General features: G+C 38.7%; 1 protein-coding gene and 1 long non-coding RNA gene across 7 annotated transcripts; one reads left to right on the forward strand and one right to left on the reverse strand.

Moving 5' to 3' along the window:
• Positions 1 to 13,432: 13,432 nt before the first annotated feature.
• Positions 13,433 to 20,956, reverse strand: LOC309866994. The gene is made up of 3 exons (XR_014312911.1): positions 20,829 to 20,956; positions 17,958 to 18,110; positions 13,433 to 13,556 (listed from the first exon to the last, which is right to left on the reverse strand). It is a non-coding gene; the product is annotated as an uncharacterized lncRNA (long non-coding RNA).
• A 125-nt stretch (positions 20,957 to 21,081) lies between these two features.
• On the forward strand, positions 21,082 to 112,008 carry FERMT2 (FERM domain containing kindlin 2). Of its 6 annotated transcripts, XM_082735147.1 has the most exons (18): positions 21,103 to 21,416; positions 21,830 to 21,995; positions 55,567 to 55,800; positions 83,626 to 83,760; positions 89,831 to 89,863; positions 90,199 to 90,424; positions 90,763 to 90,865; positions 92,309 to 92,416; positions 95,658 to 95,792; positions 96,491 to 96,540; positions 97,749 to 97,873; positions 104,837 to 104,943; positions 105,080 to 105,301; positions 107,387 to 107,410; positions 107,933 to 107,953; positions 108,740 to 108,864; positions 109,171 to 109,312; positions 110,739 to 112,008. In XM_082735147.1, exons 2-18 carry the CDS (start codon positions 21,839 to 21,841, stop codon positions 110,910 to 110,912), a joined length of 2,121 nt encoding a protein of 706 aa, XP_082591273.1. In that variant the 5' UTR covers positions 21,103 to 21,416; positions 21,830 to 21,838; the 3' UTR covers positions 110,913 to 112,008. The 6 variants fall into 6 exon arrangements, with proteins under 6 accessions (XP_082591278.1, XP_082591273.1, XP_082591274.1 ...); XM_082735148.1 differs by lacking the exon at positions 107,387 to 107,410; XM_082735149.1 differs by lacking the exon at positions 89,831 to 89,863.
• The last annotated feature ends 27,667 nt before the right edge of the window (positions 112,009 to 139,675 follow it).

A 139,675-nucleotide genomic window follows, 5' to 3' on the forward strand; every position in this document is an offset into this window, starting at 1 on the left:
CATTCTCTTCTGTATATATCTGTGGTCATTAAAGCAAGAATTATAAAAGTAGGTGGTACAATTAGTCATAGGCTTGTGGGTTTGTGGGTTCCTACCCCTCCGTCTAAACTCTATTTGTTGGAGTTCATGGCTGAGTGTTGAGCAACCTTCTCTTCTCCATCCAAGCTACACTTTCTCCCTAGGTGATCTCACCACACACTGTCTTTAATTGCTACATATAATTTTAACTCAATTACTATATATGTATTAATTACTACATATGTAGGAGTAAAGACAGGAGGGAGGGAAAGAGGAAGACAGGAAGAGTCCATTTAATTACTGTATATATATATTACTTGAATTACTACTACATAGCAAAAGTGAGAGATGGGTAGAGGAGAAGGAAGAGAGAGGGTGTATAAATACAGCACAGTTACTCATGATGCACAGTTGCAGCCTCACTCTCTCCTCTGGACTCCAAATCCATATATTCAATGCCTTCTTAACATCTCTCCTTGGATGTGTCAAAAGCACCACAGATTCAGCATGTCAAAACTGATTTCATATTCTCTCTCTTAAAATCTGATCGTCCTTGGCCCTGATATCTTGGGATGGCATTTCCCATTCACTCACGTGGTTATACAAGCTGAAAATCCAGGCGTTATTTTGACACTTCCATCTCTCTTATTGCCCATAGCCAGTCCAGCACCAAGTTTTGGCAAATTTGCCTCCTAAATATCATTCAGATCTGTCCTCTTCTTTTCTGTTCTCATCTTTCCAATCCTTGCAGAGAGCAAAAATCCTCGAATTTGACTCCTGCTGACCAACCCTTTTTGTCTCTTACAATCCATTTTCCACAGAGCAGCCAAAGAGAGCCTTCGGAATGCAAGGTTCCCAGATGGCTCTCAAAGGGTTCCACTGCTCTGAGGATACACGTGTCCCTGCCGACTTAAATCAGCTCTCATTTGACCTATATTCCCCTTCATTCTCTCCAACTAGTTCCCTAACCTTCTTTTCAGTTCTCTTCTCTGTACATCTCCCTTACCATAGGGCCTTTGTCCTTCAATCTGGGGATCCTGACCACATCTTGAAGTTTACTTCGATTCATGCTTCAGATCTTGAGTCTTTTTTTTAAAAAGATTTTATTTATGGGACGCCTGGGTGGCTCAGTGGGTTAAGCCGCTGCCTTCGGCTCAGGTCATGATCTCAGGGTCCTGGGATTGAGTCCCGCATCGGGCTCTCTGCTCAGCAGGGAGCCTGCTTCCTCCTCTCTCTCTGCCTGCCTCTCTGCCTGCTTGTCATCTCTCTCTGTCATATAAATAAATAAAATCTTTAAAAATAAATAAAATAAATAAAATAAAATAAAAGATTTTATTTATTTATTTATTTGACACAGAGAGAGAGTGAGAGAAGGAACACAAGCAGGGAGAGTGGGGGAGGGAGAAGCAGGCTTCCTGCTGAGCAGGGAGCCCGATGCGGGGCTCAATCCCAGAACCCTGGGATCATGACCTGAGCCGAAGTCAGATGCTTCAGGACTGAGCCACCAGGCATCCTTCAGAGCTTGCCTGTCTCTTCCCTATCGCTTATCCCAAAAATATTTGTTAAATGATACTGGAGCTCGAAGAGAGGTATTCATAAGTGAGGCTTCCTTTTTCCTTGCCTGGGCTGAGAGCCAGCTGAGAGACAAGATATGGAGGGAACAATCAGATGGAGATCAAAATATCAGTTTTATGATCAATAGAGTGGTTGAAAAATGTGGTTTAGGTGAGCAGCAACATTGATATCCCCAACACAAAACCCCAAATCAGGCAGCCTCACTCCCCTAGTCTTTGCTGTATACACATGCCCATAGGAAAGCCCCTCTCAGAACTTACCTCCTAGAGGAAGAACAGAATATGAATCCAAGAGAAGAGGGGAAGAAGGAGGGCAGACTATGCCCCACCACCACCCTCAAGAACCTTTCCCAAATTTGCCATCCACGTAAGCTACTTCCACGGGTCAGAATGAAGAATGTGGGAAGAGGCCAAGTGTGCTGGGAAGATCCTTTCCCGTAGAAATCAGAGTGAGGGAATCAGAAGCAATATGTCCTACCAGGTCAATAACCAGCTGGACATGTGACTGAATGAATGAGTGAACATACACAGTCTACACATCTAATTAGTGGTAGGCACTGTGCTAAGTACTGGAGATACAGAAAGAAGTAAATGTATCTAACATTAATCAAACATATACCATATGCATAGCTCTCTTTTAAGAGCTTTGAGTGTATCCATTTATTTAATTAATATTAAACACATTATTTACTCTATTTAATTCTATGTAATATAATTTATCTCATTCTAATATAATTTAACATTATGTTAGGTTTTATAATCATAGAATATATATTCAACATAAAAATAATTTAACATATATTAATATTTGCAGTGTATTAATACATTTAATCCCCATAGCAACTCTCAGAGATAGAAACTACTATTCTCCCTACCCTCATTTTTCTGCACCACAGGGTGAGGCCTGACCAGTGTGACGATGAGTTTTGAAGGCAACGCGCACACCTGCCTCAGCCACTTCTCTCTTCTTATGCTTCTACGTGCCCACAGAAAGGATATATTCTCAATTGCTCTGCCTTGTGTGGTAAGCTTACAGTTTCATGGACCTCATTTGCTTTCTTACTCAAAAACATTGCAACAGATTAGGGGTTCCTCACTGGCTTAGTTGGGATAGCGTGTGACTCTTGGTCTCGGGGTCATGAGGTCAAGCATCACCACACGGGATGTAGAGTCTACTTAAATAAAACTTAAAAATTCCAACAGATCAGTCAAAATTTCAGATTATGCCCACATTAGAGCCATTCCTCGTTAGTATAGTGGTGAGTATCCCTGCCTGTCAGATTATGCCCACAATGAATAAAGATCTCATAGAGCATGAGTTGAACATGACTCTACAAGGTTAGGCCATTAATAAAAAATCAGCTCTGTCCTCTGCATTACTTAGATCTTTAGTAAACAAGCATTATATCTGGTTTTGATCATTATACTTTGAAAACAATGCTGTGAATGCACTTAGGGTTCTAAGAAAAGTGATCAAGATGATCATCAAAATCAACAGATAATAAATTACTGCAATGGAAGTTTAAATTAATTCAGGTTGTTAACTTGTAGAAGAAAAGGCTAAGGAATTCTTAGATTACGCCTTACAATAAGTGAAGTATTTCAGTAAGTGGGCTGGTCTCTCTGGCCACAAGAAAAAATAAACAGATGAGGTTGGTTTTAGAAATTTTAATTTTTAAAACTTCAGAAAATTGCACCCAATACAACAAAACCGTATTTCTTCTACCCCAAACTAGCAACCGTTACCATTTTGTCTTATTTTGTTTCCAGACTTAAAAAAAGAGTCATAGAGTGCATGGTAGAAATTAGTACAGTATCAAAGAGTTTATAGTAAAATAAAAGTAAGCTTCCCATCCCCAGATACCTGATCTTTCCTAGAGGCAACCTTACAAAGATGTTCTGTGTACATATAATCATACATATGTTATTCAACTTTCTTTCCACAAATGGAAGCACATGATGTACAACATTCTGTGTCTTTTTTTTTTTTTAAGATTTTATTTATTTATTTATTTGACACAGAGAGAGAGATAGTGAGAGAGAGAATACAAGCCGGGGGAGTGGGAGAGGGAGAAGCAGGCTTTCCACTGAGCAGGGAGCCCGATGCAGGGCTTGATCCCAGAACCCTGGGATCACAACCTGAGCCGAAGGCAGATGCTTCAGGACTGAGCCTCCCAGGCGCCCATGTGTTTTACTTTTTTCAATTATCTTTGAGACTGTTGAAACAGGAGAGTTTAAATCGAACATGAGAAAGTACTTGTTTGCAGTCATGTGGATAAAATTCTGGAATGAGTCACTAAAACTGATACAAGTTTCAGCTCTCCTAACCGACCTCTGTCATCGAAGAGTTTGAGGTTCCTAGGAAGACGACTGAAATAGGAAAATAGTATGCAGAAATTTTATTAGGTAGTGCTCTTGGAATCAATACCTATAGAAGGGAATAGGAAGAGAAAAATATAAAGCAGAAATGGGCAGAGAGAAAGCTGCGGCTGCTATGTGGTCTCAACAACATGAACCCTTAGGGAGCCAAAGCTGGAAGGGCCCTTCTGAGTTATCCTGGGATAGGAAGGAGTCCAGGCCTTCCTGCCTCCACAGTAATCAATCATGGGATGCAGATGGCTCTGGGGAGGTGTGACCTTGGGCTACAGAGTCTCTTCAACCAAAATAATTTCCAGAGAAGAAAAATGGCTAAAAGCTATATGCCAGTGGCACTCCAAAAATACGGGGGAATAAGTTCTTCATCCCTGAAGGGGACCTAGACAAAGAATTGCAGTATCTGTGGGAGGATGAGAAAGGGAAAAAGACAGAGCGAACTTACAAATGCTAACAGGTAGTGAGTTTAAGCAAAGGATTATGGGTGTTCGCAGTATTGTTCTTGGAATTTTCCTATGGCACTGGTGACACAGTAAGAAATAGTGCCTGGAACCCAAATGTTAGAACTAGATGTTGTGGGGTGTCTAGGTGGCTTAGTGGGTTGATCCTCAGTCTTTGGCTCAGGTCATGGTCTCAGGGTCCTGGGATCGAGCCCCCGCATCAGGCTCTCTGCTCAGCAGGGAGCCTGCTTCCCTCTCCCTCTCTGTTTGCCTCCCTGTCTACTTGTGATCTCTCTCTGTCAAATAGATAAATAAAATTTAAAAAACAAGCAAACAAACGAGATGCCATGACTTGTTAAAGGCAGAATTTGTAACTATCTAAGGCCATAATGCCACAGTTTCAGGGTAACCTTATTAGGGGGTACGAAAAACTCAGTGAGCCTCCACTAAGGTTTTCCCCCAACTTGTTGGACCTCATTCTAGGCAAGAAGAATTTTCCATCAACCCAAACATGTCTTCCAAAGGATAGTAGGGAGATTTAAGAAGCCATGTTCTCTGCACATCACTGTAAAGAGATAGCATCCAAAACTTACAAATGAAACAAAGTACTGTGTACTCTTTTGATATTATACCAGGGCATTATCTAACAAGACTACCTAACAAGTCCGATTCTCTAGGAAATATAATGTTTCATTTACTATTACTGTTGATTAGAACCTAGACTCGAGAAAGTTAAATAGTGCCTTGTAGAAAATCGAAGTGATTTTTATCTAGTCAGTAAGATAACCTCAGGGCGCCTGGGTGGTTCAGTTGGTTAAGCACCAGACTCTTGATTTCGGCTCAGGTCACAATCTCAGGGTCATGATGCTGAGCATGGAGCCTGCTTAAGATTTTCTCTCTCTCTTTCTCCCTCTGCCTCTCCCACCCTGCACCTGTGATCTCTCTTTCTCTCTCTCTAAAAGTAATAAGATAAAACAATGTAAAATACCTCAAAGGCCAAAGCACTGGTCAGGGTCTGCTGTTTCATGCATCCACCATCCATCCACTCTGACTGGACCGACCTTTGTTCTAGTTGCCCTGAGTCCCTGCTGTGTCAGTCATTAAATATTTTGAATATCGTCCTTGAATTAATATAGCTATAATAAGGTTATTGTTGTTTGGGGGATCATTTAAAATCACAGCATTTTGAAGTTCAGAGGTGTTGCCTCCTTTAAAAAACAAGAATGAACTTCTATGAAGTGCCTAAAATAGTCAAATTCATAAAGGCAGAAAGTAAAACAGTGGTTACCAGGGACTTTGGTTGGAGAGAAGGGCGAGTTAATGTTTAATGGAGACAGAGTTTCAGTTTGGGAAGATGAAAAAGTTCTAAAGACAGAGGGTGGTGAGGGTTGGACAACAATTGGAATGTTCTTTTTTTTTTTTTTTAAAGATTTTATTTATTTATTTGACAGAGAGAAATCACAAGTAGTCAGAGAGGCAGGCAGAGAGAGAGAGAGGAGGAAGCAGTCTCCCTGCTGAACAGAGAGCCCCATGCGGGACTCGATTCCAGGACCCTGAGATCATGACCTGAGCCGAAGGCAGCGGCTTAACCCACTGAGCCACCCAGGCGCCCCCAATTGGAATGTTCTTAATGATACTAAACTGTACTTAAAAATAGCTAAAATGGTAAATTTTGTGTTACATATATTTTACCACAAGTCATTATTTAAAAAAAATATTCAGTCAAAACAAAACAAAACAAAACAAAAACCCAAAAAACAGAATGAGACCACAGGTAGAAAATAAGTTCAAACAGACAATATAAGGATATAAAAAATATAGGTGTTCAGAAAAACAATAAAAATAAATGGTTTGGGGGAAGCCTGGGTGGCTCAGTTGGTTAAGCCACTGCCTTTGGCTCAGATCATGATCCCAGGGTCCTGGGATTAGTCCCATGTCGGGGCTCCTTGCTCAGCAGGGAACCTGCTTCTCTCTCTCTGCCTGCCACTCTGCCTGCTTAAGCTCTCTCTCTCTGACAAATAAATAAATAAAATCTTTTAAAAAATAAATAAAAATAAATAAATAACTGGTTTGGGGTATTAATTTCTTTGAAGGAACTAAATATTGTCTACTGGGAAATTATTAGTATACTAATACCATATTTGAAAATTTTAACTTGTCACAGGAAATATCTCCAAGAGAAAATGATGAAAATTTAAAATTTGGGTTGATTACTGGAAACACTCCCTATCTGAGAGATAAATATTAAATTATGAAATGGTCTCCTCAGGGAAATTGTGAAAGTCATCATCGAAAATATTAAAAATTAAATCAGATAAAGCATTAGGCAGGCCTAATGTAGGAAATGATCCTGGTCTGGTTTTGGGGAGACAGACTGGAAGGCTTATTGGGGCTTTTCTATTATTTATTTTAAAGATTCTGCCAAAAAGCATAACCCATATGCTCAGTTTCCGGCAGAAGCTAGAAATTGTTGTTCAGCGTTCCCAAAGAAACAAGTGGAGGTAAGGTTTGGGTGCCATTTCAAGTGTATTAAACTAGAGATGCAGATGGCCCAGCTCCTACACCACCAAGCATACTCAGTTGGCTTGACCACGTGAAAAGAAAGAGCCAAATGCAAAACAGACTTCTCCTTCCTTAAAAGCTGAGCAAGCACTTCATAGTCCTACAAGGAGCGAAGAGGTCTTTGGCTGGATTGAAGAATGTAGCTTATGTGGAAGGTCTAGGTGAGGTGTCATTTCTTTGCCCCAGATAGTAGAGTCTCTGGAAGCCATGAGGAATGAAAGAGAAAGGTGTGAAGCCTGCCCCAGGTGTGGTACAGTTACTACAAAAAAAAAAAAAAAAAAGTGTATATAGGTGCAAACTTTAACGTACAGTAAACTTACCTGTTAACAAAACAGTCCAGACAAATAAACTGGGCTCTAAACTACAAAACAAACTCCTCTCTTGAGGCATGAAGGCAACAGAGATTGGGTAAAGACTTTAGGTGTGGCGAAAAAGGGCACGTGTCCTCATCACCAATTTTTCACAGACCAAATGAAATTATTTATGAGGGCTGATTCAATCTCAGAGATACAAAATTATTTAATATGTGTTCAGATGTTCACCTCCTTTAGAAGTGAAAGAAGTCCGATGGAAGCCTTCAGGGAATGAATGGTAAGGAATTTTGTGATTTGAAAATTAAAAATCCTACTTAAAATGGAGTCTTTTCTACAGTTAGAATAGAACAACAAATGTTTTTGTTAGAAAGGAAATATTTTAAAAGATAAATCGAAACAAAAGTAATAGAAAGTAGCATTATGTAGAGAATACCATCATCCTAAACAAGAAACGAAAAAAAAATAGAACCTTATGAAGGGAAAGAGGAGAAACCTACAAGAAGTATAAAGAAAAATATGTTGATATGTAGATGACAGAAAACCCCAGACTTTCTCAGATAACCCTTTAGCAAGTTATGCATGAAAGGATACTTACTATACATTTGTTGTTATTCATTCAACAAACATTTACTGTGTGTCTATTTTTGTGCCAGGCATTGGTAGGAATTGATGATGCTCTCGGGGAAATTCTGTGATGCAAAAGAGAAGCGTGAAAAAGAGCAGGTAACAGAGTGAGCTGATCCAGCCTGGATCATCGGAAAGCTTCCTCCACATGGAGTATTCTCACTGTGTCTCTCAGTATGGGTCTCCCCGTAAGCAGATCTGAAGATAAGGATTTGGGCACAAGCGACCTGTTGAAGAGTTGGTTCCAGAAAGCTCTATGGATGAGCAAGGAAGTGAGACAAGGAAAGGAAGGAAGGAAGATCATTAATGCACGAGGTAGCACTGTGGGTAACTGGAGCTTGGTCCTACTGGGGACTTTCTGAGAGATGTTGTGGAATGTCACTTAGAATGTCTTACTAAGGAGTATGGGGCTAGGCCTTTTATCCAGCACCTCCCATTCCTCCATAGTTAAGGGTCACTCCAGGTGTGTTAAATTCCCAGCACTTGACCCTCCCCTCAGGCAGAGAGAAAAAGGACATTTATATAAACATTATAAGGCAGGGGTTCCCAAATCTTCAGAATCATCTGGAGGAACCAGATTGCAGGACCCCATCCCAGAGTTTCTGATTCCGTAGGTCTGAAGTGGGGTTGAAGAATGCATTTCTAACAGATTCCCCAGTGATGCTGATGCTGTTGGTTCAGGGACGACACTTCGAAGACCACTGCTCTATGCCAGCTCTGGGCCAGAGCATCAATAGTATCTGTGACATACTAATATCTAAAGGATAATAGTCATTAAGGAGACAGAGGGTCAGAGGGAAACTAGAGCTGTCTGGGTAGAGGAAACCCTCTATAAAGGCCTGAGGCTAGAGGGAGACTGCCTGGATAAAAGGAACTGCAAGGTAGTGCTGCATGAGACAGAGAGAGAGAGAAATTAAAGCAAGTGCATGGGGATGAGATCAGTCAGGATCCTGGAGGCATGGTAAGGGTTTAGGATCTGTTTCCTAATAGAAAGGCAAAGGTATTGAATAGTTTTACACAGGACAGTGACCTGATCAGATTGCATTGTTTAAACGTTCATTCCTGGGGTGCCTGGGAGGCTCAGTGGATTAAGCCTCTGCCTTTGGCTCAGGTCATGATCTCAGGGTCCTGGGATCGAGCCCACATCAAGCTCTCTGCCCACATCTAGCTCTCTGCTCAGCAGGGAGCCTGCTTCCCCCCACGCCCTGCCTGCCTTTCTGCCTGCTTGTGATCTCTATCTCTCAAGTAAATAAATCTTTAAATATATATATATATATATGTATATATATATATATATATACACACATGTATATACGTATATACATGTTCATTCCTGCTACAGCACTGAGAACATTGGGAGGGACCAAGACAGGTATGGAGACCTCCCATAGGTTTCCATTGCAAAGCCAGATAGGAGACCACAGTGACCTTCACTAAAGCGGTGGCAGTGGAGATAGAGAGAAGTAGATGGGTCTCATAAACACATCGGAGAAAGAATCAACAGGACTTGATGATGAATTAAGAAGAGGAAAGAGGTGAGAATGTATCACGGATGACTCCTAAGTATCTGGTCTGTTCAGTCAGGTTGAGAACTACCTTACAAGGAGAGATCCAGGGTTCAGTTATGTGCACGTTGAGTCTGAGGCTCATGGGAAACACCTAAGTGGAAACCTGCAGTGAGCAATTAGGTATACAGCCCTAGAGTTCATGGAACTGCTTAAAAGCATAAAGTTGACTAAAAGTCAAAATGGCTGCATTAATATTTCAGTGAAGCTCAATTTTAAAGTAAGCTTCTCCGGGGCACCTGGGTGGCTCAGCGGGTTAAAGCCTCTGCCTTTGGCTCAGGTCATGATCTTAGGGTCCTTGGATCAAGCCCCGCATCAGACTCTCTGCCCTGCAGGGAGCCTGCTTCCTTCTCTCTCTCTGCCTGCCTCTCTGCCTACTTGTGATCTCTGTCTGTCAAATAAATAAATAAACTCTTTAAATAAATAAATAAAGTAACCTTCTTCCTCTCTTTCATAAACCTTCCCTCTTCCCTTCTTAGCCTTTTGTTTCAGGAACCCAGTACCACCCCGAAGACAGAACAAAGGAGGCCAGCAGCGAGCAGCTAATTCCTGTAAAAACCAGATAGATCTTGCATTTCCCTATTAAACACCCCCCCCACACACACCTCCCCAGTCCCTGCCTCTGGGGAAGGCTTGCAGGTTTTTTTGAAGGTCATAACTTGCTGCGGCCTCCTTTGCCAGGCAAAGCAATGAAGCTATTGTTCCTCTTTATCCCAAACTGTTTTCATGTGATATTTTGCGCCAAAGCACAGAGGCAAGTTTTTGGTGATTTAAATTTGGGAGTTCTTAACATGTAGCTGGTATTCAATCCATAGCCCTGAGTGAGCCCCCTAAAAAGAGATCTTTGCATGAGAGCAAAAGGAGGCTCAAACAGAACCTCAAGGACTCCAACAAATCATGGTTATGATGAGGAACTTGAGCCAGCAAAAGGGTCTGAGAAGAAGCAAAGGAAGACCAGGAAAATATGGTATGACAGGAGACAAGTGTCACAAAGATGAAAGGGTTAAGAACTGCCAAGAAATCAAATCAGGTGAGGGCTTTTAATGTATGTATGTATGTATGTATGCATGCATTTTTAAGGTGAGGGTTTAAAATGCATTTCAACTTTAGGGAGATGGAGATAATTCATGAGCCCAACATGAGCCACTTTAGTGGAACAGGAGGCAGAAACAAGGATGAAATTTGTTCCATAGAAAGAAAGTGATATGGAAATGGAGACAGTGAGTATAAAGACAATGCTTAAAATACTTTTGAGAAGTTTTGGTATCTACAAAGGAAAAGACAACAACTAAGATGACAGTGAAGTCCGGGTGTACTTCATGACCTACCTGTCCTCCATCCAGTCTTTCAAATGTTGGGGAAGACTGGAGCATATTTAAATGCTGATAGGAAGTTTCTGGGTCGAGAGAGTCTGAAGACACTGGACATGGATAACTGAGAATTTATGAATTGAGAGAGGAGGAACTGGAATTCAGGGCACAGGTGGATTAACCTCTGATAAGAACATGGGTGTCTCTTTTGCCTAATGGCAGCAAAGGAGGAGAGAGCACCTTGTGCAGACACAGGCAGGATTAAAGGTTCAGGAACACAAGTCAAGGGGTTTCTACCCAGATGGCCTCAGTGTTCAATGGAAATAGGGGATGAAGTCATGAGAGAGGGAGGAGTGAGTCTAGTTTGGAAGGGGCTAAGGTTGACTATTCAAGGGCAGGGGAGGAGACTGGAGAATGATTTTTTGGGGGGTGTGGGGGTTGGCAGGAGAGGTGGGGTGTGGTGGGAGGCTGAGAATCCCAAGCAGGCTCCACACCCAGTGCAGAGCATGAGGCGGGAGCTTGATCTTATGACCCTGAGATCACAACTGGAGCCAAAACCAAGAGTTGGACGCTTAATGGACTGAGACACCCAAGTGCCCCTGATTTTTTTGTTTTTCAATAATGGAAGGGAAAAACAACCTCATGGCTTGAATTCAAACTGATTTTCTCAAGTGGGCTGTTTTTGTATGAAGATGAGGACAGTACCTGTAAACATCGATATACTTTACAGCTCAGAGATCAGAGACACCATGCTACTCAATATGCATGTGTCCCTGAGAAACACACCAATATTTATATGTGGTGTTTATGCTTTTGGTTCTAATGATCTTCTAGAGTTTAAGTTTCTTGGAGGCATGGATCCGGGATGTGCATCTGGGATCATCTGGCATGCTACATTTCATTCTTTCATTTCACAATTGTTGAGCACTTGCCATGTGACAGGCACTGGGCTGGATGCTGGAGGATATGACTCTGAATGAGGCAGATGAGGGCAGGTTGCCCTAAGGACCTCCATTCCCGCGGACTACAACACTGATGGAGCTAGTCAGCACAATGCACTTGGAAGTTCCCTCCCTTCAAGGAGCTTTCATTCTAATGGCAGAGGGGAAGACTGGGTGGGATGGAGACAAGCAAAAAAAACACACGAGATAATTTCAGGTTTGGGATAAGATTTATGAAAGGAAAAAAAAAAAGCAAGATGAGGATATAGAAAGTAACTTGCAGGTGGGGACAAAGATTACTATAAACTGCGTGGCCTTTTTGAAGAGGCCTTTTTGGGGCTGAGGAAGACCCAGTCTTGGGAAGAGGCAGGGCAAGGACTGGTTGCAGGGGGAAAGGCAAGTGCTAAGGCGAAGAGGGAGGAGGCCTCTAGGACCCGAGACAGGGAGCAGAAGCTCAGCAAGGTAGGTTCACCCAGATCCTGGGCTACCTCTTGAGCCGTGAAATGAGTTTGGGTTTTATCCTAGGCTTGACCGGAAACCCTTGATGTTTCTAAAAGAAGAGTAAATGTTGTGATTTGCACATTTAAAGGGATAACTCTAGCTACTGTGTAGGAAATGGACTGGATGGAGAGAGAGTAGAGAGGCCTCTTAGGAGGCTACTGAATAAATAATCCAAATGAGAAGACAGTGGCTAAGACTAGGGTGGTGATGGTGGAGATGCAGAGAAGTGGATCAATGCTGGACAGATTTCAGAGACAGACTTGGCATTAAATTAGTCACTGGTGGAGGTGTTAAATTAATCACGGGGTGAGGAGTGATAAAGCTGAAACCTCTTTTTGGGGGGCTGGTTTTAGGCTGAGCTAATAGATGGATAGTGGTGTTATTTACTGAAATGGAAAATACTGGAGCAGGAATAGATATTGGGGTAGAGCCAGTCTCACATTGCACACCCTAGCTGGAAATGCCTATTACACATGGATCTTCAACTCGGGAGCCCCAAGGACAGGTATGGGCTGGATATTTGGGAATCATCATCGTAGAGGCAATATTTTATGTCTAGAGGTAGGAGGAGATCAGCTGGAGAGAGAATGCATATCGAGGAGGTAAGAGTGCCCAGACAGGGTCCACACCTGCTGTGCTGAATTTAGACATGGGCTGAGGGGAAGGAGCCAGAAAGGGAGACTGAAAAAGAAAAAGAGAGGTAGAGGAAAAACCAGGATGTGGCAACTTCCAAACTCCAAGCGGAGCGAGCATTTAGAAAGACAGCACCATGTGTTTTGCAACACAGAGGTCATTAGTGACGGCAAGAACAGTTTCAGGGGAGTAGTGGAAACAGAACAGTTTATCTTTTAATAGGTGCAGGGATGGGCCTCCTGGGTGGCTCAGTCATTAAGCCTTTGACTCTGGTCATGATCCCAGACTCCTGGGATCCAGCCCCACATTGGGCTCCCCACTCAGCGGGAAGCCTGCTTCTCCCTCTCCCACTCTCCCTGCTTGTGTTCCCTCTCTCGCTATGTCTTTCTCTGTCAAACAAATAAAATCTTAAAAAAAAAAAAAAAAAAAAGGTGCAGGGACGCTGTTTCCATTTACTCCCTAAAGTTCTTCATGAATTATTTGTTGGATGCAGGTCAAAGGAGAGACAAGCTTTGCAGTGGCACCTCCCAGGCACCAGATGGTGATGTTCAGCTGCAGTCAATTCTCTGTCACCTGAGCACCTTCTCAGGAGCAAGTAGATAAAAGGTACTTTGTCCTTTTCCATTGGACTGGGTTGGCCCTAGGGCAACTGGAATTGTAGGTGACTTTCTGGTTTGGCTCTTTTAGTGGAACTGCAACTGCTGTTCTGGGAAGAAGAGAAGGTTTATGCATGCAAAGAGGACATTGTGACGCAAAGCACAAAGAGAGTAGGGATCATTTCCCAGAATGGGGGTTAGGAGTCAGTAGTTTACCTGCAACTAAAAATTGGGAGGAACCAGCTAGATGCTAAATAACTCTGAAAATCAGGGAGGAGACTAGCGTGCTCCGAAACAGGGAAAACACTTGAACAAGCCAGAGTTTCTTGTGTATTGTTGGAACTGACTGCATGAAGGCAGCGCTGGGGAAATGGCCTCTTGGCCTGTGGCCTTGGAGTCATCTGTGAGTGGTGGCTATACTGTCAGGCCGGTGGACCCCAGCAGCACCTCTGGGTTGGGCCCGTTGGCATCTCTGCTGTCACCACTGGTTCTCCTTTACGGGCCTTGGAATCTGCCCTAGTTGTACCGAAATAATCTCTTAATCACATCCTTCCTTTCTTACATCCGGGCCCCAATCTGACCTCCTGGGAGGGTGTCCGCTGACCGGCACAATAACCCAGCCAGCCCCACCCTCTTGTTGGCTAATAGGAACAGCATTTATTGAAATATGTTTATGTACGATTTGCTGTATCCTGCCGTGTGCTTCCACTTGTGTAAGATAGAGTCTTCCAATAACCCAATCCTATCCTTGCAAACTGGTGGGTATTTCTTCTGTCGTGGTAAGGGCTGTTCCTATTGCCCCTGAATCTGTGGAATTACCCCCAAATCTCAGAGGCACCTTGGTTTTAGGTTTAAGCAAACTATTTCCCCCTTCTATTTTCCATAGTCTTTCTGCCTGCTCCCATTTCCTTTGTTTTGAAAAAGCGTCTTTGCTCCTGTGGCAGTTCCATATTACCGTTCTAGTTCTTGCTTTCCTTTCACTGATATACATCCCTTCTCTTCTTCAACTCCTTGAAATCTGTCTCCTCCAGCTATAAAATTGTCCCCTGCAGGGTGAGCAATGATTTTTGCCAGTCCTTGTGTTCTTCAATGACTCTCTTCTCTTGGACTCCTCCGCATCATTTGATACTGATGACCACCTTTCTTCCTTCCTTCTCTCTCTTTCCCTCTCTCTCTTGCTTTTTTTTTCTTCCCTCCCCCCCGCCTTTTTAAAAAAATTTTATTTATTTATTTGACAGACAGAGATCACAAGTAGGCAGAGAGGCAGGCAGAGAGAGAGAGAGAGAGAGGAAGCAGGTTCCCTGCTGAGCAGAGAGCCCGATGTGGGGCTTGATCCCAGGACCCTGAGATCATAACCCTAGCTGAAGGCAGAGGCTTTAACCCACTGAGCCACCCAGGCACCCCCTTCCTTCCCTTTTTTGGCTATCTTGACACTGGACTAACCTGATCTTTTTTTCACCTCTGATCCTTTCCTCTGTTGCCTTAGAGGACTCTTCTTCCTGCATTTGCCCTTGGGGAGCAATTAGTTACCCCTGGGTCAGGCTCCTTTGAGGGGTGGAGCTTTCTCTTCAGGCTTGCCTCTATGTTAATGATTTCTCTCTGTGATCTGATCATCTCACAAGATAGGCAGGCTTATTTATCTAATCACCCTCTAAATGTTTCTACTGGGATATAGGCTCTCACCCCAAGTTGAATATTTCTTTTTAAAAACATCTGTCTTCCCTTTGGTCCCTAACATCGACTCCTCCCTACTTCTGTTTCCCAGTTTAGTAACTCCACTGTTCTTCCTGCCTGGTCACCCAAACTTAAAGACTTTGAAGCATGTATGACCTTCTTTTTTCAAACCTTGGTTTTGTTTGACCATCAGGTAACTCACATTAAATAAGGATAATCCAAAACTCAGGGTTGCTCTGAGGAACATTTAAAGTGTGATGCACAGCACTTAGAACATCAAAAATGCTCAAAAGTTTTTGACAATAACTCTTTTGAAATTCCCTCCCTCTCCCAAACCCTGTTACTTACCTTATCAGCCCTCCACCCCCCAATCCCTATTACTTTTCTTACATCAAAGTTACAAGCAGATTCCAGACCAGCCTTCTATATTCTAGTCCCTAGCTCTTCCGATCCATCATGCATATTTTTACTGGGTGAATCTCACTTGTACGCTACTCTCAGGATAATTGCCTCCATGTACCAACTTTTTAATGGCTCGCCATTTTCTGTCTCAGAATCTAAACTTCTGTCCTACCTACTCTGGCCTCACTCTACACCCACTCTTCCCCAGAGCATCTCCTGGGCATTTCTTCCTTTATTTTCCCTGGTGGTGAGCATGCCACACTCACTTCTGCCTTGTGATTTCACATACTACTCCTCTTGACAGGCCAAACTTCAGATCCAGTTAGAGTTAACTTCTTTGTAAATACGTTCCATGACTTCTCTGATGACCTTCTTTCAGAGGTTAGGTTATCATAATCCTCATAGTGGGTTTGTAGTTCACCATTTACATGTTAGAGTGATAGTTTTTCTCCTTCTTATTTTAATGAATCATTTCTTTAATTAAATGCACACAAATATTAATGCTAGCTAAAAGATGGAAACAACCCAACTTTTGTTCATTTGTCCCTTGAAAAACACTTGGGATGTTTCCATCTTTAGGCTAGCATTAAAATTGGTGTACAAGTATTTGTGTGGATATATGTTTTTAGTTCTCCTGGTATTTATCTAACAGTATTGTTGGGTTATGTGGTAGCTCTCTAATATCCTCAGGAATTGCCAAATTGTTTTTCAAAACAGCTGACCTATTTTGCATTCCCACCAGCAATGAAGGAGGGCTACAATTTCTCTACATCCTAGTCAGCACTTGTTATTGTCTCTTTTTTATTATATCATTCTTGTGGATATGAAGTGTTATCTCATTGTGGGGTCTTGATTCGCATTTTCTTGATGCCTAATGATGTTGAGCATTTTTTCATATGCTGACTGTATATCTTCTTTGGAGAACTGCCTACTCAGATTATTTGTTCATTTTAATTGAGTTATTTGTCTTGTTGTTGATTTATAATAGCTATATATTATATATAATAGCTATATATTCTAGATATAAGTCCCTTAAAAGACATACAATTTACAAATATTTTTTTCCATTCTGTGGGTTATTTTTTCACATTTTCCTTTTTTTTTTTTTTTTAAGATTTTATTTATTTATTTGACAGGGATCACAAGTAGGCAGAAAGGCAGGCAGAGAGAGAGGAGGAAGCAGGCTTCCAGCTTCATCCCAGGACCCTGGGATCATGACCTGAGCCAAAGGCAGAGGCCTAGGTGTTACTCTACTGAGCCACCCGGCACCCCTTTTGCACATTTTTCATGCTGTCTTTTGAAGTTTAGGTATTTTTTATTTTTATAAAATCCAATTTAGTTTTTCTTTTGCTGCTTTTGCTTTGATGTCTTATCTAAGAAGCTATTGCCTAATCCAAGGTCACATGTTTTCCTCTGAGAATTCTATAGTTTAGATCTTAAATCTAGGTCTGTGATCTATTTTGAGTTAATTTTTGTGTACAGTGTAGGGTGGGGGTTTAGTTTATTCTTTATGAATGTGGACATTCTTTATGATGTTTTAAATATAAGCCTCCTACATTAGATAGATGTTCCTTTAAGACCTTGTGACGTGTTGCACATCTACATGTCTCTCAGTGCCCTGCACTGTACTGAGCACACAATTAGCTACCTTGCTTGTGTGAGCCTATGTGGGAACACTTTATATTTTTGTCAAGGACAGAATATCTCACAAGATGACATGACATTCAAAGTTAAACCAAAGAAAAAAAGTTTTTAGAGTATCCCCCAGCATGGTTTCCTGCGAAAAATTTTCTATGCTCCGGAGCAGTAAATACAAGCAGCGTATTTCTTTCCCCTTGAAGTAAATTTCATTGCTCTCCCAGATCCTTCTTTAGGTCTGTGTTGAAACATCCCCACCCCCAGCAAATCTTCCCTGTTTCTAGGTTTGCCAGTCCTTTTCTTGTTGTTTGCAGTGACTACCACTTCTACTCAAAAAAAAAAAAAAAGGCCCCAAGGGACCAGCTGCACCCATCCTAATCTAATTACTACCCCTTGATTTCTACCTCCTTAGTAGCTTTACCAGTATGTTCCATTTTTGGCAATCCCTGGGACAAAGAATTCTGCTCACCTGGTAGTTGACAGGTAATTGATTACATTTCATCTTGCTGGCCTCAGATGTTGGCTTTAAGTGCAGTTTTAACCCCCCTCCCCACACACACACATTCACATTCACACAAACCTTCTCTTATTTTTTCCTGTCACTCAGCATCTGTTTCTTCTGAACCCAGTGGGTATACTCTGTACTCGCCTTTTAGAAACATAAAAGCGCAGTTTAGGTAGGCTCAGAGAAACAGCTGAAGTCAACCTGTGGATTAGCCAGCCCAAGGGTTGCATTTGATGGCAGATCTGTGAGGTATCATTTGGTCTAAATCTAAGACCAGAGCTTGGTACCTTATTTGGATATTGCTGCTTTCAGTGCTCAGGCTGTTCTTCCAAACACTGGAGTTCTCGGCTACTTTTCAGCATGATGTCAGTACCACAAGTATTGCATTGTCTTCGAGGTTCTAGTGGAGGATTTCAGATAAGATTTCACATCTGAATACACTGGAAAACATTAGGTAGAAGTAAACATTTAAGAAATGCACTTGAAAGCCACACTTGATAAACTGGAAAAAAAAAAAATATCCCAGTTTCAGCAATTGGAGTCTGACTCCTTTCATCTTCACAACAAGCACCAGCTTGAAATACTCAAAAAGAGGGCCCGAAGGGACCAGCTGCGCCCATCCTAATCTAATTATTCCTCCAATGGTACTTAACAGAGGGTCACTGCCTTCCGGTGCTCTATACTGCTCAAACATAAACTGCTGATTTTCTAAAGATAGGAAAGTCTCGTCACGCTAGAACTAAGCTATTTCAAAAGTTGAGAAATGGGGCTGTTATTTACAATATTAACCATCCCCCTCTGTCACTAAATGTAGGGAACGTTCACAAACATGTGAGGTAGTCAGAGCAGTAGGCACTGTGATGGGAGGTTGTTCAGAAAGTACTCACTGGGAGGTGAGAAAATAACGAAAATGTGGAAACTGAGTGTTAAAAGCGTTTCTGAGACATGACAGCTTCGACAAATTTGTCTGAAGAAAGGGAATACTGAGAAAGGACATGGATATTTTTGGTTCTATAGAGGAATATTTGAGAAGCAGGAGTTATTTGGAACTTACTGGAACACTTGCAAAATTCATTAAGGTACAATGCTCATCCCTGGCTCCATTTTATTTTATTTAAAGAATTTTAGTTTATTTATTTGACAGAGAGAGAGAGAAACAGCAAGAGAGGGAACACAAGCAGGGGGAGTGTGAGAGGGAGAAGCAGACTTCTCGCTGGGCAGGGAGCTGGACAAGGGGCTCAATCCTGGGACCTTGGGATCATAATCTAAGCAGAAGGCAGATGCGTAACTGGCTGAGCCACCCAGGCACCCCCTGGCTCCATTTTAAATCTCTGCCTGCCCCTTCCTGCCTCCCCCTGCTTCTAATTTTGTGGCATTTTTAATGTATGTCATCTTATAGCCTATGCTTCCTTAAACATTGCCGCAAATCTTTTTGAAAACCCTGCCAAGGAGGATGGTAGCTTCTCCATCAGCTATGTTCATTATTGTGAATGTAATGGTATGCATAGAGAAATGGAGATGCTGGATGAGATTTAAGGTGGTGACAGAAAAGTCCTAAATCCAAAGCTTTGGAGTTTGTACAAAAGAAGAGGGGCACTTGGGTGGCTCAGTCGTTGAGCATCTACCTCCAGCTCAGGTCATGATGCCAGGCTCCCGGGTTGGAGCCCCATATTCCACTCCCTTCTCCGCAGGAAGCCTGCTTCTCCTTCTCACACTTCCCCTGCTTGAGTTCCCTCTCTTGCTATGTGTCTCTCTGTCAAATAAATAAATAAAATCTTTAAAAATAAAATAAAATAAAGAAAATGAAGGAAAAAAAAAAAAAAACCTCCCGTGATCTCAACACAAAGACAGCTTCTTATCATTTTGGTGTATTTCCTTCCAGTCTTTTTTCTCTGAATATTTGAGGATAAGCTTGTGATGTTACAGCCACATGTACAGTTTTGAACAGCTTTTTACCCTAACAAGCAATTCCCTATTTTATTAAGACCGTTTTCATGTATATTTTCAGCACTATAATTTACACAAATATCCTTTCCTCTCTGGACATTCATACTGCTTACAAGAGAACTATCTGGAACCTTCATGAGTAGAAGTAATTGGAGAGTAGAGAGATGACAGACTGGAGGCATCAGTTTCTCCATGATGACTAGTTGAAAATACTGTAGTGGTTTTCCTTTTTTTTTTTTTTTTTTTGGTGCCAGACCTCTGTCATCTGAATTTCGCTGCTCTCCTTTCGCTCTTTTATGGGTCCCACCCTTTCTTGAGGCCTCTAACCTCATTTCCCAAGTGCGTTGATGAACTAAGGGTTATTTACCCAGTATGTTCCTTTTCAAAGTAATTGACACAGTTTAAAAACCGGTGTCTTTTAGGGGACCCGACCCATCTTGATCTTTCTGACCTAAACTTTTTGGGTCATGCGTTTGCCAGCGAGGCAGGTTCCCTGGCTGTTTCTGAAATGAGTGTCACAGGAATAGGTGAAGTGGCAGTCAGGTGGGAAGCAGGAGGACCATTTTCTATCACTAGTCTCAACAGAGTTCTTCAGCTCTTCTCTGTACCTGCTGGCACCATTCCAGGGGTATTAAAATTCTTTCAAGGTGTGGCTGAGGGTGGGGTAGAGGATGTTTAGCCATCTGAAAGCCTTAGTAGACTGTTAGTTCTAAGCTGCATATAAAAATACACAAATACGCAAAGAGTTGGAGCGGCTGGAAAAACAGTTTTTGAGTAAAACTCATTCTACTGCATTTCCTCCCCCCTCACACAAGGGCATCGTAGGGCGTGTTCGACTCGCTGCGGGTCGGAGCTTCCGAGCGGGTTAAGAGCGCAAGCGAACTCTTGGGAGTGCAGTAGGAGTTGCCGGTTGTGCCGGACATTGCTTGCAAAGCAATTTTTGTGGTTCACCTCCCTCTGGGTTTTCTCATTCTTTTGTGGGATGTTCATGGAGCTGGCCCGGGCATTTATTTAAGTTTTTACGTCCCAAACCCCTCTCTCCAGCTCCCGGAGTGCGGCACCTCTTCCTGCCCCGAGACTTCTGGACTTGCTCCAGGCGTGGGGAGGGGGCGGGGGACTTTGTTCCCAGAAAACGACCTTGCCCTGGGAATTTCCTGTGACCATTTCTCACGGACAAGCCCCCTTCTCCCGCCGGAAGCACAGACACCCACCGCCGAGCGCTCCCGCAAAGTCGGAGACCCGAGCACAGAACGCAGCTCCCCCGCGGGAGGCCGCCCGCCTTCCCCTCGCTCCCCCTCCTCAGGTCCCGCCGCCGAGAGCCCGGATGTTGGATTCAATCCCTACGCCCGGTCCTTCATTTCCATAAAAGGGCAGTGGCTCGGCGGGGCTGAGATTGCTGCGCCGCGGGCGCCCCCCGCCTCCCCGCCACAGCTCCCACCCCCGCCGCGCGCGCCGCCCCGCCCCACCCCCAGCCCGGGGAGTGTGCGCGGCCCTCAGCCCACAGCGCGGCCGCCGGGGACAGTGTGGGACGTCGGTGAGGCGGCCCGACCCGCTCCGGGCGGCTCCGCGGGGCAGAGGAGGAGGGAGCCGGCGCGCCCTCCCAGAGCCGGACTCCGACTGAGGGGGCGGGGAGAGAGGGGTGGAGCGCTGGGAGAGAGGCGAGGGGCCGCGACGGCAGGACTCCATTAAGTCGCTCCAGCCGGGAGGCAGCGCTTCGCCGGCTGAGGAGGGGGACCGACGCCGCCGCCCCCGCGCCTGTTGCCGCGCGAACCCCCGGCCGGGAGCACGAGGAGCCAGCGGTGAGGGCCGGGATCCGGGCTGGAACCTGAGAGGGAGCGCGGGCGGGGAGGAGGAATGTGAAGCCCGCGGGGCTGCGTCTGTTTGGGCCGGGGTGCGGTCTGCAGGCCGGCAGGTGAAGCCCGCCGCGGTCCGCTAGGCGAGGGCCGCTAGGCTGGGGCCGCGCGGGGCGGACGGGCGGCGCCGTGTCCGCCGGGGGCTGCGGCGGGCGGGAGTGCTGGGCGGTCGCCGGGAAGGGCGCGGGGGCGCAGAATCCCGCCAGCGGTCCCGCCCCACCGCTGCTCTCCCGAATTCGTGCGGAAACCCTCGGGTCTTCCACCTTCTCCCGCTCCGCGGCGGACTCTGCGAGTTCGGTGGGATTTGCCTTCCTTTGGGGGAGTGACGCTTACGAGAGCCATTTCCTCCGTGCTCGCAGGAAGGAGCCATGGCTCTGGACGGGATAAGGATGCCAGATGGCTGCTACGCGGATGGGACGTGGGAACTGAGTGTTCATGTGACGGACCTGAACCGCGATGTCACCCTAAGAGTGACCGGGGAGGTGCACATTGGAGGGGTGATGCTCAAGTTGGTGGAAAAACTTGGTGAGTAGCATCCCAGCGGCGTCTAGATAGATAAACGACCTCCAGACCGCGGCGGCGGGCGGATGGTGGGGGGTGGTTAAGGATGGGGGAGGGGAGGCTTTTGGAAATCTTGCTTGGCATCCCGCAAATACTTTTCAAAATTTTAAGATCTTTCAGTATTTAAGCCGAAAGACTTTTTTGCACATTTGTATCTTGTTTTGCTATGTTACTGTTTGAAATTTTCTTAATGTGGTGGTTCCAGCCTCCCAATTAATAAACTTAATTGTGTAGTGACTGGCGAGAACGCCTTCAGCGACTTCACGTTAGAAGAAATGAGAAAAGTGCGCGTTTCTGTGGAGAGGGGAAAATTAACAGGGCTTGTGGTTATGTCAGTTCAGTATACCTGAATGTTGGTGACATCTGGTATTGAGGATGATGCAAAGAATTTTTAAAGTATAAATTGCACTGGAAAATGTGCAACTTGCGACGCCAGTATGCAGGTTCTGTAGCTGTACTACTATGTGATGGAGCGTATTAAAATGTTCCAGTCATCCTCTGTTAACGAGGGGTGGGGCAGTGTTTGACTATCTGTAGTCTGTGCTTTAAATACGCTATTTCGAGTGTTCCGTTGTATAATATTAAGCTCATGAAAGAATGTTGTGCTAAAAAAAAGCAGAATTAAATCGAGATTCATAGTATTTGCTTGGGTACAAATACTACTGCATTGATTTAAAACTGACTCAATTTTAAATAATAGGGTATCCAACAGTATGGACTGTAAGAAAATTCTGCAGTACGTATTTTGGTTCTGATACATTAAATAATTTGCAGTTTTACGAATCAACTAAAATGATCATATAGATAATTTTATCCCAAGTGAATTGCTCGGGGCTCTGTCTTTCTGACTTAACATACCTTTTTTATGTCATGCAGTTCTGGTAAGGTGATGTGTGGCACTGCCTTTTGGGGGGGGGGTCTTTTTATTTGAAACACAGCATTCATTCTTGAAACTACTGTGGAAAAATAGAAAAGTGTTTATCAGGAAACGTATTCTTTAACCATGGGATTGTTGTATACCTGCCATGTAAATCTATGAAACTAGAGTTCCAGTGGTATTTGCAAAATAAGGCAGAATTCATTTAGGTAGATCTTTGTATCTCTACAGGAAGTTTAATTATTGAAGGACCAAAAAGAAGCTCCTTACAAGGTAGACTCTTCTTTGGTCTGTGTGTTGTTTGCCTCTCTGAGACATGGCCCAGGAAAGCAAGCCCCCCCCCCCCCCAGTAGTCCTTTGAAAATGAGATTTTGCGTATTGTTAATCCAGTTAACTGTTGGTTAACATTGTTCTTACCTGATTTGACTACATCAGTCACTGCAAAATACCCGTGAATCTTTTTTATCCAGCATTAGTGTGGGATTAAGGAAGAAAATAACATAAAATTTTTGATGTTTCCTTTGTTTTCAGAGGAAACAAGCATTTGCATCAGAAGTTACTTATATATGTTGAATGGACCTTATTAATACACTGGTTTCAATAAGAGATACTCCTTACTGTGAGAAAGGAGCTGTTGAAGGTGATCGAGACAACTTAACAGTTCTTGAAAGCCAGTCTTTATCTGATGAATAAGTAATGACTTCTATATTTATATTGCATTGATTAGAACTGTTTATTACAGAATCACAGGCATAAATAGAAATAAAGAGAATAAACGATTTGCAGATAGAACTGATGTTAATTTTAAGTGACTATAACCTGAATCTTTTAATGTTGAAACATTTTAAATTTTTTATGCAGTGAGAAAGAAGCCCACAAGCCCTGTACATGGAAACCTTGCATTTTTCTTGAACTGAACCAGTACTGATCTCTTATATTTTGACTTCCAAATAGAAAGTGCTTTTCATCATTATTCTGATTTATCTATTTGGTACAAGGAGAGCTAAATGATTTTTTGCTTCTGATTTTAGGATTAGGTACTTTGAATGGTAAGCTGTTTTCTTAATTATTGGTAAGTGAAAAGAGGAGAAATTCAGTAGGGCAGCATTTAAAGTTTAGGTAGGCCAATTAGAAAGCAATTTTATAATTTTTTTTTTTCTTAAAGATTTTATTTATTTATTTATTTGACACAGGTCACAAGTAGGCAGAAAGGCAGGCAGAGGGAGAGGGGGACTCAATCCCAGGACCCTAAGATCGTGACCAAAGCCAAAGGCAGAGGCTTAACACACTGAGCCACCCAGGCACCCCAGGAACTTTATAATTCTTTTTTTTTTTTAAAGATTTTATTTATTTATTTGACAGAGAGAGATCACAAGTAGGCAGAGAGAGAGAGAGGAGAAAGCAGGCTTCCTGCTGAGCAGAGAGCCTGATGCGGGGCTCCATCCCAGGACCCTGAGATCATGACCTGAGCCGAAGGCAGCGGCTTAACCCACTGAGCCACCCAGGCGCCCCTATAATTCTTGAGAGTAGCCTAAAACTGCAGTGGCCTGCCTTTTGAAACACTGAGCTGTGTCACTGAAGGTATTAAAGGGTGGACTGGGTGGCTGGCTGCTTGTCAGCTACTACAGTAGATCAGAATAGTTTGCAGGATCTGGAGGATTGGAGGTGTCCATGGCAGAAGGTCTTGTGTCTTGGGATTGCAGAGCAGGGATGGACAATTGGCAGAATTGGCAGAATGGAAGCTATGGCCTTGGAACAATTATGGTAACTGTGGAACAGAAGGTACCACAGGTTTCTTCTTGTTCTGATGAAAATCTTATGAAAACCAAAAGCCCTATGTAATCAGTGATGATAATTATTTCCTGGGGATTGATGGATTCTATGGTGACTCCTCCTTTCAAGACTGTATTAAAATTTTGTATGTGGGGTACTTAGTTTCAATCAGAAGAGTGTATGACTCTTGATCTCAGTGTCTTCAGTTTAGAGTTCCACACTGGGTGTAGAGATTACTTAAGTAAATATTTAAAAAATAAATAAAATTTTGTAAGTATGTACATATATGGGATTTTCTGAGAAGAGGCTTTCTAGCTTTCATTAGATTCTCAAAGAAGCCTGTGATTTAAAAAAAAAAAAAAAGAAAGAAAGAAAAGAAAGAAAAAGGTTATGACACAGCCTGTGGGTTTGACCCCTGAAGGTCACCCTTACTGTGAAGCGTATAGCGGTCAGATCAGACGTAGGCACTTTAAGCAAGCTAAAAAAGTAAATAATGCTTCCTTAGTATGTGTCAGCAACATTATTATATTTAGTTAGAATTTTATAAAGAATTTTTGCCCTTCAGTTAAGGTCATTAAGTAATTCTTTGATTCATGACTTTGAGTCAAAGATCTGAAAGGTTTCCTTTAAATCTTAGTGTAAAATTCATATGTCATTCTGCACTAACCTTTTAAAAGAAAGTAAAGAGTGTATGCTATGAAGAAGTGGGCCTTAAAGGAATTATATCCTGATGTCACAGAAAACTTGTTGCATTTGTGACTTAGTTTAGGCTGATATTAGACATTATCTCAAGATTTGTTCCCTCAATGTTTATACCTCATTCTAAAAATGAAAAGTTGAAAAAAAATGAAAAGTTGTTTTCACCTTTTTTATTTTTAAAAATTCAAGTTGAAAGCTTGAAATCAAACTTGAAAAATTTATTGTAGTTTTTGTTAAAAATAATTTCCAAACCTGTATAGTGTTTTTTGTTTAGTGCTTTTTTATTTCAAAGTAAAGAGTTAATATATAAAACATCAGGGATAAAGATTATAAAAATAAGGGGCACCTTGGTGCCTCAGTGGGTTAAGCTAACTCTGCCTTCTGTTCAGGTCATGATCTCAGACTCCTGAGATCAGCCCTGCATCAGGCTCTCCTTAGCAGGGAGCCTGCTTCCGCCCCCACTCCCCACCCCGCCTGCCTTCTGCCTGCTTGTGATCTCTGTCAAATAAATAAATAAAGTCTTTAACAAAAATTATAAAAATAAGACATTAGAGAATAAAATTATAAACTAAGTATATTCAAAAATTTTGTAAGGAAGAGGCCCAATTTTATGGGATTCCCTTATGTTCTGGAGATCACCTAATATTCAGAACTAAGTATTGAGGATTCTAAATGCCAAGGAGATGCTTTGTTTCACTGCATTTTGTGCTTTATAAATGTCTTTTCTGAAGTTTCTCTTTTTTCTTTTTTGAACTGTGTACAATTAAATATTCCCTTTCTGTAGAAATTCATATTAGAGGATAAGGAATTTATTGTTACATGGTACTCACTGGAGTCTCCAGCCAGTAGCTCTCTGTAAGCTTGGAGAGAGGAATAGATTGATTTCTGAGTTTCTTTTCACCTCTGTCTATGAGTAGGAAGAACATAGAAGTTGGGTTAAGTAATAATCCAGAGGAAAAAGTACAAATTGGGGGATTCAGGAGTAACTAAAAAGAAAGGTATGGAGTTGACCTAGAAAGTTTAGGGAATGTTTCTGAATGTAGCTTTTATAAAGATATTCTTCTGGCATTGAAGTGTGTTATGTTCTTGCTACAACTAATGAAATAGAGTACAGTTATGTTGGAATTGCATGTTCAGATGCAGTTAGGTTGTGAGGTTGGCACACATGACAAAAAAAGTAGATTTTAGTTAAAATAACTCCCTAAAATCCCTTAAAGTATTTATGAATTATAATATACATTCATTCCATTTCCCAGGAGTGCAAAATAGCTTCAGAAACTTTAAAAACCAATTTCTTTAGTTGAGCACCACATGAAGAGGTTGGCTTGTGTTGGGGGATTTGTTGCACAAAAATACTTTAAATACTAGGAATAAAGCTTAGCAAGATGAACACAGAGAAAAGCATGTATAACTGGATAGCTCCCTTCTAGTGGTGCTTAGTGATCCTTGGGGAAGTCATCTTTATTTAGTGAAATGGTGTCTGTGCTATTGAAATCCTGTTTTTTTTTTCTCCTCAAGTCTTATGGTTTAATTCATGGAAATATCTACATGGTGCACATTCATAGCACTTACTTTGAAATATATCAAGATTATAAAAACATTTTTTTAAATCTTTTAGAGTGGGATGGGAGAAAAATTCAGTGGTAAAGTCATAAAAATGGGATGGGGCGCCTGGGTGGCTAACTCTTTAAGCGCCTGCCTTTGGCTCAGGTCATGATCCCCAGGGTCCTGGGATTGAGCCCCGCATCGGGCTCCCTGCTCCTGTCTCCCTCTCCCACTCCCCCTGTTTGTGTTCCCTCTCTTGCTTTGTCTCTCTTTGTCAAATAAACAAAAAAATCTTTTAAAAAAGTGGGTTGAATTTAGTTAAGTATGAACTTTCTGATAGGAGATTTACTCTAATATCCTATTAATGATCCATAAGAACTGGACATTGGATTTTATGTGCTCTTAGCAAATATTAAGCTTCTTAAAAATAGGGGACAGTAGGGATGTCTGGGTGGCTCAGTGGGTTATGGGTTAAGCGTCTGCCTTCAGCTCAGGTCATGATCCCCGGGGGCCTGGGATAGAGCCCTACATTGGGCTCCTCATCCGTGGGGAGCCTGCTTCTCCCTCTCCCCCTGCCTGCTGCTAACCCTGCTTGTGTGTGCATGCACGTGCGTGCTCTCGCTCTCTTTCTCTGCCTCTCTCTCAAATAAATAAGGAGCAGTATGTAAATTTTACTAAAATTCTCATAGTACTAAAAAAGTTTGAGCTGTTCCTTGGATATATTAATGTATGGTTTGCTGTCATGTTTTATACCCTGTTTTTTTTTTCTTTTAATCAACAAATAACTGGTGTTAAATAAGTTAGTCACTAAAAAATAATATAGGCACTATAAAGAATATCTTTTAAAATTCAGTTTCTTGGGGTACCTGGGTGGCTTGTTAAGCATCTGCCTTTGGCTCGGGTCATGATCCCAATGTCCTAGAATCAAGCCCTGTGTAGGGCTCCCTGTTTAGCGGGAAGCCTGCTTTTCCCTCCCACTCTCCCTGCTTGTGTTCCCTCTCTCGCAGTGTGTCTCTCTGTCAAATAAATAAAATCTTAAAAAAAATAAAAAGTAGAGATACTTGGGTGGCTCAGGGGGTTAAGCCTCTGCCTTCAGCTTCGGTCATGATCTCAGGGTCCTGGGATCCAACCCTGCATCAGGCTCTCTGCTCAGCAAGAAGCCTATTTCTCCTTCTCGCTCTGCCTGCTGTTCTACTTGTGATCTCTCTCTCTCTCTGTTAAATAAATAAAAATCTTAAAAAAAATAAAATAAAATTCAATTTCTTTTCTTTTCCCTTTTTTTTTTTTTTAAGATTTCTTTCCTTATTCATTTGACAGAGAGCACAAGTAAGGGGAGTGGCAGGCAGAGGGAGAAGGAGAGACAGACTCCCCGATGACCAGGGAGCCCAATGTGGGGCTTGATCCCAGGACCCTGGGATCAGGACCTGAGCCAAAGGCAGATGCTTAACTGACTGAGCCACCCAGATGCTCCCCCACCACTTTTTTGGTTTTATTTATTTGTTAGAGCATGTGTGCACACATAAGCTTGGGGAGGGGGCAGTGGGCAGAAGGAGAAACAAGCTCCCCACTGAGTAAGAAGCCTGACATGGGACTCCATCCCAGGACTCTGGGTTCATGACCTGAGCTGAAGGTAGACGCTTAAGGGATTGAGACACCCAGGTGTCCCTTTTATTCAGTTGCTTAACAAAAGATCTCTTTGGAGATGTGTAATAGCTATTGAAGAAAAGTGAAAGAAAATTAATGTTTTTTATCTTCAGCTCTATTTTTTGAAATTTCAGTCTTACAAATTCAGTAATAAAAGTAACCAGGAAGGGTGCCTGGGTGGCTCAGTCAGTTAAGTGTCTACCTTCAGTGCATGTCATGATCCCAGGGTCTTCCAGTCAAGCCCCACATCAGGCTCCCTACTCAACAGGGAGCCTGCTTCTCCCACTGCCCCTCCCCCTGCTCATGCTTTTTCTCTCTCTCAAATAAATAAAATCTTAGAAAAAAAAAAAAAGTAACTGAGCACTGTATAGTTTTCACCTAGGTCACCAGTTAGCATTTTGCCATTGATTTCTTTGTACACACATAAATTTTTTTGAACCACTTTCAGTAAGTTGCAGACATCATAACCCTTCATCCCTGAATACTTAAAATAGGTATTACCTAAAAATGAGGACTTTCTCTTAAATATTATATTACAGTTATCAAATTCAGGAAATCATTGTTTCAATAGTATGTGTAATATGCATCTGTGTTCAAATTTACCACTTGTTCAAGTAATGGCCTTTGATTTTTTTTTCCTTCCAGGATTCCATTCCACTTTTAGTTGTCACTAAACTGCTCTTTACTCAGTCTCCTTTAATATACATAATGGGTACCAAGTATTGCTAATATTTTTAAACATTGTCAGGTATAGCTTTCCCATAATGTTGTCTTCAGACTAGTAGTAGATGCTGATGGGTACACAGAATAATACGAAACAACATCCTATCTCTAACACTTAACTGGTTTGTATGATCTTTGGACAGCTAATCTAATCTTCTGAATGGGTTTTGGCATTTACAAAATGGAAATTAAAAACAACAGCACACTTTCTCATAGGTCTTGGTGAGAATTAAAAGAGATAATATGTGTAAAAATATATTTATAAACTGTTAGTGCTATAAAAATGAGAGTGGCTGTTTTCTCAGTGGCATTGAGAGTCCCTGTGTATAATGTACTGGGGGGAAATAAAAAAACTGCTTTTAAAAGGAATTAAAATGTTATCTCAACTATTTAACTTTAATAGGTTCCACCTTTGAAACAAAAAAAAAAAAAAAAAAAGAAACAGAAATGTACTCAGAAGGGAGTCAGAAGGGGTTTAGTTTGGGACTGCTTTGTGTTCTCACCCCCTAAACAACAAGAAAAATAGCTATCATTTCAGCTTTCTCACTTCCAAACACACACCTACCTCTTTAACATAATAAAAGCTATTTAACTGCTGTATTCACAGGATTTCTGAAGTTGAATGAACCAGTAAGAGGATGATGGTATTAAAGGGATTTGAAAAATTTATAACCATGAAGGCTTTAGTAGTAAATTAATTCTTTTTATTAGAGTGGTTTGTTTTTTCAGTTATAACAAAGGAATGATATAAAATTGTTTTTTTGGCACATGAAAACATTGAGCCCAAGTAGGAACTAGGGAAGTGGTTAGTGTATGCGGTATTTTTATATAAATAATTATTTTAGTGAAATAAAAATTAATGTTAATGACATGATATGTTACAAAATGGTATATATGCCTAGTGTGAGTTAAATGAATATTCTGAAGGAAAATTTAAAAAATTTTTAATAGAGATGGGATGATGTTCTACACTTGAATTTGTGGTTACAAATTCATATCCATTATAATTCATTGCAACAAATTATTTGTGTAATTGTATTTTTGACTAGTTTTTTTCTTAATACCTAGCTTACTAAGATACAATTTATGTACATTAACATTCATCCTTCTTGGTATAATGTGCTGAGTTGTTTTTTTTTTTTAAGGTTTTATTTATTCATTTGAGAGACAAAAGGTGGGGGTGGGGAGCAGGGGGAGAAGCAGACTCCCTGCCGAGTAGGGAGCCAGCTGTGGGACTTGATCCCCAGACTCCAGGATTATAATGGGAGCTGAAGGCACTTGCCCAACCAACTGAGCCATCCAGGCACTTGTTAGGTGCAGAGTTTTAACTAATGTATACCATTATGTTAAACTACCATAATTAAAGGGCGTCTGGGTGGCTCAGTTGTTTAAGCATCTGCTTTTGGCTCAGGTCATAGAGCCCCTCATCAGGCTTTCTGCTCAGTGGATAGTCTGCTTCTTTCTCTCTCCCTCTGCTGTGTCAAATAAATGAAATGTTTAAAAAAAAAAAAAAAACCCTACCATAATTAAGATACAGAACTTATCCAGCACCTGGAAGAGTTTGTGTTCCTTTATAATCAGCCTATCCCCTTAACCCCACCTCTTGAAAAACATTGATAGTCAGTCTTTACTAGAATGTCCTCTAAATGCAACCATAGAGTCTGTAGCTTTGAGTCTGGTGTCTTTCACTTAGCATAATATATTTAGAAAAAAAATTTTTTAGCATAATACATTTAGATTTGTCTATGTATCATGAATATAAAAGTAGTTTTTTCTGTTGCTGTGTTGTCATTGTATGAATTTTATCAGTTTATCTATTCACCAGTTGAAGGGCATTTGTAGTGTTTCCAGCTTGGAGAGATTATGAGTAGGGCTGCTGTAAATATTTTCATTTCTCTTGGATAACAATTGAGGAGTTGGGATTCCTGGATAGTATTCTAGGTATATGCTTATATTTATAAGAAGCTGTCAGCCCTTCCAAAGTGGCCACTTATTTTGCATGCCTGTCAGTGTTGTATGAGAACTGGAAAAAAAAAACCTTTTGAGAGTCCAGTTGTTCTGGGTCCTTCCCCAACATTGATAGTGTCAGGTCGTGTTTATATTTTTGTTCAATTTTAGTCAGTCTAATAAGTTTGTAGAGGTATCTCATTATGATTTTAATTCACATTTTCTTAATGATTAGTGATGGGGAGCTTTTCACATGTATGTATGACATCTGTATATCCTTTTAGTGAAATGTCTTCATATATTTTGTCTGTTTTTTTTTCTTTCTTTCCCGCCCTACCTCTTTTACCTGTTTTTTGTTTTGTTTTGTTTTAAATCTGTGTTGCTTTCTTACTGAGTTACGGGTATTCTTTTTTTTAAGATTTTATTTATTTATTTGACAGAGAGAGAGATCACAAGTAGGCAGAGAGAGGGGGGGAAGCGGGCTCTGTGCTCATTCAGGGCTCAATCCCAGGACCCTGGGATCATGACCTGAGCTGAAGGCAGAGGCTTATTAACCCACTGAGCCACCGAGGCACCTGAGTTTTGGGTATTCTTTATATATGTTTTAGATATAAGTCTTTTATCGGATACATATTTTGCAGTACTTCTAGTTTATGGCTTGTTATTTCATTTTCTTTACACAGTGTATTTCAAAGAACAGAAGTTCTTAATTTGGATGAAGTCCATTTTACCAATTTTTTTTCTTCTGGATTGCCCTTTTTATTAAGAAACTTGCCTAATCTGAGATGTCCAATGAAAACCAATTTGTTACTGATCTGCTAAAAAACTTAGATTTTTAGACCTTTAGTCGTAAATATTGACAATAATGAAGCATATTTGAATAATAAAAGAAAATTTTCAGGGTTTATTTTATTTATTTTCTAAAAGATTTTATTTATTTGAGAGAGAGAGACCGAGATAGCAAGAAGAGGGAGAAACAGGCTCCTCGCTGAGCAGGGAACCTGATGGAGGGCTCCATCCCTGGACCCCAGGATCATGATCTGAGCCAAAAGAAGACACTTAATTTAATGTTCTGAGCCACCCAAGTGCCCCAAGTTTTGGGGTTTAATGTTATAGGAATGTTACAGAAAGAATTAGGTCTGGGTTCTAATCCTGCCCTACCACTGAGTAGCTGTGTGATCTTTTTTTTTTCTTTTCTTTTTTTAAGTCAGAGTTTTCAGTGTTCAGAATCTCAGTTTCCTTATCTGTATAGTATAGATAAACACAAAATAAGTCTTCCTTTAAATTTGTTTTCTTTTCTATGTAATTTTATTAGAGTTCTTCAAACATTGTTTTTTAAATGTGGTAACTTTTCAAACTAGATGATACAACATTCTAAGACAGTTCTGTTGTGGATGGTCTACTTTCCTTCCCTGAGACTATTATATTGTTTATTTGTAGTAACACTCCTGGAGTGACCTGGTAAAATGTTTTGAAAACTAAATCATCTGGTATTTTCTCTCATTTCAATACTTCTTATATATGCGAATTCACGAATAAGTGAATTAGTATAAATAAAAGAAGAAGAAAAGCAGTAAATGACTAAAATGTGAAGTTTGCATTTGGATTTTCTTAAATGATTCATGTTTTTGGAGTTGATTTTCTACTATCGAGTTGTATAAGAACCAGCAACCCTCAGTATTTTCTTGGACAACCTGTATACACTTTTCAGTATTAGGAAGCTGGTAACCTCCAGCACAGAGGAGGTGAAATCTGCTTTAGAATCTCTTGTGAATCTTTTCTCAGATACTTATCTTATTTTTATATTATGCTGTAACTAAAAACTATATCAGGTTGTGATTTCAAAGCATCAGTGTAATGATGATTTAGATATCTCTTTCATAGTGGAACACTCAGAATTGTGAATAAAACACCAATAAAGGGCCAGCTTTATTGAAGATAGATGAAGCTTTCTATTGGAAAAGTACCTCCCAGCTTAATATTCCTTAATATAGTCCCTGAATTCCCTAACTTTTGAAATTAAAAAGCAGATGATTGCTATTAACCAATTTACAGTTTCAGGCAGGGTGTTGAATTCTGTGGCTGTGAGAGAATGCTCTTGTTGGGGAGAATGACTGGGATGGGGGACAACAGCCTATTGGTGTGATAGCCCTGACTTTATTCTAGTTGTACAGCCTTGTGCTGGGTGACCTACCTGGTCTGTACCTCTGGTTGCTTGGCTATGAATTAGGGATAATAATAGTAACTTTATCATAGCATTATTAAAGGATTAAGTTAGTTGATAAATGTGAAATGTTTCAGAATAGCCTTTGTAAATGTACTGATGATGATTATAGTCTGGACTATTTTAGTGGTGAGTAAATTTTTCCCTTTTACTGAACTAGAGAAATAAGGCTATTTTATAAAAGATTGAGAAAGTATCTTTTATAAAGGGAGGCCAAATAGTACTAACTTATTCACTATAGTATTAGGAATGTATTTTGACTTTATTGTGCTACCTTGTATCACTGTAGTAATATTATAAAGTTATGACAAGAATGTATTAGAAGCAGTAGATTTTATGCTCTAATATATACAAAATTATAGATAAACTATGCTGCAGCGAAGGTATTTCCAGTAAATTTAATTTCTGGTTTAGGCAGATGCTTTCTTTAAAAGGTAAATTTTGTTAGTGTTTAAGAACTTCGTCTAAGACGTGGCTACTTATGGTTATGTTGTGATCTTGGTAGTTCTTTAACTTCTGATTATTTAGTGTCACTTAACCTTAGTCTATTTATCTGTTTCTTGGAGTTAATTATAAAAACTAAGATGTTAAGAGGATTAACAGAATCCCTGGTAATCAGTAGAATGGTTAGGAAGAGCTCAATAAAATGTTATCTTCAGTTATACTTCAAATACTATGTAAACCTAAATAAAATGTAAACTTGAATTGTAGAATGAAGCAGTCTAATTTGTTTTCATTGTATTTATGTAGTATTTAACCAGAAACCCCTTCTTATTTTCTTGCCTTTGTAAAATTTTGTTGAATGGTTCTAAACTCTCTGAATACATTACCTGAAGCCAGACTGCCTGGGTTTGAATACCAGCTTTACTCCCTGTAAGCTTTGTGACAGTGTGCCAAATTATTTAACACTGCTGTGGCTTGGTTTCCTTACAAGTAAAATGGGGGTAATAATATATTTACTTTAAGGGTTTGAGGGTTAAATGATGTATATATGTAAAGTACTTAGAACAGTTTTTGGCAGGTACTAATTATAGCACATTCTAGTTGTTATAATGTTATTTTATTGAGGATCCTAATGGACCTCTGGAATATCTCTCTACTAAGTATCTTATCTCATGGGTTTGAGGAATAAATAAAATGCCTTAAGTCAGACTAGGAAAGAAACACTTTAGAGTGAGATGGGACATTTGTGTGTAAACATTCCTGTATAAAAATAGTTCTGTATACTCACACTGTATTTTTGATAGGTTATAGAGGTATATAGCAGGACACTTCTATGGGGATAGAAAAGGTAGATGGACTTGATTTCACCAAGAGCAGCAGCAGCAAATGTTTATGGAGGGCCAAGCATTGTATTAAGTAATGGGGCATAGTCCCTGTTCAGATGTGAGTAGCTTTCTAGTACCAAAATGAAAACGGAAGATTGCTTTGAGTTAATGGTCTAGTTGTGAAGTGCCAAAGAAAAGTGTAGGAAGATGATGGAGATTTAGAAGAAGGAGCAGTGACTGGTCTTATTTGAAGAGGGCCAGGATGAAAAGTTAGGAAGAAAGACATTCCAGATTGCAATTGCATTGTTTATAGTGCATTGGATAATAGCTTGGAGAAGTAAAAGATAAGATTGTAGAGAGGAAGGGTGAAAGTTCAGTAAGTGAGGAGATGATATTCTATTATTCCTTCACTCACCCACTTAATATTTTTATTTTTTAATTTTTAAAAGATTTTTATCTATTTATTTGACAGAGAGAGTCCTAGCGAGAGAGGGAACACAAGCAGGGACTATGGGAGAGGGAGGAGCAGGCTTCCTGCGGAGCAGGGTGCTGATGTGGGGCTAGATCCCAGGACCCTGGGATTATGACCCCAGCCGAAGGCAGGTGCTTAATGACTGAGCCACCCAGGTGCCCCCCCCCCCCACTTAGTATTTTTAAATGAGAAACTGCTGAATGCTAGACAGTGTACTATGAATGGGAGAGACAGGAAGTGAACAAAATTCATTTCTTATTCTCATCTTACAGTCATAGGGACAAGACAGTCTTTAAATATGTAATTGCTATAATGTGATGAGTATCATAATTGAAATAGTTACAGAAGTATCTCCTGGGGAAGGAGACCTGGTATATGGGGAAGGATATTTGGAGGAAATTACTTTAAACTTGAGAGTTCAAGGTGGAGTAGGAATTAGCCAGACTTGGGCAAAGGATGTTAGCTTATTAGGGCATGGGATGGAAGAACAACAGGCTGGGAGAAATTGAGAAGCCCCAGCTTGAGAGGTAGAGCAAGAGAGGGTGGCCATTCAAGGAACTGAAAGAAGTCTAATGAAGAGCAGTCCTAGGCAATCAGTGGCTTGCTAGGCTTAAGAAATGAGCTTAAGAAGTAAGTGCTTAAGGGCGCCTGGGTGGCTCAGTTGGTTGAGCAACTGCCTTGGGCTCAGGTTATGATCCCGGACTTCCAGGATCTAGTCCCGCATCGGGCTCCCAGCTCCTTGGGGAGTCGGCTTCTCCCTCTGACCTTCTCCTCTCTCATGCTCTCTCAAAAAGAAAAAAAAAAAAAGAAGAAGAAGTAAGTGCTTAAAATGCTTTATAAACCAGGTTTAAAAGATTTAGCATTACATATACTAAGAGCTACCAGATACCAATAAAATATTTAAACAGGGAGTGACATCAGATTTTTACAAATTTGAAGCTCATCAAGTATGTATAAGTCAGTAACATAAGATGTAAGTTATAATAAGCCTCTTGGATTCCAAGAAATATTTATTTTAGTAGTCTGTTCTTCTGTCCTGTATTAAGATATATAAGTACTTTCTGAGATAAGTTTACCATGCCAAAACCAATACAGTAGGTTTTTTTTAAAAGATTTATTTCAGAGAAAGCAAGAGCTTCTGCATGGGATGGGGCGGGGGAGGGAGTAGAGGAAGAGGGAGAGAGAATCTGAAGCAGACTCCCCCATTCTCCCCCATTGACTGTGGAGCCCAACATGGAGCCCAACATGTGGAGTTCAATCTCATGACCCTGAGATTAGACCTGAGCTGAAAGCAAGAGTCAGAAGCTTAACTGACTGCTTTACCAACGTGCCCTGATCACTTTTAAAAGACAAATCCATTTAGTACTATCGTGAGTCAAATACTAATTGGTAAGTTCATCCCTGATGTTACTTTTTGGTATTTCATGGATTTCTCAGTCCAATCTCCTAGGAACTAAGCCAATTTGAACCAAATTTGTATTATGCCTCCTGGATTAGATAGAAAGTTATCCACCCTCTGGAAATGAATAATTGGCATACCTTCTGTGTGTGGGCATTCTATAATTCGAATGCATGGTTTATGTGATCTGATAAAGCTTATCAACTACTTTGGGTTAGTCTATTTTGTAGTATCAAATAACAAATTGAAATTGACAGATATTATTTTGATCTTGTGAATAACTTCATAAGGGGATTTGTAAGTTAATTGATTTTTTTTCTTTTTTAAAGATTTAATTGTTTTTTTAGAACATGTACAAGCAGGGGGCGGGCAGAAGGTGAGGGAGAGAGAGAAACTCAGGCGGAGTTCCCACTGAGCATGGAGCCCATAACGGGCTTGATCTCACTACCCTGAGATCATGACCTGAGCTGAAATCAAGAATTGGATGCTCAACCAGCTGAGCGCCCCAATTTTGTTTTGTTTTGATGAACGAATTCGTAAATTTTCAATATTGAGCTATATCAAAGATACACTAATTTGTCACTTTTTATCAGTTTAGGTTCTAAATGTTTCCTATAAACGTTCAATCCATCTGCTTTAGTCAGTCATTGAAGCCTTAATGTCAGAATAGTTGTTTAAGTTAAAAATTGAATGGAGTACTTCAATTGAAATCTATGGCAATTTAAAAAAAATTATTTATTCATTTGACAGAGATCACAAGTAGGCAGAGAGGCAGGCAGAGAAAGAGGAAGGGAAGCAGGCTCCCTACTGAGCAGAGAGCCTGACGTGGGGCTTGATCCCAGGACCCCGAGGTCATGACCTGAGCGGAAGGCAGAGGCTTTAACCCACTGAGCCACTCAGGGGCTCCAAAATATATGGCAGTTTGAATGATGTACAAACTTTGAAGCAGTTTACAGCATCTGCTAACAGATTAAAAATATTTTTAAGGGTTTATTTATTTATTTTTTAAAAGATTTTATTTACTTATTTGATAGAGATCACAAGTAGGCAGAGAGGCAGGCAGAGAAAGGAGAAGCAGGCTCCCTGCGGAGCAGAGAGCCCCATGTGGGGCTCGATCCCAGGACCCTGAGACCATTACCTGAGCTGAAGGCAGAGGCTTAACCCTCTGAGCCACCCAGGCGCCCCAAGGGTTTATTTTTTAATTTTTTAAAAGATTTTATTTATTTGAGAGAGAGAAAGAGAACAGAGAAGGGGGGGAAGCAGACTCCCTGTTGAGCAGAGAGCCCGACGCAGGGCTTGAGATGACCTGAGCCAAAGGCGTAGATGCTCAACTGACGGAGCCACCCAGGTGCCCAGATTAAAAAATTTTAAAAAGGGGGTGCCTGGGTGGCTCAGTGGGTTAAAGCCTTTGCCTTCAGTTCAGGTCGTGATCTCAGGGTCCTGGGATTGAGCCCCACATTGGGCTCTCTGCTCGGCAGGGAGCCTGCTTCTTCCTCTCTCTCTGCCTGCCTCTCTGCCTACTTGTGATATCTGTCAAATAAATAAATAAAATCTTTAAAAAAAATTTTTTAGAATATGACATACCAGATAGATTTTTGGAAACCATCAGTGCTTTGCACACTTTCAGTATACACATTTCAGTTAGCACAGTTTAGTTAAGTAGCATCAGTCATCCAACAATAGGATTTATATTTTAGTTACCACCATACTTGATGAATAATTGCATGAAGTGAAACCTCATCTTTCAGTCCCTAGTTCATTATGTAAATTACAGATGTGCATCATGACTAGTGACCAGGCATGTCACTTATTTCAGAGTCTGTCCATGATTTGTCACTTGTGTATTTGTTACAGTTCATACATAGACAACGTGTAGCTGTGTTGCCTCTGTCTCCCGCTGATAAACTCATGAGCTATTTAAAAAAAAAAAATAAAAAACAGATGATTGGAAGAGGAAATTGCCAACAAAGATAAATGTGCAGCAAAGAAAAAATGGTAATACCAAATGTAAAATTTGAATCAAACATAGATGGGGAGTTACAGAAGAAATAACTCACTATAGCTGTTGTCATTGGAGAGACTAGGTATGCAGCCAAAAGGATTTAATAAAGGCAGATTTATTGACATAAGTGAGGAAAATGGTGTGACAAAAAGGATGAAGATGTCTCACAGAAAGTGATACCAGGGGGTGCCTGGGTGGTTCAGTGGGTTGAGCCTCTCTGCCTTGGGCTCAGGTCATGATCTCAGGGTCCTGGGATAGAGCCTCGCATTGGGCTCTCTGCTCAGTGGGGAGCCTGTTTCCCCCTTTTTCTCTGCTTGCCTCTCTGCCTACTTGTGATAGCTCTCTCTGTCAAATAAATAAATAAAATCTTAAAAACAAAAAAGTGAGGGGTGCCTGGGTGGCTCAGTGGGTTAAGCCTCTGCCTTTGGCTCAGGTCATGGTCTCAAGGGTCCTGGGATCGAGCCCTCTGCACAGAGGCTCCCCCCCCCCCCCTGCCTGCTTCTCTGCCTACTTGTGATCTCTGTCTCTGTCTCTCTCTCTCTCTGTCAAATAAATAAATAAAATCTTAAAAAAAATATATATATATATATATATACCAGAAAAAAGAAATTGTGAAGAGACTCTTAGGGATACTTCATGACACCGAAAGTGCAAAGGATAAAATGGGAGTCACCCCACACTTAGGAGTACAACTTGCCGAGGCATAAGTAAGCGCTATTTAAACTACTCTTGATTAAACTTTTTTTTTTAAGTTTAAGGGACTGAGCCACCTAGGGGTCCCACCAAATTTACATTTTAAAAGATAACTTAGTTTTGCAAAAATGCCAAGTAGTCTAGGAAGGAGATGTTAAGGACATGAAGTAAGGCAGTGTTAAAAGGAGAGGAAATGACAAATTCAGCAGCTGCTTGAAAGGTAAATTACAAGAAAAACTGGAGAGGAAGAAACCGAATAGGACTTGAGATACATTCAACTTCAAAGGTTTAAAGGGTAAGCCAATATAATTTTTATGTACATGATCTTAGTGTAGTCTTCCCTTAATTTGCTGCATGGGGTGGGGTGGGATGAGGGACAGTTTCTGAATTATGAGATATTTGCGTGCTTCAAATAGCCAGTGGGTTGTTGTTTTGTTTTCCATTTTATTGATTACAAAAAGAATATGTTCACTAAGTCAGTGTTGGGACTTTCTTTAAGCAGTCTGTTTCTGGTTTTCATAGCTTGGAAAATCAGGAATATTCTTCTGTCTAGTATGTATGATGCCTATATTATAGAAGTTTTTGTAAGTCGTAGTTGATGTAGTATATTTGTAGAATGCACTGCTCAGAATTCTGTTGTTAAAGGGTAGCTCTGGTAGTGGGGAGGGTCATCCTTCTAAAATAAGATTAAGAATGATTTAGACTCTTGAGTCTTAAGAGAGGAAATGATTTAGAAGGTATTCCAATTATTTTTAGATGATAGACTTCATTTTATAGTAATATAAATCTAAAATATGAAACAAAAAGTTGTTAAATTATTTTTCTAGGGACGCCTGGGTGACTCAGTTAAGTGTCCAGCTATTCAGCTCAGGTCATGATCACGGGGTTGTAAGATCATGCCCCAAATTGGGCTCCATGCTGGATGTGGAGACTGCTTAAGATTCTCTCTCTCCTCCCTCTGTCTGTCCCCCCCCCCCCACTCACGTTTGTTATCTCTTAAATGAAAAAAATTATTTTTCTATATTGTTTCTTTGCAGTTTATATGTTAGTGTTTTTCACTTGCTTTAAGCTCATATTAATTTTCCTTACTAGTGTATGCATTCTTGAAATACTTATATAGCAGCTAACAGTAACTGTTTTGAATTTTATAGGAATATCTCAAAGATAATTGCTGGTCTGGTTCCAGACCACTGCAATAAAGCAAATATTTCAAGAAAGCAAGTCAAATGAAATTTTTTTTGTTTCCCAGCGCATACAAAAGTTATGTTTACATTATACTGAAGCCAAGTGTGCAATAATAGCATTATGTCTAAAAAAACAATATACTTACCTTAATTTTTTTTAAATTTATTTACTTGACAGAGATCACAAGCAGGCAGAGAGGCAGGCAGAGAGGGGGTGGGGGAGCAGGCTCCCTGCCGAGCAGAGAGCCCTGTGTGGGGCTTGATCCCAGGACCCTGAGATCATAACCCGAGCCAAAGGCAAAGGCTTTAACCCACTGAGCCACCCAGGCGCCCCTACATACCTTAATTTAAAAATATTTTATTTCTAAAAATGCTAACCATCATCTGAGCTTTCAGGAAGTCATGATCTTTTTTGCTGGGGGAGGGTCTTGCCTTGATGTTGATGGCTACTGACTGATCAAGGTGATGATTGCTGAAGGTTGGGGTGGTTGTGGCCACATTTAATTTCTTAATATAAGACAATGAAGTTTGCCTCATTGATTGACCCTTCCTTTCATGAACGATTTCTCTGTAGCATGCAAATACTACTTGATAGTATTTTATTCATAGTAGAACTGCTTTCAAAATTGGAGTCTGTCCTCTCAAACCCTCCTGCTGCTTTATCAACTGAGCTTATTTCATGTTCTAAATACCTTGTTGTCATTTCATCTTCACAGCATCTTCAGGAGTAAATTTCACATCAGAAAACCACTTTCTTTGCTCCTGCATAAGAAATAACTCCTCCTCTGTTCAGGTTTTATCCTAAGGTTGCAGCAACTCAGTCCCATCTTCATGCTCCACTTCTAATTCTATTCTCCTGCTGTTTCCACTACATCTTCAGTTACTTCCTCCACTGAAGTCTTAAACTCCTCAAAGTCATCTGTGAGGGTTAGAATTCACTTTTTCCAAACTCCGTGTTTATACTTTGACTTCTTCCCATGAATCAGGAATGTTCTTAATGGCATCCAGAATGATGAATTCTCTCTAGAAGATTTTCAGTTAACCTTGCCTACATCCATCAGAAGAATCACTGATGGATGGCAACATTAGCCCTATGAGATGTATTTGTTAAATAATAAGACTTGAGAGATAAAATTACTCCTCCGGTGATTCATGGACTACAGAGTGGATGTTGTATTAACAGGTTTGAAAATAACATTAATCTCATTCTACTTCTCTATCAGAGCTCTTGGGTGACTAAGTATATTTTCATTGAGCAGTAATATTTTGAAAGGAATCTCTTTCTGAATAGTAGGTCTCAATAGTGGGCTTAAAATATTCATTAAACCATATTGTAAATGGATGTGCTGTCGTCCAGGCTTTTGTTGTTCCATTTATAGAGCACAGGCAGAGTGGAGTTAGGGTAATTCTTGAGAGCCCTAGGGATTTTTGGAGTAGGCTATGAGCACTGGCTTCCACTAAAAGTCACCAGTTACATTATGTAGCCCCTAACAAGAAAGTCTGTCTGTCCTTTGAAGCTTTGAAGCTAGGCATTGACTTGTCTCTAGCTATGGAAGTTTTAGAAGGCATCTTCTAATATAAGGCTGTTTTGTCTATGTTGAAAATTTGTTTAGTGTAGCCACCTTAATTAGTGATCTTGCCTAGATCTTCTTGGTAATTTGCTACAGCTTCTATATCAGCACTTGCTGCTTCACTTTGTACTTTCATGTTCTAGAGATGGCTTCTTTCCTTAAACCTCTTGAACTAACCTCTGCTAGCCTTAAACTTTTCTGCTGCTTCCTCACCTCTTTCAGCCTTAGAATAAAAGAGTTAGGGCCTTACTCTGAATTAGGATTTGGCTTAAAGGAATGCTGCAGTTGGTTTGGTCTTATATCTAGACCACTAAAACTTTCTTCATATCAGCAATAAACTTGTTTCACTTTCTCTTCATTCATTCCTGTGTTCACTGGAGTAGGACTTTTCTTTCAAGAACTTTTCCTCTGTGTTACAAGTTGGCTGTGTGTGCAAGAGGCCTAGTTTTCAGCCTGTCTCAGCTTTCAACACTAGGCTTTTGATGTAAACTGGGAGATGTGCAACTCCTTCTTTCACTTGGATACTTAGAGGCTATAACAGGGTGGTTAATTGGCCTAATTTCAATATTTTGTCTCAGGGAATAGGGAGGCCAGAGAAGGAAGGAGATGGGGAAATGGCCAGCCAGCCAGTGGAGCAGTCAGAACACATACCAGCCACCTTTATCAATCAAGTTTGCCATCATATAGGCATCGTTGTGGTATCCCAAAATAATTATACAGTAGTAACATAGGAGGTCACTGATCACAGATCTCTGTAACAAATATAATGAGAAATTTTGAAATATTGCAGAAATTTACTGAAATGTGACACAGAGACATAAAGTGGGCAAGTGCTATTGGAAAAATGACGCAGATAGACTTGCTTGATACAAGGTTACCATAAAACTTCAATCTGGTGGCGCCTGGGTGGCTCAGCGGGTTAAAGCCTCTGCCTTCGGCTCAGGTCATTTCAGAGTCCTGGGATCGAGCCCTGCATTGGGCTCTCTGCTCAGCGGGGAGCCTGCTTCCCCCTCTCTCTCCGCCTGCCTCTCTGCCTACTTGTGATCCCTCTCTCTCTGTCAAATAAATAAATAAAATCTAAAAAAACAAACAAAAAAAACCCCAAAAAACCACAAACTTCAACCTGTAAAAAAAAATGCAGTGTCTGCAAAGAGCTGTAAAGCAAAGTACAATAAAATGAGGTATGCTTGTAGTTGCTATTATTAAATCCGTTAAAGACATGCATATTTTAAATATTCCTTCATTCACGTTTGGTGTTTGGAGAGTGACCTGATGAGAGAGACATGTAGTTTTGGCCGGTTCTAGGCAGGGCCTCTTAAGATGAGCTCCTCCCTCACTTGAATTATGGTTTCCATGGTGTAGTTAATAAATTTCTGGTGTAATTTATCTTTCTTAGTATACGTCTTTAATTGATTAGCTTAGTGATGAACTGGTAAATGTGTGGTAGGAGATGGAGTCCATTTTATATTAATAAATTGATATTCCAGTATATGGATAATATTGGAGCAAAGAAATGGAATTGTTTGAATGACTATTTCAGCATAGGTCTTGAAATTGCAGTCTGGTGACAAGATTTCCCTGTGCTTGCCAAACAGGGTTTATTTTGGGCAAAGCTGGATGAATATAAATACAGTCTGTGAACCCATTTTTTTGTGCTGGTCACTTACTCAGTCGACAGATATCTGTGCGAACTTAATTCTGATCTCACCTCTGCCACTGAGGCACTGTGGGGGCTCAAGCAAATCACTAGCCCCACTGGACCTGGATTCCTTATCTAGAGGAAGAATTTACATTGGGTTGATTTCTAAGTATATTTTCAAGTCCCAGGTCACACAGCCTTCATAGCATCCCTCTATGGTCGGATGTGCACAGACTAAGCAAGTTGCACTAAGATCTGGTGAAGTCAGATTCAATGGAAAGTTTGTTGAAACTCTTACCAGAATATTAGTCTCTGCTGCAGCCTTTTGCCTTTGAGATTTCTTGAAATTGGGGCACCTGACTGGCTCAAACGATGGAGCTTGCCACTCTGGATCTCAGGGTTGTGAGTTGAATGACACCTCATCTTTGGCATAGAGCCTTTAAAAACAACAACAACAAAGATTTCTTGAAATCTACCACATAATAGTGCTCTTACCAGTGCAGGTCACTTAGCTTTGAGGTAGGAAAGGCAGGTGCTAAGGAAGGGAAGGGAGGAAATAAAATCTTCATGTGAAAGCATATCTCACTTCTCATTGCTCCCTCTGGCAAGACCTAGTATTTCCACTCTGGGTTGTTTTTTTGTTTTGTTTTGTTTTGTTTTTAATTTTTAAAAATATTTTTATTTATTTGAGAGAGAGAGCTAGATCACAAGAAGGGGGAGGAGTAAAGGGAGAAGCAGACTCCCTACTGAGCAGGGACTCCACTGTGGGGTTCCATCCCAGGATTCTGCAATCATGACCTGAGCTAAAGGCAGATGCCTAATCTATTGAGCCACCCAGGTGCCCCAGATCTTAGTGCTCTTGTTGCTCTCCATTTAATTTTCAAGCTAGGAGCTTTCTAGCTTTCCATTTCACCTACAGCTGTCTTCTCTCATCTATAGTCAGTATCATTAAGACCTGTGATTCCTAGACATATTCCTTGTATTTGGCTCCTTCTCTTCAGCTTCTGCCTTAGGTCAGGTCCTTTTTCCAGAATGTTGCAGTAAATTTCTTGCTATCAGGCACTTCCTTTTCCTGATTTATTCTCCATAATTCCATCATAATTATCTTCATTAAAAAATCTGATTTAGAGACTCCTTTGTCTATAGGATAGTTCCTCTGAGCACATGTTGGAAATCCCATATCTCTTAAGAATTAGGTAAAAATCTTTAAAATGGGGGGGGGGGGTGCCTGGGTGGCTCAGTGGTTAAGCCTCTGCCTTTAGCTCAGGTCATGATCTCAGGGTCCTGGGATCGAGCCCCACATTGGGCTCTCTGCTCAGCGGGGAGCCTGCTTCCCTCTCTCTCTCTCTGCCTGCCTCTCTGCCTACTTTTGATCTCTCTCTGTCCAATAAATAAATAAAATCTTTTTTAAAAAATCAGGTAAAATACCATCTCTTCTTCAGAGCCTAATTCTGCTTTTACATTAAAATTGGTTGTTTCTGATCAGACAACAAAGAGAAATAAAAGGAATCCGAATTGACAAAGAAGTCAAACCCTCATTCTTTGCAAATGATATGATACTTTATGTGGAAAATCCAAAAGCCTCCACTCCAAAACTGCTAGAACTAGTACAAGAATTCAGTAAAGTGGCAGGATATAAAAACAGTGCACAGAAATCAGTTGCATTTCTATACACCAACAAGAAGAATTTGTACTCAGGAAACTATGTAATACTGATGAAAGAAAATGAGGAAGACACAAAGAAATGGAAAAACGGGAGCCTGGGTGGCTCAGTGGGTTAAAGCCTCTGTCTTTAGCTCAGGTCATGATCCCAGGCTCCTGGAATGGAGCCCTGCATTGGCTCTCTGCTCAGCAGGGAAGCCCTTGTCTCACTGACAACTTACCAGCAGTGTTCTTTCTTCCCTCTCTAACCCAGACTCTACAGGTGCCACTGCTAGCACTTTTCATTCTTTCTCAAATTGAAGCATTGACCATATATTTTGCAAAAAATCTTGTGATATATGTTTAGTGTGGTATAATACTGTTAATATGCTTTGGGTTATTTTAGATTTGGGCAAAAATCTGATTTGGAACCTACCTATTATTTATACTATTTCTTTGTGGCAAACCTGAATTCTAAGACCTAAAAATGAATTTTTGGAATATAATCATTTCATATTATAGGGTTTGTCTTAGACAAAGTAATTTGTCCTTTTTAGAAGATGCGAGCAGGAAGAGGAAATCATTTCAGTTTGATTTCCCCACATCTAGGGAAATCTCTATTGTGCTTCTGGTTAGTATGGAAGCATGTTTTAATTCTGAAGTTGAAAACAAAGTGGATTTTTAAAAACCTGTATCTAAAATTAATCCTTGTTCGGGATAATATTTTCTTGGGATAGTAATGAAGGATGTTTAAATTTTTCAATATGAGGATATATTCATTTATCAGTTACTGTATGCAGCCACTGTGCTAGCAATATAATGGTGATTGAAATAGAACTTGTGTTTGTTTTAGAGAGTATTGTCCAGTAGGGAAGAAAGACATTTACCCCACGCATGAACAACAATGAATACAAATTTTGAGCAATACCACAGTGTACTGGAATAGAGAATAATGAAGGGACACAGGACATTGGAAGGTTTATCTTAGGGTGATTGAAAAGACTTCCCTGGGAGCATGAAATTTAAACTAGAATTTGAGAAAGAGGGAACTCGACATTCAGAGTGGAATAGCACGTTCAAAGCCACTCAGGCAGGAAAGAACTTACTTATATATATTAGTTCCTGGAATAAAGAGAAGGAAAAAGTATGGTTGAGGCAGAGGAAGAGTAGCGTAAGATAAATTCAGAGGAGTGGATGGGCCATAGTGTGTGGGGTTTTGTAGACTATGATAAGGCATTTGGATTTTATTTTGAGTGCATTTGGAAGCTGTTAAAGTATTTTCATCAGGGAAATGACAAGAGTCAACTTTGAGTAGATCACCTTGGGATGTTGTTTGTAAAGTGCTGAACGGAATCAGTAGACTTGTCGGGGCTGTTGGAGTAATCAGCGGAAGAGGTGCTGGTGACCTGAACAGTATGGGCTCATGCCAGTGGAAATTGGAGATTTTTGGAAGTTAAATAGAGAGGTTGCTGATAGATGTGGGGAATGATGGGAAGAGAAGAATCCATTACTTCTAGATTCAGGTTTGGCCAACTGGGTTGATGGTTAGTGCTATTTAGTAAGAGTTGAGATAGAAAATTGGGTTAAGTTTTGGATATATTAAGTTTGAGATGCCTGAGAGATATCTAGATGGAGATGTGGGATAGGCAGTAGTATATGTAAGCAGGTGCTCTAAGCAGAAGGTTGGACTGAAGATAAAGCTTAGCAATGTGAGTGTATAGATGCCTTTTAAAGCCATGAAAATGGATGAGATCCCTAGGGAGTCAATGTAAGAAGTGTGTGGTTCCTAGAAGATGAGAAGGGCAGCACAGCATAGTTAACAGGATTGGTTTGAGATAAATAGACAGTTATTTTATCATAACTCAAAGGCAGGAGACCCATACAGGTAGAATAAATACAAGAAAGTTTTATAAATTTGGTTGGCATGTAGGTGAAATAGTTCCAATCTGATAGCCTCTGTATTTTCTGAAGTAGAGTCAGCAATTTGAGGATGGCTATGAAGTTTGAAATACAGTGGTGGACTAAAGAAACAGACTTGCCCAGTGGTATCTCAGACCATGTTGATCATAAAATTTATAATGCAGGCATACTTCAGAGATACTTTTTTTTTTTTTTTAAAGATTTTATTTATTTATTTATTTACTTGACACAGAGAGAGAGATCACAAGTAGGCAGAGAGGCAGGCAGAGAGAGAGGAGGAAGCAGGCTCCCTGCTGAGCAGAGAACCCGATGCAGGGCTCCATCCCAGGACCCTGAGGTCATGACCTGAGCCGAAGGCAGAGGCTTTAACCCACTGAGCCACCCAGGTGCCCCGCCCCAGGAGATACTTTGAATTTAGTTCCCAACCACCATAAAATGAACGTCCCAGTAAAATATGTCAAATGAGATTTTGGTTTTGTAGTACATATAAACATTACATTTACACTGTAGTCTTAGGTGGCAATAGCATTGTCTAAAAAACAATACACATACCTTAATTTAAAAACATTTTTTTAAAGATTTTATTTATTTGACAGAGCGAGCACAAGCAAGGGGAGCAGCAGAGAGAGAAGCAGGCTCCCCACTGAGCAGGGCCTGATGTGGGGGCTCAGTCATGACGTGAGCCAAAGGCAGATGCTAACGACTGAGCCACCCAGGCAGCCCTTTAAAAATATTTTATTGCTAAAAAATGCTATTATCTGAGCTTTTAGCAAGTCATATGAGTGATCACAGATCACCATAAAAAATAATAATAAAGTTCAAAATATTGCAAGAATAACCAAAATGTGACAGAAATATGACGTGAGCAAATGCCGTTGGAAAATGGCACCAGCACACTTGCTCAAAGCTGGGTTGCTACGAACCCTTCAATTTGTAAACAAAAAACCCCCACAGTATCTGCGAAGTACAATAAAAAGAGGCATGCCTGTAATTGTTTCAATCTGGTTGTGAAATGAATGAGGGAAAATCCTCTTTTAAATTTGGTAGATAGGTGACTAGGTGGTATAAGTAAATGGTGTGATGGGGGCGTCTTGTTTTGGAGGTCTTATTTTGGAGGTCAAGGGGACACTGTCTTATGATGTCTGGTCAGTTTGCCTGGCTTGCTCACAGTGGTGTCAGAACTATTTGCTTAGTAGCTTTGTTAATAGCTTACTAGGACTGAAGTTTTTTGCTGTCATTAAAGAGAGGGTAAATTCTTGACATGTAATAGTTATATACTACCTAATTTGGGGTTTTAAGAGGAATCTAAAAGGAAACAGAGGAAACACAACAGAAAAATCTATGTACAAAAATAAGGCATGTGCCCAGAAGGTATTTGTGTACTTAAAATTTAAAATAAAATGTTGGGGCACCTGGGTGGCTCAGTTGGTTTAGTGACTGCCTTTAACTCAGGTCCTGATCTGAGGTCCAGCCCCACAGCAGGCTCCTTGTTCAGAGAGGAGCCTGCTTCTCCCTCTCTCTGCCTGTTAGACTGCCTGCTTGTGCTCTCTACCTCTCTCTGTCAAATAAATAAATTTAAAAATAAAATAAAATTTTGACTTGTCAAAGATTTTCTAATATAAACTTTGCTTTTGGTTTATGGAAGTTACGAGAATGCTAAACAAATTCTGTATTTCCTTCCTGAATGACTATTATTTCTTAAATACGCAAACAAATCTAAGCCACTTTAAAGTAACATTTTGTTTCCTGTTTATTTCAAATTGTTATTAATAAGTTACTTATTTTTGAAATGTGGGTACTTAAGTTAATTCAGTTAACTATTTCTTTTTTTTTTTTTTTACTTTTTAAGCAATTAAGATTGTTTAAAAATGGAAGTAAATAACTGCATTTTAGAATTGCATATCAAAATGGTCAAGAAGGAATTGTGGCCCTATAAGGAAAAGATTAAATAGGGTGTTAATAGTCTATCTCCTTTCTCTGTGCTCATATTTTCTAGAGTCTAAGGTAGCTGTCCTTGCATAAAGATGGACATAGTATTTGCCTTAGCAGGAAGCTTTTTGAAATACTTGATTCTTTTGTGACTGATGGAGCGGGTGTATGCTCCAAAAGCTATTTGGTAGAATAAGCAATGTTTGTGTACTCAGCCTCCCAATAATGAAAGTCCTAAGCCTTCTGTTCCTTAAAATACACACTTGGTGTCTTTGAGGGTAAATACTCTACTACTTTTTGAATTTGAAGAGCATTCTATTATAGTCAAATGAGAAGACTTTTATTGATACAGTTAATGTTTTAGCCATTTGAAATTTTCCAATGATATGAATTTGAGTGTCTGTCAGGTAGTAGTAGTTTTATGTGGAACAGAGCACAACATAATTGGGTGTATTAAATACGGGAGGAACACAGGAATAATTCTTTCCAGAATTCTGGCAGATTTTTAAAAATTAATTTTAAAAGTTAATTTATAAATTCCAGCATAATTAACATATAGTGTTATATTAGTCTCAGGTGTACAAAATAGTGATTCAACAATTATACACATTACTCAGTGTTGGCAAATGTTTTGAGAAATTTACACATATTACTGAAACTTATTATAACTTTTATTGGGTATATGGAACCATAATCTAAATAATTCTTGACTTCTAAAAAGTTACTAAAAAAGGCTAAATTTATGAGAAAGAAAACCATGACTTCATAGTAGTACATTTTCCCCCTTAGGTTTCCTTTCTGAGAAGATTTGTGTTTATGGTACGTTGCTTCTTAAAAATCTGGATACAAGATTTTAACGTCACCGTATACCAAATACAAGAAGGTGGTTACACTGTACCTGGAGCACAACTGAAATCCTGACATTGGACAAACTATCAAAACATGTTGAGCATGATCTATCCCTTAAATGGTTATATGATATTGATGGAGCAAGTCCCCTTGCTGATGCTTGCTAATAAGTTCTACCATAGCAAGTGGCAGGGTGATTATTGTTGTTGTTATTATTATTGTTGTTGTTACTATTTTGAGAGAGTGGGGAGGCAGAGAGAATCTTAAGCAATCTTAACCAGGCTCCATAGCCAGTGAAGAGCCTGACATCTGGTTCAGTCTCATGACCCTGAAATCCTGACCTGAAATGAAATTGAGAGTCAAGTCTTTTTTTTTTTTTTTTAAAGATTTTATTCATTTTTTTGACAGAGAGAAAGATCACAAGTAGGCAGAGAGAGATGGGGGCAGGGAGCAGGCTCTCTGCTGAGCAGAGAGCCTGATGCGGGTTCGATCCCAGGACCCTGAGATCATGACCTGAGCTGAAGGCAGAGGCTTAACCCAATAAGCCACCCAGGCACTCTAGGCCAGTTATTCTTATGAGTGAGAGTGTGTGTGTGTTGCATTCAGTTGTCCAGTGCTACGTTTGGAGCACCAAGACTACCATTCTGAAGAATCAGAAATGTTTGTTTATTAGAACATGGTGTAGGGCTCAGATTTTGATGTGGAAGGGAGTTAAATACATGGAAAGTTGTTCCAGAGCTTTTTGATTATGCAAATGTAGGGAATTTCAGTTACTTTATAAATCCTCTTATGATTTATAAACCATTATTTTAAAAGAAATACACAAAGAAAAATAAACCATTGTTTTACAAATAAGTAGCATTTCCATTTGCTTTTCATTTATTCATAATTATTTTATAGATGGCCATTACTTTTATTTATTTTAGAGATTTTATTTATTTATTTGACAGAGACACAGCGAGAGAGGGAACACAAACAGGGGGAGTGGAAGAGGGAGAAGCAGGCTCCTCACTGAACAGGGAGCCCAATGTGGGGCTTGATCCCAGAACCCTGGGATCATGACCTGAGCTGAAGGCAGACGCTTAAGAGCTGAGCCACCCAGGTGCCCTGACCATTTTACTTTTAAAATCAAAGTTTTTATGCCTCTATTCAGTTTTTAACGGGAGGAATGTGTAAATATATATGTTGATATCGGAAATCTACTCTTGTAGATTTGTACGTTGTTTATACCAGTTACAGTTGCACTGTAGAGACAAGCTGCACTGTAGTGTACTAGATAACTTAAGTACCAAGAGTCATTACATTAAGATATACTGCTTTACACATATACACACAAAATTCATTAAGCATTTTTGATGTACAGTTGGTTCTTGTGCTTGCCTCGGTGAATTGATTCTCAATTGATACACCATCATTTTTCTTGGGATTTTGATCAGTGTTTAAAATAAGTTTTTGCTGCATTTGAATAGAACAACTATATTCTTATGATAACCTGGGTGAAGCCAGTTGTGGGTCTTCATGTGTAAGTATTAGTTTCAAAGTAGCACCAGAGGAAGATTTCCTAGAAACCAAGAAAACATTGTTTTGCGTATTTAAGAGAGCTCAGTCAAGTCTCTAAAAAGTTTTTTTTTTTTTAAAGATTTTTATTTATTTATTTGACAGAGAGAAATCACAAGTAGATGGAGAGGCAGGCAGAGAGAAAGAGAGGGAAGCAGGCTCTCTGCTGAGCAGAGAGCCCGATGCGGGACTTGATCCCAGGACTCTGAGATCATGACCTGAGCCGAAGGCAGCGGCTTAACCCACTGAGCCACCCAGGCGCCCTCTAAAAAGTTTTGAAGTGAAACTGTGACACAATGATTCTGCTGAAAAGCAGATTAAAGAGTAATTACTATAAATGTGTTTTGAGCTTTATACAATCATTCCAGTCACTGTTTAATTGATATTGTAGGGACACCTGAGTGGCTCAGTTGGTTAAGCATCTGACTTGATCTCAGCTGGGGTTTTGATTTCAGGGTCATGAGTTCAGGCTGGGCAGAGAGCCTACTTAAAAAAAAGGACCTCTGGGTGGCTCAGTCGGTTAAGTGTCCCAACTCTTGGTTACGGCTCAGGTTTCTAGGATAAGGCCCTGCGCGGGGCTGCACTCCCGTTTATTCTTGCTGGATACAGGTGTGCTGCTCCTTTGTTGTGAGAAAGGGAAGTGGAATTGATGGGGAGGGTCAGATTTTTAAAAAGGAAAATCAGGTGAGGTGCTTGATTCAGGTTAGAATTTGAAGTCTAATTGATGTGAAGTTGAGATTGTCATTTGTCAGGGGTCCACAAAGTTTTTCTGTAAATGTCCTGATACAAATACTTGGGACTTTGTGAGTTTCCTCTGCCTGAGTGAAGGGTGGTCAACTACATGCATGACATCCAGAAAGCAGTAGGAATTTAATGGCCTTGGGGACAACCTTTAACCAAGGAAGTGGATAGCATCTCTTTCCTTAGGTGGGCCAAGTGTTAGGCATGTTCCACATAATTAGTCTAGAGGGTCTTTAGCAGGACTGAACTCCAGTTATGAACAGCAGTCCATCTCACTGTCCCTAATCCCCTCAAGTATGTTTCCCCTCAAAGTTCTTATTTCAGGTTTACCCTTGGAGGAATTCAAATGATAGTTGGTTGTTGACAGACTTTTGGTGGTGGTAGTAGTAGTTGTAGTATACAGCTTTTTCTTCCCTTCTCCCCCCACTGGAGAGATATAGCTTCCTTAGTGATTGACCCTGGCACGAGAGTACAGCAGAGTGAATGGACTGAGGAATGGGGAAGAAAGTATTTTATGCCTACCTGCCATTAATTCAGTTCAGCTCAGCCTTACTCAAATTGGTACATTCTTTGTACCAATCTTTTTCTGTCTTGGGTTTTCTAGTCATGAAGAAAAAAGTAAATCACCTAACTTGTGTGACCATTTACCTCAGAATAAATGAAAAGGTCCCAACTTTGTTTTTCTGTGAGCAAGATTAGATTTTCTGTGTTTAAAAGTTAATTGACATTTTCTGTGCTGGAAATTAACTTAAGATTCAGGGTACTATACACATTGTGTCACAGAATGAAGTGAGTAGTTATAAAATAGTAGTTATATGTATTTCTACAGCCAAACTTCAAATAACATGATTGACTGGGTTTTCCCGAAACAAATAATAAAATTTCAAAATGGCAGTGTAATCACAAGTAACTACAGTTCTCCTATTAAAGTACTTACTGATTAGGAATGCCTGGTTGGCTCAGTCGTTAAGCATTTGGCTCAGGTCATGATCCCAGGGTCCTGGGATCGAGTCAGGCATCAGGCTCCTTGGTCAGCAGGGAGCCTGCTTCTCCCTCTGCCTGCGGCTCCCTCTGCTTGTGCTCTGTCTCTGTTTCTCTCTCTCTAAAATAAATAAAATCTAAAAAGAAAAAAATACTTACTGATTAAATTTCTTTTAACGGCTGGGGAATTGAAAGTGTTTTTCCACTTGTGTGTTTCTTCTACAATGAGAAGTTCAAATCGTATGATGTAAGTTTCACCATTAGAGAGGGGTTTCCAGGCACATAATCAGCGCAAAAGTTTTACTTTTTACTATATGAGGCTTTCAGGTATACAAGTTGTGTTTTAAAAAAATTTCATATTAGCATATGCTTTTGAGCTCATTTTCTGAAAGTTGACCGGTGTATTTTAATTCTCTAGTAAAATTGGGACGCCTGGGTGGCTCAGTTGGTTAAGCAGCTGCCTTTGGCTCAGGTCATGATCCCAGCGCCCTGGGATTGAGTCCCACATAGGGCTCTTTGCTCGGCAGGGAACCTGCTTCTCCCTCTGCCTCTGCCTGCCATTCTTTCTGCTTGTGCTAACTCTCTCTCCCTCTCTCTCTCTCTGACAAATAAATAAATAAATAATTTAAAAAAAATCTGTATTAAAATTAGCTTTTTATCAGAATCATGATAATTGGTTTTTTTATTTGTAAGAATGCTATTTTCCAGGTTTGTTTGTTTGTTTTTCCCTTTCCCTGGAAGGCTTTGGCCAATCTTTTGTTTTAAAGATTTATTTATTTTAGAGAGTATGTTTAGAGGAAAGTGGAAGGAGGGTCAGAGAGAGAGAGAATCCTCCAGCAGGACTCAGAGCTGAGTTCAGAGTCCCACTCCAGGCTCAATCCCAGTACCCTGAGATCATGACCTGATGATCTCAGTTGAGCCACCTGGGTGCCCTTTTTTCTTTCTTTCTTTCTTTTCTTTTCCTTTTTTAAGATTTTATTTATTAGAGAGAGAGAGACCGCAAGAGAGGGAACAGAAGCACAGGGAATGGGAGAGTGGGAAGCAGGCTTTCTGCAGCGCAGGGAGCCTGGTATGGGGCTCTGGGACCCCGGATCCCAGACCCTGATCCCAGGACCCTCGGATCATGACCTGAGCGGAAGGCAGACGCTTAATGACTGAGCCACCCAGGTGCCCCACCCTGCCTATTCTTTTTTTGAAATATCATATCTCCTTTTTTGGTTCTTAGTTTAATGCATACTTATCTAAAAAGTCTTCACTTTTATTGCTATTTTAAACTGAGGGTTGCTGGGGGGAGGGGGTTTGGGAGAAGGGGGTGGTATTATGGACATTGGGGAGGGTATGTGTTTTGGTGAGTGCTGTGAAGTGTGTAAACCTGGTGATTCACAGACCTGTACCCCTGGGGATAAAAATATATGTTTATAAAAAATAAAAAATTATATTAAAAAAAAAATAGCTGAAGTTGGATTTTATTTTGCAAGTTTGTTATGATCTGTTTACTGAGGTAAGCCAGATCTTGTGTTTATTCTTTTATTTGGTTTCATTTAATTTAATTGCATAAGGCTGTCAAATAGTTTAACAGGTAATAACATTTTCTTTTACACTTGTATCAGAATATGTTGGGGGAAAAGTTGGGTTGATGTAACTTGTAAGTTACTTCTCTGGAAATGTATTTGGGACAGCTTGTATATTTGGGATGTAGTGTTTTGTTTTGTTTTGTTTTGTTTCTCTTACTCGTGAACGTTTTTCTCCACACTCTTCACCTAGGATATTGGTTTTTGTTCACTTGAATTCCCCATCTTCGTCTTCACTACTCCTTGTACACCTCACAACATCTGCAGCCTTATAAACAAACCTCAGCCTTCTCACCAGCTTTATCAGAATATTGTCTTTTCCTTAAGGCTGGGCTTAGAACCCACTGACTCCACTTCGTTATTAATTTTTCCAAGTTTAGTTCCCAGGGTTTTCCCTTTGTTTTCTGAGTGACTACAGTATATTCTCTTTTCATCCTTGTGCCCTATATTGTACCTGATGATTAGTTACACTGTGTACTCTGCCTCAGCTACGTTATGTTAGCTTTCAAGGGCACAGTGTTTTCTCAGCTCTTGAGGATTTCTTTTTTTATCTATCACATAACAGACACTTCGTATTTTAATTAGTTGCTTGTATTAAATACCCAATTTAGCTTTCTTCTTAGAATTTCTCTCTAGGTAATCTTAGTGATTTTTAAGTGTTTTGTTTATTGCTTGTTTTTTAATAGATGTAAAAAAGGATTGGTCTGACCATGCTCTCTGGTGGGAAAAGAAGAGAACTTGGCTTCTTAAAACACATTGGACCTTGGATAAGTATGGCATTCAGGCAGATGCTAAGCTTCAGTTCACCCCCCAGCACAAACTGCTCCGCCTGCAGCTTCCCAACATGAAGTATGTGAAGGTGAAAGTGAATTTCTCTGATAGAGTCTTCAAAGCTGTTTCTGACATCTGTAAGACTTTTAGTAAGTATCAAATTCTTCATGAAAGTATTAGTGGTGTGATGTATATATGACTGATGATTAACAGCTTATTTCAAAGAGTAGGTTGGGGTGAGCTATGTCTGTATGTATATGTCAGTGTTTCACTTTATTCTTGAAAGTTTTTTTATTACTTTAAGATAAAGAAATATTGAGGTAAGATCGAACAGGATTCTTTCCTTACTAGAAGTGTTATGTAATACTTCATTCTGATGACTTAATTTTTATTTCTTGGGAAGGAAAAGAAAAAAGGCATTATTTTCAGGATATAGGTTTTGCAATGTTTCCTTCACATAAATCACTATTTGATTTTGGTGATTCAGGCACATAGTGTCACTTCCTTCACTGAAGGCCTGACATAGCTCCTAAGGAAATGACCATGAGTGTTATCTTCCTTAAGCAACTTGAACTTGACGTTCACCTACAACTTGAATGCTCTTGTAGTGATTCTGTTTATGCTTTCTGAAATGAAATGTGGACTACTTTTGGCTGACCTAGTTATGTCATATGACAGGAAGTATTCAACTATCAGAGAAAATGAACTATTGCCATTATCACTAGTACATAATTCTTTTATACCATAGATTTAGGGGAGATGTAGAACATTACTGTTTTGATCTAATGACTGAAATTATAGTGGTTTTTTTATGCTTAATGGGGTTTTTAGGAAAAAATAAAGTTACAGAAAAGTAGAAGGAATTATATGAAAATTACCTAATTCCTGTTAGCTTAGAATTAATAACTGATACTTTGCAAAACTTTTTTAAAGTCACAATAATAAAGTTCTTGAGTCACACTCTTATAATTTCCCTTCACAAAGCAGCCACTGTCATAAGGCAGTGTGTATATCCTTCTAGTACTTTTAAAAATACATCAGCACACACATATGTACATGCATTTCTTCATATTTGTGTGTTTAGATATCCATAAACAGTATGCTGCCATAACTCTTTGGGTATTTTTCTTTTTGCAATTTGTATTTGTATGCAGGAGTTTCTCAAGTGGTTATACAATAGTCCCCTACTTCTCTGTGAGGGATATGTTCCAAGACCCCTGGTAGATGTTGAAACCACAGATAGCACCCCTATATCTACTGTTTTTTTTTCTATACATACATATCTATGATAAAGTTTAATTTACAAATCAGATGTAATAAGGGATTAACAATAATAAACAAAATAGGTCAATTATAATAATACTATGATAAAAGTCATGTGAATGTGGTCTGTTCCTCAAAATATCCTCTTATACTGACTCAGACTTCTTTATCTTGTAATGATATGAGATGATAAAATGCCTACGGGATGAGATGAAGTGAGGTGAAGGATATAGGCACTGCTACACAGCATTAGGCTGGATGGTACATCAGAGGAAGGATCATCTGCTTCTAGATCACAATTAACTGAAACCATGGAAAATTAAATAATGGGTAAGGGGGGACTGCTGTACCAATTTACATTACGGGCAGCAACATATGAAAACTCATTGTCCCAAATCATCACTAACATTTGAATATTGTCAGTTTTTAGTGTTTACTTTTTTGAGTGAAAAAATACAGTATTTTATTTTAGCTCATAAAGGTAAGTATTTCTGTATCTCTTAGTCATTTAAGGTTTTTGTGTTTTGTTTTTTTTTTTTTTACTTACCCGTTTATATCATTTATCTGTTTCTTAAGTTCATAAACTTTATAAACAAAATTGAATAGAAAGTACAGAGAGTCCCACTAACAGTCTGTGGGTTTGGACAAAGACATGACATGTATCCATCATTATAGTATCATACAGAGCAGTTTCACTGCCCTAAAAATCTGTGGTCTTCCCTCTCCCCTACCTCCTGGCAATCACTGATCTCTTTACTGTCTCTGTAGTTTTGGCTTTTCCAGAATATTGTACAATTGGAGTCATACAGTATGTAGTCTCTTCCAATGGTTTCTTTTGCACAGTAATATGCATTTAAGTTTCTTTCATGTCTTCACATGGCTTGATAGTTCAGTTCACTTTAGCACTGAATAATATCCCATTGTCTGGATGTACCAGTTTGTTTATCCTACATAGCTGCAGAACCTACATCGCTAGTTTTTTCCAAGTTTTGCAGTAACAAGTAAAGCTACTATAAACATCTGTGTGGAGGCTTTTGTATGGGCATATGTTTTCAGTTCCTTTAGGTAAATACTAAGGAGTGTGATTGTTGAACATAGGAAAAAAATATGTTTAATTCTTTAAGAAACTGCCAAACTGTCTTCCGAAGTAGCCGTGCCATTTGGCATTCATACTGGCAGTGAATGAGAGTTCTTGCTCTGAATCCTCACCAGCATTTGATGCTGTTATGTTCTGGATTGTGGCCATTCTAATAAATGCGCTATGACATTTCATTGTTACTTTAATTTGTATTTCTTGGATCACATAGGATGTGGAGCATCTTTTCATATGGTCATTTGCTATCTGTACATCTTTTTTATGGAGGTGTCTGTTAAGGTCTTCAGTCTTTTTTTTTTTTTTTAAGTAGGCTCTAATGCACAATGTGGAGCTCAGTGTGGGGACTTGAACTTATACACTGAGATCAAGAGTCAGATGCTTAACCAACTGAGCCATCTAGGTGTCCCTTTTGGCCCATTTTGTTAACCAGGTTGTTTGTTTTCTTACTGTCAAATTTTTAGAGTTCCTAGTATAGTGTTTTGGAAAATAGTGTTATATTAGATATTCCTTTAGCAAATATTTTATTCCAGTGTCTGGCTTGTCTTTTCATTCTCTGACAATTTCTTTCAGAGAGCAGAAAGTTTTTATTTTAATGAAGTCTAGCTTATCAGTTACTTCTTTTGTGGATCACATCTTTATTGTCATATCTAAAATGCCATCACTAAACTCAAAATCATCATGATTTTTTTTTTCTGTGTTATCTGGGGGTTTTATCATTTTGTGTTTTACATTTAGGTCTGTGATCCATTTTGAGTTAATTTTTGTGAAGCTTGTAAGGCCTGGGTCTAGATTGCTTTTTTTGCATGGGTTGTGCAGTTGTTCTAGCATCATATATTTAAAAATTATCTTTTGTTATATTGCCTTTGTTCTTTTGTCAAAGATCACTTGACTGCACTTATATTGGTTTATTTCTGGGTACTACATTCTGTTCCATTGATCTGTTTGTTTTTGTTTTTGTTTTTTTTCCAGTAGCACCCTGTCTTGATTTTGATAGCTTATATAAGTCTTGAGGTCATGTATCATCAGTCCTTCAACTTTGATTTTCTCCTTCAGTATGATTTTTGCTATTCTGGGTCTTTTGCCTTTCCATATAAACCTTAGAATCAGTTTGTTGGTATCCATAAAATAACTTGCTGGGATTTTGATTACATTGAATCTGTAGATTAAATTGAGAAGAACCGATATCTTTAAGAATATTGAATTTTCATATACTTGAATGTGGAACATCTCTGCATTTATTTTTTTATTCTTCACAGTTTTATAGTTTTCCTCATTAAGATCTTATACATATTTGTTAGATTTATATTTAAGTATTTCTTTTTATGTGTTAATGGAAGCAGTATTGTGTATTATATTTCAAATTCCACTTGTTCATTGCTGGAATATTGGAAAGTAATATACTTTTATAAATTTACTATGTATCCTGCAACCTTCCTATAATTATTTGTTAGGGGAGTTTTTGTTGATTCTTCTGAATTTTTTGTAGGAATGATGAGTATATTTGTGAATGAAGACCATCTTCTTCCTTCCCAATCTATATACTTTTTTTTTTTCTTTTCTTGTCTTACTGCATTAGCTAGTAGTTGGAGTAAGATTTTGAATAGTCGTGGTAAGAGAGGACATCCTTGTGTTGTTCTTGATCTTAGTGGGAAAGCTTCAAGTTTATCATTGTTAAGTATGTCCTTTGCTAAAGGGTTTTGTAGGGTTTTTGGTGGGGGTGTTTGTAAGTATTTTTTACCAAGCTGAGAATGCTTGCTAGCTTACTGAGTTTTTTTTTTTTTTTTAAAGATTTTATTTATTTTTTTGAAAGACAGAGATCGCAAGTAGGCAGAGAGGCAGGCAGAGAGAGAGAGAGAGAGAGAGAGAGGGAAGCAGGCTTCCTGCGGAGCAGGGAGCCCGATGCGGGGCTCGTTCCCAGGACCCTGAGATCATGACCCGAGCCGAAGGCAGCAGCCCAAACCACTGAGCCACCCAGGCGCCCCAGCTTACTGAGTTCTTAATCATGAACTTGAAATTGGATTTTGTCATGCTTTATTTATATCTTTTGATGTGATCATGTGAGTTTTCTTTAGTCTTTTTTGTTTAGTCTTTTGATGAGATGGATTATGTTGATTTTTGGATCTTGAACCACCCTTGTATAGTTGTCATAAATCTCACTTGGTCACAGTGTGTGATTCTTTTTATGCATTGTTGAAGTCTATTTGCTAATACTTTGAAGATTTTGCATAATATTGGTCTGTAGTTTTTTTTATAAAGGTTTTGATTTTGGTATTAGAGTAATGCTGGCTTCATGGAATGAATTAGGAAGTATTCCCTCCACTTTATCTTCCAAAAGAGATTTTAGAGAATTAATATAATTTCTTCCTTAAGTGTTTGTTAGATAGGAAAAAAGCTCCTTGACATGGGTCCTGACCCATGTGTGTTTTATGTGTTTTGGTTATACCACATAAAACACAAGCAAATATAAATAAGTAGGATTGTATCAAACCAAGAAACTTCTGCACAGCAAAGGAAGAGTCAGGAGAATGAAAATCTCTGGATAAGGAAAAATACTTACAAATCCTGTAACCGAGAAGGGGTAAATATCTAAAATATAGAAAGACCTCATACAATTTAGTAGAAAAAACAAACAAACAAAAATCCAATTAAAAATGGGTAAAGGACCTGAATAGACATTTTCCCAAAGAAGATATACAAATAGTCAACAGATACATGAAAAAGTGTTCAATATCACTAATCATTAGAGAAATACAAACCAAAACCACAGTGTCACCTCATACCTGTTAGAATGGCTGTTGTCAAAAAGACAGATAAATACTGGCACGGATATGGAGAAAAAGGAACCCAGCCACAATGGAAACCGAATAGAAATTCCTCAGAAAATTAAAAATAGAACTACCATACAACCCAGCAATTCTACTTTTGGAATATAACTGAAGGAAATGAAACCACTGTTGTGAAGAGATATCTGCATCCCCGTGTTCATCGCAGCATTATTTGCAATGGCCAAGACAAGGAAAAGTGTAAGTATCCACTGACGGATGAATGGATAAAAAAGTTGTGATACACACACACAGATATTATTCAACCATAAAAAAGAAGGAAATCCTGCTATTTGTGACAACACTATGGACCTTGAAGGCATTATGCTAAATGAAGAAAAGTCTGAGAAAAATACTGTATAATCTTGGTTATATGTGGAACCCAAAACAAAAACAAAAAAGCTAAAAGATAATTTTTGTGGTTACCAGAGGCAGAAGATGGAGAGTGGGGGGGAATTGGATGAAAGTGGTCAAAGGTACACACACTTCCGTTGTAAGATAAGTAAGTACTGGGAATGTGATGAATGTCATGAAGACTATAGTTAATGCTGGTATGGCATCTTGGAAAGTTAAGAGTTCTAGTCACAAAGATATTGTGTGTGCGCATGTGTGTGTTTACTTATATTAAAGAGTGGTTGTTACCTTACTGTGGTGGTTACTTCACAGTGTACATAAGTCAAGTTACTATGCTATATATCTTAATTGTATAAAGGTATCTCAGTATCTCAATAGAACCAGAAAGGTGTTTGGTAGAATTCACCAGTAAACCAGTCTGGCCCTAGTGCTTTCTGTTTTGCAAGGTTATTAATTATTGATTCAATTTCATTAATAGACAGAGGTCTCTTCAGATTATTTCTTATGTGAGTTTTGGCAGATTGGCTTTCAAGTGTTTTATTTAGTAAAAATTATATTGGCTTTCTTTTAAAATTTAACTTAAGAAAATACTTTTATGTAATGATTAAGTGAGGTTTTTAGTTATACTTCCTCTTTATTTTTTTTTTTGAAAAAACCACTTTTGGCTAGGCACAAGTACTTTAAGCTCTTTGATGTAACATGTGTTTGGAGGTGTAGGCTCTACATTTGTAGAGCCTTATTAAGAAGAAATGAAAATTCTCCCAAAGTTTAACTGATAATTACATAGAGGCACTATGCTGCCATTTCATATCATCAGTACATAAACAATTTGAGTCTTGACCAATACTAATTCGTTCATACTTTTCCTTTCTGTTCTAACAAAGTTCTCTATTTGCTAGGGATAGTAGTAGTGGATAGTAGTAGACCATAGTAGTGGAACAGAACTCTAACTCAAATTCAGTTGTGTTTAAAAACATTTTTTTAAAAATTTGAGTAATTTCATTTTGGTAGCCTAATTTATACATAGAGATTCTAATGCAAGGGCTTGTTTTAGGAGTAATGATGATTACTTTTTCTATAATGACAAAGGTGAAAAAGAAATGAAGAATTGCTTAAAACTTCCAGCAGCATTTTCTAGTTTTAGCTGTTCCAGTGGATGTAGAGTAGTAAGTGCTGGTGACTTTAATTTGTATTATGCTAAAGACCAGTGATGTTGAGGATCTTTTTACATGATTACTCATACGTATTTTTTTGGTAAAGTATCTGTTTAAATCCTTTGCCTCCCTTTTTAAAAGAAAAAATTTATGTTGTTGTCATCTTACTGAACTGTAAGCACTTTTTAAGATATTCTGGATATAGAAAATTTATTGGATTTATGTTTTGCAAGTACTTTTTCACTGTGGTTTATTTTTTAATTTTTAAGTTGTTTTGAACATAAATTTTAATTTTGATGAAGAAAGACAAGTTTATGATCTCTTTTATGATTTTTATTCATAGACATAAAAATCATTAACAAAATTTTAAATCGGGCCTAGTAATAAAAGATTAACACATCATTGTCAAGTGATGCTTATCCCCAAACAGGAAACTTTCTGTGTGCATGTGGAAAGAATGTATATTATCATTGGGTGGCGATGCTTTATAAAATGACAGGCAAAGTTGGTTGAAAAACAAAGGGATGTTACAGTCTTCATCTGTAATAGTTGGTTTGTTCTTGCTCCTTTCACATCTGTCAGTTTTATCAAAGTAGTATTAGTAGGGGTGCCTGGATGGCTCAGTGGGTTGAGCCTCTGCCTTCAGCACAGGTCTTGATCTCAGGGTCCTGGGATCGAGCCCCACATCGGGCTCTCTGCTCAGCAGGGAGCCTGCTTTCCCCCCTCTTTCTCTGCCTCCCTCTCTGCCTACTTGTGATCTCTGTCAAATAAATAAATAAAATATTTAAAAACAAAAACAAAAAACAAATGGAAAAAGGTATTAGTATACGCACACATTTAAAATTGTTTTGTCTTCTTTATGAATATTCTCTGTTAACAATGAAATGACCTGTATTTCTGATAATATTCGCTTTGAAATATACCTTGTCTGTATTTAAAAGTGCTGCAGCTATCTTATGGTTGGTATTAGTATTTTTTATTATCCTGTTTCTTTTAATTTATGGCTTTAAATTAGGTTTCTTGTAAACAACGTATAGCTAGAACTTGCTTTTTCCATTTATTCTGACAATCCCTGCCCTTTTATAAACTCTTTAGGCCATTTATATTTAATGTGATTATCACTGTGGTTAGGTTTAAGTCTGCCATGTGTATTTGTTTTACTTACAGTATTTTATTTTTAAATTTCTACATGTTTTATTTTTTTGTTTTGTTTTGATGGACAGGGGTTTGTTAAAGTTATATTTATTTCTACCCATGACTTAAGTAGATTTTACTGCCTTTTTTTTTTTTTTGCCTTTTAATATTCTAGAATTTATAGTATATGACTAACAACCACAACAAATGCTCAAATAGTATAGCATTACATGTACAAAGTATAATCTTTCAGTAATAAGTTCTATATCCCCTTTCCTTTCCTTTTTGGTACTATCATATATTTTACTTCCACATATTGTGAAAGTCACCATATATTGTTCTTTTCCTGTGAAGCAATAATTGTCTTTTCAAAGTAGTAGAAAGTAAGGAAATTTTTTAAAAGATTTTATTTGACAGAATGTGTGCATGTGCAAACAGAAGGGGAGGGGCAGAGAAAGAGGGAAAGAATCTCAGATTGACTCCATGCTGAGTGCAGAGCCTGACTTGAGGCTCAGTCTCATGACCTGAGCCAAAACCAAGAGTTGGATGTGTGCCCCAGAAAAGTGGTCTTTTTAATTGCTCACACATTTACCATTTTTTAATGGTCTTTGAGAATACTTTTCATTTGGTATACTTTTTCTTCTATCTGAAAAACTTTATATAACCCAATTATAGTTCAGGTCTGCTGGTGATACTTTTCACCTTTTCTTTGTCTACAGAAGTCTCGATTTTTGTCTTTATTTTTATAAGATATTGCAGCTGGGTAAAAAATCCTAAATTTGTTCCCCTCCAGTAATTTTCATATGTCTTTCTGTTGTCTTCTGGTTCATGTAATTTCTGAGAAGTCTTTTATTATTATTTTATTTTTTCTTCTGTGTGCTTTCTCTGTTAGTCTTTCAGGAATTTATTCTTACTCAGTTTTTTTTGTTTGTTTGTTTGTTTTGTTTTGTTTAGCAATTTAATTTTATGGTCCTGGCATAGTTTTCTTTAGGTTTGTTTTATTCTAGGTTCATTGCATTTCATCAAACTTGGATAGTTTAATGTTTCTTTCTTTCTTTCCTTTTTTTTTTTTTGTAGGCGCCATATCCAATTGGAGCCTGACATGGTGCTTGAACTCACGACGCTGAGATCAAGAGTTGGATGCTTAACAGACTTAGCCACCCAGGGTGCCCCAAACGTGGATAGTTTATCAGTTCTTCAAATAATTTTTAGTGTCCGTTCTCACAACTCCCATCCTTTGTTTCCCATCCTCTAGTTTCATGTATTTTAGGGTGATTATTATTGTTTATTCCTTTTTTCCGAGTCTTCATTCTCTGTATTTTCATTTTGGATAGTGCCCATTTTTATCTTCATGTTCACTGATACCTTGCTAATCTGCTGTCAACCTCATCCAGTGTAGTTTTCATTTCATATGTATTTTCATGACCAGAAGTTTGATTTTGGCCTTAAAAAAAATCTAGAAATCGGGGCGCCTGGGTGGCTCAGTGGGTTAAGCGGCTGCCTTCGGCTCGGGTCATGATCTCAGGGTCCTGGGATCAAGTCCCGCATCGGGCTCTCTGCTCAGCAGGGAGCCTGCTTCCCTGTCTCTTTCTCTGCCTGCCTCTCCATCTACTTGTGATTTCTCTCTGTCAAATAAAAAAAAAAAAATCTTAAAAAAAATCTAGAAATCTTTCATTTTTCTCATTATGTTTATGCTTTCCTCTATTATATAGAATATATTTCTGATAGCTGTTTTAATACCTTTGATTACTGATTCTATCATCATAGATAGTTACTTTAGATACATAGATAGTTACTTTATTTTTTCCCCTAAATGTTGGTAACAGGTTGTATTTTCCTGCCTCTTTTATATCTGGTAATGTTTGATCAAATGCCAAAATTGTATATTTTGGTGGCTGGGTATCTTTTTGTATTCCTTTTAAGTAGTGTTGGCTTGCTTTCTTTTTTGAGAGGGGGAGTCAATAGTTAAACTACTGGGGCGCCTGGGTGGCTCAGTGATTTAGGCCTCTTCCTTTGACTCAGGTCATGGTTTCAGGGTCCTAGGAGCGAGCCCTGTGTTGGGCTCTCTGCTCAGCTGGGAGCCTGCCTCCCCCTCTCTCTCCCTACCTCTCTGCCTACTTGTGATCTCTCTCTGTCAAATAAATAAATAAAATCTTTTTTTAAAAAAAGTTAAATTACTTGGAATCATTTGGGCCCTTTTGATACTTTTAACCTTATTTAGGGTAGGTCCAGAGCCACCATTAGCTCTGGACCTCTTCTGAGGATTCTTTTCAATACCCTGTGTTTCAGGAGGCCTTTCCCCCATATAAATACACAGATCAGTATTCAGACAGACTTCAGTGGGTAACAGCAACTCTTCAGTGTTCTCTCCCTGGTTTTCCCTTTTCTTTAGTATTCTGACTCACAAATTATGTGTCTTGGCCTCCCTGAATTCCTGGCTCTGTGTGCCCCTTCCCTGCCCTGAATTACTGCTAAGGAGCGAGCTGGTGTACTGCAAGGACTCATCCTGGTTTTGTTTTGTGTTGTTTTGTTTTTTCTCTTCTGTCCTGTGCTCCTTGTTGTCTAATGTCTGAAAAGTGATTTTAAAGCAGGAGGGTAAATAAAGTTCCTTTTACTCCCATTTTATTTGAGACCTTTCATTTTTTTATTTTCTTCCAGCATTATACCTCTCTAGAAAGCCATCATTTGCTCATTGTATTTAATAACAGTTTCCTCCCACAGAAATTTTAAGTATGTTCAGAACTGAGCTAATGCTATTCCTTCTGAAATCTCTGTACTTCTCCACACTGACCCTCAGAAGTCTCCACAGTAGTAAAAAACACCACTATCCCAGATAAACATACCAGAAACTTGGGCGTCATTCATCCTTAGCACCACTGTCTTTCTCACCTACTCATCTCATCTCATCACCTAGAAGTGTTATTTTGGCTCTTGGACAGATCTTAAATCTTTGCACATCTTTCTGTATCTGCCATCCCCACTACTGTAATAGACCACATCACTACCATCTCTCCCCTAGACTGTTCAGCAGCTTCTTCTATTCATCTTATTCCTTAAATACATACTTCATAGAGTAAGCACCAAGATTTTGAATTTTTTAAAAATCAGAGCAGCAGATGCAGAGTTAAAAGGGCTTATGACAGGGGCACCTGGGTGGCTTAGTTGGTTGAGCATCTAACTTCTTTGGCTCAGGTCAAGATCTCGGGATCCCAGGATCAAGCCCTGCGGTGGGGGTGGGGAGGTCCATGCTCAGCAGGAGTCTGCTTGTCCCTCTCCCCTTCCTCCACCCCCACTTGTGCATGCTCTCTCTCAAATAAAATCTTTCTTTTTTGGTTGTTTTTTTTTTTTTTTAAGGTTTTATTTATTTACCTGACAGAGAGCACAAGCAGGGGAAGCAGCAGAGGGAGAGAGAAAAGCAGGCTCCCTGCTGAACAGGATGCACAATCTGGGGCTCGATCCCCAGTCTTAGATCATGACCACAGCCAAAGGCAAATGCTTAACTGAGCCACCCAGGTGTCCCTCAGATAAATAAAATCTTTTAAAAAGAGGGGGTGGTGCCTGAGTGGCTCAGTTGGTTAAATGCCCACCTCTTGATTTTGGCCATGATCTCAGGGTTGTGGAATCGAGCCCTGCATCGGGCTCCATGTTCAGTGGGGAATCTGCTTGAGATTCTCTCTCTCCTACCTCTGCCCCTCTCCTCCCACCTTGCTCTCGTGTACTCTCTCTGTTAAATAAACAGATCTTTAAAAAGGGAGTGCAGCTTATGACATAGGGTGTGGGGGGAGTTAAATAGATGATGGGCATCAAGGAGGGCACTTGTGACGAGCACTGGGTGTTGTATGTAAGTGATGAATCTCTAAATTCTACACCTGAAACTATTACACCTCATGTTAAGTAACTGGAATTTAAAACTTGAAAAAAAGAGGGACCTAAAACATTAAAAAACCACTTTTCTGCCCTCTTTCTCCCCAGCTCTTAATCACATTAGTTCCATTTCCCACTATTTTGTTTGACTTTTATTTCCAGAATTCCAAATAATGTACTTTTATTTATTATTTATTAGTTTTAGATATGTGCTCATTGCTTTTTACCCAAATGTTTCTTTTCCCTCTTCTTATAATTATTAAAATATTTGACTAAATAATTATTGTTTACATTATTTCAATAAAGTTAATCTTTTTACTTGGTGAACCAAGATTTATACTTTATCATCTCATATGCATAATTGTTTATCATTTACTTAGTTTTCAACCTATATTCAGTGCTGATTCTTCTGCATTCTCTGTAGTAATCTCCTCCCTGCCCCCTTTTTTTATTCCTAGACAGTCTGAAGCCCCTCCATCCTCCTGCTCCAGTCTGAAGTGGATGCTTTCTAGGCTAAGCTGTATAGTTGTAGCTCCAGGGGAGCCCTTCATTATTGTCCAAGCAAAATATCTTCTCCTGTCTCCTATTTGATCCTTGCATTTTCCAGTATTGATTTGCTCACTTATTTTGGTGGACTAGATCCTTCATCAGCATAGTAGGAAAAAGGTGAATGAGATAGAAATTTTTGAGGTGTTACCATTTTGTCCTTTGATAGAATTGTTGGGTTGAAAATTATTTTTCCTCAAAATTGGGAAGTCATTGTTACATAGCGTTTTTGCTTCCAGCATTGCTATGAATAGTCCTGATAGTGTTGTGGTTTTTTTTACTTTTTTTAAGATTTTATTTATTTGACGAAGACATAGGGAACCAAGCAGAGGGAGTGGGGGAGGGAGAAGCAGGCCTCCTGCTGAGCAGAGAGCCTGGTGTGGGGTTCAATCCCAGGACTCTGGGATCAGGACCCAAGCCAAAGGCAGAGGCTCAATGACTGAGCCACCCAGGCGCCCCCTGATAGTGTTGTTAATTTTGTTTTCATCCTTTTGTAGGCTGCTTTTTTCCTTTGAAAATTAGTTTCAGGATCTTTTCTTTTCCCTACCATGTTGAAATTTCATGGTAATATGCCCTAATTCTTCCCTTCTGTTTTCTCTGTTCTATCCATAACTAGTAATTAGATGTTGTGGTTGGATTGGTCCTTTTACCTGACTTAATGTCTCCATTGGATTTTTTTATTGTGGTTATCAAATTTAAATTTCCATCGTTCTGTATTTTTATCTGGAGGTTTGTTACCCAAGTATTGATGCATACATTTGATATTTGTGGATTTTATATACATTCAAACCTCAATCAAAAAGAAAAAAAGAAATTGAAGAAAAAGGACCCTTCTTTCTCTCTCTCTTTAATACATACATAAATTCTTCAAAAAGGGGGATTGGAGGGGAGTGCCTAGGTGGTTCAGCCAGTTAGGCATCTGCCTTTGGTTCAGATCATGATCCCAGGGTCCTGGGATTGAGTCTCATGGCGGATTCCCTGCTCAACAGAGAGCCTGCTTCTCCCTCTGCCCCTCCCCCTGCTCATTCTCTCTCTCCTTCTCAAATAAATAAAATCTTAAAAAAAAAAAAAAAAACCCTCTCTCCCCATTGTTAATATCCAAGATCTTTTTTTTATTATTATTATTATAGTTGATACAATATTACATTAGTTTCAGGTGTACAACTTAGAGATATAACAAGTTTATACATCATGTTGTGATCACCACAAGAGTAGCTACCATATGTTACCATACATGCTATTTCATTATCATTGACTATATTTCTACACTGCCTTTTATTCCCACGATTTAGTATTCATCCACATAACTGGAAGCCTGTATCTCCTACTCCTTTTCACCCGTTTTGTCCATCCCCCCCAAACCCGTCACCTCCAGCAACCATCAGTTCTTTGTATTTATAGATCGGATTCTGCCTTTTGTTAATTCTTTTTTTTTTGTCTTTCTCAGTCTCATTTCACTGAGCATAGTACCCTCTAGGTCCATCCATGTTATTGCAAATAGAAGATTTCTTCCTTTTTATGGCTGCATAACATTTGTATATGTGTGCACCCGTGCACACTCCACATTTCCTATCCATTCATCTATCACTGGAAACCGATTGCTTCCATATCTTGGCTATTGTAAATAATGCTCCTAATAAACAGTGGTGCATGTATCTTTTTGAATTTATGTTTTCATTTTCTTTGGGTAAGTACCCAGTAGTGGAATTACTGGATCATATGGTAGTTCTGTTATTTTTTAAGGAAACGCCATACTGATTTCTGTAGTGGGTGTACTGATTTACATTCCGACCAAAAGTACACGAGGATTCCTTGTTCTCCACAGCCTTGCTAACACTTGTTATTTGTCTTTTTGAATTTAGCTGTTCTGACCAGGTGTTAGGTGGTATCTCACTGTGATTTTGATTTTCATTTCCCTGAAATTAGTGGTATTGAGCATCTTTCCATGTGTCTTTGGCTATCTGAATTTTGGGAAAATATCTGTTAGGGTTCTCTGCCCATTTTTTAATTGGATTGTTTTTTGATGTTGAGTTGTATGAGTTCTTTATATATATTGGATATTAACCCCTTATTGGATATATCATTTGCAAATATCTTCTTCCATTCTGTAGGTGGCCTTTTGTTGATGGTTTTCTTTGCTATGCAGTTTCTTTTTATTATGGTATAGTCTTAGTTTATTTTTGCTTTTGTCTCCCTTGCCTCGGGAGACATAGAAAAATGTTGCTATGGTCACTGTTAGAGAATGCCTGTGATCTCTTCTAGAGTTTTTATGGTTTCAGGTCTTATGTTTAAGTCTTTAATCCATTTTGAGTTCATTTTGTATACGGTGTTAGAAAGTAATCCAGTTTCATTATTTTTTTCATGTAGCTGTCCAGTTTTCCTGGCCCATTTATTGAAGGGACTGTCTTTTCCATATACATTTATTTTTGTTTATATTTTTTTGCTTCCATTGTCAAAATTAATTGACCATATAAGCATGGGTTTATTTCTGAGCTCTATTTGTTCCATTAATCAGTGCATCTATTTTTATGCCAATGCCTCTATTTTTATGCCATTTTTATGCTATCTTTATGTTTTGATTACTAGAGCTTTATAATAGTATATTTTGAACTGAGGAATTGTGATTCCTTTAGCTTTGTTTTCCTTTCTCAAGATTGCTTTGGCTATTCAGGGTCTTTTGTAGTTAAATAAAAATTTTAGTATTATTTGTCCCATTTTTGTGGAAATGATGTTGGTATTTTGATAGAGATTGCATAAAATCCGTAGTTTGCTTTGGGTAGTATGGGCATTTTAGCAGTATAACTTCTAATCCATGAGCATGGAATATCTTTCCATTTGTTTGTGTCTTCAGTTTCTTTCATCTGTTTTATAGTACAGGTCTTTTTCCTCATAAGTTTATTCTTGGGTATTTTGTTCTTTTTGGTGCAATTATAAGCAGAGTTTTCTTAATAACTGTCCATTGTTTCTCTTTCTGTTACTTTGTTAAACTTTTTCTTTACCAATATGGATGCCTCTTATTTGTGATTGTTGTTTCTGGTACTTGCAGTACTATGTTGAATATCTTGTTCCTGATCTTAGAAGCAAAGCTCTCAGTTTTTTACCACTGAGTATACTATTAGTTATGGGTTTTTCATAGTTGGCCTTTATTATGTTGGGGTATGTTCTGTCTACACCCACTTTTTTGAGAATCTTTCAGGAATCGGTGTTGAATTTTATCAAATGTTTTTTCTGCCTCAATTGAAATGATTATGTAACTTTTATCCTTCATTTTGTTGATAAGGTGTATCGTGTTGATTTGTGAATGTTGAACCATCCTTGCATCCCAGAATAAATCCCACTTGATTGTGGTGAATGATGTTTTTAATGTATTGTTGAAAGTGATTTACTAAGATTTTCTTCAGGATTTTTGCATCCATTCATCAGAGATGTTAGTTTGTAGTTTTCTTCTTTTTGTTGTATCTTTTTCTGGTTTTTGTAGCTGGATAATGCTGGTCTCATGATACATGTTTGGAACCTTTCCTTTCTCTGTTTTTTTGGAATACTTTGAGGAAAATAGGTGTGAACTCTAAATATAGAATTCACTCATGAATCCATCTGGTCCTGGACTTTGGTAAGTTTTTGATTACCTATTTAGTTATGAGTAGTCTGCTCAGATTTTCTATTCCTGATTCAGTTTTAGAAGATAATGTTTTTCTAGAAATTTGCTTTTTTCTAGGTTGTTCAGTTTGTTGATATATCATTTTTCATAGTATTCTCTTGAATCCTTTATTTCCGTGAGGTCAGTTTTTACTTCTCTTTCGTTTCTGATTTCCTTTATTTGGGTCCTTTCTCTCTCTCTCTCTCTTTTTTTTTTTTTTTTTTTTTTTGTGATGAGTCTTTCTAAGTGTTTATCAATTTTGTTTGTCTTTTCATAGAACTACCTCTTCATTTCTTTTATCTTTGTTCTGTTTTGGTTTTTTGGTCTCTATGTCAGTTATTTCTGCTCTTTTATTATTTTCCCCTTTGTATTTACCTTGGGCTTCATTCTTTTTCTAGTTCCTTTATGTATGAGATTAGCTTGTTCCTTTGACCTTTTTTGTTCCTTGATGTAGGCCTATATAATACTGTATATTTCCCTCTTAGAACCTTTTTTTTTTTTTTAAGATTTTATTTATTTGACAGAGAAAGACAGGGAACACAAGTAGGGGAGAACTGGTGAGGGGGAAGCGAGGAGAAGCTCCCTGATCAGCAGGGAGCCTGATGATACAACAACATGGGGCTTGATCCTAGGACACTGGAATCGTGACCTGAGTTGAAGGCAAGACGCCCAACAACTGAGCCACCCAGGTGGCCCAAGAACTGTTTTTGTTTTGTTTAATTTTTGCCCTTGATTTTTTTTAAAGATTTTTTATTTTATTTATTTATTTGACACAGAGAGATCACACAAGCAGGCAGAGAGGCAGACAGAGAGGGCGAGGAGGGGAAGCAGGCTAGGGAGCCTGATGCAGGGCTCGATCCCAGGACACTGGGATCATGACCTGAGCCCAGGTGCCCCTGTTTTGTTTTGTTTTGTTTTGTTTTGCTTTGTTTAAGGTTTTTTTTAAAAAAAAAGTTTCTAAGTAATCTCCACACCCAGTGTGGGTCTTGAACTTAGAACCCAAGATCAAGAGTCATGTGCTTTACCAACTGAGCCAGGCATTCCTTAGAACTGTTTCCACTTTATCTCCAAAGATCTCTTTGTTAATCTCTGGTTATTCTTTATAACATCCTATTCATCTGTCATAGATGTCATCATCTTTCTGAGAATTGTATTTAAGAAGGTTTTGTTTTTTGTTCTTCTGTTTCTTGTAGTATTGCTGGCTCCCCACGTCGTTTTTCTTTTTCATGTTAGAAACTCTGTGCGTTCATTCCATTGCTGCCATAGCAGATTTTACTATAAATTTAGCAGCTTAAAACAACACAAATTTGTTATGTCACTGTTCATGTAGTTTAAAAGTCTGGGCACAGTGTGGCTCAGATGGGTGTTCTAGTTAGTCTTAGAAAGCTGAAAGTAAGGTGTCAGCAAGACTGTATTCCTTCTGAAGGCTCTGAGAAAGAATTCTTCATGGTAGAATTTGATTGCATATGGCTGTAGGACCAGGGTTTCTCCTAGCTTGTCTACCAAAGGTCATTCTTAGTTTCTAGAGGCCTCCCAAATTCCTTCCTCCATCTTCAAAAACAACAGTAGCAAGTCTAGTCCTTCCTACTCTTCACATCTGTCTAACCTCTCCTGTCTCATCTTTCCTATACTGACCTCTCCTGTCTTCTGTTTGGCAGGCCTCATATGATTACATTGGACCCATGGAGAGAGTCAGGGGAGAGAGATCTCCCTTAAATCACATCATTAGTAGCTTTAATTCCATTTGCAAAGTCTCTTCACAGCAGTCCCTAGATTAGTGTATAATTGTATAATCAGGGACAGAAATTTTAAGGTGTTACCTCTGGAACTATAGCCCTGCCACAGAGTCCTTTCTCAAATGTCTGTCAGTCACTGTCTGTCTGTTCATATATTTAATAATGGGGCATTACAAATACCAATAAGAAGTCCTACATTAAATGATGTTAACTTGTCATCCTTCTCTGGGGTATTTAGACATTAAGTGAGCTTTATCAAATATCTGTATCTAAAAGATTGTTCCCTAGGCCTGTTCAGATTGTCCTCTAAGAGATCCTAAAGGGCATGTATCTAAGGGATGGGTTTAATCCAGTATGGGACAGGATTTGTTTTTGTTTTGTTTTGTTTTGTCAATTTTCAGTGCTTGGTCATGCTTGATGTTTGGCACTATGAGTCAGTGTGTTTCCCATTGGTATTTCCTTTTGCAAACACCTTGATTTTATTTTTTTCTTGTTAAGTCATTTACTACTCTCCCAATCTGGCTTCTGTCTCCCAAAATTTTTCTGCCTTTTTTTAATGTGATATTTTCTCCTATTTTTTTTTCTTTTCTTTATTTAGTATCATTCTGGGGAGGATTGAAAATAAATGCACAAGTTCAGTGTACATGTTTAATAAGAAATTCTCTAGACAGAATTTATTTATTTTTAAAAATATTTTATTTAGGGGTGCCTGGATGGCTCAGTGGGTTAAGCCTCTGCCTTCGGCTCAGGGTCCTGGGATTGAGCCCCGCATCGGGCTCTCTGCTCAGCGGAGAGCCTGCTTCCTCCTCTCTCTCTCTGCCTGCCTCTCTGCCTACTTTTGCTCTCTCTCTCTCTGTGTCAAATAAATAAATAAAATCTTTAAAAATATATATTTTATTTATTTGACAGAGAGGAAGTATAAAATTTAGTATGAATGAAAGACAGCACTGCATTTTGGTAAATCCATTTAAAAATAGTTGCCCAGGTGTACTTTAGTTAAGTATAAATTTTAATTATTTTTGCTCTTCACCAGGCCCACTTTTATATTTGATTCAGATTTCTAAATTCACCGTGTAATTCTTTCTTGATACAAAACACAGTAAGTAAATAAGTCCTAAATTCCTGTATGAATGAAATAATCAGTGTTTTTTGTGGAGGTGTAGGTTTACTTTACTTTTTGGTTGTAATAAAATGAAAACTTATCCACGGGCTTCATGTATAGTCAGTGGCTACCCTGTTCCAATGTAGAACTGCCTATCATTTGAGAAATAAGATGTCATTCTTCCCCTCGCCCCACGCCCCTTACCCTTTCCTTAAGCTACTAGTTATCAACAAGAAGTTGGAATCAGAATTACCTATGAAGCTTTTTTTTTTTTTTTTTTTGAGATATAATTGACATATTAGTTTCAGGTATATAAAATAATGATTTTATATATGTATACATTATGAAATGTTCACCACAGTAAATCTAGTTAACGTCCATCACTAGAGCTTTTATAAAAACAAGCTGCTGGAAGCCCTGAGTCAGTTAGAGTATATGGGGGTATGACTGAAGTATATATTTTTAGTAGTATTTTTAACTTCACAAGCAATTCTCTTGGACACTTATGGTTAAGAACTTTTTTATATGCTTATGACTGACCCACAAGCTAGTTACACATAGCAATATCCATTCTTGTAATAACATTAATAGCTGGTTTGTGAGCTGGACAGGAAATGACCGAGGAACAAAAATCTCAAAAGGATGAATCATGTAGTATAGTGATTCTCAAGCAGAAGGGACATGCCAGAAACATTTGGGATGGATTTTCAAATTAAACATGCTTTCTTTCCCCTCTCCCACTAAACCTGCCTATGATGAACTGTGATAGAAGCATGTCCTATATCTCAGGCGTGATTCATTATATGTCCTTTTATACTTGTTTAGATTTTTCACCCTGTACCAGTACATGCTATAGTTTGAACAGAGGAGAGATAGACTATTACCACCACCCTACCTGACACTTGATACTGAAGTAGTGATTATTCAGAAGCTTGGGATTTTGTAATGCCTTTTGGATCTCCCAACCTGGTAGTAATGGCATTTAAAGGCGAGGGTATACTGAGCATTGAAAGTTTAACTCATAAGTGATTAGGTCTCTTAGAATGTTAAATCTTGTTTATTTTTAAAGTACACTGGGAAAGGGGTGCCTGGGTAGCTGAGTGGTTAAGCCTCTGCTTTCGGCTCAGGTCATGATCTCAGGGTCCTGGGATCGACCCCGCATTGGGCTCTCTGTTCAGCAAGGAGCCTGCTTCCCCCCATCTCTCTGTCAAATAAATAAATAATTTCTTTAAAAAAAAAAAGTACACTGGGAAATAATGGCTCACTTCTACTAATTAAATATGGGTCAAAAAAATACACTTCGTTAATCTACATAAAGCAGTTAATCCTAATGAATTAAACTTCAAAAATTACATTTGAGGATAAGTTGATTAACTTCTTTTTACCTAGAATATACAAGAATGAAGAGAATCTTTGATTTAATTAGGGAACTTTAGTTAAAGAATAGGCTATACTATTTTTAACTTTAAAAAGAAATCAAGGGGTGCCTGGGTGTCTTAGTTGGTTAAGTGTCCAGCTATTGATTTTGGCTCAGGTCATGATCTCAGGGTTCTGGGATTGAGCCCTGCATCGGGCTCTGGGTTTACCCTGGAGTCTGCCTAGGATTTTCTCCTGGTCTCCCTCTGCTGCACCCCTCCCCCCGCTCATTTTCTCTCTCTCTCTCAGATAAATATATAAATCTTTTAAAAAATTTTTTTAAAAAAATCAGACATCCCTGGAAGCTTTTTAAGAAAGTGACAATTTAAGGAGCAAGAATTTTATTTCTAACGCGATTTCTGCTGCTTAGTACTTAAAATATACATACCTCAAATTTATTAATAATTAAAGAGCAGTTATATCACCTATCCTCTGTTAACATGTCTCTTCAGGACAGTTTTTCTGGTAATTCCATTTTTGCATTTCAGAAAAACATTCCCCAGAAAATAGCCTGTAGAATACGGGACAAAACAAAAAACTGACTTGTACCAGAGTGTTCATAGTAGTAAAATTCAAATAACCAACAGCAAAACAGAAAAAAAATACGGTTATTAAAAGGTTTTTTGGACTTATTTTTTAAACGTGGGCTGAGGTGTACATAAAATAGGTTTTTAAAAGAAGATTGTATTCAAGAGACAGATTCAAGAGAAAGAGAAAGAGCATGAGTAGGGGGAAAGGCAGAGGGGGAGGGAGAAGCAGACTGCTTGCTGAGTGGGGAGACAGGCACAGGGCTTCCATCCCAGGACCCTGGGATCACGACCTGAACCCAAGGGAGATGCTTAACAGACTAGCCACCCAGCTGCCCCTAAGATAATTTTTTTTTTTTTTTAAAGAAACTCAAGTGTGGTTTGCAGTGATTGCTACCATGCACTCTGCGTGAAAATTAACTTTGACTTGAAACCTAATAAGAAAAAAAAAAAAGAAGAAACCCAATAGAAAAATTAGTGAAGGAAATATGAATGTCTAAAAACTTTTGAGATGTACATCACTAGTAAATAAAGAAATGTAAATTAAAGAAAATAAACATACTGTTTTTCAAGTAAGTGAAGCTTTAAAAAACACATGTGCCCAACTTGTTCCACTTTTGTCTAAAAATTATTATGACCTTTGATCTAGTAATTCCACTCCAGTGAATTCTTGAAGAAATGAAATGTGGAAAATATGTGCATGGATGGATGTTTGTAAAATCATTATAATGGGTTCAGTATTAGAAGAATGTTAAATTATGCTACATTTACACAGAATTTTATTTATTTTTTAAAGATTTTATTTATTTATTTGACAGACAGAGATCACAAGTAGGCAGAGAGGCAGGCAGAGGTAGAGGGGGAAGCCGGCTCCCTGCTGAGCAGAGAGCCCGATGTAGGGCTCTATCCCAGAACCCTGAGACCATGACCTGAGCCAAAGGCAGAGGCTTAACCCAGTGAGCCACTGAGCCACTTAGTTGCCCCCCCAGTACATCTATTTGTACATCTATTAACATAATCCCTTATTTACATAGCCGTATTCCATTTTTCAAGAATGGGTTTTAAATGACTTAACTATTTATACTTTTGTAGATTCCAAATTTATACCATAATCACATATTTTTTTAATTAGAGAAAAACATTAATACCTAGTACTTAATGAAGTACTTATTACATGCCAGGCCTTGTTTAGAGAACAGTACCCATATTAATCATTTAATTCTCACAACAACCTCCTGAGGTACTATTATTCTCATTTTACGGATGAGAAAACTCAGACTTTGGCATGCAGAGTAGCTTGTCCAGACTCACAGTTACTAAGTAGTGGAGCTGTGTGATCTGAATTGCAGCTGGTTTGACTGTGTGCTTCGGCCTCAGAACGGGTCTCAGCAGCTCTACAGCAGTCTGCTCCGTCCTGCTTTCAGGTCCTCTACAAACAAAAAGCTTCCTGCGTTTGTAATACTAGATTGAATCTAGGGGAAACTGTGAGCTTCTGAAGACACAAACTGCTCCTTGTAAAACTTCCTCTGATCCAGTAATTTTCAGCCCTCAAACTTTAGTCAGACAACCATATTTATTTGTTCTGTCACTACAGAACACTACAGATTTGTCATTTTCTGGAATTTTTGAACAGATTTATATAGTGTATACGCTTTTCTTTTTCTATTTTATTTTTTTAATATGCTTTTCTAATTCCACTTAACGCAATGATTTTGTGATAAATTCACGTTATTGTATGTATCAGTTTCTATTTACTGATGACTTGTGTTCCATCATGGTTAGTATTCCACTGATATGAAAATACCACATTTGGTTTATCAGTTTGGGTTATTTCTAGTTTTGGCTTCTGTGAGTAACGCTCTTTACTTAGGTGCTGTTCATTTTCTTGAGTAAATTAAGTAGAAGTACAATGGTGAAGTTGTATGTTTAACTTTATAAGAAACTGCCAAACTTTTCAAAAACTGTCTCATTTCCCATTTCCACTGGCTGGGTATGAGAGTTCCATTTCCTCCTCCACGTCCTCACCAACATCAGCTGTTATCAGTCCTACTGATGTTGGCTACTCTGAGTACGTAATACTTTCTCATAGTTTTAACTTGCATTTCCCTGATGCTTAACCCACTAAGCCAGGCGTCCCTGTTAATTTGTTTTTTAATAAAGGATAGTTTTTTTGTGAAATGTGTTTTATGTAAAAAATCTTTGTCTACTTATACTTTCTTTTAGGTCTATGATCCATTTAGAATTATTTTTTGTATATTATGTTACATAAGGGCTAATGTGTTTTTAAAAAATCTATGAATCTCTCATTTAGCACCATTTATTGGTAAGATTTTCCTTTCCTCTTGAATTGCCATGGCACCTTTGTCCAGAATAATTGACCACCTATATTTGGGTCTCCTTCTAGGTCCTCTGCCATATATATATGTCTTACCATTTAGTTAATAATTGCACTTTTTTCTTAAGATTTTATTTATTTATTTGTCAGACAGAGATCACAAGTAGGGAGGCAGACAGAGAGAGAGAGAGAGGGGAACCAGGCTCCTTGCTGAGCAGAGAGCCCGAGGTGGGGCTCGATCCCAGGACCCTGAGATCATGACCTGAGCCACTCAGGCACCCCTAATTGCACTGTCTCGATTGCTATAGCTATATATGTGATGTCAAGTAGTCTAAGTCCTCCAACTTCAGCCGTCTTTTAAAAAATTGCTTGGACTATTCTAGGTTTGTTTTCATTCCACATGAATTTTACAATCAGCTTGTCATTTTGTATAAAAGAGCAAGCTGGAATTTTAACTTGGATTCTATTGAATCTTTAGCTCAATTTAGGGAAAACTGACTTCTTAACAATTATTGCAATTCATGGACATGGTATGTAATTTAAATATGTTATATAGCTATTCATATAGGTCATTGTTCATTCTTTTTGTTACTTTTACTTAACATTTTTGCCTCTTATCAGATTCTCCATATGTAAATGATTAAGATAAACACAGAAACTTGTCATTTTATATAAAACAGAAGAGATTGAATCAATTAAAACTTGGAGATTTGATCATGTTATGAAAGTACTTACATTTACTTCATGTATCATGTGTAACTTACAACATACAGGTTGAATGAGGGATACCGAATAGTCTAAAGCTTTTTTTAAAAAATTGAGGTATAAATGACATATAATAGTATAAAGTGTATAGCATAGTGAATCAATACTTAATAAACATTGCAAAATGACCACCATATTCATTCTGCTTACTGTCTGTCACCATACAGAATTAATACAGTATTATTGACTATATTCCCCATGGCTGCATATCACATCCCTGTGGCTTATCTATTTTGTAACTGGGAACTTTTACTTAAAAAAAATTTTTTTGTAAGGTTTTTGTCAGACACAGAGAACGTGTGCATGCGCACAAGTAGGGGGAGCCACAGGCAGAGGGAAAAGCAAGGAAGCCCTGTGTGGAACTCCATCCCAGGTCCCTGGAATCATGACCTGAGCCAAAGGCAGAGCCACCCAGGCATGCGGAACTTGTACTTCTTCTTCTTCTTCTTTTCTTTTTTTAAACATTTGCTGGTTTCTTTTTTTTTTTAACAGATTTTTTTTGGGGGGGGACAGACAGAGATTACAAGTAGGCAGAGAGGCAGGCAGAGAGAGGAGGAAGCAGGCTCCCCACTGAGCAGAGAGCCCAATGTGGGGCTTGATCCCAGGATCCTGGGATCCTGACCTGAGCCAAAGGCAGAGGCTTTAACTCACTGAGCCACCCAGGTGCCCCGGAACTTGTACTTCTTGATCCCCCTCTAACCATTGCACCTGCCTCCTCACAACTCCCTTCTCTGCTTGCGAACACCAGTTTGTTCTGTGTATCTATGCCTCGTGTTTTTGTTTTTGTTTTTGTTTTTTTTAAACATTCCACAAATAAAATTGTGGTACTTGTCTTTCTCTGACTCATTTCACTTAGCATTATATTCTCTGGGTCCATCCATGTTGCTGCGGATGGCAAGAATTCATTCTTTTTTTGTGGCTGAATAGTGTGTGTGTGTGTGTGTGTGTGTACACTACATCTTTTTTTTTTTAAAGATTTTATTTATTTATTGGACAGAGAAATCACAAGCAGGCAGAGAGGCAGGCAGAGAGAGGAAGCAGGCTCCCTGCTGAGCAGAGAGCCCGATGCGGGTCGATCCCAGCACCCTGGGATCATGACCTGAGCCGAAGGCCGAGGCTTAACCCACTGAGTCACCCAGGTGCACACTCCATCTTCTTTATCCATTCATCTATCAGGGCACCCTGAGGTTGCTTCCGTATCTTGGCTATTGCAAATAATGCTTCAACAAACATATGCCTTTTTGGATTAGTGTTTTTGTTACCTTTGGATAGATGTCCAGTAATGGAACTGTTAGATCATAATCTTAGTTCTAGTTTTAAGTTTTTGAGCGATCTCCATACTGTTTTCCATAGTGGATGCACCAGTTTACATTGCTAAACAGTGCACAAAATTTCCCTTTTCTGGGGAGCCTGGGTGGCTCAGTTGTTAAGTGTCTACCTTCAGCTCAGGTCGTGATCCCAGGGTTCTGGGATCAAGCCCTACATCGGGCTCCCTGCTCAGCGGAAAGCCTGCTTCTCCTTCTTCCTTTGCCTTCTGCTCTGCCTAATTGTGCACTTGCTTGCTCACGCTCTCTCTCTCTCTCTCTCTCTCTGAGGTTATTTAAACCTTTAAATAAAGGTTTATTTGTCAGACAGAGAACTGGTGTTCGCAAGTGGGAACCTTTATTTAAAGGTTTAAATAAAACCTTAAAAAAAAAAAGATATCCCTTTTCTCCATATTCTAACACTATTTTTTTTATAATAGTCATTCTGACAGGTATAAGATGATAATTTCATTGTGGTTTTGATTTGCATTTCCCCGGTGATTAGTGATTTGGAACCGTCTTCATGTGTTTGTTGGCCTTCTTTGTGTCTTCTTTGGGAAAATGTCTTCAGATCCTCTAATTGGATTGTTTACTTTCCTGTTACTGAGTTCTATGAATTGTTTACTTATTTTGGATATTAACCTGTTACTGGTTATATGATTTGCACATACCTTCTATTCAGTGGGTTGCCTTTTGATTCTGTTGGTTTTCTTTGCTGTGTAGAAGCTTTTTAGTTTGATGTGGTCTTATTTGTTTATTTTGTTTCCCTTGTCATTGGAGTCAGATCCAAAAAAAATTTTTTTTGTATAAAACTGATGTCAAAGAACTTACCACATGTTTTCTTCTAGGAGTTTTATGCTTTCAGGTCTTAGATTCAAGTCTTTAATTCATTTTGAGTCAGTTTGTATATGGTCCAGATTCATTCTTTTGAATACATCTCTCCAGTTTTCTCAGCATCATTTACTGAGTAGACCATCCTTTTCCCATTGTATATTTTTAGCTCCTTTGTCATAAATTGACCACATAGGTATATGTGAACTCTCAGGCTCTTTATTCTCTTCCATTGATTTGTATGTGTTTTTTTGCAAATACTGTACAGTTTTGATTACTACAGCTTTGTAGTTTAGTTTAAAATCAAGCGGTGTATACCTTCAACTTTGTTCTTTATCAGGATTGTTTTGGCTGGTCAGGGTCTTCTTTGGTTCCATACAAATTTTAGAATTATTTGTTCTAGTTCTGTGAAAAATGTCATTAGAATTATTAGAATTTCTTCTTTTTTTAAAAAAGATTATTTATTTATTTATTTGACAGAGAGAGATCACAAGTAGGCAGAGAGGCAGGCAGAGAGAGAGGAGGAAGCAGGCTCCCTGCTGAGCAGAGAGCCCGATGCGGGACTCAATCCCAGGACCCTGAGATCATGACCTGAGCCGAAGGCAGCAGCTTAACCCACTGAGCCACCCCGGTGCCCGAATTATTAGAATTTCAATAGGGATTGCATTAAATTTGTAGATTGCTTTGGGTAATATGGTCATTTTATTAATATTGGTTCTTTCAAACCGGAAACACAGAATATCTTTCATTTATTTCTGTCTTTTTTTTTTTTCCATCAACTCCATATAGTGTTCAGTGTACAGTACAGGTCTTTTACTTCCTCGGTTAAATTTATTCTTAGAAGGGTGCCTTGGTAGCTCAGTAGAACATCTGACTCTTGGTTTTGGCTTAGGTCATGATCTCAGGGTCTTGAGATCCAGCCCCACAATGGGCTCTGTGCTCATCGCAGAGTCTGCTTGTCCTTCTTCCTCCCCCCTCTGCCCTTCCCCATGCTCATGCTCCCACACATGCATACGCGCGCGCTCTCTCTCGCTCTCTCTCTCTTATAAATAAATAAGTCTTTTTAAAACAGTTTAAAAAAAACAGGGGCCCTTGGGTGGCTCAGTCGTTAAGCATCTACCTTTGGCTCAGGTCATGATTCTGGGGTCCTGGGATCGAGCCCTGCATCAGGCTCCCTGCTTGGTGGAGAGCCTGCTTCTCCCTTTCCCACTCCCCCTGCTTCTGTTCCCTCTTTGGCCGTCTCTCCCTGTCAAATAAATTTGAAAAATCTTAAATAAAAAAGTTTAAAAAAATGTATTCCTGGGTATTTTACTTTTTTGATGTAGTTGTAAATGGGGTTGGTTTCCTCAACTTCTGTTTTGCATAGTTTATTATGTATAAAAATATAACAGGTGGGTTTTTTTTTTTTAAGATTTTATTTTTTTGAGAGAGAGCTAGAGAGAACATGAGTGGGGGATAGGGATATCATGACCTGAGCCGAAGGCAGATGCTTAACTGACTGAGCCACCCACATGCCCCAAAAAGAACACAACAGGTTTTGTATAGTGATTTGTTTTTACCTTCCAACTTCACTGAGTTTTACTGGTTTATTAGTTCCAGTGGTTTTTGAAGGGAGTAGTTAAGTAGTTAAGTTTCTATATATCATATCATGTCATCATGTCATCTGCAAATAGTGTTGCAAGGGGCAATACTTCTTCCTTTCTAATTGGTATGTTTTTATTTCTTTTTCTTGCTTAGTTGCTGTGGCTAAGATATAAATCTTAACTTTTTTATGGTTTTAGTTAAACAAATATATAAATGAGTTCTAAAATTTTCTCTCTGTACCCTAGCAGATTGTTCTCTCTCTACTTCAAGGCTACTACATTCATTAGATGGTATTGAATACTTCGGGAGATTATTTGTAGAAGTGCCATACTTCATTCTTTTGCATGGCATTAACGTCTGGCAAAACAAACACATACACATACATATATAGAAGAAAACTATGAATTCTTGCATTGGAATGGATTAATAGATGAATTTTCCAGATGTTAAGTGCTTAAATTTTCCATTATGCTACTAAAATAATCTTTCTTCTTATTTTAACAGATATCAGACACCCTGAAGAACTTTCTCTCTTGAAAAAACCCAGAGATCCAACTAAGAAAAAAAAGAAAAAGCTAGATGACCAGTCTGAAGATGAGGCCCTTGAATTAGAGGGGCCTCTTATCACTCCTGGATCAGGTAAGACTTTGCAGAGGCATAGTGTCCTAACCGTGGATGTGTCTCTGTGTTTGTGTTTTTTTGACAAATGGTATACATAGGTCCAGAGAGTGATTAACTTTAAAAAACTCTCTTTCAGCACTTTTTCCCCTCAGTCATCATGAAATCACCACTATGGTCTGTCATGTACAAAGCATTGTGTCAGGTGTTAATAGCTGCATCAATAAAAAAGGAAGGCTGGTTCTCTGCTCAGGAAGAGTCAGAAAGGGGCAATCAATACTTTAACTGGGCTCAGTTTTTTGCATTGCAAAAATTGGACAGTTTTCTTAGTATTTAGTTCCTTTTTTCTGTATTCTGTGAAAACCACAATTACTTCTGTGGGTTACTTAAAATCTCTGCTTTGTGTATACTGGTCCCTTTTCACCTTTTTCCTTCAAGGTTTTGCCCCTTAAAGAAGCTTCCTCACATTTCCTTCCAATACCTCCCCAACCTGAATTAGGTATCCTTCTATCTTAAGTCACCAGACTTATCTGTGTTACATTATATTGCATGTTCTTACCTAATAAATTGTGAGGTCCTGGCGTGATGAAACTGTCTCTTACATTTTTGTTAACCAAAACCTGACTTAGCATGTGGCATCCAGCAGGAGCATAGGCAGTGTCTTTTGGGTAGCTAGATGATTAATTAGATGACATGGTTATTTTGTCCTGGGCATACACAGGGACTGGATGTTACAGTTTCCATGTGTCTCAGCCACACATTTATAAATCCATTTCTTAGGAAATAGGTTCCTCAGTCAGTAAGTAAACTAATTTAACTAATTCAGTTTGTTCTTGGTTTTTTACATTCTGGGGTAATGATGATAATGGAAACCGTTTGGTGCTTACTGTATACCCATTTTACACATTGTACTCATGGAAATTCACTTTAGCATATTTTACTTGTGGAAATCACTTAATTCTCACTACAGCCCATTGAAGATTATGTTATTATACTCCTTTTAAGGTTGAAATGGCACAGTAAGGTTAGGAACATCTAACGGCTCATACCTTGTAACTTTTATAGCCTTACTCATGTACTGATTGGACTTGGGAAATACCAAAAAATAAGACAATCCTAGCTCATAAGAAGTTTTTAGGCTAATTGAAAAACAGTTATTTTATTTATAAATAAGTATGTTTATACTATATACATGCTAAATGAAAATTATAGAAAGTAATGTTACAGGAATTCGGAAGACAAAACAATTCCAAACAGGGTATATTTATTTTATAGTTTGGGGAGTTGAGTTTGTGAATTAAGCATTCAAAAAGTTCCAATGTTTTAGCAATAAACTCATCTTCTGATAAGTTAGATACTTTCCCTGTACTGGCATTTTGTTTTTAATTTTGTGGTCTTTTTTACTGTATGAAAATTTTATGTTTTTATGTAGTCAAATCCATTATTTATAGTTTTGGGCCTTCATCCTTGGTTAAGAAAATCTTCACAAATATTAGTAAAATTATTCTATATTTCCTTTTTACACTTTTCTATAATTATTTCATATTTACATACTTTAACTCATCTGTAATATTAACATTTATTATTTTTAATTCACCTGAAATTTGTTTATTAAGTATGGTATGAGGTGATATTTTGGTGGGAAATTTTCTGAAATGTATTAAATATTTGAGCACTCTTTTATTTTTTATTTATTTATTTTTAAAAAAGAGTTTATTTATTTATTTTACAGACAGAGATCACAAGTAGGCCGAGAGGCAGGCAGAGAGAGAGAGGAAGGGAAGCAGGCTCCCTGCTGAGCAGAGAGCCCAATGCGGGGCTCGATCCCAGGACCCTGGGATCATGACCTGAGCCGAAGGTAGAAGCTTTAGCCCTCTGAGCCACCCAGGCGCCCCTTGAGCGCTCTTTTAAAAAAAGAATGTATGAGACTATAGTATCCAGGTTATCAGGCAGATTGTAAAGTTATATGAGGTTTTTAATATTTGTAGTAGGTGGTTCAAGACTGTAGTACTTGTTGAATTCTCTTTCTCCTCCTTAACAGTTTTTGTTATTGTTCTGTATAGTTGAGCGAGCTCCTGTATGTTACTTCATGGTACCTACTTTCTTCTTTAAATATGTTGTAAATTTGGCAACCAGGAATACAAAGTAGTTGGGATTGTCACTGAACTGAGACTTGGAAGGAATGTAAAATGTACACACCCTCCGTTCCAGCAGTGCTGCTGGAATTAGGAAATACATACAAACATACCTGGTGGAAGGCGTATTTGCAGCAGCAGTGAAGTCCACAAAATTCTAAACAAATGAATGCACACGAATCGGGAATGGCTTAATTAAGTTATGGTACCCAGAAGGTGGTGTGTGTAGTAGCTTCAGTCAGAATGGCTGATCTGTAGCTTGGCTCTGAAATGTAATAGCTTTTGGCACTGGACAACTTACTTAGACCCCTTGGTTTTCTTCTCTAAAATGAGAATAATAGGATTATTGGAAACACTAAGTTACTACTGTGGAGCACCTAACAAAATAAGAATAGAAACAATGAAGTGTAGAATATACAGAATAGAGGAAATTGAGAGGGCAGAGAAGTGATCGGGTAGCTGATTCTATTAAATGTTGTGTAATTTAGGGGAATATGTTTTAGAAACTTCATAAAGAAAATTGTCAGTTCTAACTGCATTTAATTCTGAGTAGTAATTATAGTCCATCATACTAGGAACAAAATTTAAATATTCTGATGTTCCTAGTAAAAGACTGGTTTGCTAGATCTTTGAAATACACAATGAGAAGATTTTGCCCAGAAGATAATGTTTTTCTGTCCCTCATTTACATATGTACTCTCTATAGCAGGATTATTCTTTGCCCACCTGAGCTGGAGTAATGTTTTCAGCCCTTTTAATTACTACAGGGTGCCCAAGTAACCCTTTCACAAAAATGCCTTTGTAATTTTAAAGTTCTAGCTTTTAAGGATATCACTGACTATCACAATACCCTTTAAAGCTAAGAAAGGAGAACTGACAGCTATTTATTTATTTATTTAACATATAATGTATTATAGTTTCAGGGGTACAGGTCTGTGATTCATCAATCTTAACACACTCCACAGTGCTCACCATAGCGCATACCCTCCCCAGTGTCCACCCCCCAGCCACCCCATCTCTCTCACCCACTCTCCACTCCAGCAACCCTCAGTTTGTCTTCTGAGATCAAGAGTCTCTTACAGTTTGTCTCCCTCTCTGGTTTCGCCCCATTTCATTTTTCCCTTCGCTTCCCCTATCTTGTTTCTCAAATCCCTCATATTAGTGAGATCGTATGATAGTTGTCTTTCTCTAATTGACTTATTTCACTTAGCAGAATACCCTCTAGTTCCATCCACGTCCTTGCAAATAGCAAAATTTCAATTTTTTGATGGCTGCATAATATTCCATTGTATATGTATACCATATCTTCTTTATCCATTCATCTGTTGATGGACATCTAGACTCTTTCCATAGTTTGGCTATTGTGGACACTGCTGCTATAAACATTGGGGTGCAGGTATCCCTTCAGATCACTACATTTGTATCTTTAGGGTAAATACCCAGTAGTGCAATTGCTGGATTGTTGTAGGGTAGCTCTCTTTTCAACTTTTTGAGGAACCTCCACACTGTTTTCCAGAGTGGCTACACCAGCTTGCATTTCCACAAACAATGCAGGAGGATTCCTCTTTCTCTGTTTCCTTGTCAACATATGTCATTTCTGACTTGTTAATTTCAGCCATTCTGACTGATGTGAGGTGGTATCTCATTGAGGCTTTGATATATATTTCCCTGATGCTGAGTGATAGCGAGCACTGTGTCTTTGACTATGTGGATGTCATCTTTGCAGAAAGGTCTGTTCATGTCTTCTGCCCATTTCTTGATTGGACTGTTTGTTCTTTGGGTATTGAATTTGATAAGTTCTCTATAGATTTTGGATAGTAGCCCTTTATCTGATATATCATTTGCTAATATCTTCTCCCATTCTGTCTTGTAGTTTTGTTTACTGTTCCCTTTGCTACGCAAAAGCTTTTTTGATGAAGTCCCTATAGTTCATTTTTGCCCTTGCTTCTCTTGATTTGGCATTGTTGCGAGGAAGAGATTGCTGCCTGTTTTCTTCTCAAGGATTTTGATGGATTTCTGTCTCACATTGAGGTCTTTCATCCATTTTGAGTCTATTTTTATGCATGGTGTAAAGAAATGGTCCAGTTTCATTCTTCTGCATGTTGGCTATCCAGTTTTCCAACACCATTTGTTGAAAAGACTTTTTTCCATTGGACATTCTTTTCCTGCTTTGTCAAAGATTAGTTGACCACAGAGTTTTGATGGTCCATTTCTGGGCTCTCTATTCTGTTCCATTGATCTATGTGTCTGTTTTTGTACCAGTACCATAATGTCTTGATGATTACAGCTTTGTAATAGAGCTTGCAGTCCGCAATTGTGATGCCACCAGCTTTGTTGTTCTTTTTCAACATTCTTCTGGTTATTCGGGGTCTTTTCTGGTTCTATATAAATTTAGGATTATTTGTTCCATTTCTGTGAAAAAAGTTGATGGTATTTTGATAGGGATTGCATTATTTTGATAGGGATTGCTCTAAGTAGCATAGAGATTTTCCACAGTATTTGTTCTTCCAGTCCATGAGCATGGAACATTTTCCCATTTCTTTGTGTCTTCCTCGATTTCTTTCATGAGTATTCTCTGAGTATAGATTCTTTGCATCTTTGGTTAGATTTATTCCTAGGTATCTTATGGTTTGGGGTGCAATTATAAATGGGATCAACTCCTTAATTTTCCTTTCTTTGAACTAACAGCTTTCTTTGTTGCTTATTTAACAACGTTAGATACTGCATATTGCTTTAGTTACTAACACTGGAAGATACATACTAAGAACATCAAATCAGATACCCTGTGGCTAGCAAGTTTTGTTTTTTTTTTACTTTGTGTTTTCTTCCTAGACTAGATCATGACAACTACAAAAATCTCTAGTACGATCACCACTTTCTCATAGGTTAATATTCTGTCATTGCATTGAGTGAGGTGGTGGGGAACGGGTTGTTAGAGTGAAAAGGAAATTCCTAAGCATATTCCTTAATTAGGTAAGGGAAACAGCCATTCTCTTCCCATCATCCGTTAACAGTGTGATGCCCATTTACTCATTTTCTTTTTAAAAATTATGACTGAAGGGGCGCCTGGTGGCTCAGTGGGTTAAGCCGCTGCCTTTGGCTCGGGTCATGATCTCAGGGTCCTGGGATCGAGTCCCACATCAGGCTCTTTGCTCAGCGGGGAGCCTGCTTCCCTTCCTCTCTCTCTGCCTGCCTCTCTGCCTACTTGTGATCTCTCTCTGTCAAATAAATAAATAAAATCTTTAAAAAAAAAAAAAGAAAAGAAAAAAATTATGACTGAAGACAAAATACAATTAACAGAGTTAGGACTTATAGGGGAGGCACTTTTACTTAACATTATTCTGAACTTCTAAGTCTTAATTTAAACCAATTTTTTGTAGCTTAAATGAGGGGGGATGTATTTTCAGTTGACTAAGTCAACAAGTGTTTATTTATGTGCCTCTATTATATGTCTAGCTCTGTTGAACACTGGGGAATTGGAAGAGAAGATATCCCTCCCTTCAGGGGCTTAATTATAAGATATATCTTTGTTAGCAAAATTTTATCTACCCATTTGCTTTAATACTTTATTTGTAAATCTGTTGGAACCAGTTTAGCTATTCACTGAGAAAACAATGTAAAATTGTTCTCAACTTATGTGCATTTATTCAGTTATATTGAGCTGTCTTAAAACGGTATGGATTTCAAAGGGTGATAAATGTGGATGTATCTTTCACTGGACATTTGACTAGAGCACAACTTTTTTCTTTTGAATTGAACAAAAAAAGCTTAGTTTATGGTTTCTAAGATTCTTTACTCAAGTTCACTTGAAATATTTACTTAAGTTTATGATGCACATTAGGAAAAGTCCTTTTTTTTTTCTTTTTCCATTTCCTTTTCCTTTTCATTCTTTTGTTTCTATCTTCTATTGTTACCTTTCCTTTACCTTCTGAATTCCTTTCTCTCCTTTCCTATAGGCACTGATGTTCTTTACATTGGCCCTCTGAAAGGTGAGCCTTGCCACAATTAAAACCAAAAACTTGGTCTGTCTGCTTCAGCTATATCCTTAACTTATCTTCTAATTCCCTTGAACTGATTCCCCCCCCCCCCCAGAATTTCTGCCAACTTATATTCTTTTGACCTTGTTATTATATGTTCTAATGTTATACAAATAGAGTTAAAGTTAATTTTACATGTTTTCAAGAGAGGTAAAATAATGTACTAAAGCTTTCCTTCCAGAATGAAGCTTTTGTTTCACAATTTGCTTTATATAGCATGTATTTTTGAAAACCAAGATTCTGTACTTTATTCAAACTTACTACCCATTTTTTATATTATTTATTAGGAAGTATATATTCAAGCCCAGGACTTTATAGTAAAACAATGACCCCCACTTACGATGCTCATGATGGAAGCCCCTTGTCACCAACTTCTGCTTGGTTCGGTGACAGTGCTTTGTCAGAAGGCAACCCTGGTATACTTGCTGTCAGTCAGCCAATCACATCACCGGAAATTTTGGCGAAAATGTTCAAGCCTCAGGCACTTCTTGACAAAGCGAAAATCAACCAGGGGTAAGTTTTAAAATAGAGATACATTGAGGGGTACCTGGGTGTGGTTCAGTTGGTTAAGTGTCTGAGTTTTGAGTTTGGCTTGGGTCAGGATCTCTTCAGTTGTGGGATCAAGCCCCTGGTTGGACACTGTGCTCAGTGCCGAGTCTGCTTGAGATGCTCTCCCCCTGGTCCTCTGCCCCTCCCCCTGCTTGTGTATGTGCTCTGTCTCTCAATAAATAAATAAATCTTAAAAAGATAAAATACAGATGCATTGAAGAATTTCTTTCCCCAACTAGAGGTCGAAATATTTTATTAATTTTTTTCTTGCATTGTTCCACTGCTCTTGTTAATTTGTCTAGGTGGCTTGATTCCTCAAGATCTCTTATGGAACAAGATGTGAAGGAAAATGAGGCCCTCCTTCTCCGATTCAAGTATTACAGCTTTTTTGATTTGAATCCAAAGGTACCGAGGGTTTAGAGGGATCTCTTCTTTTTTTCCTTTTTGTTTTGTTCATTTGGATGTTGTTATCTGGAGTTGGGATAAGGAATCATTTGTACATAGCAAGTCTGAATAATATTAAAACCCCAAGCTTTAGACAATGGCATCTGTATTTGAAATAAGTCTATTGTGTTAATAGGTTGAAAGCATAATTAAACCATGTTCTTTTGTGTTAAAATAATTGAATTTTTGGTTGATTTGTATTTTAAATGCACTAGCTTGGTACTATAGAATTGGTAAAGTTAGTTTTAGCAATTTCTTAAAACCTCTCTTTAGCTGTGTTTTTGGTAAAAGAAGAGTTCTATGAAATAGTACCTTTTCGATGACTTTCACATTTCTAATTATAAATCAGATGTGGCTTCAAAGAAAAATTCTTCTAAGTCTACGTTTCTTCATATTTAATAGGCAAACATTATGTCTTTATCAAATGACTGCATCATCTGTGCTTTTCTGAGAAGAGTTAAATTTGCTATGAAATAGAGTATATTCCCTAGAAAACACATGGCACAGAGATTTCGATCTTTTGCTTCCATATTTATCATCCTTGGGGGGTAAACCTCTTAACTGATTCTTACCCTTTTCATGTCTAGATTATAGTCTAGATTTTAATGTATATACTTAACATTTTTATTATGTACTTAGGTTATTCTTTTTGTAACAGTAAAATGTGTAATTTAGAACTACAGAAAATAATCTTAATACCTTTCAGGCCATATCATGTCTCATTTTAGTAAAACCAGTGCTGGTTTGGGAACATAGTTACATTTGCTGGGGAAGGGAGATGCTGTATGTTTTGTTAACAGTCTAAAATAGTATTGTTAAGACATTACTATTAATTTTTATTAATAACTAAATGGATAATTCAGTAACATATAAATAAATCTTTACCACAAGTACATATATATGTACTTCGTATTTCAGATTCTTAAAATAATTACTGTTTCCAGGGATCTAACTCTTGGTAGTATGTTTTTCCATGGGGGGGCAAGATGTTTCCTGAAATAATTAACTCTCTGATCATAACATTTTAGTGTGACAGGTTGCAATAAGAAACTGAAAAGCAGTCACTCTTTCCTTATTTTAAATGTCTTTCATGTTTCATTTTGTTACAAGTTCTGTAATATCTAATGATTATTTTCCTGTAAAATAACATACAGAATCTTATTTCTAATACTGAATAATAATAATTTAGTTTTAACTGTCATTTTTAATGGAAAATTAGATGTGGGTATATATACATATACCTAACCCTGTAGGTATCTTTATTATTGAGTATTTGATACTGAATAAAAATCCCAGAAAAAATGTATATTAGAACTTTCTCAGGCTTTGAAAATGAGTATTCAGTTTTCAAACCTTATGTTAAAGGTTATGTATTATAAAAGGATTGTGTCTCTTTTGCTGCAGTATGATGCAATCAGAATCAATCAGCTTTATGAACAGGCCAAATGGGCTATTCTCCTAGAAGAAATTGAGTGCACAGAAGAAGAAATGATGATGTTTGCAGCCTTGCAGGTAGTAAGAGTATTGGTAAATGGGACTTTTCAAGGGAAAGGGTAGGGGATTATTTCTAAATAGTAAAGTAGCACTGTAATTTCAGGAGCATTTTGATAGTGTTTACTTTTTTGCTTTTTAGAAATTGAATACATTTAGAAGACAAAAGACATGAATGTTTTTTTTAATCTGAGAGTTTAGTGGTATACTTGATAGTTATTTTTCTGTATCCTATTTTTAGTATATGTGCTGCCGAAGCGAGCACTATTTTTCTGTATCCTATAGCAGAAAAATATCCTCCCATCCCCAGATATGTATTAGCTTAAAACTACCCAGTTTTCCCTTTGAAATAAAGATCTTTATTGCAAATCAGATTTCTAAAATGAAGCTTTTAATTGCATAATTTCCTAAGTAGCTGTGGATGATAATATTTTTTAAATGGCTATAACAAAAATAATACATTTTAAAGGTTATAAAATTTTAAGTTTACTGAAACTAAACAGATTTTTAGAATAATCCTTAAGAAGTTGGTAGCTAATGTTTTCCTTACAGTAAACCAGTGTTATCCCAGAAGTGATTCTTGCATATCAGCTTTTCCAGAATAACAGTAGTGGTTATTAAAAGACTGTCATTTCATTATTGCTGTCCCCTTTAGTAAAATAACATAGGGTGGCTCCCACAAGTCTGCATTTTTAGAGACACTGTGATGCATGCAGCTGACCACTACAACAGTCATTCTTGTTTAGTGAGACTTTAGTGAATGTTCTCAGATTATGGTAGAATTCTGGTTTTGCCTAAAGTCCTAACAAAATTGGTGTTAAGTACAGAAAGCAGAGTTGCCAGTTATGAAAGGCTTTTACTGTTGGGGCTCCTGGGTGGCCCAGCCGGTTAAGGGGCTGCCTTTGGCTCAAATGAATAAATAAAATCTTTAAAAAAAAAAAAATTGTCCACTTCATTACTGCTGTCCCCTCTAGTAAAATAACATAGGTTTCTAGTCAAGAGCAGGCAATTAGTAAAGTTTTAGGAGAGTCAGCGCCCCTAACCCCCATCTTGTCCAAGGGTCAAATATACACATCATTGTATTTTTACAGAAATGGATTATTTTGTAGCTTTCCCCCACGCAGTGTATTGTAGGTATTCCATTTTAGGACAGTAGAAAACGCCTCAGAAACCATGTATTTTAATCTGTGGAAACTGAATGTCCCAAAACATAACTTTACCGAACCATTTTAGAATCTAGATTTAGTGAGAGAATTCTGAACTAATCCCCTGAGTTCTTAGAAGCCTTCCCAGAGACTGACCCGAAGGCTCTAGAAATCCATCTAGTACCATAAGGGGTGGCGGGTGGGGGAGTTTGAAAAGATGGCATGGAAAAGCCTGGTATTTTTATCTCTGGCATAACCTACACTGAATTATTTTCTCCTTGGGGCTTCTGTTTCCTTGTGTGACATAAATCTACAATAGTAAAAAGAAACAAATAATTAAAAGTAAGAAGGTATGGATAAAAAAATAGGTTAAGAACACTGTTTTTAAAGCAGTTACGTCTAAGTCTGTATTGTAACATTTCATAGATGTCCCATGCACCTCTGAAAGCAGAGCTGGATTTTAAGACCAGTCCCATTCATAGACAGGTTTTTCCTGGATAACTTCTAAGGACTTTGCATCACAATCACCTGAGTCACTTAATAAAAATGCAGACTGTGGGCTAGACCTCAGATGTACTGAATCAAAATCTCGGGGGATGAACCTAAGAATCTGTATTTTATTTTATTTTATTTTTAAAGATTTTATTTATTTATTTGAGAGAGAGACAGTGGGAGAGAACATGAGTGAGGAGAAGGTCAGAGAGAGAAGCAGACTCCCTGTGGAGCTGGGAGCCCTATGCGGGACTCGATCCCAGGACTCCGGGATCATGACCTGAGCCGAAGGCAGTTGTCCAACCAACTGAGCCACCCAGGCGTCCCAAGAATCTGTATTTTAAACAACTCTCTTCATGATTCTTTTCTTTTTTTAAAGATTTTATTTATTTACTTGACAAAGATCACAAGCAGGCAGAGAGGCAGGCTCTCTGGGACCCTGAGATCATGACCCAAGCCAAAAGCAGAGACTTTAACCCACTGAGCCACCTAGGCGTCCCTCTCTTCATGATTCTTAATGTTATTACTGTGACATGTGAGGCGACTAAGGGTCTCAGCCTACCTCATTCTCCATGATTTGTGAACATGGAAGTTTTTGTCACTTACTTTAACACAACTGAAGGTTTAGCTAGAGACTATTCATTACCAATTCACTAAGTCTTAAAGTATAGAGGAACGCTGACAGTTGGCCCCAGATTAGTTGATTCAGTGTTCCCCATGAATAGACTGTATTCAGTGAATGAATACTTCAGAAACTTGGAATGCTGTTTAATGCTTTGAAAGGTAACTGATTAAGTGATTTAAAAGTTCTGCTTACCTTTGTATGAAACCTCTGTAAGGTTTAGCATGAAAATCTAATTATTAGTATTTGTTCTAAGTGACTTTAAACTAAGTATATTTAAAATCATTATTCTATATGCAAAGATTTTTTCTATCTGCATGTAGGAGTGTTTATCATTACTCATCATGTATACATAGACATGTAAATATATAAGTGTATATATTCACATATAAATGTAATCAGTTTTATTCTTATGTAACTGAGAATATAAATATCTTCCTCTGGTTATGTTTTCAGCATTGAATTGAGGTGGGGATGGGGGGTGGTGGAGAGGGGAGCTTTAGCCTAACACTAAAAACTAATTTTCCTCTCCTGGGTAGTAGTAGTAATTAATATAAGGTAATCAGTGTTAATCCATTTTTACAAAAGACCTTATGCATATTCTGTTAATTCAGTCAGTATTCATTGCTTTTAGGACTTGCTTTAGACACAGGGAATGCTGTATGGGGCCAGGAAGGGACCAATAAAAAGAGTCTCTGCTTGTGTGGAGCTTGGTGGAGGACATGATAACTCTTTAAGTTCTAGGGCTTCCCAAACTAAATTCAGTTTTATACGTCCAAAGACCTACTTTTTTGTATAAATATTTATTAGGATATTTAGGACACTGATTTCAGATGCCATTTATTTTCCTATCATTTTAGTTCTTTCCTATCATTTCTAGTTCTTTCATCTTCTCAAGTTAGGTGATGGAAAGCATTCAGTATAGATGTAGGTAGTAATCTCATTTTATAGGTTTACTAAAGTTAGAACAGTCTTTTAAATAAAATACCATTTCTGTTTTCAGTATCACATCAATAAGCTGTCAATCATGACATCAGAGAATCATTTGAACAACAGTGACAAAGAAGTGGACGAAGTTGATGCTGCCCTTTCAGACCTGGAGATCACTTTGGAAGGGGGGAAAACATCAACAATTTTGGTAGGGTAAATCTAATTCCTACTAATTTAGTTGGAATTGATGCTTATCTTTTTGTGGATTTAGATTCTCATAAATTTTGTGTGGATATGGAGAAATATTTCATGCTTTAGGGAATACAGGTATTGACTTTTCAGAAACTTTTCAGGGAGAATTGTAAAGTTAGTATTGTTCTAGTCTCCAGTGCTTCCAGTATAGTAAAGTTAGAGCTTGTGATATGTACCCATTCTCTCAGTAAGCAGTGGGAAAACATTTCTGCAGAGGGAAAGGTAGTTTCAAGTCATAGTAAGCTGCATATTTGAAATATTATAGAAAGAAAAGAAAAATAGATCTCAGGAAAAATTTTGATTACTAAGTTTGGTTTTAAAGCTTAGGAATTAGTTATATCAGAGGAAACACCTCAGGGCTGTTAGGATTTTGCAGAGTTTCCATAAGCAGATATAAAGTTTTAGCTGAATTAGAATCAATATGTTCTTAAAGGTTATATGAACTGCCATTTTGATCACATCTTTTATTAGTTTTTTTAGCCATTTGAAAATGCTTTGCAATTTATGACCATATGATTATAACTTTAAAACCTTCATAATCTGTTTTATATAATTTTGCTTATTGAATAAGCTGATACTTGGTATTAGATATTAAACATTAGAGTTTCGAATTTCAAGAAAAATCAGGAAAAACTGATTTAATTCTTTCCCTAGGGTGACATCACTTCTATTCCTGAACTTGCTGACTATATTAAAGTTTTTAAGTAAGTACGAAATGGGGAGGGAGGGATTCCAAATATTAATGAATGATAAATATCAATTTTATAATCTTATTCACATTATTGAAATTTATTGTAAATTTAGGAAATGCATCTGTAAAAGCATTTACCAGTTAGAGAAACACTAAATTGTAAGAGAAAACAACGATCTTTACCAAATTAAAACTGCAGTATTCACGAACTTATTTTTATCTGATAAACAGTTTTCTTAAAGGGTAAAACAAAGACTGTGTAGCCTAGATTGCATTGTGTACATTGAGTTGTACAGTGGCATTTCAGGGGCTTTCATCCCCTCTGGGTGAATGAAAGCAGGACATAATGAACTGTTATTGCCATTGGTTATTTCCTTGTTCAGAGCCCCAGATTCTGTTGCATTTTATTCATTTGTTCATGGGACATATTATAATAAGGTTCCAGTGTATCTTATCTTGACTTTTATCAATCTAGGCATAATCCAGTCGAGAACTAGGCATTAAAGCAGAGAGGGCAAAAAGGAGAGGAGGTGACTTGGAGTATAAGATGAAAAGCCATTATGGAATAAACCATACACGGTAGCTAAACCTAGAACAGCTCCCCATACAGACCATTTCTGAGATAGGGGCAAGATTTCAGATGCAGCTCCCTACCACTTTCTCCTCCCATTACATACATTTCCTTACCTGCTCTCCATTATGACTGCCCTGTTTTCTTTGTTTGGCATCGGGGTGGCAAGATGAAGCACCATTCAAATATACCCGAGACAAAAAAGCACTTTGCACACTTTAGTTATGCTAGGTGCACCTGCCTGTCCAGAGAGGCCCCAAAGACAGCTCTGCACACACCCAAGAACCTGCTGGTGATTATAGGACCTAGGAGCCTTCCCGTTGGTGATATTTACTTCACCTTTCTTGTCCTTTCCTTTTGACCTGCTAGTGATAGAGATGGCTGCCACTGACAGAAATACTAGAATGCTGGCTTGGCCCTCCTGTCTTTGTCCTCGGCCCACTCATTCTTTGTGAGAGATTCCTGAGTAGATTGATCATGAAGAGGCAAATCCAGTAACAGCAATGTTGAGTGTAATATGGTGGCCCCAGGGAACTGAGTTCAGCATACGTACAACTTGGCCATAGACTTAATGATGTGAAACTTCGCTGCTGATACTATTGATAAAGCTATTTCAAAAGTTTTTTCTGTTAATTCTGTTTGACACGTAGACCAAAAAAGCTGACTCTAAAAGGCTACAAGCAATATTGGTGCACCTTTAAAGATACATCTATTTCTTGCTATAAAAGCAAAGAAGAATCCAGTGGCACACCAGCTCATCAGATGAACCTAAGAGGTAAGGAAAGCCTTGGAATTACTAGTGTTGATGGAGAAATTTCTCTTGGCTAATAGTCAATAAACTTCATTTTGCTGGGCGGGGGGGTAGTTTTTCAGCAGAGTCATTACTTCTTCAGTTACTATTTTCAGTCTAGATTCTTCACTTTTCTCTTTTTTGTCATAAATTTGAATATTAATTTCACATGAATATTTTGTTGTAATGTCTTTGTGGCATCCTCATTTGAAGTGATACCACTTTTCTTCTCAGGTAAATTTATGGTTCTCTTTTCTCATCTTCAGCATTGGGACATTCATGTTTTCTTCAATCTCACCCGTGTTGTATCCTTTCCTCTGTTTTTCCTGGCTTCTCCCTTCCTCTTCAGCATCCTACTCTTTCTGACTTTTTGACTTTCCCTGATGACAAACTGGTCCCTCTCATGTTCCCTAGCCTCTTTTTTGGTTCAACACTAGGGTAGCAGGTACCTGTGGGGTTTGGCTAAGTTCTTCCTCTCCCGCAATAACTCTTCCCTGCACGTTATTGTTCAACATTCAGCTCTTGGTCTGGCCTCTGCGGTAGCCCCAGGATGCCCCTTGGAGGCTCCTCCTAGCTGACAACCTGAATGTCATTGGTTTCCTCTTGTCTCTTCAAATCTAGAGCTGTCACTAGGGGCACATTTCCACTCCCTTATGGCAAACTTGCTCCCTGTGGCCTGGGCTGTGGCAAGGGCCTCAGAGCTACTGGCTCTGGTCTTTTATTGTTTCCCCATTTCATTTGCCATTTGGGTGACTTCATTGGTTCTTCACACTGCTCCTTCACGTCCTTTATCTGATTGATGGAGTGGTTCAGGCAGAGGGAGAATTTTCTGTCTAGGTTGGTCTGGTTCTTCTTCAGCTAAAGGACATCTTGCTGCTTCCTGCCGCAGTTTTTCTACAGGGTCTTGCAGAGTGTTGATGAGCCCTTCACTTGTGGGCATATTCACTAGAAGCACATGGCTCACTTGCAGTGAGAAGTACACTCCCTACACCCTTGGCACCAGCGTGCTAGATGGAGGATGCAGTAGATTGGCATCTCACCGTTCACACTCTTTACAGCAAAGACCAGAAACGAAAATACATTTTCTGGACTGATTTCCAGTGAGATTTTGATTCCAATCAGATAAACGTTCATGTTGAGACTTGAATCCTGATTAAGTTAAGGGGCTGGAGAGACAGAATTGAGAAAGGAACAAGGCGCTTCTGGGCTCTGGAGCTGCAGCGGCAGCCTCTGGGTTTCCCAGCCTCTCCGTGGTAGCGAGGTTTGCACTTCCTTTGGCAGGCCAGGCATGAGGGTGGTGTTCAGGGAGTTAATTCCTATCGGCCCAGCCCATTTCTCCTTTGGGTTACATTTTGCATGTACATTTATGATTATATGTAAAGCAATATGTCTTTCTAACTAAAAATATCCCTATTTAAACAAAAGTACCCAAAAAGGGGACCCCTGATTCATTCACAAAAATGATTCCCCAAATAATTTAATTTCTTGCTTAAAATACAGGGATGCTTTCCTTGATCTATTTAATTCTCCTTTCTACATAGTACATTAGGATATTTTTAGTGTATTTCAACAAAATGTCCAAATCTGTATTTTGCCCAGTAGTCCTCTGAATTGTTGTTTTAAAAAATGGGAAATCTCTGTCCTGGGTAGAAGATTAATATGCCCATGTGTTAGAATTCTGTAATTTTCCTAAAAATTTCAATTGGGTTCACTGCCTTTCTTTCATAAGACCCATGGGTTTAATTTTGGAGCTCTCTCATTATCGGTTACTGTTAGAATCCATTGCAGCTTTGTTCTTGCTTCTCTTTTAAGTTGTCCAGGACCAGCCCAGGTTATCTACTCTTGATCTATAGACTAGATCTGTCTTCTGGGCCCTGTCTTTCCTGTCTGTCCCTATTACATCCTTAACCTTCTCTCTTGTGACTGAGAAGTCAAGTCCTGGTATGGAGAATGGCTTGTGATGTGCCGCCTCTTCCACGTCCTCCCAAAAGAGCACTTTTGCTCTGCTATTAAATAAGCCCTATGATTTCCAAGCTGTTGGACCTCAGTAACTTCCCTTAAAAAATGAGAGTGTAGGACTAGATGTTCTCTATGGCCTTTGGACATCTAAAATGCAAAGTTGTAAAAAATTCAGTTCAGCAAATACTGAGTGAATTCCTGTGCTGTGAACTGTGCTGGATACTAGAGACTTGAGCAAGAACAGATGACAGTCCCACCCCTCAAGGGGTTTAGAGTATGTTGGGGGAGATAGAGAGTTACAATTTGGACAATAGTACTTTAAAAAGTAAATGATATGTCTAAGGAAGAGCAAAGTGGGTAAGGGTGCTTGCTCTGTCAGTGTTCAGTGACTATGGAGAGAATTAGGATAGACTTTGTGAGGGAAGTAATGCCAGAGTTAGATCCAAGCTCTAACTCGAGGTCCATGGAAGGAAGGTGAGTCCAGGCAGAGACTGTTGTGGAGAAAAGCCTGAAGAAAATCATGAGCAAACGGAGTTTGTGCTGCTGGAATGTAGAGTTCAAGGGGGAGGATGAATACTTCTGTAGTGGGTGTTGAATCTGATTCTTACTAAGATGAATGATAATAGCAGAAGAAATTGGCAGGAAGTAAGAGGATAAAAATAATAAGGAGATTGTTTTTTCCACTGGCATCAATGAAGTGCCACTAAGATTATTAACATGAAAATGACAGGATCCATCCTATTTATATTGGCTATGGTATAGAGGAGTAATTTAGATTACTCTAAACTGTGATCCAGATTAAGGAGGTCAATATAGGTAGGGAAAAGGGTACCTATTCAGAGGGCCCTGAGGAAGCACAGTCAGCAGCCTGGGTGATTGACTTGGGAGAGGCTAATGGGGAGGGACTTATTCCTGGCTTGTGCAGTTGGGTGAATAGGGTTGAGAATGTAGAAGAGCTGAGTTTAGGGAGAAAGATGATGAGTTTAATTTTGGATTATTTTAAAGGTGAGGTACCTGTGGGATTTCTGTGGAAGATACTCTATAGGCCATTGGATCATGGGAGATCCACACTGCTGATAATGATGGTAGCTGTTTCAGGATTAATAGTAAATGCAGCCTAAGAACAGTTGTCTGTAATATGAAAAGGCTAAGAATAGAACCCTGTAGGACACCCATGTTTGAGGTACAGGGCAGATGAGAGGAAGAGGAGCTTGCAAGGGAAACAGCAAATGCTTATGAAGACCATGGAAGTGAGGTATGGTGGGAGCCAAGGTAAAAGTTGTTTCTAAAAAGACAGTAGTCAACAGCGTCAGGTACCATAGAAAAATAAAGAGTGTTAAGCCTCCATAGCATTTAGCCCCATTGGAGGTGTTTAGTGGCCTTGATGAAGAACAGATTCAGCAGATACCAGTGGCCTTTTGAATATGGGAGCCAAAGTACCGTCACTGAGAAGTAAATAGGAAACAAAGATAGCTTTTTGTTAACCTTACTGTGACAAGGAAGGAGGAAAGAGGGCAGTAATAGCAGAGAGAGCTATAAGGTGGAGGAGAAAGGCACTTTGTGGTTTAAGATGGAAGAAACTCAAGGAAGTTAAATGCTGATGGAAACATCACAATAGAAATAGAAAGGAAGAAAGAAATCTAGTATCCAGGAGAGGAAGATCTTTTTAATGGAGCAAGGCTCCTGGGATGGCAGAAAACTCAGCTCGCCTGGATAGGAGAGCCTTAAGAGGAGAGATCCCTCTCCCACTGTAGAAGTCGAGGGGAGCTAGCTTTATCAGTTATGGTAGCAGGAAGCTCTGTGACTCATGGCTTTTTTGGAAAAAAGAGATGAAGTTGTCCACTGAGAGGGGATGGCATCAGAAGCCCGAGAAGATTGAAATAAACGTTGTTGAGAATGTCTGAAAACACAGAGAGACTGCAAGTGTCATGGGCTCAGTTGAAGTTGGGAATCCGTGAATTTCTAGTGAGATCTATCTGCTTGGTTTTGTGATATTTTTTTTTTTCTTCCCTCTCCTCCTTTTGAGTGCTCAGCAGCCTAATATAGGCAAGTAAAAGATAGATGATTGGATTGATCCCTGGTTAAGGTTTTGGTAAATGAGTATAGTGGAAAGACAGTTAATCTAGGGAATTGGAGGTTGATACCTGGTTAATGGTGTGCAGGCTGAACTCAGGAAAAGAAAGAGGTGAGAACATATTGCTGATGGGGAGAAAGTTGTGGGGCTGCAAAAAGGGTCCCTCAGATGGTTTGAAGAGAGGACTGAAGGTTGTGATTAGAATGGGCTGTTTACATTGAACATTTCAAAGGAAGTGTAATTGGGTTACAGTGAAGTATGGCATATTGCCATTGAAGTAGGCAGCCCAGGTGGCATGGAGTGAATATGGCCTGAGATGTGGACTCGCAAGTGCCTCTGCCACCTACACTAGCACCTGAGTTACCCACTCACTTTGCCTCTCTGAGCTTTTTAGGGTTTTTTTGGTTTTACTTTACTTTTTTTTTTTTTTTTTAAGTTTATTTATTTAAACAATCTTCTCACCCAACATTGAGCTCAAACTCATTACCCTGAGATCAAGAGTCACACATTCCTGCAGTTGAGTCAGTCAGGTGCCCCAGTATTTTTTTTTTTTTTTAAAGAGACCTAATTATTATGGATTGTACACATTAAATCCATTTGAATGATTAATGAAGTCCATAAAAGATCTATATCTTCAAACATCTCATTTTAACTTTGCAGATTAAATGCATTGCCACACAACTTCCTGATAGTTTGTAACCCTTGCACAGAAAGAGTTAAATGCTGTAGCTAATTTTTTTTTTTAAAGATTTTATTTATTTATTTAACAGAGAGTGAGAGAGTACAGGCTGAGAAGGAGAAGCAGGCTCCCCGCTGAGGAGGGAGCCTGATCCAGGACTCTGGACTCCATCCAGGACCCTGAGATCATGACCTAAGCCAAAGGCAGCTGCTTAACCAACTGAGCCACCCAGGCGCCCCTGTAGCTAATATATTTTTTTTTAATATAATTTTTTATTTTTTATAAACATATATTTTTATCCCCAGGGGTACAGGTCTGTGAATCACCAGGTTTACACACTTCACAGCACTCACCAAAGCACATACCCTCCCCAATGTCCATAATCCCACCCCCTTCTCCCAAACCCCCTCCCCCCAGCAACCCTCAGTTTGTTTTGTGAGTTTGTTTTGTGAGTCACTTATGGTTTGTCTCCCTCCCAATCCCATCTTGTTTCATTTATTCTTCTCCTACCCACTTAAGCCCCCATGTTTGTAGCTAATATTTTTTAAAGAAAGCAAAGGGGAGAAAGTCTACCGAATTCATGATAGGAGTTGCTTCTAGAGAGAAGAGGACCTCTCATTTATCTAAAATGTTCTTTTTCTTTTAATATAATACTTCAATTTTAACATCTGTCCTTATTATATGGTGGATATATAGACATTTATTATCTTGTCCTTATACTCTCTGTGCAGAGAAGTTGCTCCAGTACAAAGAGCAAAACAACCACAGACCCTAACAGTTTACAAGCCTACTTGATGGTCTTAAGACCTATTGAGGGTGACAATTGGAATACCCTTTAAAGAGCCTGACATGGTACATTATCTTATTTGTCCTTACAGCATTCCAGTGAGGTAGAGTTTATGGTCAGGAAATTTTGGGGGGAGATGTTAAATAAATTGGCAGTAATTATGAAGTGACAGAGAAAGGTGTGAAGCCTAAATCAGATGGCAGAGCTGCACTGCACTGCATTACTCTGGTTACTGCTTGTTTATGACAGCCGTTCTCCCGCCATGTTCAGTCCAACTGTGTTCTCTACTGTGAAGCTACGAGCTAATGCTTAACTGAGTTGATAATGTGGCTTTTTGTAGCCCATATCTGTGTGTTGCTGAAAACTTACCAGGGGAGTGAAATTCTGAATACCAGTTATTTTCATACTGACTTCCCCAGTATGTAAGTGTAGATTACCTTCTGTAGTAGATGTGCTTCTAAAGTACTGCACGTAAAGTTAACTTGTGAATTGAGTCAAATCTATGAAGAAACTGTAGTTTTAAAGAAACCATTTTTGTGCAGATGCTTACCCTCTGAATTGAAGTTATTATAAGTGTGAATATTTAAGTGTTTCAGCACTCTGGAATTTTGGAAAGAGGCACATGCCCAGGAGTGTTTAGTTGGATCCTGAGAGCCTCTGTTTCTCTTCTCCCTGCCATTAGGTTTCTTCCTGCCATGGAGGATAGGAGGGCCTTGAGGAGAATCCTGTATAGGACTCCAGCTCAAATAGGAATCCCATGGACACAATGCCTTTTCTTTCTTTCTTTTTCTTTTTTTTTAAAGGCATCATAAGTCATTTATTCTTAGGATATCTGGCCAGTAGAGCATGTGACTCATGGGTCATGAGTTCAAGCCCCATGTTGGGTGGAGGGATTACTTTAAAAAAAAAAAAAAAAAGTCACCTATTCTTATCAAAACATGAATTACAGAAAGACACTTTAATATCCCTATATATCTAAAAACTTAAAAAACCCCAGATAATTTAAGGTTCAAGGAACTGAATGATATTTCAAGAATATCAGGGCACCTGCCCAGCTCAGTCAGTTGAGCATCCAACTCGGTTTCAGGTTGGGTCATGATCTCAGGGTTGTGGTGCAGGCTCTTTCTTTCTCTCTCTCTCTCAAATAAATCTTTAAAAAACAAAATCAGAAACCCACAATATCAAATTTGTGGGATGGTGTTTTGGGGTAATACCCTTTTTAATAGGACCCTTTCCTTCTCTTTTCAATTAAGTTTTATGAAGGCCCCAAATTGTATTAGATGTGACTCTTTGCTGTGCCTCAGAGTTATTGGGCAGAAAAATTTCTTCCCAATTAATCGATTACAAAACAGCAAAATTCAGCATGTTAACATAAAATGAGGGCTGTCTGTATTGGCTTGGGATTTCTTAAAAGTAAATTTGACCGTTAGAATATTTTTTTTATTCTAGGATGTGAAGTTACCCCAGATGTAAACATTTCAGGGCAGAAATTCAATATTAAACTCCTGATTCCAGTTGCAGAAGGCATGAATGAAATCTGGCTTCGTTGTGACAATGTAAGTTTTCCATTTAAAAATATAAACCTCAATTTTTTCTTTGATTCCTTAGTGAGTAGACCAGCCATCCTTACATTTTATACTCCTAGGACCCATCATGTGATACATTTCATATTTCAGTATTTTTTTTCAACAGGAAAAACAGTATGCGCACTGGATGGCAGCCTGCAGATTAGCCTCCAAAGGCAAGACCATGGCAGACAGTTCGTATAACTTAGAAGTTCAAAATATTCTTTCCTTTCTGAAGATGCAGCATTTAAACCCAGATCCTCAGTTAATACCAGAGCAGATCACAACGGATATAAATCCTGAATGTTTGGTATCCCCTCGCTATCTAAAAAAGTACAAGAACAAGCAGGTATTTGATTCATTTTACTTCATCTGTTTTCCCCTGGTTTTATGATTTTGTACATACTTTAAATTTAGTTTCCCCTCTTAAATAAAACTTTTAGTCATAATTTCTTATCTGGTGGTCAGAGTATAAAATAAGCTGCAGATAGCCTTTAGTCCATTTGAAAATAGGTCATTTAAAAAAATGTTTCTCATTTTAATAGGACAGATAATGAGATGAAATAGTTGGGAGCATTTACTCACAACAACGTAAGGAAATCACCCTATGAATGAGGTGTTCTTTCAGGGAATTGAATATGGTGTGGATGCTTTGGGTTTCATTTCTTTTATAATTGTGGTATAAAGCACAGCCAGCATTTCCCAACAAAATCTCTAACAGCTCTCCCTGCTGCTGAAATTGACTTTTCCAGCTTTGGAAATAAACTTTATGAGGGTAGAAATAGTCTACAGTTCACCCATTGTTTTTTTCTTAACAGTAAAAAACCTAAACCAAAATTTTGCATGATGTGGCAGAGTTTGGTAAATTTTCATTGACACTCACTGCTTTTCTTCACTCTGTTTAGAATTCCTTTCCTGGAAATTAATACCATAAAAGGATTGCTATTTAGGAAAATGGTTCTTCGGTACAACATGAAAGGTTCTTTGCAGGGGAATTTCACTTGGGATAGCCCCCAGTATTTGCTACACCAAACATGCCATAAAAGGCAAAGGCTTCAGTCTGAGGTGGGGGATGAAGAAGACCTTTCAAATAAATATTTTATTTCTATCTAGTTTCATTTTTATCTCTGTTAAAGAATAATTTTGAAACATTACTGAAAGGGCCCAGTGAAATACCTAGAATGCTTATTAATTCTTAACTTTAAATATAATGTTTATCATATGGGTCTGAAATCACTTAGCTAGAAATAGATGTTCAGAAGTTTTAATTGCCAAGTATTTGTCTTTAAGTTTCAGAGATTGTGTAAGCTCTACACAATTTCTCTACGTAGAAACTGTTTATCCACAGTCCTATGATGTGGGAGTGGTAAGGAATGGAGGAAATGCTGCCCTGGGGAGCTTTATGGAATGTAGATTGTAAGTTAAAAAGGGAAAGTGAATCAAGTACTAATTTAATTTTTTTTTAATTCTTAGTTATTTCATTTAAAAATTGTTAAAGGAAAAAACTTGTTTCCAAAAGTGGATTCATTTGCCTTCAAAGGCAAGGAACAATTTCAAACATTAGCAAGCTATCATTTCACTTTCAGGTATCAGGAAAAAAAGATCTTAAAATCTAACCGAAGATTGCCAAATGTTGGTTTAGTTGTCAGAGGTCCTGAGTTGTTTTCTCAGAAGCCTTTCAAATGGTAGTTTTCACTTTTAAAAAAGAGTTTTCTGTCCCTCATTTCTCAGCTAGATTGTCAAGTGAAAATTCTCTTGCGGACAGAAACAGTGAATATTTGACTGGCAGGATAACAGAATCTAAGGATTCTTCCAGCCTTGTCCTCCATGTTGACATCTTATCAAAAGCATATTCTTTCTTAATCTTGCCTTCCCTGACTAGATTTATGAGTTGTTCCCAGGACGTAGAGACCGCAGATTGCCCTGACACCTAGGAAGTGCTGATAGGCAGAAGTATAGTTGCTATTGTGTGTCAGGTGCTGTACTGGTCATTGGATGTAGTGCTCAGTAATTGTTAAACTATCTAATATAGTGGCATTCAGGAGTCCACTAGGAACAGAGGTGGGCCATGGGCTCTTTCATTCCTACCAGGGCCCATCAATACACATTTTGTTACATTTAATCTACTTTAAATCCCCAAAACCATATGTTATTCAAACTTACAATATATACATATATATATATATATATATACACATATATATATATATATATATCCCAAACTAGTTTGGGAGTCACAGTCATGTTAAGACTTGGTAATGGAATCAGGATTCAAACTCCGATGCTCAGGGCTGTAAAAGCTGTAAAAGCTGGCACATTTTAGAGAAAAGAGTTGTTCTCTGCTTTATCCATGTAAATACAAATTGAGATAGACTAATGTTTACAGCTGCCATTCCTAGTGTAGTGTATAGCATCTCTCCATTTTCCCTTCCAGGAAAAAGGATGCAAAAAACAGATGGTAATTGAGGGTTTGCTTTTCTTGTGTAAATAAAGAAACAGTATCGTCACTGCACTTACCTTATACGTTCAACTTATTTCTGAAAAGTGGTGCATGGGTCATATTATTGGACTCGATCTCAAAATATTAAAGTTTTTTTTGAACATTAATTCTGATTTTGCTACTAAAATCATTAGGCCTACCCTAACCAGTAAGAACTGGTAAATGAGCAGGGAAACATTATTTGCTCTTTGTTTTCCCCTACAAATTTCTATCATAATTTTAGTAACACGTAACAGTCTAAAATAATGAAGTGTTTCTCAGTATTCTAAATGGAAAGTAATCGCTGCTTCCTTGTTTTCATTTTCATGCTTGCATTACTTTGCTTGGTTTCCACCTAAAGTAATTTTTTTTGCATGGTTTTTGGCTGGAATTTTGGTTTGCAGGTTACCGCAACTTTTTCTTTGCTTCATTGCCATTTTTTCTGATTGCCTTTTTTTTTCTTTCTGCTTCCTTTTTCTTTCTTCGCATTGCCATCTACAGCCAGGCTATATAAGAGATTTGGTAAGTTCTCCATATTAACCAAAAAAAGAAAAGAAAAATATTTAAAGCTTTGGACACAGTCCCCTCTTACAGATTAATTTCCTTCCACTCTTAGTGGGAGTATAATTTAAAAGTTAACTTTTCTATGATTCCTTTAGAAAAAATTATTAAATTATTATGGTTGTTTCAAGTACTTTAAAGGTGATAATAAATACTCCTTTATTGCTAGAAATTTATATTCCAGGTGCTCATTCTGATATTGTGTCTTGGTGCTAATTTAAAAACTCATGTATAGGATTAGAACGTGCCCTTGTATAAAAAGCAGTGACATATATGTGTATACTTGGAATATATCTCAAGAGCGGCAGTTATGTGCTCCCAATAGTACTTGTTGTTTCTGGATATATGGAAACTGAAATGAAGAATAAATATACCAAGGGTTATTTATTTATTTTTTAAAAGATTTTATTTATTTATTTGACTGAGATCACAAGTAGACAGAGAGGCAGGTGGGGGTGGGGGAGTAGGCTCCCCGCTGAGCAGAGAGCCTGATGCGGGGCTCAGTCCCAGGACCCTAGGATCATGACCCGAGCCCACTGAGCCACCCAGGCGCCCCTACCAAGGGTTATTTTGAAGAGTCATCATTTCACTAAAATACCCAAATGTAGCTGCAGAAATTTCCCAATTCCAACTCTTATGACATATGATTGTGGGGTGGGGCACATAGTTTAATTTTTTACTTTTTGTCTTGATCCTCCCATGAAAGACTGTTGTTTGATGGTAAAGGTATTGTTTAATCATGTTTAGATAACAGCAAGAATCTTGGAGGCCCATCAAAATGTAGCTCAGATGAGTCTAATTGAAGCCAAGATGAGATTTATTCAAGCTTGGCAGTCCTTACCAGAATTTGGCATCACACACTTTATTGCAAGGTCAGTGGTTCTCCTAAATACCTGTGTATAAATATTAATCTGTGCTTTTTTACTTAATCTACTTCAATTAAATATTTAAAATACCTGCTGAGATGCTTCAAGCAATTTTACAGTAACATGTAAAGAATATTTTAATGTATTTTCTATACTCGTAATTTTTACATTAAAAAATTAAAAATGATTTCTATTTTTACTTATGTGAAAATATTACTCTCATGAGTTAAAGAGCACGTCTTAAAACCAGAGCAACATGTCCTCCTATCCCCAACATGTTTTTAAACATTTTTTATGTTTTTAATACTCTAGGTTCCAGGGAGGAAAAAAAGAAGAACTTATTGGAATTGCATACAACAGACTGATTCGGATGGATGCCAGCACAGGAGACGCAATTAAAACATGGCGTTTCAGTAACATGAAACAGTGGAACGTGAACTGGGAAATAAAAATGGTAAGCTCAGTGTTAACTTTGAGTGCGTGTAGAGCACTAATTTCTGCTAAGAATCAGTAAATTAAGAATAAAAAGGGAGATAAATGCCTTAGATTATTTGTACCATCACCTCTTACAGTATAAAACCTGGTTGGTTATTCATTTCCCACTTAAACTTTCCTATTTCGTGACTAACCCAGTTATTGAACTCTAAGCACACAATCTGCTTAGAAGGTGGTTTTCTGGAACTGGTACATCCCTGTCTGTCACTGTAGCAGCTACTGTTTATTGAATGCCTACTCTGTCCCTGTCATGATGGCTAAATGTTTCTATATTCGTACCGTGCTTCTAATCTCACCACAGCCTTGTGGGTGGTTGGATTGTCCCTGCTTTACAAATGAGGACACTCACGTTTAGAGACCTGATGGCCATGATTTCCATGACCACACACTTGGTAATGGAATCAGGATTCAAACTCCGATGCTCAGGGCTGTAAAAGCTGGCACAGCTCCTACTATATATCATGCTGTCCCTAGCCTTGAAGTACAGTGAATATCATTTAAAATAAACAGTCTTTTACTGATACGCCATGTGTTTTAGGATCTTCAGGTTTGTTGTATCGGTTCCTATTACTGCGTAGAATCTCATTTTTCTGAAATACATTGTGTCCCTCCTTATCTGTGGTTAACCACAGTCTAGAAGCAGAAGATGCATTCTCCTCCTGACCTGTTGTTAGAAGGTCCATAGTGGCCTAACGCTATGTCACAGTGCCTGCTGTGTCCTTTACCTTCATCCTGTCTTGCTGGCATTTTATCATTTTCCATTATCACAGGGGTGAGTACAGTACAATAAGATATGTTGAGAGAGACCATATTCACATAACTTTGATTATAATATACTGTTATAATTCTATTGTTAATCTCTTCCAGTTTCTAATTGGTAAAGCTTATCATCTGTATGTATGTAAAGGGAAAAAAGCAGAGCACATACAAAGTTCAGTACTACCCATGGTTTCAGGCATCCACTGGGGTTCCAGAGATTTCCCATGGATATGGGGCTGGGGGTTCCTGTATTCAAACATAATACCTAAAGGTTAAATGTCTTGAGCAAGTATTAACTTAAATGTAACTTAAATGCAGGAAGTGGGTTTTCTCCCAGGCCTTGAAGAGAGACCTTCTCACTAACTGAATCACCAGAGACCATTGAGAACATAATGACTTAAACCCCTTGCATTCAGTCTTTTCAGAATGAAAAACTAAAAAGGAGTGGTGGAGGGGCTAATAAACTTAATCTTCTGGAATCGAAGGCACGATTTAGGATTTTTTAAAAAATTTGAGGATCAGCAAGTACTTTGTGAGAGGGCAGACATTAATAGCACATTAGCTTCGCTTGTACCCAACCATATAGAGTTTTCCTGGGACTGACAGTTCTTGGTCTTTGTTTCCAGGTCACGGTAGAGTTTGCAGATGAAGTACGATTGTCCTTCATTTGTACTGAAGTAGATTGCAAAGTGGTTCATGAATTCATCGGTGGCTACATATTTCTCTCAACACGTGCAAAAGACCAAAATGAGAGTTTAGATGAAGAGATGTTCTACAAACTCACTAGTGGTTGGGTGTGAATAGAGCTACTGTGTAATGAAACTCCATGGCCGTAACAATATTTAACTTTGAAAGCTGTTGTTATATGCTGCTTAATAAAGTAAGCTTGAAATTTATCATTTTATCATGAAAACTTTTTTGCCTTACCAGACCAGTTAATAAGTGCACTAACAAGCACGACTATTAATCTGCTATCATGATACAATATGTGGACTTGAATGTGGCACACATTCCTTAGGGCCAGGAATTGAAAACTAAAGTAGTGGACAAGTCAGGAATAAAACATCACTGATTTAATTTAAGCTAGCCAAACCAAGAAACTCAAGCCATATACTTTAAAGCTATCCAGGGCTTAAACTACATGAAGTCTATTTATCATGTTTAATGCATGTGTTTTAATGTATGTTTAATTTGATCTTGTGTTTTAAAAATACCAACTTCTGGTAGCCTTTGATGCTCCATCTCCCACTCATCCCCAAATAAATCAGGCCTACAAAAGATGCCTGATACTTAATAATGATGTCATTGTTCGACTTTGAAGGAAAATGCTATCAGTGCGTTAGGCTTGGTTCATTTTTGTCCTTGAATAAGCATGTATGTATGTCTTGTGATTTTATTTTTACACCCTATTGTATTACAACACCTGTATTCACCAGCATATTCACGTCTGCCTAAAATATGCAACTTTTGCATTACAATATGAAGTAAAGGTCTATGAAGTATGCATTTTGTGTAACTAATGTACAAACACAAATTTTATAAAATTGTACAGTTTTTTTAAAAAACTCACAACTAGCAAATGGCTTAGATGTAGCATCTTTGCATTAATTAAATGCTTTTAAAAGTATAATGTGCAGTTTTCATACCTGCTAAATTAAGAATGACTTCGTTATAGTCATGATTTGCCACAGTGTCCTTAACTCTGATGCCTGGACTGGCCATGTTCTCGTCCGCCGCGCTGTTACAGTCCCCATTGGTGCTAGTCAGAAAATTCCTAGCTCACACAACCCAAAAGGGTGCCAGGAGGGGTGGATTACCAGTATTGTCCAATAATCCATGGTTTAAAGACTGTATAAATGCATTTTATTTTAAATAAAAGCAAAATCTTTTATTTAAGTTTCTTTTTGTACTTCTTGTCTTTACTGTTTACATAGAATTAACTGATGAACTTTGGCCTTTTGGATACATTTTGCCTGTACCTTTTGTTGGAAGGACAGCTTGCTGGTATTCCAGAGTATCACCAGAGAGTGACACTTAATCTCTAGGATCGATTTTTCCACCCTCCCCCTCGCTTTTCATATTTAAATATTAGAAATATAAGCAGAAATAGGACATTGAACAGACACTATTGCCTTGGACCGAATTTGTTTAAAACTGCAAACTGACTCCTGGTCTAAAAAGACACAACTCATATGTATGAATTTACTCCCTGTTAGTACTATTACATCCTCATTCTGTTGCCAAACTTCAGTCCTGGACATTTCCCCGTTTAGCTCTGGCATTTAATCAAGCCAGGTCTTCTTGATTTTTCCCTCAGGCAAACTTTTGTCATTGCTGTCACTGATACCTGAATTCAGGTTATTGTCCTGTGCCAGCCATGATGCCACAGCCTCTGAACACAAAGCAGATCACATTCTCCATGGCTTATCTTTGTACTCTAAGGTCAAGTCCTAACAAACCTCACTCCAAAATATAAGGGCTTCTTCCCACTAATAAATAAATAAAAACTAAACAATATATTCCCTTTCCTCACTTTAAATACAGGTTACCCACTTACACAGAGCCCGAAAACATATTTATTTATGTTTAAGATTTTATGTATTTGAGAGAGAGCATGAGTGGGGGAAGGAGCAGAAGGAGAAGCAGACTCTGCTGAGCAGGGAGCCCAATGTGGGGTTCCATTCCAGGATCCCCAGATCATGAACTGAGCCAAGGGCAGACACCTAACCAACTGATCCATCCAGGCACCTCAGCTCTAAAATATATTTAGATGAAGGCATACTCAAGTCCTGTAGAGTCTCATAGCCACTCTGCTGATTTCTTGGTGTTTTGCCCCACTTGCTGTACTGGTGATTTTGGTAATTAATTCAGCCCCAGCATATCACTGGCTTTATGTCAGCTCTGGTGACCCTGGTTGACTACAACAGAACGGCCAAAGTCCTCAGGCAGGAGCTAAGAGGTCTTCTCTGGTCCGGCCAGCCTGCATTCTCCTTACTTCTCAAACTGGGCGGTCCACATTCTCCAGATGCTGTTTGCACCTCGCCTACCACCATGATATTCTGTAGACTTTCTTCCAGTCTCCCACCTGTCCCAAATCCCAGCTTTCTGGCGTTTTAGAAATTTTACAAAGAGCTCAAGGGTTCTTTCTTTTATGAATACTTCCAAGCTTCCTCATAGCCCCCAAATTTCTATTCCAGTGAACAGCTACTAGATTTAGTCTTTTTGGAACTTAAGAACAATCATCCTTAACGGTTATTGTCTGAAATAATTTATTATTCCCTTGAGGACAAGATTTGAGCCTCATGGTCTCTACCTGGGATCACTTAACACATATTTGTTCATTGAACATGGCTATTTTAGAAATCAAGGAATTAATTACAAATTAGAATTTTTACAATCAAAGCATAGTTTAATAGGGAGGAAACAGACATGGTTTTTGCACACCAGCTATGCACTGAGAGGTGTGCTGGGTGCTTTCATATATGTGACCTCTTCTAAAGATTCATACAATCAATCCATCCTCATTTTTTAGACTCAGACCAAGTGACCTGTTCAAACTAAACAAAGCTATAATTAATATATTTATATCTATATCTATATATATAAAATTAAAAGCTATAAAATAGCCAAGGCAGAGCTCAGAAGTTGAACCCAGATTTCCTTCTCCCTACTCAGTAGTGTTAAAAACAAACCCTTCACAAATCTTGAGGAAGTCCATTGGTAGTGGTCTCTCTACAGAGACAATATCAGTCCATGAGAAGGACTGGCCCAAGCCTCCAGAGAACCATTTTCAGGTTTCTGTTTTGTGACTCAGTTTCATGTGAACATGAAGGCACTGGGCACAGGAGATCAACCAAGCTCTCTTCCAACTCTGTTTCTCATATCAGCAAGTTAGAGACCTGCTGATGTAGTTAATCAGTAATTTTAACTTGGTACAAATTATTTTTTACAAAACCTTGAACTTCAAAGGTCAGGCACCTAAAGACATGAACTTATTTTCTTTTTCAGCTTTACCAAGGTATAGCTGACAAAGTTGTAAGATATTTAAAGTGTAGGGCGCCTGGGTGGCATAGACAGTTAAATATCTAACTCTTGGTTTCGGCTCAGTTTGTAATCTCAGGGTTGTGAGATCAAGCCCTACTTCAGACTTCACACTTAGCACAGTCTCCTTGAGATTCTCTCTCCTCCCTCTACCCCTTCTGCTTGTGGTTGCTCACTTTTTCTCAAGTAAATGATCTCAAAAGAAATAAAGCCTACATCATGGTAATTTGATATATGTATATATTCTGAAAGGATTTCTACCATCTAGTTAACACATCTATCCCCTAGAGATACAAACTTTATAGAAGAAAAGCCACTTGCAGTTCTTGACCCTCTGCTCTTACACAAGCCAAAAAACAAGTGTGACAGATTATACTTTTTGCATTCTGTATACCATAGTTTTTGTTCCTTTTTTAAGTTAAAAGTCTTTGCAAATCAAAACCACAACGAAATAGTATCTCACACCTCTCTGAATGGCTAGACTCAAAAAGACAAGGAAACAAGTGTTGGCGAGGATTTGGAGAAAAAGGAATCCTCTCATACACTATTGGTGGCAAAGCTAACTGGAGGGTCCTCAAAAATTGAATAATAGAAATCCTGTATGGTCCAGTAAATTCACTACTGGGTATTTACCCAAAGAAAACAAAAACATTAATTCTAAAAGATATATGCACCCTGTAATTGTTGCAGCATTATTTACAACAGACAAGATCTGGAAACAACCCAAGTATCCATCGATAAGTAAATGGAGAAAGAAGATGTGTATACACACCTACACACACACACAGTGGAGTATCACTGAGCCATAAAAAAGGATGACACCTTGCCATTTGCAACAGCACGGACGAACCTAGAGAATATTATGTGAACAGACCGAGAAAGACAAATACCATACAATTTCACTTACAAGTGGAACCTAAAAACTGAAGGAAATGAATAAACAAGCAGAAACAGACCCATAAACACAGAGAACAAACTGATGGTTGCCAGAGGGGAGGAGGGTGGTGAGATGGGCAAAATGGATGACGGTGTGTGGGGGGTATAGGCTTCCCATTATGGGATGAATCACAGGAATAGAGTGCAGCACAGGGAACAGTCAATGATGCTGGAACCGTGCTGTATGGTGAAGATGGCAGCTGCACCTGTGGGGAGCATGGCATAATGTATAGACCTGCCAAATGACTATGTTGCACACATGAAACGAACATTGTGTGTCGACCACACTACAAAAAAAAAAAAAACAGCAATGTGGTGGGATCAGACCAACCTGGGTTTCTGACCTTAATTCATCTGCAAAAAATGCCACACTGTTAAAGGACATGGTTTAAAGGGCCCAACCCTCCACTTACATTGAATAAATATAGTAGTTTCTCAATGAAATGTTAGGGTTTTTTAATGTGAAACTTTTTTTTGATCCTCTAAGACACATTCCTATCATATTCCTTTCATAACTCTTTCTACCCCCATAATTAAGTTTGACAAGCTCTGCTGCTGGTTTTAGACTAATCACTTAGAACAAGGCAACATCTTCACCACCTTGATAATTCATAAGAGAACAGGGCTTTTGGAATTCAACCCTTTGGGCCAGAACCGTCACTGATACTGATACTTTCCTGCACGTATAACCCTACGCAGCTGCCATCGGTGTGCTGCTTTATTCCAAAATTGTAGACTGATTCAAAAAAATCCTGGCACCCCCCCCCACCCCGCCAAAAAAACTGTTTTTGCAGCTACTGAGGTCATTTCTGTAGCTCTGCAGTTACGAAAAGGCAAGGAGGAGCTGCGGCGTTACTCAAGGGCAGAGCCAGTAGACTTGGATGATAAGTTGGTCAATTCTAAATCTGCTGATAAGGGTCCAGTCATCTCACACAATTATCCAGGAAGAAGTTGTTTACTGAGAGCTCTGTGCTCTTCAACAAATTAACTGTGTCTTTATCTGTTTGAATTGCTTTGGTTTGGCAGCTCAAGAATGGGGGAGGTGGTAGAGAGTGACAGGAAATGGGAAATTTTCGATCTGGGTAAAAGGAATGAAATTCTCAGAGTGGATTGCAGAGCCACCCAGAACAGGAAACAGGGTAGCAAAAAAAGGCCTTATCTGGTGACCTTATTTCCCACTGTGCTGATTCCTCTCTTGCCTTCTCTGCTTTATTTAATAAACAATACAGATTTTCCCAGGCTGAATGTGTACATTAAAATTCTCTGTTGCCTTAGTAAACAGTTACCAGCACACATACATTTCTAGTTGAGTTTCTCTTTCAATATTTGTGCATGGGCCAGCATATTACTAAAAATTATAAGCACTTAAAATAATTTGAGACCCTTTATTTCATGAAATCTAATTAGAATCTCATGTGGCTTCACTGTCCAGGCATTATCTGTATTACTGCTCAGGGAAGTGGTCCAAGTCCAATGTTAATTAAATTTGTGATAAAAACAGCACAACCAACTAACAAGTTTAACATACCTGTATTAATATGGTTTGTGGATACAGCACAATAAAGAAAACACTTTTTATGAGCATAAATTCTCATCTCAATTTTCATCTAAATTTTGTGAATTTAGTTTTTATGACCAAATAAAATTTAGGTGAACATATTTACTCTCAGGTTTAGTGATCAGAATACCTAAACTTTGTTTCTAACTTCCTTGCTTAATTATAAATTCAGTTAACTCTTTGAAGGAACATTTGGAAAACACATTTCTTCTATTTCAGGAGAACAAAGGGCCAAGTATAGCCAAAACACTCCTAAAGACCAAAAGGTGAGGGGACGAACCTCACCAGATGGCAAGAAGTCATATCGCACTATACTCAAAGTGTAGCGTTGGCACCGGGGTAGTAGGGTAACCAGAGTTCAAACAGAGACTGCAGAAACAGACATGCACACGTATGGAAACTCGATTTCTGAAAGCCAGCTTTGCAGATCAGCACGAAATAGGATAACTTCCCAATGAATGATGCTGGTGTTTATCTTTGTGAAACAAAGGAATATGGACCACTGCTTCATACATATGTGTAGTAGTCCAAATCAATTCCACACAAAATTCAGACTTAAATGTGAAAAGAAAAACTAAAACAGAAGAAAGCATATTTATGTAACACTGAGGAAAGATTTTGTGTTATTAATAAGGCACAAGAAGTACAAATTAATTACATTAGAATGAGAACTATAGAGATATTATAAAGCATAAAAAGGCAAGCCAAATTGGGAGAAGATATTTGCAACACATAATGGACAGAGGATCAGCATCTAGAATAGAAATATGCACACCTGCTCAGTGATCAAGCCAAAAGAAAAATAGACGAAACACTGGAATGGGTACTCCTTGAAAGAGGAAAACTGAATGGCCAATCAATCTACAAAAGCTGTTCGATTTCATAAGTATTCTAGAAAATGGGGAAAAAACACAAATTTTAAATAAGATTAAAATGAAGTTTCACACATACCATATTAGTACAAGTTTTGAAGTCTGACAAGAGTTAGTATTGACTAGGATGTGGAACCAACTACCAGGATACTTACTGTTGGTGTGAGTACAAACTGGAACTGAGCACTTAAGAAATACTTTGACATCCTACGACCCTGAAGTTCCACTCCTAGGTATATATATATACCCTGCAGAAACTCTTGTATGTGCATACCAGGAGACATGCACAAGAATATGCCCAGCAGAACTACTTATAATAACAAAAAATGAAATAATCAAATGTCCATCAGACAAATGTCCATCAGAGTAGGTTGAATTATAATACAGTCATCAAATGGAATCAAAACAGCAGTGAATAAATTCCAACACAAACAGCATGGATGGATCTCAACCCAATGCTGAACCAAAAATGTAGCTGCGGAACACAGTTTGATTAAAGTTGAAAAAAACGTACAAGATTTCTGAAACGCTAAAAAAAAAAAGGAAGTGGCAAATATTTTCCTCTTCTATTGGAGAGTAAAAGCTGCATTTGTAAAAGATAGTTTGTTGGTGATTCTAAAGTTCAGTGTGAAACAGTGTGATGCTAAGAATCACTGTGGCCTAAGGGGTATGGGGATCTGCTCTTGACAGCTGCCGCTCTGCCTCTGACATACTTTCTTAGGTCTGGACTAGATCAACACATGAGTCTGGTCCCCACTGTCCAGTGAATCACTAATTGGCTGACTGTTTGGCTGCCCTAGTTTCAGAATGGAGCTAATGAGCCCAGGGTCAGGGGTTCAGTCCCCTTGCGGTCAAGCTGGCTCTGCTCTGTTTCATGCTCACAGGCCACACCATTATTCTGTAAATGTGCATGGTTAGTAGGAGGGACTGGATAAGAAGGGAAGAACAGATCCATCAGCTCAACCAGAAAATCAACTTTAAGCTCAAGGCTCCGGTCAGTATACAAATGACAGCATTGTTACTCAAGCAATTGTGAAGATGTCAACCCAAATCTTATTAAACCATCCCAGTCATAGCAGAGGAGCCAGGGAACTTACTTGATACTTTCTTTTGCTGCCTGGATTAGTATAAAAGGCATTCCTATACTTGAGAATGCACCTTCTACAGAGGCTAGGAATTATGAGAGAGAGAATTTTATGAGAGATGAATTCTGAATAAGATGTAATTCTCAAGAAATTAGTCTTTCGATTTGAAAATGCCTCATAAATGTATGAGCATGAAATCAGCAGGATGGGGCAACGCCAATAAAAACCACTGCTATGGGGATGCCTGGGTGGCTCAGTGGGTTAAGCCTCTGCCTTTGGCTCAGGTCATAATCCCAGGGTCCCAGGATCAAGCCCTGCATTGGGCTCTCTGCTCAGCGGGAAGCCTGCTTTCCTCTCTCTGCCTGCCTCTCTGCTTACTTATAATCTCTGTCAAATAAATAAAAATAAAATCTTTTAAAAAACAAACAAACAAAAAAAACCCACTGCTATGTAGCAGAACAATCTCAAAAATGCCTGGAGCCTATTTTGATTTGTTTGTTTTGAAAATGTCCCTAGTTCATATAGAAAGTACCCACGTAGGGAATGATTAGAGGCAGGTGAAACTATTAGAAGGCTTTTTTTGAAAAAATCAGTAAGGCTAATTCAGGGCGGCTTCAGTGAGAATGGAAAAGACACCGTATCATGGACAAAGTGACACCTGTAAATATGTTTTCCTACAAGGGGACACTTTAAAAAGCCACTGCTTGTTGGTGGGGGTGGGGGGTGGGCAGTACCAGTTGATCTGTACCAAAGATGGCGAAAAGGAAGTTAGCTCTTCACAAACAGCCTCAACAGGAAAGAAACTTAGCTAATGAGAGCTCAGAATAGGCAGAAAATTGGAGACTGTTTTCAGGTCATCTTTGCCACTCAGGTTTGAGTTTTATTTCTGAATCTCCAACTCAAGAAATAATTTTGTAAAAACAGCCTAAGTCTTTTGAAGTTTTACAAATGCTTCGGTTTCCAACCCTTGGAAACAATGTTTCAGTTTCAGGTATTCTCAAAAGAGGCCTGTCTTGTCCTAAATGTGTTATCTTTTTTGATTGGGTTTTTAGCCGCCTTTCATCGCTCCAAGTATTTGCCATCTGGCAGTAGTTTAGAAACTTCTTTTTGCTTTCTCATAAATTTTGTTGAAAGCAACCACATAATGAAGAGTAAATACCTTCTACTTAGTCTTAGCGGGAAGCTGGAACTAAGTTCCTTGTGACACCCCGTCTAGATCCTGCTGCCCTAGAGAGAGGTTTATACCGTCAACTTGCCTCTTCACATACCCAGAATTCCTGCTATGAAGAGCTCTAAAAAGGGAAGTGGACAGATGTTTTCTTTAATCATCACTGGTTAAGGCAAATCTGTGGAATGCAGGCGTTCTAGTTTTGTTTGCTTTTTTTTTTTTTTTAAGGCAAACAACATGAATTAACAATGTTTCCTCTAGTTCCAAAAACCGCCTGAGATCAAACCATGTTGATCTCTAAACAAAAATGACTTCTAAACCTATGAGATTTGAATATAAACCTTGCCCTTGATTTATATTCTAGGAAATTACAGTAAGAGGGTGCCTGGGTGGCTCAATTGGTTGAGCCTCTGCCTTCGGCTCAGGCCATGATCGCAGGGTCCCAGGATTGAGCCCAGTGTGGGGCTCTCTGCTCAACGGGGAGTCTGCTTCTCCCTCTCCCTCTCTATCTCAAATAATTAAATAAAAACTTAAAAAGAAAAGAAAAGAAAAAAGAAAGAAATTACACTAAGAAGTTGTGTTCCAGAAAAGCCCAGGGTATAATCTTTTGCAATCTGTCAGGCAACTATTTTTTAAAGTGGGTGGGGGAGGGGAGATGTGTATGATAACTGTTAGGCACAAAATTAATTGAGTTCTGTCTCCAAGTACAAGGTCACAGATCACTGGAGGCTGGTCAGCTCATTTTGTTCTAGGACATCTACTCATTCAGATGTATTCCTCAGTGAGGCAGGTAAAGCTGCATGGTTGACAATTGTTTTGAGAAAGGGAAGAAACATGTCTGGAGAGATTAAAACCAAAGTAGGTTGCTGAAGCTGAAGATGGAGCAGTAGAGGCAAGGAGCTATTATCTTTTTAATAAATCTAATATTCTGAGCACTGAATCAGGGCCCAGAGACGAGAAGAGTCATAACCACGTCAGGCAGCCCAAGTGCGCAAGAAGTTTGGTACATGCGCGCAGCCATTTATGACTAACTGCCAAGGGGCTGATGGAGGTGATAAGTGCTCATGAGTCACAGAGCACTGGGGGTCAGAGCAACCCCACGAACTGCCTGACTAGGGGTACCCCAGCAGCAGGCCTTCGAAGGATGTGGAGAAAAGTGCAGGGGAAGGGCAGGAAGGCAGGAGGGTTGGAAACAAGGATCCAGGTCAGTGAGAAAATCCCAATCTTAACATGAGGAAACAGCAGGAGCTCAAAAAATATTTTTGAAAACACTTACTCCCTAACCATGTTTAAATATTTAATCCCTAAGTATTTTATCCCTAAAAGATTTTTTTTTTCTTCAAAAAGAAACTTATGGAAATACTCAAGACAGATCCTGTGAAGTAATTGAGTATGTGTTTGAGTTACTCAAGTGAAGCAAAATTAAGCCAACTGTTTCAGAAGTACAGATGGGGAAGCCAGAATGTGAGGGAGACAAACCACGGAAAATCACCCTAAAGAAACCAGAAAATAATATGCACATGTGAAGCATCAGCTATCACTTTCATTAGCATAAATTCTAGTATTATCAAGAAGAGTGGAGGAACAAAGATGAGAAAGCAACAAAAAAGTTTTACAGAAATACAAGATAAAGGAATAAAACACACTGAAGCTTCCAAAAACGAGAAGTCACAGAAGACCCATGGGAAGGCCAATGTCCATTTTAAAAGATGCTCCTTACATTTCAGGAGAAGAGGGAAAGGGCCAGAAACAGACATGAGCACGTGAGCATGTCCTCAGGGGAGGTCTGAAGGGAAGGAGAGCAATCACCCCATCCAGCAAGGCTGCGGAAGCGTGGGAATCTCGGCAACGCAGTAGAGGGTGTGTGGAGAACTTCGGCCCTGAGCAGATGTGCCTATATCTGCTTTTCTGAAACAAAATATATTGTGGTACTCAGAGAGATCTCTGTAAGGGATTTGGAAACATGATGGCCACAATTAAGTCTTCAAAGCCAGCCCTTTCTGGCAAATTCCATTTAGGTTCTCTAAAGAAAAATGACACCAAAAACCTAACACTATAACCAACACTCTGTAAAGCAAGAAAAATGGACCAGTTGGGCCCTTCTCCTCCACCAGGGCCTGTGCTCAAGACGTCTTGGAGAGGCCTTTCCAGGCAGCCCTCTGTGTCCCCACAAGCTGCTTATTATTTCCCAAGTGTCTCCCAGCCCTGGAACTAAGAGGGCAATGCTTATCCTTACCTCCCAGTGCCTCTGATGCATTCCGAGTAAATGAGGGAGAGAGTTGCAGCCGCAAAGAAAAGGATTAGCCTTTAACAATGTGAAAACATGGAGGGGACAGTCCTGAAGGGAAGAAAGTCAAGGATGTGTACTCCAGGCCTGAGATTGAGCATAGTTACATGCTTGCTTTTTTATTAGCCAGCTGGGGATTATTTATTTTGCTATTTTTAGATCCAAAAAATCTTAGCTTTCTTTCCCTGTTTTGAAGTTAGAAAACAGAGCCAATTTAAATACTAGTCTAAGCAAAGCATCCCAGAGACCGGTGCCCTTAAAAGAAAACAATAAGCACAAATTCAAAAAACAAACAAACAAACAAGAAAAAAAAAATTTAGGATTGTCTGTGTTATTATTTTCCATGTTTTATGTTAGGGATTTGAAGATGGTCTCAGGGAGACAGTGTTTAGGTGTTGATTGTCAAGTTAAACTTGAAGCGGAAGGGTTCGCTACGAGGGCAGGTACCCTTGTGTGAGTTCTTCTTAGGCTACCTTCCCTGTCCACTCCCTAAACAGTGGGCACAGTCCCACTCAAATTAAACAGAAAACAAACTAAATAAGAGTACATTTTTTTAACATGAGCTCTGCCACATTTTCCCTCCACTAGTGGTAATAACCAACATTTATTGAGCAAGAACTTGGCAAAGCCCTTTATGTGTATTTCATCTCACTGAAGCCTCACAAAGGGAGCTAGCTGGACTATGGGGAAACCCAGGAATTTTCTTAAATCCATGCAGCTAATCAGTGGTTCCAAAGTTCATGATCTTAAAGTTCTACACCATTAATATGGACAACTGAATACCCAAGGAAAGTACAGCAACAAGGACAATCCATTATCCATCCATCCAGTTAACGTCTTATATTTCATAACACTTTTTAAAAGTTTTATTATAAAGAATTTAGACATAGATAAAAGTAAATGAGATAGAACATCCGTGTACCCACCACACAATTCTAACAATTACCAATATCCTGCCATTCCTGTATCATCTTTACCTCAACCTACTCCTCATTATTTTTTTGCCTGTTCTTGAGGTAAAAATAAACATACACGGAAATACACAAATCTCAGATGTACCATTTAACAAATGGATACCTGCATGTAATCTACACTTCTCTTATAATTCAGAACATTTCCAAATCCCAGAAAGTGCCGCCCCACCCATCCCCAGTCAAATTCCTCCCCCAGGAGCAGACACTGTTTTCATTTTTTTGTTTTTTCCACCTCATTTTTGCCTCTTCTAGAATTTCTATAAGTGGAATCACACAAAATGTCCTCTGGAGTCTAGATTTTGCTCAGCATATTTTTGAGATCTATCCCATGTTGTTGAATGTATCACTGGTTCATTCCTTGTATGAATACAACACAATGTGTCTATCCAATCTTCTATCGATCCACGTTTGGGATGTTCCCATTCTGAGATATTATAAATTCAGTCACTATGAGCATTCTCATACAAGTGAATAGGTGGTTCATTTTTCCTAGGAGTGGAATTTCTAAGTCAAAAGGTCAGTAGAACTGCTAAGCCTTTTTCCAAAGTGGATGTACTATTTTATATTTCCACTGTAATGGATTAGAGTTGCTTATAGCCTCACCAGAATTTACTATTGTCAGTCTTCTTAATTTTTGCCATTCTACTGGGTATAGCATTAGCTCACTGTGGTTTTAATTTGCATTTCTCTGATGACTAATGATGTTGACCATCTTTTCGTGTGCTTACTGACCATTCATACATTTTCCTTTGTGAAGCATTGGTTTAAGGTTTCTGTCCATCTTTTAAAAAGTGGATTGTGTGTTTATTTTTTTTAAAGATTTTATTTATTCATTTGACAGACAGATCACAAGTAGGCAGAGAGGCAGGCAGAGAGAGAGGAAGGGAAGCAGGCTCCCCGCTGAGCAGACAGCCTGATATGGGGCTCTATCCCAGGACCCTGAGATCATGACCTGAGCCGAAGGCAGAGGCTTTAACCCACTGAGCCACCAAGGTGCCCCTATTTTTTTCTTTTTAAAGAGAGTATGTGCATTCGTGTGAGCAGAGGGTCAGAGGGAAAGGCAGAGAGAGAATCTTTTTTTAAATTAACATATAATGTATTATTTGCTTCTGGGATACAGGTATAGGTCTGTGATTCATCAGTCTTACACAACTCACTGTGCTTATCATAGCACATACCCTCCCCAAAGTCTGCACCCAACCACCCTTTGCCTCCCACCCCCTCCACTCCAGCAATCCTGTTTGTTTCCTGAGATTAAGAGCTTCTTATGGGTTGTTTCCCTCTCTGGTTTTGTCTTGTTTTATTTTTTCCTGTCTTCCCCTATTATCCTCTGTCTTGGTTCTTAAATTCCACATAGGAGTGAGATCATATGATAATTGTCTTTCTCGGAATTATTTTGCTTAGCATAATACCCTCTAGTTCCAACCATGTTGTTGCAAGTGGCAAAATTTTTTTGATGGCTGAGTAATATTCCACTGTGTATATATGTGTATATCTATATCCATATATATCTATATCTGTATCTATAGCTATATCTATATACATCTATATCTCACATTTCTTTATCCATTCATCTGTCGATGAACATCTGGGCTCTGTCCACACTTCGGCTATTGTGGACAATGCTGCTATAAACATTGGGATGCAGGTGACCCTTTGGATCATAACATTTGTATCCTTACGGTAAATACCCATTAGTGCAATTGCCGGGTGGTAGGGTAGCTCTATTTTCAACTTATTTGAGGAACCTCCATGCTGTTGTCCTGGGTAGCTACACCAACTTGCATTCCCAGCAACAATGTAGGAGGGTTCCCCTTTCTCCGCATCCTCGCCAACACCTGTTGTTTCCTGACTTGTTAATTTTAGCCATTCTGACTGGTATGAGGTGGCATCTCATTGTGGTTTTGATTTGTATTTCCCTGATGCCAAGAGATATTGAGCACTTTTTCATGTGTCTGTTGGCTATTTGGATGTGTTCTTTACAGAAATGTCTGTTCATGTCTTCTGTCCATTTCTCAATGGATTATTTGTTCTTTGGGTGTTGTGTTTGATAAGTTCTTTATAGATTTTGGATAGTAGCCCTTTATCTGATATGTCATTTGTCATATATCTTGGGAAAGAGAGAATCTTAAGCAGGCTCCACTCCCAGTGCAGAGCCGCCATAGGGCTGAATCTCCTGACCCTGAGATCATGACCTGGGTTGAAGTCAAGACTTGGATGCTTAACTGATGGAACCACCCACATGTGTGAAAAGTGGATTGTTTCTATTACTACATTATACAGTTCTTTATATGTATATGTATGTATACACACACACATACACACACATATTCAGGATACAAGTCCTTTATTATATATACATTTTACCACACCTTCAGGCTATTGATTGCTTATTTATTTTCTTAATAGTGTTTTTGATAAAAAAAAATTTAATTTTGAAGAAATATAATTTGTAAATTTTTCTTTTGTGGCTATTGCTTTCTGAATCCAATCTAAGAAATAGTTGTCTATCCGTACTTCACGAATGTACTCTCTTATGTTCTCTTTCTAAAACTTTGGTGTTTTTTTTTTTTAATTTTAACTTTTACAGTTAGGTCCAGGCTCTATCTTAAATGAAGTTATATATATAATGTGAGGTAATGGTCTAAGTTCATTTTTTAAATGGTAAATTGAATTGGTAATCCAGTTATTCCAGTTATGCACCATTTGTTGAAAACATTATTGTTTCCTCATTGAATTACCTTGCCCATTTGACAAAAATCAATTGCCCAATAAGTGAGGATCTATTTCTGTCCTTCAACCACACTTTTCTCTCTTCTGACATTACCACACTCTTCAGGTTATTATTGTACTTTGTACTGTAAATCTTGAGTCAGATAACTTACATCCTCTACTTTTATTCTTCTTAAAAAACTGTTTTGGCAAGTCTAGATCCTTTGCATTTCTATATAGAGTTTAGAAACATCTTGTCAATTTCTACATTAAAAAGCCTGCTGGAATTAAGACTGATTATTCAGCCTCTACACTACTTGGGGAACACTGACATTTTGACAATACTGAGTCTTCCAATCCATGAATATGCTATCTCTTTCCATTTACTAGAATCTTTTTTTCAGAGAGGGGGAGCAAGACTGAGCCTATGTTTATTTGACAGAAACAAAGTTGTTATTATTACTATTATTAAAAATTTATTTATTTATTTGAGAGAGAGAGCACAGGGTGGGAAGGGCAGAGAAAGAAGCAGAGAGTTTTAAGCATACTCCCTGCTGAGCGGGGAGCCCGACACAGGGCTCAATCTCACAACCCTGAGATCATGACCTGAGAGGAAACCAAGAGTCAGACACTTAACCAACTGTGCCACCCAGGGGCCCCCAGAGTTATTATTTTTTTAAATAAACAATTATGCTTAGACATAATTTATACCAAAACAACTCCACATACTTAATACATACAATTTCATAAGTTTGGACATACCCATATTCCCATACTACCAAACTGGAATCATTAAAAGGAAAATGTTTCTGAGATATCTTATCCCAAAGTTGAAGATGTTTTCCAATCCATTCTACCCTACTAAAAAAGTTATTAGCTATTGTATTATTTTAGTCAGAGATTACCTCAAATAATAGTAACAATTCCAAACAGGGAAAAATGCATTCTTCAAATTGTAAATAAAGGAACGATATAAGCTAATCAAGCAAGATGACCACTACTGTGTTAAAGCATATTTTTTGTTGTATACTTTTTTAAAAAGTAGCATGTTAAGGGGATGGTCATATTGGCTATCTAAGAGTAAGGGAAATTAGTCACAAGTTTGAGGTCCTGGAGTTGGACAATGTAAGTTAAAAAAAAAAAAAAAGAAAGAAAGTAGATGTTGGCTAAAAGATAATTGAAAGTGGAAACCCCCACTTCCTCATGATAACACAAGACAGCCTCTCTCATTAACTTCTGAAACAGAGTGAAGTGTGATTTGTTAGAAAAAAGCATTGGCTAGAGTGATATGTGGTATCTTATACTCTAGTGTCACAAGTCAACTCTTATAACGAAGATGAAGAAGTGATAGTAGAAGTAGTTCTGTAATAGAAGAGGGAAAAGTCTTAGCAGAGAACTAAGGATGGCTTTGACCTCAGTGGTACTTTTTCTCAGACTAACATCCAGCAATGGTCAAGTCTTCTGAGGCCACATTAATGAGACTTCTAAGGTATCAATGACATACAAACTTTGTGATCTAGGCAAATCTTTTCCTTTGTGAATAAAAAGTGTTTCAGAAATAACTGAAGCAAGTTTTAAAACTCCTTTTTCTACTGTGTTGTAGAGATTTTGACTAGACACAGAAGCTTATAGGACAGAATGTCAGTCTTTAATAATTTTTAAAAACACCCTAATTCTTGAAATGTATCAGTGTAACTATTAAAAATATCCAGTGCTCATCAGAGGTATCCCAGCTTCAATGGTATAAGCGTACATTTTAAATGTATCTGCTACTTAATGCATAATCACCTCAAATTACAATAATTACAAAATCATGACAAATCCTAAAGAGAGGGGTGTGTGTGTGTGTGTGTGTGTGTGTGTGTGTGTGTGTGTGTTGGAGGTAGAGGTGAGGTGAGGGTCACAGAGAGAAAATCCTCTGTTAGGTGTTTGTTAGCACCTCATGTTTTCCCTAAAAGAAGGACTGTGAGAAAATAAGCAAAAGAAGTACTTCCAAGTCTAGAGAAACATATGCTATTGCTTTGCTTTAAAATGAATATGAAAGAGATGGGTCTGGGTCACGCACTCACATCTATGGATTACTCATGCTCACTTCCAGAGCCTATCCCTGACACAGCTGTGAAGCAGGAAAAATTTATCTTTAGATTCTCCTACTTCCCCTTTTGGGTCACAGTTTTCTCTTCTGCTCAGTGCCTCATGCAGTCCAGAGTAGCACCAAACGTAGGCCTGCCCTCGTTGGAATGTGGCCTTTTCCTTAAAGCAGTGTTCTTCCTTTCTCCTCTTGCTCTACTTCTCTTCAATTTTCCAATAAAGTTGAAGTTAAAATTCCCTTCTTCTCAGTTAATCAGCTGTAAGGAATGTAATGTTGTAAATGAATTCACACTGGCATGTAAATGACTAGTGTTTTTTATTCCTCCCATGCGTACTAGTGTTTTAAAGGTTCATTAAACTAAAGGAATATATTCCTTAAGAGGAAAGCTCAATCTGTAGGCTACCTAAAGAAGAAAATTTGAAAAGGTCTGGGTTTCCTCAAACCATACAAGTATCATCAGACTGGCAGAATCCTTCATAGGCCCAGCCCTTGTCACCCCTAGTAGAGGTAAAGTCACTACACCCATTGATTAGCAGAGGGCTGGTTAAAAAAACTGGTATAGCGTACATTTTGAAAAATTATTAAATTTTGAAAAATTATTAAAAGTGAAATTCTAGAAATAGATAGTGGTGAATGTGCTTTCATGGCACTGAACTATATACTCAAAAAAAGTCGAAATAAAGAAAAATTTTTTAAGTTAAAATGATAAATTTTATGCTTACCACACACACAAAATTAAACAAGCTTTTGAGGTGATTACCACATAAGATCGTTTATAATCTAAAACACAGTTCCAATTTTTGAAAAATACATAATAGTAATAAAATGTTATCTGATTCTTCGATTTTTACTCTGAGACATGCAGTAATAAGGACTTCCCAGTCTCCCAGGATCTAGTTTTGTTGTTGTTGTTGTTTTAAAGATTTTATTTATTTATTTGACAGAGAGAGATCACAAGTAGGCAGAGAGGCAGGCAGAGAGAGAGGAGGAAGCAGGCTCCCTGCTGAGCAGAGAGCCCGATGTGGGACTCGATCCCAGGACCCTGAGATCATGACCTGAGCCGAAGGCAGCGGCTTAACCCACTGAGCCACCCAGGTGCCCCTGTTGTTGTTTTTTAAGTATAACTAATATACAGTGTGATAATAGTTTCAGATGTATAATATATCATCCAAAACTTTTACACATTGAGGCAGCTGGATGGCTCAGTCAGTGGAGCATCAGACTCTTGATCATAGGGTTTTAAGTTTGAGCCCCATTTTGGGTGGAGAGTTTACTTAAAAAAACAAAATCTAACAACAACAACAACACTTCTACACATTACTCAGTGCTCATTTTGATCGTGCTATCTATTTCATTCATTTCCCCCACCCACCTCCCCTCTGGTAACCACCAGTTTCTTCTCTGTATTTAAAAGTCTGGGTTTTTTCTGTCTTTTTCTTTGTTTTGTTTCTTAAATGCCACCTATGAGTGAAAGCATATGGTATTTGTCTTTCTCTGACTTATTTCACTTAACACTATAACTTCCAGGTCCATCTATGTTATTACAAATGACAAGATCTCATTCTTTCTTATGTTTGAGTAATACTTCATTGTGTGTGTGTGTGTGTGTGTGTACATGTGTGTATACATGTATACCACGTCTTTATCCATTCATCTATCAATGGATAGAGGATGCTTCTGTATCTTGGCTATTGTAAATAACACTACAATAAACATATGAGTGCATGTATCTTTTCAGATTAGTGTTTTTGGTTTTTTGGGGGGCAAATAGCCTGGGATAGAATTAGTGGATCATATGCTAATTCTATTCTTAATTTTTTGAGAAACCTTCATACTGTTTTCCACAGTAGCTGCATTAATTTACATTCCCACCAACAGTGCATGAGGATTCCTTTTTCTCTACATCTTTGCCAACATTTGTTATTTCTTGTCTTTTTTGTTCTAGCTGTTCTGACAGTTGTAAGATGATATCTCACTGTGATTTTGATTTGCATTTCCCTGGTGATTAGTAATGTTGAGTATCTTTTCATGTATCTGTTAGCCTTCTATTTATATGTCTTTCTCTGAAAAATATCTATTCAGGTCCTCTGCCCATTTATAATCAGATTATTTGTTTGTTTGGTGTTGAGTTGTACATTATATATTTTAACCCCTTATTGGATGTACATTTGCAGAAATTTTCTCCCCTTCAGTACATTGTCTTTTTGTTGATGGTTTCCTTTGCTGTGCAAAAGGCTTTTTATTTTGGTATAATCTCAATAGTTTAATTTTGCTTCTGTTTCCCTTGCTTGAAGAGACATATCTAGAAAAATGTGTCCATGGCCAATGCCAAAGAAAATACTTCCCATGTTTTCTTTTAGGAGTTTTATGGTTTCAGGTCTAACATCTAGGTCTCAAATCCATTTTGAGTTTATTTTGTGTATGGTGTAAGAAAGTGGTCCAGCTGCTGGACAGGTACATGCAAAAGAATCAAAAAACTATATTACTTTCTTACACCATGTACAACAAATAATCCTTGGATCTAGTTTAACAGCAGTTTGTTTGGCTGGACTAGCTGGGTTGGGCCACAGTGAGAAGGTCTGTAAGCTCTGGCTGGCCCAACTGCTGATACTGCTGGCCCTCTGGCAGCATTTGAGGCCACCCTTCAGAAGAGACACACTGGGTCCTCACATAGCAACCCTGTATTACTCACTTCCCAAGCACAAGTCTGAGAAAGGCTTTGCCCCATTTCTGATTAACTGTACCACAGTCTCCACTGCCCCAACTTTTTAAAGATTTTATTAATTTGAGAGAGAGAGAGAGCAAGCAAGAGAGAGAAAGAGCACAAGCAGGGGGGAGAGGAAGAAGCAGACTCCCCATGGAGCAGGGAGCCAGACGTGGGACCCTGGGATCATGACCCAAGCCAAAGGCAGAAGTTTAACCAACTGAGCCACCTAGGTGCCCCACTGCACTCTCCTTTCTGCAGTGGACAACAAGATTTAGTACATATGACAAGGATTCTCTTTGACCAAACTTCAGTCAGGTTCCTCGGAAACCTTTTCTTGACTGGGCCTCAGCCATGGCCTTCATCCTTGCTGGCATAGAATTCCTCATGCCCCAACTTTGATGTGTATGTCTTTGTCCTGACTTTGGCAAGAATCCTGTTAAGGTGGTTTGGCAAGTTCCCCCATCTTTGATGTCTCCTCTTGGTAATCTTCCATCCACTGACACCTTCTCTCTCTTAAGATACCAGCTTTATTGTATTTGGAGTTGAGCACCATCTCTCTCCCCTACTGCAATGCTCTTACTACAAGGGTCCTGAATAGAGAATTCTTTACTGTTTTAACAAAAATAAATCTTGGGGCACATGGGTGACTTAGTCAGTTGACACCTGGTTCTTGATTTCAGCTCAGGTCATGATCTTGGGGTCCTGGGATTGAGTCCTGCATCAGGCTCCCTGGTCGTGGGGAGTCTGCCTCGCTCTCACTCTTTATCTCAAATAAACAAATCTTTAAAATAAATAAAATTTCAAAATAATTTTAAATTATTTTATAATACATAATTTATATATTATATATTTATACATTTTATATTAGTAAATATTAATATACATAAATATATAATATACTTACATTATATATTATATATTTAAAATATAGTTTTAAAAATTATAATTTAAGTAAGCTAAATTTTTTTTTTAAGATTTTTATTTATTTGACAGACAGTGATCACAGGCAGGCAGAGAGGCAGGCAGAGAGAGAGGAAGGGAAGCAGGCTCCCTGCTGAGCAGAGAGCCCCACTCGGGACTCAATCCCAGGACCCTGGGATCATGACCTGAGCTGAAGGCAGAGGCTTTAACCCACTGAGATACCCAGGTGCCCCAGTAAACTAAAATTTTAAAATTTAGAATAATTTTTCAGAGTAATTTTTAACAAATATCAGCAGTAATCTTGGAAGTTTAAAAAAAAATTAGTGTTTCAAAAGTAATAATCCCACAGGAGTCACAGTTACTGACAAAGTCACCAATAATTTATCTAATCATTTCATTGCATTCTGGTAAATAAAATCTAACAGTGGTTGAGCCCTAGGTTCATAATCTTCTAAAAGAAAATTTAATGATCATACTTGAGCTCTCTTGGGAAAATGGGAAAGAAATTATAGGTGGTGATTTAAAAGCAATACCCAAGGCCTGAAATGCTGTGGTAGGCGATCCAAAATCCTAGACCCATTTACCATCTCCATCAGTCCACCTCACACTTCTACCCACCCTATACCCGCTTTTCCCTCCCACTCTGTAGGATCCTCAGACAGCATGGTTTCTCAGGGTTGTGGTACTAGGTTGTGGCACTCAGAGAAAGTGGAGGAGACTGCTGAAGTGTAGGCGACATGGGATGTTGGTGCAATGTAATCCTGCCTCTGCTTAGCAGAGAAAACGCCCTAGATATCAGAGTATGTGTGCATGCCTCACTGGAGGAGCTGTCTCTTTGGGAGGATGTCGGGAGCAGCCTCTCTGAATTCCATTTGGTGCATTAAGGGATGGAAAACCACTTGGAAGAAGCAGGAAGCCAAGGGCCAGAGCTTATTCCTGGCACATAACTGCTTTCTGCATTCAGTGGTACAGACTCATTCAGAAGGAAACAATTCATCCTCTTTACCCGGTGAGAAAGAAGTATGTCTTTGTCCTTTGTCAAGATGTCCCAGGGAAGCCTGTGTGGCTCTCACTAACAGAGAGCAGTGCCTTTCTAGCCTCCCATATGGTCAATAACAGAAAATACTGCAGAAATATTTCTGGAAACCTCTGTTTCATCAGAGATTCTTTACACTTAGTATTAGGAGATCTTCCTTGGACCCAAGGTCATTTGGATTTCCCAAGCAAGTGAGTCATTTGTCTTAATAAACTTTATTATTAACTTCCTGACCTTGGTTATAGGTCCCACAATTAGATGGTTTCTAAATGAGAATGGTATTCATTTTTTTTTAAATGGCAATCATTTGATTCATCAAGTTTTCTAAGTAAGACAAAAAAAAAGTCTTTCTTGGGGTGCCTAAGTGGCTCAGCGGGTTAAGCCTCTGCCTTTGGCTCAGGTCATGATCTCAGGGTCCTTGGATCAAGCCCCAGATCGAGCTCTCTGCTCAGCAGGGAGCCTCTTTCCCCCACCCTATCTGCCTACATGTGATCTCTCTCTGTCAAATAAATAAATAAATAATCTTAAAAAAAAAAAAAGATTGCCCTCTTTATTAAAAAAAAAATCTTTCTCTCAAGTACTAGTACTAGAAAAGTACTATCTATTACTTGGGGATTTCTGACTGGTAATCAGCTAACTGTTAATCACCTAAACATATACACCCTCCCCACCCCCATCAAATTCTAATTTAAAATTTTTCCTGTTTAAAAAAAAACTAAGTTATTTGCATTGCTCACAGAATATGCCTTTAAATAAATTGTACTTCAAAAAATCTAATAATTCAGAAGTCTCCCAAACCATGTTCTTTCTGTTCTATTGTCCAAAGAGTTTTCTCAAGTATGACATGAACCATCTCTATATATATCTGCAGCAAAAACAATGCCAAAACAGTGAGTCAGCCAAAGTGAAGACGTTACATGACACCCTATATGACTTCTGTTTTTGGACCAAAAGGTACCATGACAATGATTTTAACTAAACCATATGACATTGCATAAAAATGTATTTCAAAATGAAGAATTTTTTCTTAGCTAACTGTACTACATCATGCAATTTTTTGTTCCTGGTTAATTAATGTTATCTGTCTTTATATATCTACTGGGTTATTCCCATTAACTAGTATTTTTTGATGAATAGTAATTAATCAAATGTTGCCCTCTGTTTAGAAAAAAAAAAAGGAAAAAAAGAAAAAAGAAAAAGCCAAGGTTGCTGTAGGCTAAACCTAGCTCAGTTAGTTGTTTTGGTTTTTGATTTTTTTTTTTTTAAGATTTTATTTATTTATTTGACAGAGAGAGAGATCACAAGTAGGCAGAGAGTCAGGCAGAGAGAGAAGGGGAAGCAGGCTCCCTGCTGAGCAGAGAGCCCAATGCGGGGCTCAATCCCAGGACACTGAGATCATGACCTGAGCTGAAGGCAGCAGCTTAATCCACTGAGCCACCCAGGCACTCCTGGTTTTTTATCTTTTAACATTTATTTATTTGAGGAGGGGACAGAGGGAGAGAGAGAATCTTAAGCAGAGTCCCCGCTGAGCATGGAGCCCAATGCAGGGCTCCACGCAGGGCTTGATCTCACCACCCTGAGATCATAACCTGAGCTGAAATCAAGAGTCAGATGCTGACCTAACTAAACCATCCAAGTGCCCCTAGATTAATTAATTTTTTAGAAAATATATTAAGCTGAAGGAAACATAATTTAGAAAAGCCTATTCCCAGTGACCTTAATGTCTTCTCATTAACTTTTTAAAAAACTCAAGCTCTTAGTGTTCTTTTATGTTATGAACTAATTAACTGAAAAGCATATCTGGTTTTAATTGCCAGGCCCAGCTCAATTCAGAAAACCTCTTAGTCACAGAACTTCAGATGCAGGGTCTGTCTTGCCCACTGACTGTGCCCACGGCAAAGATTAGGAAAGTGTATTACAGAAGACAGGACCATAAACTGATTTAGTCAGGCATTATTAGGGTATGTGTTTCCTATCCAGAAATTTGTGTGATCCTAATTAAGTCCCAGGAGGAAAATTACATCTTGTATTGATTTATCTCTGACTCTAAGTTTTGTTAAAGCCAACATTAGCTGGACAATTTTCCTAGAAATTTTGCATGAAATTGGTGGCACCTATCTCATACAAGACAAAGAAAGGCTATGGAAACGTTCCAGAATAGAGAAACATGATAACTTGATCCTCTACTAAAGAAAAAAATGCTTTATAGGACAATATTAGACCAATGACTATAACTGGAATACAGATTATGGAATAGATGCAAATATTATATCAATATTAAATTTTAGTTGATGATTAGATTAGTAAGACACTCTACCTAGTCTTACGAAATACACACTGATGTATTTTGAAGAGTTATGGTACATACAAGTTAGTCTCAGATGGTTCAGAAAAAGAAATTGTGTGTGTGTGTATGTGTGTGTATTTATATAGGAAGAGAGACAATGTGTGCACAATGATAAAGTTAAATGGGTAAAGCAGATGAAACCCAGTAGAGGGTATATGGGTTTTCTCTGTACTATTCTTTTTTTGAAGATTTTATTTATTTATTTATTTGAGAAAGAAAGTAAGCAAGAGAGAGAGAGAATACAAGCAGTAAGAGGCAGAGGGAGAGAGAAAAAGCAGACTCCCCACTGAGCAGGAAGCCTGAGATGGGTCTCGACAGAGGCTTGACATGGGCTCAATCCTAGATCGACCAGGATCATGACCTGAGCCAAGGGCAGACAGATGCTTAAAAGACTGAACCACCCAGGTGCTCCTTCTCTGTACTTTGTTTGTTTGTTTGTTTTTACTATTCTTTTTCTTGCAACATTTCTGTAAGTTTGAAATTATTTCCAAGTAAAATGTTTTTAAAAATCAATGAAGCATGGGGCACCTGGGTGGCTCAGTGGGTTAAAAATCAATGAAGCATGAGTTTAATATGGTTTGGAGAGAGGGCCAATGGCTGACTGATTAATTCTTTAAGGTTCCTCTAAGGAGTCACCACTTGCAAATTGGTAGCTAGATATTTTCTTCAAAGGATTACTGTAAGAATGACATAGCCCACTAAAATCTCTTACAATCATATCTATCCTTTAATGCAGATTTTTCATACTCATATTAGAGTTTTCCAGAACAACAGAACCAGTAGGAGAGAATGCAATTTTAAGGAATTGGCTCATGTGACAGTGGGGGGGTGACAAGTCCAAAATCTGCAGGGTGGAGGGTTGGGCAGGCAGAAAGGCTAGAAATTTGGGGGAGTTGCTACTGTAGTCTTAAGACTGATGTACAGGGCAGCAAGCTGGAAATCCTGGCAGGGCTTCTAAGTTGCAGTTGGGGAGCTTCAGTCTGTCTCCTGGGCCTTCAACTAACTGGATGAGGTTCTCCCACATAATCTGTTTCATTCCATATATCTACTGATTTAATTGTTGATTACCTCTAAAAAAGAGTTTCACAGAAACATCCTAATGGTCGTTTGATCCAACAACTGGATCCCATAGCCTAACCACACTGACACATAAATTAACCATCAGAGTACTGGAAACAGGATTTCCAATGATCATCATTGTTTAAGCCACTGTGGGAAAATGGAGCTAAAACCTGGAAGAAAGGCAAACTGTAGAGACCAACCAGTTCTAAGAACCCATGAAATGACTATAAAATAGCATCAAATGACAGAATGAAAGCCTCAGTGCCCAGCTTCAGAGGCTCGGATTCAAGGCAGGTGAGAAGGACCTGGGAAAGAGTTGGGCACAGAGACAAAGGAGTATGGCAGGATTTAGAGGTAAGAAGGGTTAGGGTGGGGGATGAGATGGGAGGTTCATCCAGATGAACTCAATTAACTCTTTTCTCTTCCTGGTCTTTTTTTACTTTTGGGGAATTTTAAAACGAAGAAAACAAGCCCTCAGTAAGTTGCATTATGTTATGTTTAATGTCCTACTAAATGAGCATCCGCAGTTAATAAACCCAGCAGATTTATAGCAGAACTTTCATACTATAAAGAGCTACAGCACTGAAAGCTTGGTTTAAAGTTTTCTAACTGTTTTAATTATTTAAATATGTGGGAAATTTTGTTTGCCTTTCATATGAAAGCCACAGAATTTAATTTTTTAAATTCAGTATTTTTTAGTCTGTAAAAGTTTTTGGACTTTTGGAACTATATTATGGACTTACTATTTTATGACTTGCATGGTTTTCTTGATTGAAAATCCAAGCATAATTTTAAAAGAGAAAACTAATCACTATATCTAATTACAAAAAAGGTTTAAGCACTGACATTATTTCATTGAACTGAAATACAACTTTTAAAAATAATGACTCCCAGATGGACAGGAAGTTACCATTAGAACAGCTGGAGGTGAAAGAAGCTCATGTCTTTAAAGAAGTCCTTTTAAAGATCTCAGCTTAATCCATGTTAACCTTCCAAACTGCATCTATAAACTCAATCTTAAAATATCAGGAAAAATCTTGGAATCCCAGGCCTTTGACATTTTTTCTTTTATTATTATTATTGTTGTTAACACTAATGAGAGAGAAATAAAGAGAAATAAAATTTTGTGTCTCTGTAGCAAACATCAAACCCTCATTAGCATCTGCATGTGGCTGCTTACATGAGTCCATGGGACTCGTCAAGAGGTCCTCTTCTATTACTTCTGCCTGTGCAAACAGAGTAAAGCCTCGTTCTGCCCAGGGCCTTGCCTGTATTAATAAGCGTTTACTCATCTAACAGTCATTTAGTACATGCCTACTGGATGCTACACTCTGCATAAATGTGGAACCTGAATGAGCCTGGTAAGCACATGAGCGTAGACCAGGTGCACACATGAAGTTTACTGGGAGGCTTGCGAGGTGCCCGAGGGCTCTGTGCAGAAGCTTCTCCGCAGGGTGCTCTTTCAAGTGACAGGCCTAACAGTCACTGGCCACATTTCACAGACTCATAAAGTGGCATTTGTCATAAAACAAGGCTGTATTTGACACCTTAATGGTATTCCCTCTACCCTGGGCTCTTCAGATGCCCTGGTTCTCCCTTTTCTGGCTTCTCTCTCCCTGGAGAGCGCTCTCTTCCCCTCATTGCACACACTCTCCCAGGGTGCAATCATCCATGCTGTCCCTTCAGCATCCTCTGAAGGCAGGCTGGTGACCCCCAAGTCCCCACTTCAACTCACACCTCTCCTCTGCAGTGCCAGTCCAGTGCAGACACCTCGCAAGAGTCTGTTAAATGTCTCAAAGACCTCTCAAAGGCACCATGTCCAAGGCAGAACTCATTGGGATCCTCTCCCAACTCTCCCACCAGCTGCCAACATCCCCTCCCTCCCTCACCCTCTGGAGCAACAGGAATGACTCAGTTCTGAAAGTCCCTCTACCACCCCTCCTGCCCTCTCACAGGCCAGCGCCAAAGACATTTTGTCAGCCACCAAGGAGTGCCTCAAGTCTACCTCCTAGACAATTCTTGAACCTATCTAACCCTCCCCTCCCCTTTTTAAAAGATTTTATTTATTTGTCTGAGAGAGAAAGAGAGGGAGAGGCAGGCAGCAGGGAGCCTAACCCAGGACCCTGGGATCATGACCTGAGCCGAATGCTTAACCAACTGAGCCACCCAGGCGTTCCAATCTAACCCTTCTATCTTGTGCCTTAGTCCAAGACCTCACCATTCTCTGTCTGGATAATTTCCATTACCTGACACTGTTCTAACTCCAGCTGTGGCCTCTTATAATCAGGCCTCAACACCAAAGGGTCTTTCTAAAACTTACTAAAACTCAGTTGCTTTCAGTGGTTCACTCCTACTATCAAGATAAAATCCAAAAGAAAGAAAGAAAGAAAGAAAGAAAGAAAGAAAGAAAGAAAGAAAGAAAGAAAGAAAGAAAGAAAGAAAAGAAAGGAAAGAAACAGCGAGAAAAAAAGTGTGTACGTGCATACACACATGTGTGTGTGTGTGTGTGTGTGTGTGTGTTAACACTGGATTAGGACCCCGCCTACTTTTCAAGGCAGGAATTTATAGGTCAACTCTGGAGTTGAAATGTATGGGTTCAAATTTCAAATTTGTAATTTATGAGTTATGTGACCTTGAATATGTTGCTGTCTCTTAGTATACAAAAGTTATCTCCTACTGCGTAACAAATCACCTCAAAATGTAATAGCTTAAAAACAAGGAACACTTATTGTGCTAGAGGTTGTATGGGGTCAGGAATTTGGGAGGGAGTTAGCTAGGCAGTTTTACCTCAGGATTTCTCATGAGTTTGCTGAGGAAGCTGGGGCTACAGTCATTTGAAGGCTTGACTGGGGCTAGAAGATCTTTCCAAATGGCTCCTGACATAGCCAATGGTAGGAGGCTACAGTTCCTTAATGGCTATTGGCAGGAGGGCTCACTTTCTTGCCATATGGGCCTCTCCATAGGGTTGCTTAAGACTTCTCCTCTTATGGCAGCTGGCTTCCTCCAGGGTGAAGGATCTGAGAGAGAGCAAGGAGGCCATAATGCTTTTTATGACTTAGTCTCAGAAGTCACAAATCATCACTTCTGCCATATTTTATTAGGTGGAAGCAAGTGATTAACCTACAATCAAGGGGAGAGGAATTAAGATCTACATCTTAAAGGGAACAGTATCAAAAAATCTGAAGACACGTCCTCCTCCATAAACGTCCTCCTCTATAAAATGGAGATAATGTTAACTATTTCATGGAGTTAGATAAGGATTAAATGAGCTAATACATGCCAAATGTTCAGCATGGTGCATCACACATGGCATTCCTGAGTTTACTTTCCCTCACTCTTCCCTTATCAACTCCCTCACAAATCCTGTCTCCTTTGTGAATACTTGCCATTCCCTGAACAAGTTAAGCCCACAACTCTGCTCTGTCTTTCTGAAAGACTCTCCTACTCCATATCTTTCCTCCAACCCTCAATGGGTCCATCTCCAAGCAGCTTCCTGGAATCTCTCAGGCTGGCTAAGTACCCTGGACTCAGCCAGCACTTCTACCTACACCTGCCTTCTTTCTTACTCGATTACAATAATGATAGCAGGTGTATATTTCTCCAGGAATCATCCTCTCTTCAGGCAGGTCTTCCTTGACATTCCCAGGCAGAACCAGGAGCTCCCTCCCATGAGACTTCTTGAAACTTCAAGCACATATTTGTTTGGGCATCTTTTGTTGCAACTGTCTTTGTCTTCCACTGAGTTTTGTCTTACTCAAGCTGTGG

This window comes from Mustela nivalis, assembly GCF_964662115.1.
Source record: "Mustela nivalis genome assembly, chromosome: 6".
Taxonomy (NCBI): Eukaryota; Metazoa; Chordata; class Mammalia; order Carnivora; family Mustelidae; genus Mustela; species Mustela nivalis.

Bases quoted from the DNA above. Each gene is read 5' to 3' on its own strand.
- FERMT2 (XM_082735147.1), top strand. From the start codon at position 21,839: ATGGCTCTGGACGGGATAAGGATGCCAGATGGCTGCTACGCGGATGGG. The intron at 90,866-92,308 runs GTACCGAGGGTT...CTTTTGCTGCAG, and splicing joins TTTTTGATTTGAATCCAAAG to TATGATGCAATCAGAATCAA. The intron at 105,302-107,386 runs GTATTTGATTCA...TTTCCCTTCCAG, and splicing joins AAAAGTACAAGAACAAGCAG to GAAAAAGGATGCAAAAAACA.